This window comes from Schistocerca serialis, chromosome 5 (genome assembly GCF_023864345.2).
Source record: "Schistocerca serialis cubense isolate TAMUIC-IGC-003099 chromosome 5, iqSchSeri2.2, whole genome shotgun sequence".
Classification (NCBI taxonomy): domain Eukaryota; kingdom Metazoa; phylum Arthropoda; class Insecta; order Orthoptera; family Acrididae; genus Schistocerca; species Schistocerca serialis.
In genome coordinates this window covers 305,089,676-305,233,854 of record NC_064642.1, presented here as the reverse complement: position 1 = coordinate 305,233,854, position 144,179 = coordinate 305,089,676, and positions in this window count along the sequence as shown.

Below are 144,179 nucleotides of genomic sequence, written 5' to 3'. Positions count from 1 at the left end.
ATCAGCAGATAACATTAATAGTAATCTTTGAATTTTCAAACGTGATGCAGTTTTCTTAATGAAGCACTGTTTCCAACAAGCTGTCGTATTTTGATAATATTTCAAAGTGATAAAAAGACTGACGATTTGTATGTTCAGAAATGTAAAATCTAAAACTTCACAAAAAGCATAAATGTGGTATCCTACGACTACATTATCAGTGCAGTTCATGCAAATATCGCTGTTTAACAGTTTATAGGGTATAAACTGGAATGATAATATAGGCTCGGTCGTAGGTAAAGCGGGTGTCTGGCAAAATTTAAGATTTCTACTTTGATGCTGTTTACATGAAATCAGTGAGACCTCACGATTGTGTTGGATCTGCATCAGACAGTATTAACTGGGGCTATTGAAGGTAGACTAAGAAGGACAGTGCGAATGGTCACAGGGATGTTTTATCTACGGGAAAGCTGCACGGTGATGCTTTAATACATTGACTGCCACACCCTTTAAGATAAATGCCAACTATTTCTGGAAAGGCTGCTTACAAAGTTTCAAGAACCAGTATTAAGTGAAGGATATAGCACTATACTGCAACCACCTAAGTGTCGTTCCCGTGGACAAGATTAGACTCAGTGCAGCGCACACATAGTCACTTAATCAATCCTCCTGCGCTCCATATGCAAGGCCAACGGAGAGAAACCTTACACGTGTAACAATGATATTTAACATTGCCATACACTTCAGTAATCTACAAAGTGTATACACGGCTCGAGGTAAAATAAGGAAACACCGTGAGGAACACATGTTTGAAAATAAATAAAGATGCTAGCCAAATGCCGGCCGGGGTGGCCGAGCGGTTCTAGGAGCTACAGTCTGGAACCGCGCGACCGCTACGGTCGCAGGTTCGAATCCTGCCTCGGGCGTGGATGTGTGTGATGTCCTTAGGTTAGTTAGTTTTAAGTAGTTCTAAGTTCTAGGGGACTAATGACCTCAGCAGTTAAGTCCCATAGTGCTCAGAGCCATTTCATTTTTTTGCTTGCCAAACCTACAGGGTGTGCTGTTGTATGTGATCACGAACAGTACCCGTACAATATCTTCAATACGTTGCAAGTGTTAGTCGTGGTCAGAACTGTGTTCTGTGTAGTTGTGAGTACATTATGTCGGAGCTAAGTGTATTCGTAGGTGGGCAAATTGTTGGTGCTCGTTTGGTGCGTGTTTCCGTAACCAAGGTAGCCAAAGTGTTTAGTGTTTCAAGAAGCATGTATCGAAGATTTATACTGCATACAGGGAAAGCGGAAAAACAGTTATCCGATGAGATACAACGCGGATGAAAGTGTGTGTCGAACGATCATGACACACGGTCATAAGATGGATTGTGACGAAACCTAAGAGGACGGCAGCTTCAAAATCCACTGCAGAGCTGAATGTCGCACTCGCGAACCTTGTTACCACCTAAACAACACGGAGGGAATTCCATAAGTAATGACTTTCAGGGAGAGCTGAAATTTGGAAACCACTCATCACTGACCCAATTCCCATAATTTGGAAAATGTGATGCCGAAGTAATAAAACCTGGACTATGTACCAATTGAAAAAAGTCATTTGGTCGGATGAGTCTGTTACACACTGTTTCAATCTTCTGGCCGAGCTTACGTTCAAAGAGTGAAACGTGGCGAGGTTTCGGTGATGATTTTGGCAAAAAAATGGCTCTGAGCACTATGGGACTTAACATCTGTGGTCATCAGCCCCCTAGAACTTAGAACTAATTAAACCTAACTAACCTAAGGACATCACACACATCCATGCCCGAGGCAGGATTCGAAACTGCGACCGTAGCGGTCACGCGGTTCCAGACTGAAGCGCCTAGAACCGCACGGCCACACCGGCCGGCAATGATTTTGGCAGATCATAAATTATGGATCAAATCAACAAACATAAATAAATGATATAATAATGAAGAGTTTATTTATTCTTCCAAAGCGTGGTGTTCCATAGGTCACATGGTTATTTTGCTAGGTCACGCTCTTGGGAAGCATTATGTGAGCATTTTGGTTGATCATGCCCATCCCAGTGTACAATGTGCATTGTGTTCCCACAGTGGTCCTGTTCACACAACTTACATCGTCCAGGTGCACGAAGATGAATTGTCGCATCTCTCCTGGCCACACAGTCATCATTTCTCAATATCATATTATTGTGACTTTGTGGTCTACTTAGGAGAGGGGTGCGTGATAGCTTTCCACGTTCACAATCGTTATGTGAACTTTCCACTATTCTGCAGGAAGAATGAACACCATACAAGATATGTGTTTATCCATTCTGAGACGACTGGAAGCTGCTTTGAATGCGAACCGGTTTCTTACACCGTAACTGTAATGTGTTTTGTTTTTGGTTTTCGATATATTTGTCCTGTATGTTTATAGAATCTCTGATGTGACCGCGATTGAGTTTAATAGTATTTACAGTACGTAAGTGATTGTCGTAGATCGAGTATTAATCATCACAATAACTTGTAGCTATTCATTTAACGCATTGTACACTAGGATGTTGCAACCAGAAAACTGAAAAAAAATTATAGAGAAAATAGTTTTGCAAGAGGCATCATCCTAACTGTAAAATTTATCGCCGTGAATACATTTAAGGAAACTGGGTTGTTCAAGCTACAAAGAGCTTGTAAAGGTTTTCCATAGATAACTGTTCACACAATAAAGTTTTTTGGGGGGGAGGGAGGGGGGGGGGGGTGAGAAGGGAGCTCATCAGACTCGTTTCGCGGTCCACCACGAATTTCTCTCCTGCGCAAACTTTTTCATCTCAGAGTAACAACTGCAGCTTAGGTCCTTACCGTCTACAGCTTCGTCTAGTATCGTGGACGTTATTCCCTGATGTCTCAACACATGTCCTATCGTCCCGTCCCTTTCTCTCGTCAACGTTTTACATACATTCCTTTCCTCGTTAATTCTGCGGAGAACGTCCTCAATCCTTATCTTATCAGGCGCCCTTATTCTCAGCCTAATTCTCGGCGTTCTTCTGTGGCATCAAGTCTCAAGTCTTTCGATTCTCATCTGTTCTGGTTCTCCCACAGTCCATATTTCACAACTATAGAGTCCTGTGCTTTTTACCAGTGCTAGTCTCTTTTTGATGTCCTTCTTGCTCCATATGTCATCGGTTGTTTTGCTGCCTAAGTAGCATAATTCCTTAACTTCGTCTCCTTCGTAATCCTCAATTTTGATGTTAAGTTTCTCGTTGTTCTCATTTCTTCTACTTCTCAATACTTTCACGCCTTTCTTCGATTTATTCTCAGTCCATATGCTGTACTCATTACACCGTCCATTGCATTCAACAGATCCTATAATTCTTCTTCACTCTCACTCAGGATAGCAATGTTATTAGCCAATCTTATCACTGATATCCTTTCACCATGAATTTTAATTCCACTCTTGAACCTTTCTTTCATTTTCGTCATTGCTTCTTCGATGTTCAGATTGAACAGTAGAGGCGAGAGATTACATTCCTGTATTACACCCTTTTTAATCCTAGCACTTCATTCTTGGTCGTCGACTCTTATTATTCACTGTTGGTTCTTGTATTTATTGTATATTGCCCGTCTCCCCCTATAGCTTACTCCTATTTTCCTCAGTCCAGATCGACAAATCCTTCAAACCTCTCTTGATTGTTCTGTAGTCTTGCTTCCATCATCAACCGCAACGTCAGAAATGCCTCTTTGGTGCCTCTACCTTTCCTAAAACCAAACTGATCGTCATTTAACACAACCTCAGTTTCCTTTTCCATTCATCTGAATATTATTCTTGTTAGCAGTTTGGATCCATGAGCCGTTACGCTGATTGTGAGAATTCTCGCACGTGTAGGCTCCTTCTATCTTCAGAACTGTGTTGATGATGTTTTTCCGAAAGTCTGCTGGTATATCGCCAACCTCATCATTCTACACACCCACGTGATGAGTCCTTTTGTTTCCACTTCCCCGAGTGATTTTAGAAATTTTGACGTAATGTTTTCTATCCTTTCTGTCTCATTTGATGGAAACTCTTCCAAAGCTCTTTTGAATTCTGATTCTAATAATCTTCCATATCTGCTCCGGTTTCTTTCTATCATGTCATCAGAAAAGTCTTCCCCCTCATAGAGGCCTTCAGTGTACTCTTTGCACATATCTGCTCTCTCCTCTGCACTTAAATGAGGAATTCCCTTTGTGCTGTTAATTTACTATCATTGCTTTTAACTTCACTGAAGACTGTTTTGATTTTTCTATATGCTGAGTCAGTCCTTCCGACAGTCAGTCATTTCCGATTTTTTCACATTTTTCATGCAGCCTTAGCTTCTCTGCACTTCCTACTTATTTTATTCCTAAGTGATTTGTATTTCTTTATTCCTGAATTTCCCTGAACATCTTTGAACTTACTTCGTTCGTCGATCAGATGAAGTATTTCATCGGTTATCCATGGTTTCTTCGCAGTAGTCTTCCTTGTAACTACGTTTTTCTTAACAACTTCTGCGATTGCTCTGCATATCGTATCTTATCACAGTGTCTATAGCCTTAGGTAACTTCAAGCGTATCTATGCATTCCTTAGTACTTCCATATCCCACTTCTTTGCGGTCTGCTACTCCGTGACTATGTCTTAATATTTAGCGTATAAGGGCGATGTACTTGAGGACAATATTGTAGAAATGGAAGAGAATGTAGATGAAGATGTAATGGGAGATACAATATTGCGTGAAGAGTTTGATAGAGCACTGAAGACCTGACCCGAAACAAGGGCCCAGGAGTAGACAACATTCCATTAGAACTACTGACGGCCTTGGGAGAGCCAGTCCTGACAAAACTCTACCATCTGGTGAGCAAGATGTATGAGACAGGCGAAGTACCCTCAGACTTCAAGAAGAATATAATAATTCCAATCCCAAAGAAATCAGGTGTTGACAGATGTGAAAATTACCGAACTATCAGTTTAATAAGTCACAGCTGCAAAATACTAACACGAATTCTTTAGAAACGAATGGAAAAACTGGTAGAAGCCTACATCGGGGAAGATCAGTTTGGATTCCGTACAAATATTGGAACACGTGAGGCAATACTGACCCTACGACTTATCTTAGAAGAAAGATTGAGTAAAGGCAAATCGACGTTTCTAGGATTTGTAGACTTAGAGAAAGCTTTTGACAATGTTGACTGGAATACTCTCTCTCTCAAATTCTGAAAGTGGCAGGGGTAAAATACAGGGAGCGAAAGGCTATTTACAATTTGTACAGAAAGCAGATGGCAGTTATAAGAGTCGAGGGACATGAAAGGAAAGCAGCGGTTGGGAAACGAGTGAGACAGGGTTGTAGCCTCTCCCCAATGTTAATCAATCTGTATATTGAGCAAGCAGTAAAGGAAACAAAAGAAAAATTTGGAGTAGGTGTTAAAATTCATGGAGAAGAAGTAAAACTTTGAGGTTCGCCGATGACATTGTAATTCTGTCAGAGACAGCAAAGGACTTGGAAGAGCAGTTGAACGGAATGGACAGTGTCTTGAAAGGAGGGTATAAGATGAACATCAACAAAAGCAAAACGAGGATAGTGGAATATAGTCGAATTAAGTCGGGTGATGCTGAGGGAATTAGATTATGAAATGAGACACTTAAAGTAGTAAAGGAGTTTTGCATTTGGGGAGCAAAATAACTGATGATGGTCGAAGTAGAGAAGATATAAAATGTAGACTGGCAATGTCAAGGAAATCGTATCTCAAGAAGAGAAATTTGTTAACATCGAGTATAGATTTAAGTGTCAGGAAGTCGTTTCTGAAAGTATTTGTATGGAGTGTAGCCATGTATGGAAGTGAAACATGGACGACAAATAGTTTGGACAGGAAGAGAATAGAAGCTTTCGAAATGTGGTGCTACAGAAGGATGCTGAAGATTAGATGGGTAGATCACATAACTAATGAGGAGGTATTGAATAGAATTGGGGAGAAGAGGAGTTTGTGGCACAACTTGACGAGAAGAAGGGACTGGTTGGTAGGACATGTTCTGAGGCATCGAGGGATCGCAAATTTAGCATTGGAGGGCAGCGTGGAGGGTAAAAATCGTAGCGGGAGACCAAGAGATGAATACACTAAGCAGATTCAGAGGGATGTAGGTTGCAGTAGGCACTGGGAGATGAAGAAACTTGCACAGGATAGGGCAGCATGGAGAGCTGCATCAAACCAGTCTCAGGACTGAAGACCACAACAACAACAACTTTTCATCTTTACTAAATCGTAATCTGGGTCTATATCTGCTACTGGGTGCACATTACAACCTTATGCTTGACAATGATCTAATAGAACTGTAATCTTCCCGTATCCCGCATCATCTTCTTGTGATTCTTGAACCAAGTATTCGCTATTACGAACTGAAATTTATTCAAAAATCAATTAGTCTTTCTGCACTTTCGTTCCTACTACCACGCGCATATTCTCATATAATATTTTCATTTCCTCCATGAATATTAAATTTTCATGTCCCTTTACGTAATGAATAAACCTTTCAGTTCCCTCATATCCTTTCTTTTCATCCGTTGCCTGCGACGTCGGCGTGTATGTGTGAACTATTATTGTCTGTGTTGATTTGCTGTCCATTCTGGTGAGAAAAACCCTATCACTGAACTGTTGATAGTAACTTAATCTCAGCCCCATCTTCCTATTCGCAACGAATCCTAATCTCGTTATACCATTTTCTGCTGCTGCTGATATTACCCTATACCCATCTGTCAGATATTCTTGTATTTTTTCTATTTGACTTCACTGACGTCCACTATATTTAGACTGAGCCTTAGCATTTCCCTTTTCAGATTTTCTAGCTTCCCTAGCACGTTCATACTTGTGCCATCTCACGTCGAGATTCGTAGAACAGTATCCTTTTGTTCGTTTTTCAATCTTTTTCTCATGGTCACCTCCCCCTAGGCAGTCCCCTCCCGCAGATCCGAATGCAGTGGTTTCCATTGTCTTCTTCATCCTCATGCCGTTGATCATTGTTGATTATTCCCCCTTTTAGAGTCAGTTTACCACCTGAAGGGCAGGAGAGTAGCTTGAATCTCTGTCCGTTCCTCCGCCCTCTTTGACAAGGCCATTGTCAACTTACGGTCTGGTTTCAATTAGCGTATGTAAGGTTGACCTACATTTGCATAATCTGCCGTGTTTTCACAGTTATCGAGGCTCTCTGATGACGATGAGGACTTGATAATGAAGCTTAAGCCTCTAAACTGTCTATAACAAAATTAATAAACAAACAATAAAATAAATGAAAGGCTGTAGCAGTGGAAGACTAATTTCCTTCAATAACATCAGCTAAGGACTTACAATATTTTTTTCCGCAAAATGAATGTTATGAAAAATACCTAGTACTTTAATTTTGAAACGTAATATTGATGAGTATACTGCTTCGCCCATAGATCTTTTACAACATTACTCTTCTCAGTCAATTTTAGTTTAAAGGTTTACACTTACTCTAGTTCTTTCTAGAGCATTTGTTTTCAGTTATTTATTCGTTACGATTTGTCACTTATATGAAGTAAATATAAAGGTACAGTCGAGTTCCGCTGACACACTTGGGTAAAACACTCATACCACTGAGGGTATTCGGGCACTGAATCTTCTCTGGTCTAAAAATGATGCTCAGACTGAAAATCGTTCTGAAAGGAGAGAGATTAGTCAGCTAAGGATCATTCACTCCTATTCCTTCCTCCGGTTTAGATTGGAGCTCTGTTTCCATTACCATAGACTTTATAATGAAAGCGAGGGACCTGAGAATTCATTGAGATTGTAGTTGAGAGTGTGCTATCTCATTACGGGGGAGTATTCTGTCTTAAATTGGGCACGTCTTGCTGACTAATTGCATCGGGGTCCCTTACCTCTAAATCTATGTGTGTTTCTCACCGTTATTTGACACCACAGAAAAGAATACGTTTGTCATAAACTTTCAAAATTCTTATAACAATTTCTGACGATTATTTTTAGAAGCAGGTTCACATCAATAACAAAATCTTTCTCTTTGCATTGATTCGGATTTCCGGCCACAACATGGTACTATAGAGTATGCCTGTACTAAATGCATGCCCGACAGTAAAGGTGACAAGGAGCGCTCCATCTTCGACGACCAGCCAGGCAGCTAGCCATCTTTTCTAAACATGGTCTATTCGTAACTGTAAACATTACGCCAGAGACCATCGGGGACCACTTTAATACACTGATGTGCAAAATGTAAGGACAAAAGTAAATTTAGCGTGATGTGTCACTGCCAAGTAACATAGCTCGATGTAACTTGGACCACACACAGAAAGAACTGGTATAGTTTAGTACAGACGGTAACTGAAAGAAATACTCAACGAGACGAACAGAAATGATACTATTATTGAAAGACAGTAATTACACTGAAGCACCGCGATTTATGACGGTCCTCTGGACGTTACGGAATGCGGTACCTGGTTATTAATAGCGTGTCTGATCAAGGACGGCAGTGCATGTTCTAGAATGTGCTCCCTTGCTGGTAGCTAGCTGGTAGGGAGTTTTGGTGGTAGGGCGTTACATTCCTCCACCAGTGCGGTTGACAACTGCGTCATCGTGTGTGACCGCTCATTGTCATTCAATATGATCACGACGACACCCTTCGGTCGACGTTAGCACTCGTGGTGTCACTCGCCTTCATACATGGCAGTGGACGTTTGAAAATTCGTGACGCTAGCTCAATGGTCGTCAGTTGATTTAAATGTTATTTCCGGCTGACTTAATTCAATTTCTGCCACGGGGGTGAGGAGAAAGAACACGTCCTGGTGATACCAGCATTATGCGTATTTAGATGTTCGATTAATCTGAATGGTTGCAATGTTCCAGTGTTTCTATTTGAACTCTATGCTGATGTTCCGACAAGGACCATTTTCGCAGATAAACATGCAAGTACGTAATGGATGTTCAGTTTCTCAATGTAGTTCGTCGCACTCACACATTATATATCCGCTGTAAGAACAATTTCATGCATTTACATTTTTGGTGTCCCACAATATTGGATGGCTAAATATTATGACGATATGTTGTATACAACTTCCACAGATATTGTTTATCATGTAGTCAAGACTACGTAATGAAGCCAAAATCGTGGATACAATTGAAATGTAGTTTGATTATTAACACTTTTCTTTTCGTTAACTAAATATGAAATATGATTCGGGATTGGAGGTGATGATCCTATCCTTTTGAGGATTAGAATGGTCGATATCGTGTTCTGAATAACGCGTGTCATATAATGTCCAAATATCGACACGACCCAGGCTCTCAATTCGGCGCTTAAACGTCTATTCTTCGCTCTCGAAATGTTCGATGTGATTGTCCTTCACACGCAGGGTTCAATTTAACGGTGTATGCACTGTTTCTAGTATTTTAGGTCCCCGTTAATTAATATCTGGTAGTTAATAAGGGAACTATTTTTATGCTGGCGCTTTGTTTCTATCAGTTACCCCCGCAACCGTCCAAGGATAAGATTCTCTTGATGTTCCGCGCACACGCGCTTCACAATTTTATAAAATGCAGAATTACGTAAAACTATAGCTTTACGTTGCGTACAACTTTCGTGGGTCCCACAACCATAATAGTTTCCCCAAGAGTATTTTTCCCAGCTAACACAAAGTTCGAATTATGTTGTCGGAATCATTTTCACTTCACCCGCCAATAAACGTCTCTGATCACTTCGTCACACGTAATGTATTTTAAACTTGCTCGAAGAGTCTTTAAATAGTCTCCTTAAGGAATTTCGCAGTCGCGTACCACTTTTTCATCGACTACCCCGATCGCGATAACTGAAGGTAGAGAGCTCAATAATGTGTTACATGTTCTTTTATATGTATTAAAAAACAAACACGCCCCTATATCTTTCTGTCCCGCTTGGTTTTTGCTAGTTTGCTTTTTATTACTTTTCATTATTTGCTTCTTGGTAATACTGTGCAGTTATTAAAGTTTCGTATTACTTTCCCCTTTTTAATTCTTCCAAAATAAAGTCTATTTATCCTCGATTTTAATTAATATGATGCTAATTGACACGCCTGCCCGCAAAGTACCGTTATACTTACTTGCAAGATTTCTTTCAGTCCTGCCATATCTCTGTCGTTCCCAGTTTTGATGTTACGCAAAGTCATTCTCTTTTCTATTTCTACACATCACTTTTGTTTTTGCTGTTTATCGTTATGCCATATTCAGTGCTGGGGATGTTCTTGATTCCTTTCGACAGACTTTCCGAAAGTCTTACATACATACATCCATCCGGAAAGGCTAAGTCTCTGCGAAGTTTAGTGTTCATATCAGTTTCCTCTGAAATTTTATTCCTGTTAAGTCATTTTCTTTCAGTTTTTTCGTTGCTTCTTCGACGTACAAGCTGAACAACAATAATATTTCTTTACTCTTGTCAGAGACCAACAGTAGACGATAATGGTGATAAGTTGCAACCATGCCCTAGACCATTCTTAGCACAAATGTGTCTGTCTTGCACTTCAACTTCTATTAATCCCATTGAAGCTGATGTATAAAGTTTAATCTACCTATAATCACTTACTCGGTGCACGACTGAACTCATTTGTCTGAAACTCATACTCCGAACTGCCTTCCAATATCGTTGAAAGCGTGATGTTAAAATTCTTTTAGAGTGTCACACGTTTGCTAAGAGATACACGCTATACGTGGCTTACACTATCGTTTTATTTGTACCCTACTTTTCTGTTGTGGTCTTCTGTCCGAAGACTGGTTTGATGCAGGTCTCCGTGCTAGTCTACCCTGGGCAAGACTCTTAACTTTTGCACATCGTTTTGAATGTGCTTGCTGTATTCGTCTCTTGTTCCCCCTCTAGAAGTTTTATCCCCCATGCATGTGGAAGTGCTGAAATAAGTCTCCCCAGCGCATCCCCCAAGTGCTCGATGGGATATGAGTCGGAGGAATCGGCAGGCCAGTCTCATTCCAAGAGCTCCAACTGCGCAATATGATGCTTTGGCGCATTTTCCATAAAAATGAAGCAAGGGCCGAATGCACCTCTGGATGGACGCACTTGGGGAAGGAATACTGTCACAATAACGTTGAGTAATGAGTGTACCGTATTTAAAGATCTGTGATGGTACTGAGAGCACAATAATAGGACCAACGGATGAGAGTATATTCAGTCTGCGCAACGGTTCTGAACGTACCCTCATATGGCGGCAACCAAGGCTCCAATATTCGACAGAAATCAGTGAAATATTAACTTTTTTTTTTTCGATCGTCTCCATCAAATTTTCCCCAAAGAATCAGTTTTTTCGTTAATATATCCGTTGTTATCAAAAACAGGAACTCAGTAACGGATATACAACTTCGCAATCTGAATTCGTGGAAATAACAATATAAAATTTAATGTTCTCTCATCATTATTAACACGCCAGCATTTAGTCCCAAAGGCCCTCTACAGCAGAGAACGTTGTAGGGACGAAAATAAATCTTCTTGCTGCCATCGCTGGAAATACCGAATCGTCACTTGGTAAGCTCCCTGAAAAAAAAAAAAAAAAAAAAAAAAACCCTGCCATGAATTTCGTCCGACTTATGGAGCGATCCTGATGAAACAAAGCATTCATAATAGGAGGACCTATTTCATTTGCCAACAATTTATCGCATTCTTTGATGTATTCTTTCTTCTTGGAGATGTGATCCGTCTATGCATCTAAATGAAAGGCTGTTTTTTTTGCGTCATAAAAGGTTTGCTGTCTGTGGAGCATCTTCAGCGTCCTGTAATACACGTTTGCTTTATTTACACAATAATTTCTTCGTATAATGATTATAGATATGCAACTATTTACATTTTTTTATTATTCTCTTACTGTCAGGTAAGAAACAACTTTTGGAGCGTAAGTTACCAAATATACAACGTGCGCTTGAAAGCTCAGCAGATGTCTCATTAAGCAGTAGGCTGTCCGACAAAGGCGTGAATTACTAATCATCATCATCATCATCATCAATTTTCTCTTCTTCTAAAGGCTATGAATTATCGCTGCAATCATTCTCTCTTAAATATCTTGCTTGGACGGTGTCGAGCAACTTCTAAAAAGGCTAAAAATTGTTATGAGATACACAGCTATACCACTGTTTTTGATGGAAGGCTATCGATTTCGGTCCAACACAAAACAATTATGCGTGTAGGCATTACATATAGACCATCACACATAGGTGTGTTTGTGTGTGTGTGTGTGTGTGTGTGTGTGTGTGTGTGTGTGGCGGGATGCAAAGAGAAGTACTGCCATGAGCAGACAACGATTAAGCTGTGAAATGAAACGTGTGTGCCCCAGAAACAAGCAACTCAGCTATGAATTCTCACAGTTGCAATACCAATTGTAACTTTCAGACTGTTCCATTAACTGTTGTTAACAGTCTGTGCGTTATCTTTTTTGTCTACTCAACACCAGCAACTGTTGTATGCGCTCTGTTTTTAACTGAAGTGGGAAGACCGTGCGCTGGAAGCTTTAAACATACCAGAGATACAATGATTGCTGATTTAGCCGAACTGTCACCCAAATGCCCTTAACTCTACTAATGAAAAAACAGATTATGTTTTAAAGTCACTGAATTACTTCGATAAATACAATCCAAAACAGACATACATAATTAATACTAATATAACAAAACTTCAAATTTTATAAGGTAACAATTATGTTAAAATTTTTTGTCATGCTATACTACTTGTTTTAAATTATTTTGAATCAAAAAATTGTATCTGTGTTGTACAAATACAGTGCTACGCCTTTAGAAGTTAAGAAATGCAGTGAAATGTGTGAGCCGTTCACAATTCGATGCCATTATACTATCGTTAAACAGATGCAACAGCGTAATTCAGCTCCACATTCTGCCAAAGTCTGACTACAGGGTATGCGTATTGACCTAAACATTTTTTTAGATGTATGCTTACCTGATGTATTGATATCGAATACGTTTTAATTACAATCAACAAAAACGTATTAAAATAGTAACATACATCTGTCAACGTCTGACAGGTACATACTACTCCTTTTAAAATAACGAGATTTGCTATGCGCCCTTACAGCCTCCAGATCCTTTTTCTGATGAAGGTCATCAATTCGCCTTTGTTTTTACTACTTGTTAGTACTTTACCAGTAGACTTCCCCCCACCATTCCCACTCCAAATTCTTTAAAGACTCGAGTGCCCATGGACAAAATCTGTTTCATGCATCTCGATGTTTATGACGCCAAATTTTCTGAACCATGTATCGTAAAATGGTATGATTTTGTGGGTTCATTCAGTGGTATAGGTGGATTCTGTCTGCAAACATCGTTTCGCATAAAGCTAGGCCTACGAAGCAATGAATTAAAACATCATGCCTGATTTTGAAGTTTTAATGTATGAACACCGAAAATGTAGTGAGCGATAAACTTTTGTCCTTTCATCATTTTGTGGAGGATGTCAGCGAGGAAACGTAACGTAAACGTTTGAAATAATATGTAAAGTTTGTCTGAAGTCGCCAAGTGGTCTCATTCTCAAATACTTGATGAGTATAGTCTGGGTGATTTTCACGCCTTGAGTTACTCTGTCAGAAGATAACACATATATCCGCGGTTTCAAACTGTAACACTGGACTTGTGTCAAACCTTTAGCACAATATTATAGTTCTTGAAAGGTGTGTGTACGGGCGCGCGTGAATAGTGTGTTCGCTTTCAGCTTAGTCACAGAGTAGTGCAGATGAAGATGATTTGTTAGATTTGTAGTTTGAATTTGATAGGAGAATTGAACCAATACTTTACTGAATCATCAATATAACACAAATTGAGAATGTAATTTTCAACCAACTGAGAACGAAATTTCCACTCAATATTGTAATTAGAAGGCGCCTTCCTGTCATGTATTCCACAAGCGTGTATCTCAGTAAAATGCCAAGCCACTCTCCAGTACGTTTATCAAACAGCGGTCGACCCTAACAGCATCGACGACCCACTTTTCTCCATCGGAAACCTAATTTCATGCGCAGACATATTTATTGTTAGTGGTTTGCAAATTCATAATGCATTTAAATTAGTGAATTGTTTATACCACCTTAGAACATTTACACATTGCATTCAACTTCAATAACTCTGCCCAACATTGCGTCGTGTCAGTACGTAGTTACTTCAAGTAAACATGATAAATCAAAAGGCCTGGATGGCGTCAAATAATTGAAAGAAAAGGTTATGAATATGTGTCTATATTGTCCTTAAATAAGTGAGTTGAGCGATTTCCAATGTCCATATGGATTCTTGTGAGTGAATACAAGTTTCTCGGAATGAGTAACGAAAAGACATCATCGCATTGCACAAGGTCCGAGAAGTAGTATTCACAGTTCGGAAGAGGGTGGAAAATTTGAATCTACAACACGATGCTCCTTTACTCGTCTTCCGTTTCACAAAATGTGAGTAGCCTCTGGGGGTTTCATTTCGTCACGTGGATGTATATCCTCGTGAGACTGAACGCGGAGTAATCGCAAGTTAACTATGCAGAGCTTACGAATACAGTTCTGAAGTAATCTATACATTAATCTAATACTTATTAAGACAAGTAACTGAACAGATCTCACACGCTTCCGTTTTTGTAGTAGAGATTCCGAACCAGCTCAGACCAACACCAGGCAAAGTCAGCCTTTCTCCCAAACCAAAAAGAAAGGGACTGAAAAAAAACATCAGAATAACCAATATACACTGAAACTAAAAAGCACCACGTTGTTCAAAGACCGCAGAAGCTTCTCACTGACCGATGGCCAAACCCGACCTCCAAAGATACGAAATGCCCCAGCGGCGACACAAGCAGCTTGCTCAGAGAGCTTATTTCGACCAAACGAAAATGATTATACCAGAAACACACAATGTGTTGAAAAGATAATATTGTGGTTTAAGAAAAGCAAAATATAGTGAGCAAACAATGAAACTGCAATTTTAATTTATTTATTTAGAATAATAGCTGTGTGAAATGCTGAAAATGAAATTTTTATTACTCCTGGAAGTCATTATACAGGCGGCCTGCAACTGGGACTGTGCACTGGGTTAGCTGTTTAGTAATTGAGATTTGTCCACTTAAGGAGGTTTTTTCGGATCTCGAGGTTTCAAAAATCTTTTTTTTCTCCTTATAGTCTTAAGAATATATGCTTAAAAGTATTTTGTGAGGAGATTATTCTTTATACCTAAAAATTACATTTCAGTGGAAGCACCCACTCTAGCCGCTCTCGGCGCTTGGAACGTTTGCGATTCCTATCGAGACACATATATACATATATATCTCCGTAAAGATATTGTAACATTCTACGTCGAAGAAAATATCGATATAGGTATTGTACTTGCCCGCCAGATGCCTTAAGTATATGCTTTCGACAAAACGGAGATGAAAAATGCTGTTATGGCGGCAGTTTATTACAGGAGATCAACGAATGATAATCCGCAGCACGATTACTGTACTGAAAGCTGATGTAAATGGAAGCAAGCTTAGATGAAAGGGACGCTGGATACTTTTTATCATAAGCTGTCGCTGAGCAGTGAAGTTATTGAAACTACTGCTAAAGTGTATAACCGTCTGACTGGCAAGAATTTGATGGATAGATGCCTTGGAGCCTAAGCGCAGAACAACAATACAGCACTGAATTCGTTAATTCGGACTTGTGCTCCAAAACACATGTTTTCCAGCGTAAAAGTCACCCAAATTGCTAAAAATCTGGCGCAGGTGTCCTGCGTACGGTGAAAGTCACGGGAATCTCTATCGGCACCACGGTTTTCTCATTCGCCCCGAAAAGGGACGAAAATGCCTCGAGCGTTCGGACCGGCGGTCGTTCCAGAACAGCGTCGAGGCTGGAATTGCAGCTGGAGACACCAGACCTTTATAAAATGAGAAGAGGAATGTTTACTGTATGGCATAACAGATTATTGGTATTTTGGTAACTTTTGAACTTATATACATAAAAATCGAACTCAAAACGTTAAATGCGTATTTCTCGAGACAACGTTTTCTAAACTGCTTCGCATGATTAAAAACGACTCCTTAGCAAAATTTTATGCTGTTTTGGATTTTAATGAGACAGCACTTGTAATTTGACGTAAACCTAAAAAAAATACATTTTTCATAGTTTTTTTTATTTATTTCACATTTAAAGGCAATGAAACATGTCGATTTTCAGTACCTTTGTTTTCAGGTGGCAGACAATTCGAACCACTTCCCGAAATTTTATTTGTGAGGTCCGCGCCTTAGACAGTTTAATTCTGATAATGTACATATGTTCAATTTTGATTGCAGACCTATACTTCACCCTCAGTCATGCAAACCATTTAGTTGCGTAATCCGCACAGAGGTATTTTGGTAGTCATTTTATGCTGCATAGGCTCATCAATTTACCAGTCAAAAAGGTATGTACTTTTGTTTTTTCCGAGATGGGAAAACCCGTTTAATTTTTTACTCTCTTCGATAACATTACAAATGGTTTCAGTTTTTTTTTTAAACTACAATCGAGCACATTCGGTACTGTCTGGGTACATGTTGTTAATGGCATGCTATTCAAATGACTCCTTTGTACGTCGCTATTTTTATCCCAATATTGTATAATGAGAAGAGTATTTTGATGCTTATAACCAATTTATCCGTATCTCTGGTGACCGACATGAGGCTGATCCCTAGCTTGACGGTAATGTGTATGTATTGGTGGAAAGGAAGGGGCGAGTTGTGTGCTGGTGTGTGTGCACATTTCAACATGTCATCACGTGCATCTATGTAGTACACTGCAGTCAACACCGCACACAGTCCATAAAGGGCAGCTGTATCGATTGCATCGCTCGTAATCCAATACTCATCAATTAGGCGGCGGGGGATTATCCGTCATTTGCGGCCGGAACGCCGATACTGGCAAAGTAAATTCCGTTAATCAAATTTAATAAAATGCATATACCCTGCGAGCGCTCGCCATTTAACGAGCCGGTTGGCTCCAGTTGCTCCCAATGCTATTAGTCGGCGTCGCGCTGCCCTGCAATGGCGGCGCTCATCGACGGACTCGTGCCAGTAACCATAACGGACCACTAGGCTAACAGAGCTCTGAGCAGTCTGTTATACTCCATAACCGGCTTGACGTATACAGTCGCTATTACTTTTAGTAAATATGGTCGTGACCATATAGTAGAAATATCTCTGGAGAGAACATTGCGTTCTGTGCATGTAGTCAAAGTTAAATTGGAATTGTCACGTCATCTCTGGAGGATGCTGTTTGTTTAAGTCCAATTCACATTGGGCATCACGAACGTCATGTAAAAAGATTTCGCAATGCATGACGGCATTCGCACAGGTGCTGCTCACCGAATGCTCACTCCAGAGATATTTCTGCTCTATGGTGGCGGCACTCACTGTTGCGGAAATAGTTACCCACTGACTGTTGGAACAACATTAGCGCCCCTAAGCGGAGAGAAAGGCAGCCATAATATTAATGTTGGTTGGTTGGTTGTGTTGAGGAAGGAGACCAGACAGCGAGGTCATCGGTCTCATCGGATTAGGGAAGGACAGGGCCGTGCCCTTTGAAAGGAACCATCCCGGCATTTGCCTGGAGCGATTTAGGGAAATCACGGAAAACCTAAATCAGGATGCCCGGACGCGGGATTGAACCGTCGTCCTCCCGAATGATATTAATGTTTGTCTTGAATTACTTTCTACTTAATTAACTAAATAGTTATTATATATTTACGTTCTAAGAATGTTTTCAGTTATTTGTACTCATTAATGCAGGTGAGCTGAAACGAGTTTTATACTCTAAGTTTGAGTGCTGCCAGATGTTCTTTATAGCTGGCGCCGAATCCTCTTCTTGTCTGGCCAATGTAAAAATAAACACAGCTGCACTTGCATTTACAAACTTCATTTTGATTGTTTTTGTCAGCTATATTAACCCCGCCTGAAAGTAACTGCCCTAACTAAATCGTTGTTATACTGAAACGTATATGCACTCTACATTTATCAAGAATTTTGGCTCGAATGATTGAGACTCCTTGGTGTTAAAATATGATCTTCCTTTCAATATTTCTTTTCATTCTTGCATCTTCTGTTCTATCGTTAAGAATTTGTTGTATCCTCTTTACTTTTATTTATTTATTGTTCCGTGGGACCAAATTAAGGAGAAGTGTCCATTGTCATGGAACGAGTCAATACATAAAATTACAACATTATAGAAGAAACAGGTAAAATGAAATACAAGAAATTCGTAAGTTTAAATAAAGAAAATCAACAATGTAACACTGGAATTTGCTTAATTTTTCAGCTCTTCCAAGAGCTCCTCGACAGAATAGGAGTGAGCCATGAGGAAACTCTTCAGTTTAGACTTAAAAGTGTTTGGGCTACTGCTAAGATTTTTGAGTTCTTGTGGTAGCTTATTGAAACTGGATGCAGCAGAATAGTGCACTCCTTTCTGCAAAAGAGCCAAGGAAGTGCATTCCACATGCAGATTTGATTTCTGCCTAGTATTAACAGAGTGAAAGCTCTAACTCTTGGGAATAAGCTAATATTGCTAACAACAAACGACATTAAAGAAAATATATACTGTGAGGGCAATCTCAGAATTCCCAGACTATTGGATAGGGGTCGACAAGAGGTTCTCGAACTTACACCACACATAGCTCGAACAGCCCGTTTTTGAGCCAAAAATACCCTTTTTGAATCAGAAGAATTACCTCAAAAAATAATACCATATGACATAAGCGAATGAAAATATGCGAAGTAGACTACTTTTCGTGTTGAACTGTCACTTATTTCAGATACTGTTCTAATGGTAAATAAAGCAGCATTTAGTTTCTGAACAAGATCCTGAACTTGGGCTTTCCACAACAGCTTACTATCTATCCGAACGCCTAGGAACTTGAACTGTTCCGTCTCGCTCATAATATGCCCATTATGTCTGATCAAAATACCAGTTCTTGTTGAATTGTGAGTTAGAAACTCTATAAACTGAGTCTTACTGTGATTTAGCATCAAATTATTTTCCACAAGCCACGAACTTATTTCATGAAGTACATTATTTGATGGTGTTTCAATACTACACACAAGATCCTTCACTACCAAGCTGGTGTCATCAGCAAACAGAAATATTTTTGAATCACCTGTGATACTAGAAGGCACATCATTTATATAAATAGGAAACAGCAGCGTCCCCAGCACCGACCCTTGGGGAACGCCCCACTTAAGTGCCCCATTGGGACTGAACATCACTACCACTCTCAATATTGCGGAGAATTACCTTCTGCTTTCTGTTCTTAAAGTAAGACGCGAACCAATTGTAAGCTACTCCCCTTACACCATAATGGTCCAACTTCTGCAGTGATATTTTGTGGTCAACACAGTCAAAAGCCTTCGTTAAATCAAAGAAAACACCTAGCGTTCGCAACCTTTTATTTAATCCGTCCAAAACCTCACAGAGAAAAGAGAATATAGCATTTTCAGTTGTTAAACCATTTCTAAAACCAAACTTTACATTTGAAAGCAAATTATGTGAATTTAAATGCTCCAGTAACCTTGTATATATAACCTTCTCGATAACTTTAGCAAATACCAATGTCAAAGAAATAGGTCTATAGTTATCAACATTATCCCTGTCTCCCTTTTTATAAAGTGGCTTCACTACCGAGTACTTTAGTCGGTCAGGAAACCGACTACTCCTAAAGGAAAAGTTACAGATATGGCTAAGTACTGGGCTAACATACATAGAACAATACTTCAGTATTCTGCTAGATACCCCATCATATCCATGAGAGTTCTTGGTCTTTAGTGATTTAATTATTAACTCAATCTCCCTCTTGTCAGTATCATGGAGGAGCATTTCAGGTAACAGTCTCGGAATACTTTTTTGTAAGAGCGCTATATGATTCCCTGTTGGGACTAGGTTCTATTTAGTTCACCTGCTATATTCAGAAAGTGATTATTAAAAACGGTACATATATGCGACTTATCAGTAACACGGACATTCCCACTACGCACTGATTCTATATCCTCAACCTGTCTCTGCAGTCCAGCCACGTTCTTTACGACTGACCATACGGTTTTAATTTTATCCTGAGACTTAACTATTCTATCTGCATACCACATACCTTTTGCCTTCCTAATAACTTTTTTAAGCACCTTGCAGTACTGTTTGTAATGGGCTGCTGCATTTAGATTTTGACTGTTTCTAACGTTTTTATATAATTGCCACTTTGTTCTACAGGATATTTTTATCCCTCTAGTCAGCCACCCAGGCTGCCTGTTTGTGCTAGTAACCTGTTTTGAACGTTCTAACGGAAAGCAACTTTCAAAGAGCACGAGAAAAGTCTTGAGGAAAGCATTGCATTTATCGTCTACTGTATCAGCACTATAAACATCTTGCCACTCTTGTTCCTTGATAAGGTTTACAAAGGTCTCTACAGCAACTGGATCAGTTTTCCTAAAAAGTTGATAACTATATTTAACATGTGTTGCAGCACAAAAATGTTTTAGAGTTAAAACTTGTGCATCATGATCTAAAAGGCCATTCACTTTTTTGCTAACAGAATGCCCTTCTAGCAATGAGGAATGAACAAAAATGTTGTCTATGGTTGTTCTACTGTTTTCTGGCACTCTCGTTGGAAAGAATACGGTTTGCATAAGATTATATGAATTAAGGTCTACCAACATCCTTTTCCTTGCACAATCACTTATACAATTAATATTGAAGTCACCACACATAACAAACTTTTTGTATTTCCTATAAAGTGAACCAAGACCATCCTCTAGCTTTAGCAAAAATGTTGTGAAATCGGAGTCTGGGGATTTATAAATAACAACAGTTAGAAGTTTAGCTCCGTTAAATTTAACCACACTTGCACAACATTCAAACACCTTTTCAGTGCAGTACTTTGAAACATTAATTGACTCAAATGGGATACCGTTTTTCACATACATGGCTACTCCCCCACACCGCAAAGAGCTCCTAGAAAACCTGCCAGTCAACCTGTATCCTGGTAAAGGCAGCCTCTGAATTATCTTCTTATTTAAGAAGTGTTCAGATATAGCATAATTTCAGAGTCAACATCTATAAGCAGTTCACTAACTTTATCTCTAATACCTTGTATATTTTGATGAAATATAGTAATACCTTCATTACTCGGATACCTAAGCTCTGTCGAAAGTGGTTTCTTTATTAGAGAGACTTCCCTTAAGCAGGAATACCTATCAGCTGACTTCAATCTAAAAAAGGTGCAGCTCTAACACCCACCAGTACAGGAATTTTCCCATGAGTGATTCCACCACCCCCACCTATACTGTCACCTATAAGCTTTGCCAACCTCCCCTTCCCATACCTGTTGAGGTGCAGGCCATGTCTAGTGAAACCCGTCCTGCTGATAGACTCCACCGACACCACTGAAATGTGGCTCATGCCTTCTGTCATCAGCGCACCCCCAAGTCTCATGTTATTACGCTTGTCAGCTCTATTAAGATGAGGCCGATCGTGACGCTGAAACAGTTCCACGAAATTCACATTCATGTTGCCAGTCTGAGTGGCTATCTTTTCCAGGTCACCACATATGTCATACTCCCCATCCCTATCAATACTATTAACAGCCCCACCCACAATCACTACCGGATCCTCTTTAGTAAAATCCCTACATAATCCCCCTATTCTGGTCGTCTGTAAAGGACACAAGCGGCAAGACGCAGTCAATACCTTCGCTGCGCAGTGCCGATGGTACTGTTACCGACGATTGTGCCGCTAAAGCGGAGTTATTAAACGCAGTTTTCCGAAATTTCTTCACCAGGGAAGACGAATGGAATATTCCAGAATTTGAAACACGAACAGCTGCTAGCTTGAATTTCTTAGAATTAGATACCTTAGGGGTTGCGAAGCAACTCAAATCGCTTGATACGAGCAAGTCTTCAGGTCCAGATTGTATACCGATTACGTTCCTTTCAGATTACGCTGATACAATATCTCCCTACTTAGCAATCATACACAACCGCTCGCTCACCGATAGATCTGTACCTACAGATTGGAAAATTGCGCAGGTCGCACCAGTGTTTAAGAAGGGTAGTAGGAGTAATCCATCGAACTACAGACCTATATCATTGACGTCGGTTTGCAGTAGGGTTTTGGAACATATACTGCATTCAAACATTATGAATCACCTCGAAGGGAACGATCTATTGATACGTAATCAGCATGGTTTCAGAAAACATCGTTCTTGTGCAACGCAGCTAGCTCTTTATTCGCACGAAGTAATGGCCGCTATCGGCAGGGGATCTCAAGTTGATTCCGTATTTCTAGATTTCCGGAAAGCTTTTGACACCATTCCTCACAAGCGACTTCTAATCAAGCTGCGGGCCTATGGGGTATCGTCTCAGTTGTGCGACTGGATTCGTGATTTCCTGTCTGGAAGGTCGCAGTTCGTGGTAATAGACAGCAAATCATCGAGTAAAACTGAAGTGATATCAGGTGTTCCCCAGGGAAGCGTCCTGGGACCTCTGCTGTTCCTGATCTATATAAATGACCTGGGTGACAATCTGAGCAGCTCTCTTAGGTTGTTCGCAGATGATTCTGTAATTTGCCGTCTAGTAAGGTCATCCGAAGACCAGTATCAGTTGCAAAGCGATTTAGAAAGGATTGCTGTATGGTGTGGCAGGTGGCAATTGATGCTAAATAACGAAAAGAAATCCGTTGGAATTCGATTACTCGATAAATAGTACAATTCTCAAGGCTGTAAATTCAACTAAGTACCTGGGTGTTAAAATTACGAACAACTTCAGTTGGAAAGACAACATAGATAATATTGTGGGGAAGGCGAGCCAAAGGTTGCGTTTCATTGGCAGGACACTTAGAAGATGCAACAAGTCCACTAAAGAGACAGCTTACACTATACTCGTTCGTCCTCTGTTAGAATATTGCTGCGCGGTGTGGGATCCTTACCAGGTGGGATTGACGGAGGACATCGAAAGGGTGCAAAAAAGGGCAGCTCGTTTTGTATTATCACGTAATGGGGGAGAGAGCGTGGCAGATATGATACGCGAGTTGGGATGGAAGTCATTAAAGCAAAGACGTTTTTCGTCGCGGCGAGAAATTTCAGTCACCAATTTTCTCTTCCGAATGCGAAAATATTTTTTTGAGCCCAACCTACATAGGTAGGAATGATCATAAAAATAAAATAAGAGAAATCAGAGCTCGAACAGAAAGGTTTAGGTGTTCGTTTTTCCCGTGCGCTGTTCGGGAGTGGAATGGTAGAGAGATAGTATGATTGTGGTTCGATGAACCCTCTGCCAAGCACTTAAATGAGAATTGCAGAGTAGTGATGTAGATGTAGATGTTAACAGTCACCTGAGCCAATCTTTCATTAGGCTTCACAATGCTGGTGACCTGGTACTCGCTCCCCAACACTTCCTGCAACTGCTGGCCTACACCTCTACCATGAGAACTACCTAACAGCAGAACCTTCTTCTTTCTCTTAGACTTTGCAACTGTCCTAGCCACCGTAACTGCTGAGGTCTGCTGCATACTTCCTACATCTACAGCTACTAAGAGATTCCTCTCCACAAGACTCTGACAGTTGGTCATATCTACTGCAAACAACAATAGAAAACTATCTGAAAATCTCCTTCTCCTAGCAGATCTCTTGCCAACAGCCAGCTCCCCTTCTCCCTCCTCATCCTCTCTAGCTCCTCCTGTGCGTTTTTCAACTGCACCTGAAGGGCACAGATCTTACGCTCCTGCTCCTCTATCAACTTATTCTTGCTACATAACCTGCAGTTCCAGGAGAGGATCTCACGAGAATGCCCACTGGCTTCCCCACGCCATTGCCCCCAGTGAAAATACTTCGAACAAGTCTCACGCCGCAATCCACTACTCACTAACCTGTGGGAAATCCCACACTTCTCACTCATGGTAAAATTTTACAGTTACTGAAACAAGAAAACTACTTTATCTAAGTTCCGCTAGTAGAATAAGATGATGTTAAAAACTGACTACAATAATCACAAACTTACTCTACAAGGGAAGTAACTACTATTATTAACAGTATTAATCAACAGCAAATGAGAATGTAACAAAAGACTAACACAGAAAGAAAATCAAACGTCTAATGGCACAGTAATGAAACTGAAAACAGTTCCCAAAAATTTCTTCTGAAATTATTTCACCAGAAAACATCAAGAACACCGGTTGAAGACTACTAAAGTTCTTAAATAAACCACTATACACAAACAGTTAATTAGTACTTAGCTTTCGATGCGCCGCTACAGCTGCAACTGGTCAGCGCGGAATGTAAACAAACAGGTAAGAGGTTAAGTTGCTCGATACGAAACACTCACAAATATCAGGTCCAACACAAGAAAGGCGGAGGTGAATGATGAAACCACTAATAAGTCACTTATATAGTAAATATTATCACGAAAACCGTTAAAATATGTATCTGAAACCTAAAAATATATAAAAATTTAGAGAGCGATCTCACACGCAGTCACGCGCTTATGACGTCACACCAAAGACCTCCACTTGAATGGATTCCTTTTTCCGAATTTATCGCTGCAGAATTTAAAGAACTTAAGCATTTACCTTTGCTGATAAGTATTTGCTTTTGAGTAGGAAAATGGTGTTCTCTGTTTTTTAGAATGCTCTTCTTTATGAATAATTTATTATTCATGTATAAATGGGGAATATTTTATTAGTTCGTATTACATTTAATTCCCTACTTAACGTCTTCTATTTAGAGTGTGTGAAACATAATTCGATATATCCAAAGTACCCTCTGTCTACTGGACTATTACGAAATGTTCTTAATTTATATAACTGACCTTAAGACTTAATTTACTCTCTAGTGCGATTTATAAAAGCACGTGACGGATGTAGTATAAGAAGAAATGTGAGATTAGTGAGTCATCACAGCAACGTCACTACAAAGTACATTAAGCCTTAGACGACACTGTGTATTGCTTATGTTGTATCCATCTTCTATTTCGCATCATCATTTTGTCTTCCTCCTGGCTGATGACGATAGAAACTTGAGGTTCTTTTCTGCACTTCACGAGAAAAAATGCAATCGAAATATTTGTTAAAGATTTTCTCTAAGTACTCAAAACACCTTCGCCAGTTCATATTAGTATCTTCAGTGGATTTTATAATGTATTTTAAAATCAGGTACACGTATTTACAAATATATATCTGATCATCGTTGTTGTAATATTCACCAGTGGCACAAGTTGCAGTATGTCACCTTTATAAGATATTTAACGACAGTCATTACCGTTAATGCGAGTATGTTGCAACATAATCTAATATTTAGCCACTGTTTCTGTCCATGACTCCTATGGAATACGTCTGCTTCGTCCAGCTTTTTATTCTTTACGTACATTTTAAATTTTGCTGTTGGCTAGAACTTTCGCTGTTATAAATCTCTCCCATTTTGTGATAAACGAAAGCGTCATCCGCTTCATATATTACATGGGACTTACCTAAAGGAACTCGGCTGCTAAGACTCTTCTTCACTATTCTTCATATATTCTTCATGGCTGACAAAACCAGTATGTGCCTTGTCGTAAACGAAATTGACAGCAAGCCCAAAGATCCAACAAAGAATGTTGTTGTGCTACGGCTAAGGCCGAGTAAAACAGTCCGACGAATTAACCACAAGAGAGGGCGAACAAACAGCTGGGTTGAACGGAGCACGATGTTAGCGATAGTATTACCAAAGCACAGCACAGTCCAAAGTGATTGTGCTCCGTTGGCCAGCAGTTATGTTATAAAGGACAGTCAAATGGAAAGAAGATAGAGGAGAAAAAGTAAATAAACTATTTATTATTTCAAAACTAATCGACACAGCTCTTAATACATTTACTTCTCACAAGGGGAGGCCGCCAATTGTGAAATTCAGATTCGATTCATACTGTGCATAATAAAAGCTCATGCCCAGAGGTGTAATGTGGCAAAGCACCAAGATGCACTTCTCAGCCGTTGTCGAGAAAATCGGCAGTTAAAAGAAACCGTTGCGGTGAAATACTCTCGACGATTAATAATTGTCTGCAGCGTCGTGGCGCAGCGGTAAGCGCTCGGGTTCGTAATCCGGAGGTCGCCAGATCGAATCTCGCGCCATGCAGTTTTTTTATTATTAGTTTTTTGTAATTCAAATATATATATATAAAGTATTAATGAATTCTTTATGCATGTTGGTGAAGGCGGATCGCTCTCCAATTGTACCGCCTCCATTTTTCCGTTTTTTTTTTTTTTTTTAACAGGGTGTACCAAAGCTCTCCCGTCCGCACTGATTTTCGGCAATGTTATAAGTTGCGCTAGGGACCGCATCTACCTTCTTTCGAAGTTAGCAGGCAACTACGCTGTTATGCGGCGGCTCGTTTCGGCCCATTCAAAATCTGTCATTCAAGTGTAACGAGCGAGTAACAGAGTTTATATTTCATACCTGCCACAGCAAATTTGTGTTCGTGGGGTCTCTATTCTAATTCGAACGTTTGACTTACGCTATACGTATTCGTTTCGGAATATCGTTTCTACGTCTTCCGTTAACTATACGTGGTTAACATTATGAAGATAATTAATAACATTTGTGAAATACAACTTTGTTTGCGGAAACATAATGATGTTCGAAGTCGCCAGTTATTTCACGACAAACGACTTTCAACAACTTATTATATGCATAATTGTTGCAACTGATTGCCGGGAATTATATATATATATATATATATATATATATATATATATATATATATTTGAATTTGCTGTGGCAGGTATGAAATATAAACTCTGTTACTCGCTCGTTACACTTGAATGACAGATTTTGAATGGGCCGAAACGAGCCGCCGCATAACAGCGTAGTTGCCTGCTAACTTCGAAAGAAGGTAGATGCGGCCCCTAGCGCAACTTATAACATTGCCGAAAATCAGTGCGGACGGGAGAGCTTTGGTACACCCTGTTAAAAAAAAAAAAAAAAAACGGAAAAATGGAGGCGGTACAATTGGAGAGCGATCCGCCTTCACCAACATGCATAAACAATTCATTAATACTTTATATATATATATATTTGAATTACAAAAAACTAATAATAAAAAAATTGCATGGCGCGAGATTCGATCTGGCGACCTTCGGATTACGAACCCGAGCGCTTACCGCTGCGCCACGACGCTGCAGACAATTATTAATCGTCGAGAATATTTCACCGCAACGGTTTCTTTTAACTGTCGATTTTCTCGACGACGGCTGAGAAGTGCATCTTGGTGCTTTGCCACATTACACCTCTGGCCATGAGCTTTTATTATGCGCAGTATGAATCGAATCTGAATTTCACAATTGGCGGCCTCCCCTTGTCAGTGAAATTTTCGCGGTTGTCTAAGGAACCATTATTGTATCCAGGCATGCTGCTCTACGTCCGGAGAAAATCTACGGCCACTGTCTTTGTTCAGGGCTCCAAAAATATAGAAATCGCATGGGGAGAAATCGGGACTGTTTGGAGAATGTGCAAGAGCTTCCCAGCGAAACTTCTGCAGCATTGTCGAAACAACCTTGGCAATATGTGAGCCTGCCTACATCTAGCAGTGATGATCTCAGACTTTTCATCGCCCTGTTCGAAGACAAAGATATAGCAGAACAACAGGAAAGTGTTTCCTCTTTAATTTTATAAACAATGGTCTTCCTTAGCAGGACTTACAGCTTCAATGTACGGGTGTAACATCGACAAAAATGAATACATTTTTGGAAGTTACATGATCATCCCTTCAGCAAACTTCCACTCTTACGCTTTCCTTTTGTACGATAATTCACGATGTATTAGCATGATTTACGCACTTTCTTTTTAGGTTCTTGTAAGAGAAACACTGAGCATGTGGCATATAAACACATCGGATCTTGGCGATCTGAAGCAATCAGTTTAGATCGTCACTGGTCAGATGTAGCATGTTACGACACTCTGTAATTCAGTATGTGTTAGGTATTAAAGCACGCTGCTTGCTGTACTAGGGTCGTGTGAAAGCCAACTCGGTCTAATGGTACACGAGACCCAAAAGGCAGCAGCCGCCGGTGCCCAGATTGATGCCATGTTCTTTGTCTTCCGGAACGCCTTAGATACAGTTCCGCACTATAGCACATACAACACGAACAGAAATCTTCAGATCTAAAAGTGACTTCTGGTGTATCCCCGGGGGATTGTTATAGGACCGTTACTATTCACCGTGTGTATAAATGATCTAGTGGATAACACTGGAAACACTATTAGACTGCTTGCGGATGAAGCTGCTATATTCAGAGAAGTCGCACGGTTAGAAAATTTTAACGAACTGCAGGAGGACCTGCAGAGGATCGCCACATTGTGTACCGTGATTCGTTACTCCACACAACGTTTTTTCACTGTTCAGTCGTCCAATGTTTACGCTCCTTACACGAAGCGAGGTGTCGTTCGGCATTTACCGGGGCGATGCGTGGCTCATGAGCAGCCGCTCGACCGTGAAATCCAAGTTTTCTAACCTCCAGCCTAACTGAAATAGTACTTGCAGTGGATCTTGATGCAGTTTGGAATTCCTGTGTTATGACCTGGATAGACGTCTGCCTATTACACATTACTACCCTCTTCAACTGTCGGCGGTCTCTGTCAGTCAACAGACGACGTCGGCCTGCACGCCTTTGTGCTGTACGTGTCCCTTCACGTTTCCACTTTACTACAACATCGGAAACAGTGGATCTAGGGATGTTTAGGAGTGTGGAAACATCGCGTACAGACGTAAGACACAAGTGACACCCCATCACCTGTCCACGATCAAAGTCCGTGAGTTCCACGGAGCCCCACTTTCTGCTCTCACGATGTCTAATGACTACTGAGGTCACTGATATGGAGTTCCTGGCAGTAGGTGGCAGCACAATGCACCTTATATGAAAAACGTATTTTTTTTGGGGGTGTCCGGATACTTTTGATCACATAGTGTAGCTTACGAAACCTTTGTTCAGTAAATATTTGAATACAACTCGTCTGGGACTTGTACCACAAAATATTAATACAAGAAATAGACAAGTTCCAAAGAGGACCAGCGTGTTTCATAGCAGGTTCCTTCAGTGAACGCGAAATCTTCGTGATTCCCATCTAACCCTTGCGGCAAGAATTGACAGACAGGCATGCTGCGTGAGGATGAATTTCACTGTTAAAATTCTCTGAGCCAACCATATTGGTTCCTCCTACGTGTATCTAGAGAAAGACTATGAGGATAAAATGGGAGAGATTAGGTCTCACTTGGAGGCTTCCCAACAATCCTTCTTCCCACGCACCATTTACGACTGGAAGAGGAAAGTGAGAAGTGACGGTGGTACTCAGTTTACCCTACACCACAGACGATATGGTGCCTTGCAGATTATAGCTGTAGATGAAGACCTGAAGATGGTTGATGATGACCGAAACCGTTCGACTGTGAACAGATGAAAGCGTCTGTCTGCCGGTAACGTTGAAGAACCATTATACCAATCGCGAACTTCGACAGTATGTCACTTTTGCAAAACCGCGTTCCCTTTTCCAACTGCTTTTTCCCTCGATGTAATGGCGCATTAGTGCAGTTGGCAGTGTCTTCTAGTTATGTACACCGCGAAGATTGTGCTGTCGCAGCACAGACGGCAACCGCAGATATAGCAGCGAAGTGCGATCGCTGCAGCCGTGTGTAACTCTGGCAAACGCGGACGCTACGCCGCGCTCCGTCGTCCGCAGACCGCCAGCTTGGCAGCAGCGGCGGCGGCGGCATCGCGACAGAGAGAGTGACGTTAATGAGAGTGCTATCGACCACGCTCAGCTCGAGAGCGCCAAACAGCAAACTGTCGCGGGAGGGTGTGCGCTCCAGCGGAGCACTCCAGTATTTGTACGCGGGCGTCCATTTGATGCGACGCTTGCGGTCCAGCCGGGCACCAAATGGAAAGGGCCCGGCAAACAGCGCTGACAAAGGTTAGCACGCGCGTGGGTAATCGTATCTCTGCGATGGCCGACGGTCGCAGCTGTCGGTAATATGACTCGTGATGCTTTGAACGGCAGTGTGCAGACAGAAAACCTTAGCAGGCATTCAGAAAGGAAGTATCTGGATGACACGAAGTCCGGGAAGGGGATTATGAAATCAGCTTCCTCAGGAACAATGCTCAGGGCGCGAAGCGTCATCTCGAGGAGGTTACTGACTTCTAAAACGGTTGCCGTGCGCCCAGCCTGACTTACCTCAATGATTAAAACAACGATCTTCATTAAAAAGGAAACATTGGTCTTTATATGAGATATTCGTAGAAGGACAAAAGAAATTGATTTACTTTTCTGGGAATGTCCGCCATCGGAATTTTGACTGTAAACCACACGGTGTTGCAGAAAGCCTCAGTTGCAGCTCTTTCAAAATTTGACTATTAGTATATCATCTATGTCAGTGGTCTTCAAAATCAAGTGTTTGCGGCCAGTGGTTCTCAGCTGTACATTGTGTAATATGCTTCTAGCAGCAGCAAACCAACAAACGTCAACTAACGTTAAGAGCATTCTAAGAGCCTATCTTTCTTGCCTAATACGAGCAAAAATACTTACAGAGACAGTAATATTTTAAGATGTGCTTCATTTTAATTGACGTTGGTGAACTCTGTCGCCATTTAAGTAAAGTTTTCCACTTATGTCCGGGGCAGAGTGCTATGTAGAGCGGCCTCTGTGGGGTTATTAGGAGTGAGAGGATTAATATTTTATTGTTCGTCTTCCATTGCTGACAACTCACAAGCATGCGCAACTAGTAGCCATCAGATGCCGTGGTATAAGTCTTAAACGGGAGTAACATTGACTGGTGAGTGATCATCATATAGACAATCATATTCAAGTGTGTCACAAGTCTGTGGCAAGTAATGTACACACATAAAAAAAAGTTTTGCGTCGCCTTGGTTACGAGAGCTCCGGAAACCGTACAGAAAACTGGAACACAGATCAACATAAACATCGTTTCCACCCTTTTTTTGTTGCTCATGAAAACCACGCATTGCGTGTTGTACCACCATACAGTGAGTCCTTCAGAGGTGGTGGTCCAGATTACTGTACACACCGGTACCTCTAATACCCAGTAGCACGTCCTCTCTTGCATTGATGCATACCTGTATTCGTCGTGGCGTACTATCCACTAGTTAATCAAGGCACTGTTGGTCTAGATTGTCCCAGTACCCAACGGTGATTCGACGTAGATCTCAAAAAGTGGTTGGTGGGTCACGTCGTCCATAAACAGCCCTTTTCAGTCTATCCCAGGCATGTGCGATAGGGTTAATTTCTGGAAAACACGCTGGTCACTCTAGTCGAACGATGTCGTTATCCTAAAGGAAGTCATTCAGAAGATGTGCACGATGGGGGCGCGAATTGTCTTTCATGAAGACGAGTGCCTCACCAATATGCTGCCGATATGGTTGCACTTACTGTCGGAGGACGGCATTCACGTATCGTACAGCCGTTACGGCGCTTTCCATGACCACTAGCGGCGTACGTCGACCCCACATAATCCCACTCCTAAACAGCAGGGAACTTCCACCTTGCTGCACTCGCTGGACAGTGTGTCTAAGGCACTCAGCCTGACCTGGTTGCTCCAAACACGTCTCCGACGATTGTCTGGTTGAAGACATATGCGACACTCATAGGTGAAGAGAACGTGATGCCAATCGTAAGCGGCCCATCGGCATGTTTTTGGGCCTCATCTGTACCGCGCTGCATGATATCGAGGTTGCAAAGATGGCCATCGTCATGGAAGTCAGAAGTGAAATTCCGCATCACGCAGCCTATTGCGCACGGTTTGAGTCGTAACACGACGTCCTGTGGCTGCACAAAAAGCATTATTCAACATGGTGGCATTGGTGTCAGGGCTCTTCCGAGCCATAATCCGCCAGTAGCGGTCATCCACTGCCCTTGGACGGCCTGAGCGAGGCATATCATCAACAGTTCCTGCCTCTCTGTATCTCCTCCATGTCCAAGCAACATCGCTTTGGTTCACTCCGAGAGCCTGGACACTTCCCTTGTTGAGAGTCCTTCCTGGCACAAATTAACATTGCGGACGCGATCGAACTGCGGTACTGACTGTCTAGGCATGGTTGAACTACGTACAACACGAGCCATGTATCTCCTTCCTGGTGGAATGGGTGGAACTCCGTCTAATAGGCGGTGCTGATGCATGGTTGTCTACATCTTTGGCGGGTTTAGTGACATCTCTGAACAATCAAAGGGACTGTGTCTTTGATACAATATCCACAGTCAACGTCTATCTTCAGTTCTGTCAACCGGAGTGATGCAAAACTATTTTTGATGTGTGTAAAATCACATTAAGGCTGTTCTGACATAATGCAATGACTAAAAGGAAAATGACATTTGAAACAATTAGTAAACATTTGTGATCGTGTCTCACACTGCAGTTACTTTTATTATTATAACGTATTAATTTATGTATGTTACCAGTTAATAATAAGATCTGTAGGGGAAGGTGTGATAACGTGACGAGGACGGCGAAAGTGGCCTTGCAAATTTTTTGCACTGAACAGCGCTGGTGGCTGCCGAGAAGTGGTCACACTAGATCTGATGTTCATCGCCATTCTTATCAATGATACTGACGGAGGTAGCTCTCTCAGTTACATTTTAGTAAGAACTTTATTTGTTTTTGAGTAGTCTGACGTAAGTTAAATCATATATTACTTAAGAAAATACAATGGATAAAACTGATCGCCAAATCCCTTTATATACTAAGCTGTCATCCGCAGTTTTATCCGTCTGTGTAATTAACTTATATTATTTACAGCCTTCTCTGTTCTATTTGTCCTCATACAAAAGTCCGTTTGAAAACGATTTGTTGCAGCCACTTGGTATTCTTTCAGATACTAGGGCGTGGAGGTGCCCATAAAATGTGGCCTGAAATCAGGAAAACAAACTTGAAGTCCTGTTGCGCTGTCACTGACGATGGTAACCGCTTCGATACGAAAAACTGATAGTCAGGAAAATTCATGTAGTGCCAGTGTATATTTTCTTGTTCATTTAAAATGTTAAGTGTGACACTTTTTAATGTGTAGATTCAAAATGTGTAGGTGGTAAGCTTTTGTTAATAAGCCTGGCGTGGTGAACATTTAACTTGCCTTCGAGTTGCCACTAACCTGCCCCGCCCCGATCCCCGCTCATAGCTTCCCCATAGCCCGCTGCCCATCTTCCTACGCTGCCTGGGGTTCGTTCTGCAGTGTCAGTATTGGCTCTTAAGCAAAAACGTTTCACTAGCACTGCTCCATGTCATCACCCTCTTCATCAGAATGGTGGGGTTATAAAAGAAAGAAAGGACGCGAGTTTGGGAGAGAGTAAGTACGAGTCTATTCTTTTTATTTCTTTTATCTCATTTTCTACGTGTTCACCAGATTCGTTTTGACAAATATTCGTATGGAGGCTAATAACTTCGTTGTTGAGTGTCGCTGACCCACGCATAGTATTCATTTCCAAGTTTCTAAAGCCTGTCGCTACATGATAGCACTAGAAAGATATGTGACACAGACGTCCCCACGCTGAAAACTGCTTCCTACTTTATTGTGACATCAATCACAAAGTAGGTCATCAGTGACTCGCCATCTACGCGCTCGAGATGCCCACAAGTGTTTGGTGGGACAGAGGTAGGGCGAGGTTCCACGGGGCATGAAATCCGGCGCCCCTCATTCCTGTGGCTGGTCCGCTGGCAGTTTTACGGACAATAAAGCTGCGTATCCCGAATATTGGCCTGCCTTTCCAGGCCCCGCGGCTAGTTACTGTGCTGGCATCCCAAACACTGCCATCTTGTATGACTGCGAGGGGAAGCTTCGTTATCCATTTCGGGGTTGAAAGATTAAAATCTTATGACTGTCAGCACATAACGTAGTTCCCAAAAAATGTGGGCTGTCGACTGTTAAAAATAGGAGAGACCGAGACACCTTCACACACGGGGTCCGTTTACGCAGAGCACTTTTCTCGGGAAGCATTCTTGCGTGGAAGATTAGTATTGCCATCTACTGAGGGCTCTCTCAAATTTCACAGCGCTAGACGAGTGATCTTCTTAGCTTGAAGGTAACAAAAATCGTGGGATATCTCCTAATTTCATGTCGGACTTCGTGTAGCAACTCAACGTGACATGTGCTTAAAACGTCGTTGGAAGTCCCGTGCCGAAGTATTGAGCCATGCTGCCTTTATAGCCGTCCGTAAATGCGAAAGTCTCACCGGTGTAGGATTTTGTGCACGAACTGACCTCTCGATTATGTCCCATAAATGTTCGATGGGATTCATATCAGGCGATCACGGTGGTCAGACCATTCGCTCAACTTGACCAGAATGTTCTTCAAACCAATCGCAAACAATTGTGGCCCAGTGATACGACGCATTGTCATCCATAAAAATTCCATCGTTATATGGGAATGGTTGCAAATGGTCTCCAAGTAGCCAAACGTAACCGCTTCTAGTCAGTGATCCATGTAATCACAGTCCACACCATTATAAAGCCACCATCAGTCTGAACAGAGCCTTGTTACCATTTGCGTCGATGAGTTCATAAGGTATGCACCACACTCGAATCCTACCATCAGCTCTTACCAACTGAAATCGGGGCTCATCTGACCAGGTCACGGTTTTCCAGTCGTCTAGGTCCAAACGATATGGTCATGGGCCAAGGAGAGACGGCTGCAGGCGATGTCGCGCTGTTAGCAAAGGTCGTCTGCTGCCATAGCCGCACTGTCCTAACGGATACATTAATCGTGCATCCCATATTGATTTCTGTTCTTATTTCATGCAGTGTTACTTTCCCTTATCACTGACAACCCTACGCAAATTCCGCTGCTCTCGGTCGTCAAGTGAACGCTATCGGCCACCACATTTCCGTCGTGAGAGGTAATGCCTGAAATTTTGTATGACACTGTAGTGGATCTCGGAATATTTAATTCCCTAACGATTTCCGAAATGGAATGTCCCATCCGTCCGGCTCCATCTACCATTCCGCGTTCAAATAATGTTATGAGAAGGAAGGTTGCTAGGCACCATATAGCGGAGATGCTGAGTCGCAGATAGGCACAACAAAAAGCTCTCACAAAGCTTTCGGCCATTGGCCTTCGTCAACAATAGGCTCTCTCTCTCTCTCTCTCTCTCTCTCTCTCTCTCTCACACACACACACACACACTCACGTAAACGCAACTCACACACACGACTGCAGTCTCAGGCGACTGAAACCAAGCACAGATTTGTTGTGCCTATCTGCAACTCAGCATCTACGCTATAATGGTGAGTAGCAACTTTCCTTCTCATAATATTGTTACATTCCATCCTGGATTTTCCATTGTTTAATTCCCATCGTGCGGCCATAATCAAGTCGGAAACATGAATCACCTGAGTACAAATGACAGTTGCGCAATACACTACCCCTTTGTACCTCGTGTAGGCGATACTACCTCCATCTGTATACGTGCAGATCACTATTCCATGACTTTGTCACTTCAGTGTATTTGTGTTTTTGCGCCAGGTGAGTGAATTTTGCTATCCAGAAATCGAAGCTCTTGCGGAACATACCTTTTGGAACTGAGAAGAAATAAATATATGTTCATTTATGGGAGGTTTTCGTACTTTACAAGGATAATTTGTATAATCTGGAAGCGTGAAAGTTACTACTGTAGTTTCGTAGGTAATTCAAAACTGACAATGGGGCACGAATACCCAGTTCTGATGGGGCACGTTGACGCACTGCCATCTTAACTGATAGCTCAGTGAAGGAAACTTTCGACACTCAATCTAATAAATAAATAAATAAATAAATAAGTAAATAAAGGCGCAGGGGAATGAAGAGTAGAAATTGCTATTTGAACATAACGAATCTCAGAAAGAATTAACTCTGCGCCAGAAAGGACTGATAACGGCATGAAATCGCTAAAGTGAAGAACAAGAAAAAATGTGGATAGCCCTACTTCTGACGTCATCATCCTCCCCAAAGACAAGTTTTCACATTGTAACTCTCCACCCTCTTATGTCTTCTGCCATCCCATTAAGGTCCACGTTATTTCCACTTCTCATTGCGTAATCTGTCCTCTTGTATGTCCTCCCTCTTCTAGATTTCCTCTCACAAACTAGTCCTTATAAAGCGTCTTTTAGGAAGCACATGCGTCCTAGTGAATGTCCCATTCTGATTCTTCTTCCTTTCTCTTATAACCTCCAGCAGTCTGATGAAGGGCACGCTGACGTAATAGAAGAAGAAATGGGCGTCGAGTCGGAAGCAGGATCCATAATTTGCCAACTTTTGATAGACCTGCAACTGAGGCGTCGCACAATACCGTGTGGTTTACGTCACAGTTTCGAGGGCGTACATTTCTAAAAAAGCCATTCAATATTTTGTGTCACATAAAAAGAGCGTGAAGGTAAAATCGGATGCACTATTCACCACTGGAACAATAAAGGAAGGGACGGTGGCGCACACAGTACCCTCCGCAACGCACCATACAATGTAGCGTAGATAAAGGTCTAGATTTAGACGTAGAAAAAGTATTTCTGTGGCTGTTGTAGTAGATAACTGTTGAAAGGCTTGGCCACATCATAAAAGTTTGTGACGAATATTTGAAATCCCACCACCTCATGAACGACAAATTTAAAATGTCTTAACAGATAGCACAAAAGTAGTAAAAGAATCACGTTAACATTTGACGCTGAAACAACAGAGACAGTTTCAAAACGAGTTTCAATGTATGGCTGTCAAAGACATAGCTAAAAAAAAAAAATGTTGCACAGACAGAGCCATAGAACATTGCGAGCAGTAGAGAACAAAATAAGTCTTCTTTGAATTCTTGAAGCAATTTTTCAGCGACTTCTGTGGCAATATACCCACATTAATTGCCAGTGCCACCACCCTGTGTGGTGACTGCGAGCGGCAACGCCCTCCTACCCACTCCAGCGTTAGCTTTCATTCATATATTGTCCTCAGGAGAAACGTCTGTTAATAAATGTCAAAATAATTCCCAATTTATCCACCTCGGCCATCTTCATTGTATGAGATGAGTCTCAACGTAGTACTGTGTTTCTCCATTTGTGGCGCGTCGCTGACGCAACGTACTCGTTCGGCCACACCTGCCGCCACATACAGAAAGACAGGAAATGTCGATGACATGTTTCGCTCAGGCCGCCCGTGGGCTACCACTGCAGTGGATGACCGCTACCTACGGAGGAACCCTGACAGCAACGCCACCATGTTGAATAATGCTTTTCGTGCAGCCACAGGACGTCGTGTTACGACTCAAACTGTGCGCAATAGACTGCGTGATGCGCAACTTCACTCCCGACGTTCATAGCGAGGTCCAGCTTTGCAACCACGACACCATGCAGCGCGGTACAGATGGGCCCAACAACACGCCAAATGGACTGCTCAGGTTTGGCATCACGTTCTCTTCACCGCTGAGTGTAGCGTATGCCTTCAACCAGACAATCGACGGAGACGCGTTTGGAGGCAATCTGGTCAGGCTGAATGCCTTAGACACACTGTCCAGCGAGTGCAGCAAGGTGGAGGTTCCCTGCTGCTTTGGGGTGGCACTATGTGGGGCCGACGTACGCTGTTAGTGGTCATGGAAGGCGTCGTAACGGCTGTACGATACTTGAATGCCAGGATAACGCCATCGCTGGACTAGAGCGAACAGCATGTTCTCCAGACATGAATCCTATCGAATATGCCTGGGGTAGATTGAAAAGGGGAGTTTATGGACGACGCGAACAACCAACCACGCTGAGGAATCGATTCAGAATCGCCTTTGAGGAATGCTACAGTCTGGGCCAACAGTGCCTGGATGAACTTCTGGACAGTATGGCACGACGAATACACGCATGCATCAATGCAAGAGGGCGTGCTGCTGGGCATTAGAGGTACCTGTGTGGGCAGCAGTCTGGACCACCACCGCTCAAGGTATCGCTGTATGGTGGTACAACATTCATTATGTGGTTTTCATGAGCAATAAAAAGGGCGGAAATGTTGTTTATTTTGATCTATATTCCAATTTTCTGTACAGGTTTCAGAACTCTCGGAACCGTGGTGATGCAAAACTTCTTTTGACGAGTGTATTTAAGTTGCCAGTTGTATCAATCCAGTATCCTTCGAGCTGTGAAGATAGACGGAAATATACTCCAACAAATACAAGTTGAACTTAATTCTTATAAATTCTGGCAGAATTGTGATATCAAAGTGACTGTCATTTATCCCCCTTCTTCGCTTGATTTAAATAATATTCGTGCTCAAATATTTACTTTTTGTGTATGTGTGTGTATGTACGAGTATGTTCCACGTGTCCTCGTAAGCCACTGGACCGGTTTCAACCAAACTTGGTAAACATATCACTTACTATCTGGAAAGAAATACTCTGGAGGTAAAAACCAGCAAGGTCCTATTGGGGTGGGAGTGAAGACATGGGCAGAGAAGGTGGGAGGAAGCCATGGACAGACAAAGAGGAAAAGGAAGAAATGGGCATAGATATGGCGATGAGGAGATGGACAGATAGAGAGAGAGCGGAAATGAACAGAGAAAGGGAAGAGGTGGAGATGAACAGACAGAGGGGGAGGTGGTGAGGGACACTTAGAGGGAGAAGAAAATGGAAGGGGTACGGAGGAAATACACTCGGAGGCGGAGGAGGAGACGGGCCGAGGGGGAAGGAGCGATTGGTCAGAGGAGGGTGCGGGTGGAACAGTGGGCAGCGAGAAGGGAGAGAAGATGGACAGGAGAGTGGAGGAGACGGTCAGAGAGAGGGGAAAGGTGATGGATCAATAGAATTGGAATAAATACATAGTCGGGCAACACCAGGTACTCAGTCAGTAAATGTCACAGAGCAGAGCATGTCACGTAAAACCAAGACAAAGAAAATGACCCACGAAGAGTTTTAGAAATCCACAAAAAATCAAAAGAAACTATTCAAAATGTAAGACAGTAATTATTACGTAATTAGTCTGAACAAATGTGTGCTAACATATTAGTTGGCTATTACTCATCAGCCACTACGATTGGTGCAAAGAGTTGTAGCGTGGAACACAGTATGGTACGATGCTTAAAAGAGTTAGAGCCATTTCCACTGTCTGGCGTGACAGCTCTGTGTACCAAATTACAGACCTTGTACAGTACGCCCCCAAATCGCCTACAGATTTAATAATATATTCTTCGTAGTATACAGGATAACTAGAGTAAGTTAACACTCTTTATTGCTATCATGACTGGTATTTCAATTTTAATGGCCAGCACTGTATTACACTGAAGAGCCAAAGAAACTGGTACATCTGCCTAATATCGTAGAAGAGCCGCAACACGACGTGGCCTGGACTCGACTAAAGTCTGAAGTAGCGCTGGAGGGAATTTACACCGTGAATCCTGCAGGGCCGTCCATAAATCCGTAAGAGTACGGGGCCATGGAGATCTCTTCTGAACAGCACGTTGCGAGGCATCCCAGATATACTCAATAATGTTCATGTCTGGGGAGTTTGGTGGCCAGCGGAAGTATTTAAATTCAGAAGAGTGTTCTTGGAGCCACTGTGAAGCAATTCTGAATTTGTGGGGCGTCGCACGTCCTTCTGGAATTGTCAAAGTCCGTCGGATGCACAATTGACATGAATGGAGGCAGGTGATCAGACAGGATGCTTACGCCATCTGTCAGGGTCGTATCTAGGCGTATCAAGGGTCCCACATTACAGAGTCTTCACCAGCTCGAATAGTCCCCTGCTGACAAGCAGGCTCCATGGATTCATGAGGTTGTCTCCATACCCGTACACGTCCGTCCACTCGATACAATTTGAAACAAGACTCGTCCGACCAGGCAACTTGTTGTCAGTCATCAACAGTTTAATGTCTGTGTTGACGGACACAGGCGCGGCGTAAAGCTTTGTGTCGTGCGGTCATCAAGAGACGCGAGTGGGCCTTCGGCTCCGAAAGCCCGTACAGATGACGCTTCGTTGACTAGTTCGCACGCTGACACTTCTTGATGGCCCAGCACAGAAATCTGGAGCAATTTGCGGAAGGGTTGCATTTCTCTCACGTTGAACGATTCTCTTCAGTCGTCGTTGGTCCCGTTCTTGCAGGATGTTTTTCCGGCTGCAGCGATGTCGAAGATTTGATGTTTTACCGGTTTCCTGACATTCATAGTACACTCGTGAAATGGTCGTACCGGAAAATTAACACTTCGTAGCTACCTCGGAGATGCTGTGTACCATCGCTCGTGCGCCGACTATAACACCACGTTCAAACTAACTTAAATCTTGATAACCTGCCTTTGTAGCAGCAGTAACCGATCTAACAACTGCGCCAGACAGTTGTTGTCTTATATAGGCATTGCCGACCGCAGCCCCGTATTCTGCCTGTTACATATCTCTGTATTTGAATACGCACGCCTATACCAGTTTCTTTGCCGTTTCAGTGTAGCTAAAACAAGAAGGAAGATCGGGGGGCAAAAGATAGTATGGACAGACGAAATACAGGGAGCAAACTACAGATGGTTTGGTCCTTGATGGTGATAAAACGAAATGTTGCCTCCTTTGGCTTCTGAGTTACAGTGGCTGTGAGCGTCATCGAGCTCTTCATCCAGCAACCCGCTATCGCACACGTCGAGACTGTGTCCGAAGTTGGGTTAGACTGCACAGAGGCGCCGGCCACCGCGGTGCACCTGAGCCCGGCTGCCGGATCGATGCACACGTGCTCCCCAGAGGCGGGCAGCCGTCTAGCCTAGACCAGTCCGCCTGCACTTACCTCACCACGGTACCTGGGGCATCGAGAGTGCCACTGCTATCAGCCACACGTTCTCTTTCACTCGCAGCGACCATCTCGGCAAATTTAGAAGAAAAGAGACCGTGTGTGTGGTCATGCAGTAATCATCTCAGGTCGAAAAGTAGCATAATAGTTCTAGAAGGGATGTTTCAAATGTTATTGTGCGAATAATGACATCAGTCTCGGGGGGTGGGGGGGCTTAGAACGAACTTCCCACATTTTTCAAATAATAAATTTATTAACATCGTCTCTGGGAACAGAAATAATTTTGTTATGTCAATTCCGGAGTAGTGCAAAAGGACGATTTATCGCGGAATACAATGCGACGCGTTTCATCACCTTTACATGCTTCCAAACTCGTCGCACGTTAGCGTCCACAGAAAAAGTTAACATTTGAGCACGAGTATCAGTTAAATCAAGCGAAGATGGGGGATGAATTGGCAGTCACCCTGTTATCACAATTCTGTCGCGGACCTCCAGCATTTACGAGAATTAAGTTCAACCAGTGTTTGTTAGAGCGGCGTTTCCATGCGATTCCTCCCGAATCTTACCGATGCGGTGGCAACTTTTGTGGTTCAAAGAATAGTTTTTCGTATCTTACCAGCTCCGATGGATACAATCCAGTACATAATATACGGCACTGGATGCTCATACATCTATTAAACGGCCGAGTACAGATAAATGCTTTTTTTAACATACATCTACATCTACATCTACATTGATACTCCGCAAGCCACCCAACGGTGTGTGGCGGAGGGCACTTTACGTGCCACTGTCATTACCTCCCTTTCCTGTTCCAGTCGCGTATGGTTCGCGGGAAGAACGACTGTCTGAAAGCCTCCGTGCGCGCTCTAATCTCTCTAATTTTACATTCGTGATCTCCTCGGGAAGTATAAGTAGGGGGAAGCAATATATTCGATACCTCATCCAGAAACGCACCCTCTCGAAACCTGGCGAGCAAGCTACACCGCGATGCAGAGCGCCTCTCTTGCAGAGTCTGCCACTTGAGTTTATTAAACATCTCCGTAACGCTATCACGGTTACCAAACAACCCTGTGACGAAACGCGCCGCTCTTCTTTGGATCTTCTCTATCTCCTCCGTCAACCCGACCTGGTACGGATCCCACACTGATGAGCAATACTCAAGTACTTAAGTATCATTTCTACATTCGACACTGATGAAGTTGCTGTCTACATTTTTATGGCACCCATGGATTCAAAATTTACGTAAAAACAGTGGATGGCAGTAAATTTTGCATAGCCCATTAGAGAGGGGTATACAGTGTGCTTTTGAATGTGCGTGATTCGAAGAACACCAGGATGGGTTTACCGTTCTCCTCCGGCCACATGATTTAAACCCAATCGGGAATCTATGGGAGCACCTCGATCGGACTGTTAGCGCCATGGATCCTCAACCGAGAAACCTAACACAGCTGGCCACAACACTGGAGCCGGCATGGCTCCACATACGTGTCAGTTCCTTCCAGAACTTCAATCACTCTCGTTCTGCGTGTCTCGAAGCAATCCGCGCTGCAAATGGTTGTTGTTCGGGGTTTCGACGGGTGATCTCGTTAACGTCATTTTACATTGTAGGTGACGTTACTACTTACTTCGTACGGTCGTGCTGAAATGCGATTGTTACGCATATCCAATAAAGTTGTACACGTCACGCCACTTTGATGTTTGTCTTCACGGTGTTTGCAGTTTTAATGACCATCACTGTAATTCAGCAATAATTTTGTTGCTTTGGTTTTTTGTTGTCTTGTCGCATACCCTTTCTTTTTTTCCCTATAATTCACTATTCCATCATTCAGATGAAGTAAGTTTCATTCGTTCCTGAGATCATCATTTCTCTTTCTCAAAAGTAATATCCAAACAGTTACTGCTATCAGAAGTCTCATATCCGCTCTTTCTATCCTTTTGATCTGTGTTTGTAAGTGTACAACATTCACACTCATTCAATAACGTTAGTACTGCCATAACTTTATATACACTCCTGGAAATGGAAAAAAGAACACATTGACACCGGTGTGTCAGACCCACCATACTTGCTCCGGACACTGCGAGAGGGCTGTACAAGCAATGATCACCCGCACGGCACAGCGTACACACCAGGAACCGCGGTGTTGGCCGTCGAATGGCGCTAGCTGCGCAGCATTTGTGCACCGCCGCCGTCAGTGTCAGCCAGTTTGCCGTGGCATACGGAGCTCCATCGCAGTCTTTAACACTGGTAGCATGCCGCGACAGCGTGGACGTGAACCGTATGTGCAGTTGACGGACTTTGAGCGAGGGCGTATAGTGGGCATGCGGGAGGCCGGGTGGACGTACCGCCGAATTGCTCAACACGTGGGGCGTGAGGTCTCCACAGCACATCGATGTTGTCGCCAGTGGTCGGCGGAAGGTGCACGTGCCCGTCGACCTGGGACCGGACCGCAGCGACGCACGGATGCACGCCAAGACCGTAGGAGCCTACGCAGTGCCGTAGGGGACCGCACCGCCACTTCCCAGCAAATTAGGGACACTGTTGCTCCTGGGGTATCGGCGAGGACCATTCGCAACCGTCTCCATGAAGCTGGGCTACGGTCCCGCACACCGTTAGGCCGTCTTCCGCTCACGCCCCAACATCGTGCAGCCCGCCTCCAGTGGTGTCGCGACAGGCGTGAATGGAGGGACGAATGGAGACGTGTCGTCTTCAGCGATGAGAGTCGCTTCTGCCTTGGTGCCAATGATGGTCGTACGCGTGTTTGGCGCCGTGCAGGTGAGCGCCACAATCAGGACTGCATACGACCGAGGCACACAGGGCCAACACCCGGCATCATGATGTGGGGAGCGATCTCCTACACTGGCCGTACACCACTGGTGATCGTCGAGGGGACACTGAATAGTGCACGGTACATCCAAACCGTCATCGAACCCATCGTTCTACCATTTCTAGACCGGCAAGGGAACTTGCTGTTCCAACAGGACAATGCACGTGCGCATGTATCCCGTGCCACCCAACGTGCTCTAGAAGGTGTAAGTCAACTACCCTGGCCAGCAAGATCTCCGGATCTGTCCCCCATTGAGCATGTTTGAGACTGGATGAAGCGTCGTCTCACGCGATCTGCACGTCCAGCACGAACGCTCGTCCAACTGAGGCGCCAGGTGGAAATGGCATGGCAAGCCGTTCCACAGGACTACATCCAGCATCTCTACGATCGTCTCCATGGGAGAATAGCATCCTGCATTGCTGCGAAAGGTGGATATACACTGTACTAGTGCCGACATTGTGCATGCTCTGTTGCCTGTGTCTATGTCCCTGTGGTTCTGTCAGTGTGATCATGTGATGTATCTGACCCCAGGAATGTGTCAATAAAGTTTCCCCTTCCTGGGACAATGAATTCACGGTGTTCTTATTTCAATTCCCAGGAGTGTAGTTTGAGTAATCGTCTCCTATTTTTAAAATCTCCGGTGACTGCACCATGCATGAGTTTCTTTAATTTTGTTTTCACTTTCTCATTTGATGTGTTAGTAATATCACAGCCAATATAAAGGAATTTATTAACGTCCTACTGTATAGCTTCCTAAATCGGGCCGTGATGTCTCATATTTGGATGCAATGTCCACGTAACAGCCGATGGTGTATAGTCAGTACTTAATGTTGTCCACCGTACAGTTAAAATAAATATAACTATAACAATGAAAAAATTAACATTGTTAATACACTCTAAGGAAAAAAAGAACAAAAAAAAAACCGACGCGCCACGAATCAATTATCGGACTGAGAGGGAAATCGGTACATGTGATGTAGATAGATGTACAGACAAACAACAGATTACCACTTCAGAAAAATTGGATGATTTATTCAAGAGAGAGAGCTTCACGAATTGAGCAATTCAGTAATTTGTTGATCCACCTCTGGCCCTTAGCGGGGCAAGCAGTTATTCGATTTGACGTTAATGGACAGAGCTGTTGGATGTTCTCCTGAGGGACATAGTGCCAAATTCTGTGCAGCTGGCGCATTATATAGTGAAACTTCCGAGGTGATTGGAGGGCCCTGGCCAAAATGCTCCAAACGCCCTCAATCATGGGGAGATCCGACGATCTTGTTGGCCAAGTGAGGGTTTGGCAAGCACGGAGACAAGCAACAGAAGTTCTCGCGGTGTGTTGGTGGGCATCATGATGCCGAAATGTAAGCCCAGGATGCTTGCCATGAAGGGCAACAAAACAGGGCGTAGAAAATATCGTCGACGTACCGCCGTGCTGCAAGGGTGCCGCGAATGACAACCAAAGGGGATGTGCTATGAAAAGAAACGGCACCCCAGACCACCATTCTTGGTTGTCGGGCCGCATGGCGGACGACACTCAGGTTAGTATCCCACCATCGTCTGGGGCATCTCCAGTCACGAACAAGAAGAGAACTCACGTCAGTCTTATTGACTAGGAAAAATAAGCTCGAGATCTTACAATATAAACGACCAAATACCGAGGTGCTGATTTACATGTCATAGTTGACAGAGTTCAAAACAACATTCTTGGTGATACACACTGACATTAGTACAAGCAGATTTGATGACGGCTAGTTGGTCAAAATCCGCTGATGATATACCTCGGAGTATTTCATTTGTAGAAACCGACAGCCTACTTCTTTCGGGGAAGGACCTAATGCACTATCAGCCACAAGTTTGTAGCCCATCCAGAAACGGTTAACGAAGCTTCCCTCATAGTCTGGCAGTGATACAAGAACAGGAAAGGAAGATTGGGTTTAACGTCTCGTCGACACTGATTTCATTACAGACGGAACACAAATTCGGATTGTGTCGAGGATGGGAAGGAAATCGGCCCTGCCCTTTCAATGGTACCATCCCGGCGTTTTCCTGCACCGATTAAGGGAAATCACGGAGAACGTAAATCAACCTGGCGGACGCCGGTTTGAACCGTCGTCCTACCGAATGTGAGTCCAGTGTGCTAACCACTGCGGCACATACAGGGTGTCCAGAAAAGGACTCCCTGATTTCAAAATTAGATATCTCGAAAACAAAGATCGATAGAGGAATGCAGTAAACGGTCTGTTTATTGTGAAAGCTGTAAGAAGTTTATACAGCAGTTTGAAATAATAGTTACAAAAGCTGCTAACAGATGGCGCTGTAATCGCCATGTAATGCTTAGTATAAATAGTGATCCGAAGCCCAAAGCGATCAGTTCCACTACTGAAACGTGAAAGGAGGTTAGCGTACCGAAGGAAGAGGTTAAAACCATGTACTCCATTGAACAACGCGTTTTTCTGGTGCTAGAGTACCACAGGTTAGAAGAGAGTCCTACGGCAACAAGGCGAAGTTTTCAAGCACGATTTAATGTTCCAAAAGGACCCGATGCGAAAACCATTCGTACGCTCTTCGCAAAATTTCAACGAACAGGAAGCGTAACTGATGATCTAGTGGGGCATGTTGGCCGCAAGCAAACCGCAGTTACGCCTGAAAATATCGCTACAGTTTCTGGAATTATTCAGCGAAATCCAATGTCATCCGCCCGTAGAATTGCATCTGAGACTGGTTTGAAGCGTTCCAGCACGCAGAAAATACTGAGAAAGAGCCTACACATGTTTCCATCCAAAATTCAAACGCACCAGGCCATACCCGTACGAGCTGTGCAACAAAGGGTTGCCTTTGCTAATCAGATGCTCACAAATATTGATAGTGAAGGATTTGATGTTGGCTGCATCTGGTTTACATATGAAGCACACTTCCACCTGAATGGATACGTGAATAAGCAGAACTGGCGATTTTGGGGTTCCGAAAAGCCACATTGGTGTGAAGCGAAAATACTGTATTCTCCTAAAGTTACTGTGTGGGCTGCAGTATGCAGCAGAGGCATTATTGGCCCTTTTTTCATTCGAGAAACGGTCACTGGTGCACGTTACGTTGCAATTTTGGAACAATTTGTCGCCGCACAGCAAGCGTTAGAGGATCGATGAGGTACTGAATGATTTATGCAAGATGGAGCCCGACCACATCGGACCGAACAAGTGTTTCGCTTTCTTGAGGAACACTTCGGGAATCGAGTCATTGCTTTGGAATATCCCAAATTTACTGGTGCAGGCATGGATTGGCCTCCACATTCGCCGGATTTGACTCCCTGTAACTTTTTTTTGTGGGGCACAGTGAAAGACATGGTCTACCCTAAGCATCCCGCCACGCTGGACGATCTCTGTGGCATGTGAATCCATTTCGTTTGAGACACTACGAAATGTGATGGCGAATTTCATCCTTCGTTTGCGCCACCTCTGTAGTGCCAATGGTGAACATTTTGAAAACATTGTGATGTGCTTGTTTGCAAATATTGTTTTCATACGATTATTTCACTTATGTATGCTGATATGAGCTGTACAGCGTACAGCGCTATCTGTTAGCAGCTTTTGTAACTATTAATTCAAACTGCTGTATAAACTTCTTACAGCTTTCACAATAAACATACAGTTAACTGCATTCCTCTATCGATCCTTGTTTTCGAGATATTTAATTTTGAAATCAGGGAGCCCTTTTCTGGACACCCTGTAGCTCGGTAGGCGTACAAGATGGCAGTGGTCGGGACGCCAGCACGGCGACCGACCTCGGCTCCCATAGAGGGCAGGACGGTACGCTGGGTGCGCGACCCTGTTGTCCGTAAAATTACCAGCCGCAGGACCGAGGGAGGTGGTATTTCATGCCCCGTGGATCTTAGCACGCCTCCCTTAACACCATACACTTGTGCTCCTGTGTGGAGGCGTCCTCTTCATCACGAGCGTGTAGATGACGGGTCACTGGTGACCTAGTTACTTCACCCTTTTTTACTCAACCCTATCGTGTTTCATGGGACGGATGTATCCTGCTAGACTGGTACTCAGTTTTGAGTGTGGTGACGACTGCGCCCCATGTCTGTCTAGTGCTACCGTGTAGTGAGAGGCTTCCGAAACTTGGAGAAAAATACTATGGACTGTGCTGGATTTTGTAGGCTTCCGGAAATGTGCCGTTCGGATTTAATGTACACTACTGGTCATTAAGAGTATTCACACAAGGTTGGCGCCGGTGGCGATACCTACAACGTGCTGACATGAGGAAAGTTTCCAATCGATTTCTCATCCACAAACAGCAGTTGACCGGCGTTGCCTGGTGAAACGTTGTTGTGATACGTCGTGTAAGGAGAAGAAATGCGTACCATCACGTTTCCGACTTTGCCTATCGCAATTGCGGTTTACCGTATCGCGACATTGCTGCTCGCGTTGGTCGAGATCCAATGACTGGTAGCAGAATATGGAATCGGTGGGTTCAGGAGGGTAATACGGAACGCCATGCTGAATCCCAACGGCCTCGTATCACTAGCAGTCGAGATGACAGGCTTCTTATCCGCATGGCTGTAAAGGATCGTGCAGCCAGTTCTCGATCCCTGACTCAACAGATGGGGACGTTTGCAAGACAACAACCATCTGCAGGAACAGTTCGACGACGTTTGCAGCAGCATGGTCTATCAGCCCGGAGACCATGGCTGCGGTTACCCTTGACGCTGTATCACAGACAGGAGCGCCTGCGATGGTGTACTCAACGACGAACTTGGGCGCACGAATGATAAAACGTCATTCTTTTCGGATGAATGCAGGTTCTGTTTACAGCATCATGATGATCACATCCGTGTTTGGCGACATCGCGGTAAACGCACATTGGAAGCGTGTATTCGTCATCCCCATACTGGCGTATCACCCAGCGTGATGGTATGGGGTGCCATTGGTTACACGTCTCGGTCACCTCTTGTTCGCATTGACGGCACTTTGAACAGTGGACGTTACATTTCAGATGTGTTACGACCCGTGGCTCTACGCTTCATTCGATCCCTGCGAAACCCTACATTTCAGCAGGGTAATGCACGACCGCATGTTGCAGGTCCTGTACGGGCCTTTCTGGATACAGAAAATGTTCGACTTTTGCCCTGGCCAACACATTCTCCAGATCTCTCACCAATTGAAAACGTCTGGTCAATGGTGTCTGAGCAACTGGCTCGTCACAATACGCCAGTCACTACTCTTGATGAACTGTGGTATCGTTTTGAAGCTGCATGGGCAGCTGTACCTGTACAGGCCATCCAACCTCTGTTTGACTCAATGCCCAGGCGTATCAAGGCCGTTATTACGGCCAGAGGTGGTTGTTCTGGGTACTGATTTCTCAGGATCTATGCACCCAAATTGCGTGAAAATGTAATCACATGTCAGTTCTCGTATAATATATTTGTCCAATGAATACCCGTTTATCATGTGCATTTCTTCTTGGTGTAACAATTTTAATGGCCAGTAGTGTAGGTTTGAAGTCCGGATTACTTTCAAAGCTTGCTCTTCGCAGCACGCACACAGTGCACATCGTCTACAGAAGCCCATGAAATAGGCAGTGCTTTCAACACTCACCGTCAGCTTCTCTTCTGCGTGACGAGGGACGACTGCTTCGAAGTCGGGAGTGCGGCGCGTTCATGGAGCACCACGGTCAACCATCCTTGTTCCCGAACGGATCAGTTTCTCGAAGCCAATATTGCAGTCACGCGAAAATTCAAGGTAAATACTATTGTTCTTGTTATTTTAGAAGTTTATTCGCCCAGATCGTACAAAAATTCTTCGATTGTTCTAACATTGTGCGTGGTGTCTGTTTGTTCTAAGTCGTGTCTCCCTACCACTTTCGCGCAACGACGCTCTGAGCGTGTTTTTTAGGGAATTGACTAGTTTGAACCTGGGACCTGTTGCTGGTAAGGAGACGCCAGACCACACATGACATGTAGAATTCAGAAGAGTTCAGTGAGACTAGCGATGATATAATCAAATACTTAATGATTTCAGTGTCATCTCCACTGCACTCCCTGTAAAAGAATCTCAATATTAACTAAATTTAGTGGAAGGGGTTCAAGGCTTTCCTATTTTTAGTTAGCTGGTAAAATAACGTCGAAAAAGCAGTTAAGTTTACCATTGGAAATTTTATTCTACTCACAAAACATTGTTAATAAATTGCACTATTGATAAAAGGAAATGTTTTAAAACAGGATGAAAAAAACCAACTGCGTTCAACAAAAAAATGTGAACGAATATTCCCTGAATGGGTTTCCAACTTCTACAATGGATCGAAGGATGACCTATGCCATATCACATCTATAATCTAGGTTTAAATTAAGTTTTACAAAAGAGAAAACTATCAAAATGGTCTACAGTGACCCTCAATTATCTTTAATTACTTATCTAACTTGTCGTAAATTGCAGTGGCTGATGTGGCTTCTCAATAATTATATAACAGAAAAATCATCGGGTTTCAGATTTTTACTTCAAGTAGCAAATATGAACACCATGAGATTTAATTGACGATCGACACTAGTATTACGTAAAAAAGGGGGTGTAACAGATGAGACTTCTGTAGTTCTGAGTGAATCTTTATGCGCTGTTATGCGGCATCGCGTGCGTTCACTACCTTGTCGTTGGTTAGGCTGCGTCAGGGTGCGGTGGGCGGCGCAGCTCCATACAGCTCGCCGTCTCGGAAACAACTCTTTCCTAACTTCTCCTTACTACATTTTACCGAAGTTGGTTTAAAAAAAAAAGCTATCTGGCTGTGTTCTCATATGACCAATCAGGGTCTCAAAGTTAACCTTAAGCTCCGCCTACAAAAATTCTGTCTATCCAATGATAAACGTTTTACTTTTCGTGGTGGAGCAATGTTTTTAACGTTTGCAACGTAACAGAGACGCGAAAAAGTCTCACGCTAAAATTTGCAACTGGTGTGGCCCTTTTGGTGTTATCGTAAGATCTATACTGTTCTTCTGGAGGGCTCTATCTTGTAACATGGGCTGGGGGGTGGTTCTGGCGGTTAGCTGGCGACGTGGGTGTCCGTTCCTTATCGTAGGGCCTTCTAGCTTACCACGGTTCTGCTCTCGGCTTCTGTTCTCGTTCCTCCCCTCGGAACTGCGTCTGTTTCACGGTGGGAAGGTATGACATGCATTTTGGCATTCTTGTGTTAGTCTGTGGTATTCCATTTGCTCACTCGTTAATTGTATTACTTTGGTTAATTTAATGTCACGATTTATTCGGAACTATGTGACATACTGCTGGATTTGCTTATCATGCCCAGGTTTTCATGGAAGGTGTTGGATTTGCCTGACACCTTACATTGTGTATTTCTGTGCGATTTGGGCGAATAAACTTTGGTAATAAGAAGAACAACTGTGCTCAAATTCTAAGAGTACCTCAGCTGATTGTGTCAGGTAATCATCATAAAATTGTGTGTGGTTTCATAACTACAACAGGGACTGTCGACGGCGCCCTCTTCTCAGTTTGTGTGTGTACCGTGGAACGGAGGATTGGAAACTGAGACGATCTTCAAACTTATGTTAGATGAAAACGTTTTTTTACAGACGTTAGTTCCTTGTCAAAACTTTTTCTACTAATTCCCCTCTACAGCTCCTAGAATCCTGTAATTCTAATAGTGGAGCACGTTGTGTAGAAGTCGTCGAGTATTCTAGTGCGTCGGAGTGTGTCTATAACTAACACAATGCTTCTACTTCATGAAAGTCAAATCAGCATCTTCTCCTTCAAAGAACGTATGAAATTGGCCATTTGCTTGTATATCAAAGACATTGTTTTGAAACATACAATATTCCGCACTAGTTCCACTGATTTATACACGGATCGCCAAGTACAGAAATACGTAAACAGGCAGAATACGGCGGTTACTACTGCTACAATGGATGGTAATCAAGCTTTAAGTGAGTTTGAATCAGACAGAAGTGGAAATCTTCCGCAAATTGCTGCATATTTCAATGCTGGACCATCAACAAGTACCAGCGTGCGAAACCATTAAACGAAACATCATCGATATGGGCTTTCGGAGGCGAAGACCCACTCGTGTACCCTTGATGACTGCACGACACAGCTTTACGCCTCGCCTGGACCCGTCAACACCGACATTGGACTGTTGATGCCTGGAAACATGTTGCCTGGTCGGACGAGTCTCGTTTCAAATTGTATCGAGCGGATGGAAGAGTACGGGTGTGGAGACAACCTCATGAATCCATGGAGCCTGCATGTCAGCAGGGGACTATTGAAGCTGGCGGAGGCTCTGTAATGGTGTGGGGAGTGTGCAGCTGGAGTGCTATGGGACCCCTGATACGTTTAGATACGACTCTGACAGTTGATAATTACGTAAGCATCCTGTCTGATCTCCTGCATCCCATTCATTTCCACTGTGTCGGCCGAGATATCTGAGTGGTCAGCATGACGAATTGCCGCCCTACGGGTCAGGGTTCGATTCCCGGCCGGGTCGGGGATTTTCTCCGCTCAGGAACTGGGTGTTGTTCTGTCTTCATCATCATTTCATCCCCATCCGGCGCGCAGGTCACCCAATGTGGCGTCGAATGTAATAAGACCTGCACCAAGGCGGCCGGACCTGTCCCGCAAGGGGCCTCCTGGCCAAATTTCACATGTATGAACATTACTGAGCACATCTGGGATGTCTTGGAACGTGCTGTTCAGAAAAGATCTCTACCCCCTCGTACTCTTATGGAATTATGGACAGCCCCGCAGGATCCAAGGTGTCAGTTCCTTCCAGCAGTACTTCAGACAATAGTCGAGTACATGCTAAGTCGTGTTCCGGCACTTCTGCGTGCTTGCAGGGGCCCTACACGATTTCAGGCAGGTGTACCAGTTTCTTTGGCACTTCAGTGTATACAGTTGGTAGATTGTGTATCTCCCACAATAATTCAAATGGTTCAAATGGGCCGGCCGTGGTGGCCGTGCGGTTCTAGGCGCTACAGTCTGGAGCCGAGCGACCGCTACGGTCGCAGGTTCGAATCCTGCCTCGGGCATGGATGTGTGTGATGTCCTTAGGTTAGTTAGGTTTAATTAGTTCTAAGTTCTAGGCGACTGATGACCTCAGAAGTTAAGTCGCATAGTGCTCAGAGCCATTTTTTGGTTCAAATGGCTCTGAGCAATATGGGACTTAACATCTTAGGTCATCAGTCCCCTAGAACTTAGCACTACTTAAACCTAACGAACCTAAGGACATCACACACATCCACGCCCGAGGCAGGATTCGAACCTGCGACAGTAGCAGTCCCGCGGTTCCGGACTGCAGCGCCTAGAACCGCACGGCCACCGCGGCCGGCCCACAATAATTCATGGAATGTAAATAAATACTTGTATATCATATGCCAAGGCCATCTTCAATATTGTGTGAATGTTTGCATGTGATATTTAATGTTTTGATTTATAAAATGTTCACTGTATTAGGATTGTTGCTGCGAGGATGACGTGTTGCGGCTCGGCAGTGGTGAGTGCTACCTGCGTCCACGCTTACGTGCTCAATACACAAACGTTATGCAAACTGGTGTAAGCCTTATATTGCCTTAACCCAGCCAACTGCGTCACAGTAATTGCAAATCCTCTGTGATTCCAAAACTGTTAAATACAAACGAGTGTAATTCTCATCAATCGTTTTTCACGTGCATTAATTAAATCTCGTACCACATATATATTGTTCTGTGTGGGGCACCTGCTTTACAATGGATTTCCGTCACAGAGAGTGCATAATTTATTAATGTAGAAGAAATCGGTCATATTTATTATTTGTGGATCACCTGACCTAATTCGCTGTAGGATTAAAGAAAAGGGGGAACGTTAGATTTATTTTCTCTGAATTGCTTCACAATTAAAATGAACATTTTGTTGTAATTGAGACAAATGTGATTTCTTGCCTGAAGTTCAGTTACTTCTGAAAAATCTAACAAATTGTATTCCACAACGGAATGCACGCCGATGCGCTCAAACGTGCGATGAATGAGCGAAGCTCACTTGGAACAGACTATCCTGCTACCACGTGGTGGAAACCTCTAATTGAACAGAAAAGTGGTATGGAACCGCCATAAGCTTTCCAAATCTGTGAAACTTGCAAGCGGAACCTGAACTAGTATCAAAGATCCAAATAAGTGTCTTAAAAAGGAACACAAGTTGTGAAACTGACTTCGTAAATTGCGAGCTTCTCAGCACAAAGGCAGCGCTAGCGCTAGAAAGTGACTCTTATTCGAACGATTCAGCGAAAAATCGCCAGGCTGCGACCAAGTGTCGTCTCTCGATGTCTGACCTCACGGCACCGCGTCTACACATCTCCAAGAAAACCACGGCATGGAGGGGAGGATTCACAACTTTAGCCTCAGTGACGCCCAAGAACACGCTGGAACGCAGGGGAAGTCTACCAGAAATTAACTGGCCAGAGGTTGGTACACTGTGTGTGCTATGTCACCATCCATTGGTTTGGACGTCATGCTGCAGAGCCTATGCTGACGACCCTTATGATTGACTGACATGATCTGGACTATTAGATTCTGGAATTTTCCCACACTAAACACAGCAAAATGTTGGTGTTCATATCTGCAACCGCCGACAGGAAATGCAAATTCGTCACACCAAAAATACTCAGTGTACCTGCGTTCGCTCTGGTATAGCCTCCAAGGCGCTTGTCGCCTTGTGGACAATGGAAACTGACCAGTTTGTGGCCTCAACATTTCTGCGAATCAGCAACCCACTAGGGATTCTTGAGCCGTCCCGTATCGAAAGCGTTGATACCACCCAGGACTTTTGCATATCCTAAGCTCGACTCAGGAAAGAGAAATTCATGAATATTGCTAAAAAAGCCACAAGCTATGTTTCGCCTCCAGCACAGTTAAGAACATTAAGCTGCCAATTTTACTTATTATCTCAAAGCGATATGTGACAGTACTGTCGCAATTGTGAGAACAATAAATTTATTTTGATACTGATTTGGTATGTCTTTTCATAACTGTTATCGTGATAAAATCCCCTCAAAATTTAACTTTGAAAATCTTAGATTCAAATGAAAACATGGGCCTAGTTAGCTACGTGGTACACGTATGTCCCACTTCATCAGTTCTGTAATTGTTAATTTCTTTTTATTAGCGGAACTGTAATACTGATCATAACAGAAGACTGTTTCTGCTCAATATTAATAACTGTAGCTTTAACCACGAAAGGGATAACCGGGAGACCAAAAGTCATTGTGATGGTTGCCCGGTCTGAACATGTCTCGAACGTGACGTGGCGTATGGCTCAAGTGAAGATATTATATGGTATCTGAGCAGTCCGTTGCTGTAGAGACTTGTGTGGTGAACACAAGTGTCGAGAGATCAATGCGCCGCTTAGGCTTCAGCACTCGACGGCTACCTAGTTGCCAGTGTCTGCCCATGACCTTAGGACACTCATACTATTTGCTCTCTGTGTATATGCTCTCTGAAAATGTGCTCTCATGTACACCATCATGGTTATAAACTATTTTGCATACAGCATTAAGCTTTCATAATTATCGACAGCACTATCATAATCGGCGATTAGAATACAGCTGGGGTGACTATTGTGGCGCGAACGTCATATGACGCTTATACACTACTGGTCATTAAAATTGCTACACCAAGAAGAAATGCAAGTGGTAAACGAGTATTAATTGGACAAATATATTATACTAGAACTGACATGTGATTACATTTTCACGCAATTTGGGTGCATAGATCCCGAGAAATCAATACCCAGAACAACAACCTCTGGCCATAATAACGGCCTTGATACGCCTGGGCATTGAGTCAAACAGAGCTTGGATGGCAGGTACAGCTGCCCATGCAGCTTCAACACGATACCACAGTTTATCAAGAGTAGTGACTGGCGTATTTTGACGAGCCAGTTGCTCGGCCACCATTGACCAGACGTTTTCAGTTGGTGAGAGATCTGGAGAATGTGCTGGGCAGGGCAGCGGTCGAACATTTTCTGTATCCAGAAAGGCCCGTACAGGACCTGCAACATGCGGTCGTGCATTATCCTGCTGAAATTTAGGGTTTCGCAGGGATCGAATGAAGGGTAGAGCCACTGGTCGTAACACATCTGAAATGTAACGTCCACTGCTCAAAGTGCCGACAATGCGAACAGGAGGTGACCCAGAAGTGTAGCCAGTGGCACCCCATACCATCACTCCGGGTAATACGCCAATATGGCGATGACGAACACACGCTTCCAATGTGCGTTCACCGCGATGTCGCCAAACACGGATGCGACCACCATGATGCTGTAAACAGAACCTGGACTCATCGGAAAAAATGACGTTTTGTCATTCGTGCACCCAAGTTCGTCGTTGAGTACACCATCGCAGGCGCTCCTGTTTGTGATGCAGCGTCAAGGGTAACCGCAGCCGTGGTCTCCGAGCTGATAGTCCAAGCTGCTGCAAACGTCGTCAAACTGTTCGTGCAGATGGTTGTTGTGTTGTAAACGTCCCCATCTGTTGACTCAGGGATCGAGACGTGGCCGCACGATCCGTTACAGCCATGCGGATAAGATGCCTGTCATCTCGACTGCTAGTGATACGAGGCCGTTGGGATCCAGCACGGCGTTCCGTATTACCCTCCTGAGCCCACCGATTCCATATTCTGCTACCAGTCATTGGATCTCGACCAACGCGAGCAGCAATGTCGCGATACGATAAACCGCAATAGCGATAGGCTACACTCCGACCTTTATCAAAGTCACAAACTAGATGGTACGCATTTCTCCTCCTTACACGAGGCATCAGAACAACGTTTCACCAGCCAACGACGGTCAAGTGCTTTTTGTGAATGAGAAATCGGTTGGAAACTTTTCTCACGTCACCACGTAGTAGGTGTCGCCACCGGGGCCAGCCTTGTGTGAATGATCTGAAAAGCTAATCATTTGCATATCACAGCATCTTCTTCCTGTCGGTTAAATTTCGCGTCTGTAGCACGTCATCTTCGTGGTGTAGCAATTTTAATGGCCAGTAGTGTATATGAATCGCCAGGCGTATCTTCTCTTGTGTTTCGGCAGATATATCCAATTTCATTTTTGCAACGTATAGCCTGCTTCATCCCAAAAAATAACTTTCATCACGTGTTGATGTGACGCCCGGTGTCGACGGATAGCGTCGGTTGTTCCCGATACGAGCAAAACTGATTTTTAAGGAGGAATTTTACGTGCCAATTTGCTAGAGCAGTCCCAAATTAGTGCAGTGCAAGATTTATTTTATCAGTGTGTATTAACAGGGACATTAAAACACAAAGAATAACCACCTGGAGCGACTAAGCAGCACTGCCGCAGTGTGGTAGCAGACAGTACGGGGCAAGGCGACGCTGTCGCTGCTCGAGAACTGCTTGTTGTTCTTATTTTACTGTTCCTGTTAATACATATCGAAAAACGAATATCACACTGGGCTAGTTTGTGACCATCTATCGAATAGGCACGTAAAATTACAAATATCTGGCGAAATACCAGAGAAAATCTGCCTGGCGGATCAGAAAGACACAATAGGCGTCGACTTCGGGAATCTTCCCAACGGGTCCATTCCAATTTGGTGGAACTCCACTGTTGTAGGCGGGAATCGTACCTGATGCCCTGGAAGGGAACACTGATATAAAGCCCATCAGAAATCAACAAGAAAAATCAGATGTGAAGCTCTACACGAGCACGCACGACGAACAATGTGTTACCCCCACGAGGCATCACATAATACCGTGTAACTCCGCCTCTAGAGTCGATATCCTCTCTTTTTTCTGGCCTTTATCCCTTGCTTTCATGAGGTCGGCATGTTAATTTTTGGATTTGGTAATGTTAGTGATAGAGTGTGGCCGAATATCTTTCCCGCCAGTGACTACATCGCCCTGGATCTATATCTTCCCAATGTTCCTTTGTAGGGAGGCGCTGGTGGATCCTCGTGTCTCGGTCGTGTTGTTGCATCCTCCTCACGGTGATGAGCACCAAACGTAGCCTCTAGAGCCGAAGCTTAGTGATCTTTCAGTGGTTGCTCAGTTTCTTGCAACAAGAAGAGGCATCATCGATCCGTGCCTCTGGACCGTAGTAGAACTTCTTACACGGTCGATGTATTTGCACTTTTGTCTCCTTGATGAAAAATCATAATTCTCGACTTCACATTTAAATTCCAACAAGCTACGACGGATACTACACGGCCAGGGGTAACGCTTTAGTAACTTCTCCGATAGTCTGTTTCCGCCCAGGCGTAAAATTTCGTATCAAGTTTCCCCGGCTGTATCTCGCTGGCTGGCGCTTGGCGTTTCGTTTTGGCACTCACGATCTTCTCCCTGGGCGTCCAGCGTCCGTATGCGAGACAGCTACCTTGCTTCTTCAGTCCTGGTGATGAGTAGTTTCACGAAGTCATCCTGAGTATCCTCCATCAGAGATCATCACACGGGATGTTCCATGCTTCAAAATAACTTCTTCTACAAAGAACGTTGTACTCGGCACAGCTTTCGTGGCAGCATAGCGTGTGACGTAATCAGCATGTGCTTCCTGTTTGTCGACTTCTGGAGCCATCGAAGAGATCGATTCTAACGTGGTGGAATTGCGCTTCTGCTGACGGAAATGGTAGCAGATGTCCCAGAGGCAACTGAGACACGAGCCTCCGTCATTGACATTCGTTACATTGATTCTCATAGTTTCTGGTGCACCAGGACTGGTTTGACGACTCAGATCCAGAGATCAGAAAGCTAATTAATGATTTCAGAACCTCTCTTCGCACCCCTGATGATAACAAGCGTAGAGCAGCGCATTACAATCTGAAAGTGAAGGTACGTGCTCTCACAAGACAGTTGGTGGGCAAATAAAGCAAATGAAATACAGTTATATGCCGACACACACCAAACGGGCAGATTCTTTGAGTCCCTGAAAACTATCTTTGGTCCAAGAGTTGGGAAGAGAGCACCAGTCTGTAACAAAGACAAAAGTTGTCGGCTGACGCAACAGAGTGACATCCTGCCTCGGTGGGCGGAATATGTTAATGACGTTCTTAATCCCGACCATCAGACAACCGATATTCCATACATAGAAGCACTTGAAGACCTGCCAGTTGAGGAACAACTTGCGGATGCCCCTTCCTACGATGAATTCATTTCAGCACTGGCTAAGCTGAAAAATGACAAAACAGCAGGATTAGATAACTTGCCATCAGAGCTATATAAATATGGGGGGCCAAACATCAAGAAACCATTGTTTGTTCTGATCTTAAGGATTTGGGAGTATGAAATGATTCCACAAGACTGGAAAGATGCTTGCATTTCCGAGATCTATAAAGGCAAGGGTGGCATATCAGACTGCAGCTCCCACAGGGGCATTTCTCTTCTCACAGCAGCGGGAAAAGTCCTTGCCCACATAATTAACACCCGGTTAACACACTTTGCAGAAAAACTGCTACCAGAGACCCGGTGTGGCTTTCGCCCAAACAGAGGCACAGTGGATGCCATATTTGTTGCCAAACAAATGCAAGAGGAAAGCGTAGAGCAACATCGGCCTTTGTTCATGTGCTTTGTAGACCTGGAAAAAGCTTTTGATCGTGTCCCACGGGAAGCTCTCTTGATCATACTAAAGAAAACTGGGTGCCCTGACAAAATTGTCAGTTTGATTCGGCAGTTTCATGAAAACATGATGGCAAAAATCCGCCATGAAGACAAGCTCTCAGAACAGTTTCCCGTGACATGTGGTGTAAAACAAGGCTGTGTTCTGGCTCCCACACTCTTCTCGCTTTACTTCGCAGTTGTTATGAGAGACGCGACCAAAGCCTGTAGTAATCAAATTAGTCTCGACACAAGGACAGACAAAAGTGTCTTCAACATCTCTCGCCTCAGAACAAAAAGTCGCGTAACCAAACTATCCATCTTAGAGATTCTCTACGCGGATGATGTATGCATGATGGCTAATTCTTGCGAAACTCTTCAGACTTACATAAATCTGCTAAATGCCTCCTGCAGAAGATTTGGCTTAGCCATTAGCATCACTAAGACGCAAGTTCTCAAACAGCCACTTAGAGGTCTTAATGCAGATGACTCCAGTATTGAGATAAATAACAAACCCTTGCAAAATGTGTCAAATTTCAAATACCTGGGAAGCCAAATTAGAAGTGACAACAGCCTGACAACGGAAATCGCAGCGCGTATAGCCAGCGCAGCCTCAGCCTTCGGTAAGCTTAATGACCGAGTATGGAAATCACATGATCTCAAACTACAAACAAAAATTGCAGTCTACAAAGCAGTAGTATTATCCACCTTACTCTATGCCTCGGAAACCTGGTGCTGTTACAAAGCTGACATTAAGAAGCTAGATAAATTTCATCTTCGATGTCTGAGATCAATTCTGCGCATCAAATGGGAAGACCGTGTCCCAAACACGGAGATTTTGCGCCGCGTGAAACTGGCTGGTATTGAAGCTTTAATAATGAAACATCAACTGAGATGGAGTGGTCACATAGTGCGCATGGATGACAGTAGGCTACCTAAAGCGGTGTTCTACTCGCAGCTCTCGTGCGGGAAGGGGAGGAAAGGTGGTCAACACCTGCGATATAAAGACACCATTAAACGCCACCTTGCAGCCTGTGGCATTCCAAGCAACCGTTGGGAGGAGCTAGCATTGCGCCGATCGGAGTGGCGATCAACTGTACATAAGAGCATCGAACAATTCGAGCAAAAGCGTCTAATGAACCTGGATGGTAAAAGAGAGCTCCGTAAATCTCAGCTCAAGCCTGTCTACACGTATACTTACAACTCTGCTGGTCAACTTCACTGTGCTTCATGCAACAGGATATTCAAAGCGAAATTCGGATTCGCGAGCCACATCCGAGCCTACCACAACAAGGACAGAGAAGACTGACAGAGTCGCTGTCGCCGGACACGGCGAGGAGGACATCTCATAGTTTCTAATGGATCGGTAGAGAACTGGCCAGTGACACCTGGGCCCAGGTAACCAGATGTTGGACTATCATGGAAATACTTCAGGACGTCTGGCTGCAGATGAGTTGGAAGATGAGCAACCATTTCCGCCACGTCGGATGATAGCTGCTCTTATACAACGTTCCGTTTATTAATTGTATCCTTCTTTGGTAGGTTTCTTATTCTTCAAGGTTTCTTTGGTTTTCATTAACGCTGGATCTTTCCTCTGTTCAGCAGCAATGTCATTTAATGTGGTGATGACTGAGTTCATCCTCGGGGCTGTGTTCCGCCAAAGGATTCCCTGAAAGGCTGTCAGAATCCTTACGTTTCCGTCCTTTATTTTGTACCACTGTGACGTCGTATGGCTGAAGCATCAGTGCCTTCCTCTCCAGTCGACATGACGGATCCTTCAGGGTAGTCAGCCAGCACAGAGACAAGTGATGTGTCACAATGGATGGCCCAACCATCTCTCTCTCTCTTGTAGAGCAGTTCTTCTCAGAGGGTATTCTGAAACCTTAACCTATTACTTTTTCAGTACATCCCAGAATTAGTGTTACAACTGTCCCTGTCCCAAAACCGTTAGTGTCTGTGTGAAGTTCTGTCCCATCATTCTCCTCGAACAATGCTGTAACTGAACACGACGTTGGTACCTCATTATGGGCAAAGAAAAAATCTTTCTCACACTTCGTTCCAGGAAAATCTGGCATCTCCCTGCATTAGTACTTGCAATTGACATGCCTTGGTAGAGAGGTCAAGAATCGCTGGTAGTACAAGCACTTCTTAAAACCCAAATATCCGAAGGAGTCTTGAAACCCGTGACTGCTCTTATTTTTTCTTGATCGGAATGGACTCTACTGTCAGTCACTAAACGTTCCAAGGTTTTTGTACTTCTTGGGTGACAAAGAGACGATTTTTCGGATTTAGCCAGAGACCTACAGTATGAACACTCTACAACAGGATTGTCAGTCGGCGTAGGCGTTTTCCAAATGTCTTTAAGAAAACGACAGTGGCTTTAAGATAGAAAAGACACATCGTTCATTTAGAGTGTGAAAGCGGGTTCTCCATCATACGTTCGAAAGTGTCTGGAGTGTTATACAGTCCAAATGGCGGAATTTCGATTCCATAGAGACTGTCAGGAGTTAAAAATCCAGTCTTTCCCCTGTTAGCCTTAATTTGCCAGTAGCATGTCGGCATGTCGATAGCTGAGAAATATTTTCATCAATGCACGACAATGGATAGGCGCTATTTTATTCAGTCATCGGTAGTCGACACGCAAAAGCCAACCGCTTGGAGTAACCGCGCAGTCTTCGGAGCCTTGTCATGGTCCGTGTGGCTCCCCCCATCGGAGGTTAGTGTCCTCCCTCGGGCATGGGTGTGTGTGTGTGTGTGTGTGTGTGTGTGTGTGTGTGTGTGTGTGTGTGTGTGTGTGTGTTTTCCGCAGTTTAAATTAGTTTAAGTAGTTTGTAGGCTTAGGGAACGATGACCTCAGCAGTTTGGTCCCATAAGACCTTACCACAAATTTCCAGAAAAGCCATGAGCCATCCTTCTTCTTCATGAGTATTACCAAAGAGGAGCAAGGACTCTCTGAAGTTTCAATGGTATCATCTTACAGTATCACCTTCATTTGCTCCAGGGTTATACATCGTTTAGCTGCTGACATTCTACACTCCTGGAAATGGAAAAAAGAACACATTGACACTGGTGTGTCAGACCCACCATACTTGCTCCGGACACTGCGAGAGGGCTGTACAAGCAATGATCACACGCAGGGCACAGCGGACACACCAGGAACCGCGGTGTTGGCCGTCGAATGGCGCTAGCTGCGCAGCATTTGTGCACCGCCGCCGTCAGTGTCAGCCAGTTTGCCGTGGCATACGGAGCTCCATCGCAGTCTTTAACACTGGTAGCATGCCGCGACAGCGTGGACGTGAACCGTATGTGCAGTTGACGAACTTTGAGCGAGGGCGTATAGTGGGCATGCGGGAGGCCCGGTGGACGTACCGCCGAATTGCTCAACACGTGGGGCGTGAGGTCTCCACAGTACATCGATGTTGTCGCCAGTGGTCGGCGGAAGGTGCACGTGCCCGTCGTCCTGGGACCGGACAGCAGCGACGCACGGATGCACGCCAAGACCGTAGGATCCTACGCAGTGCCGTAGGGGACCGCACCGCCACTTCCCAACAAATTAGAGACACTGTTGCTCCTGGGGTATCGGCGAGGACCATTCGCAACCGTCTCCATGAAGCTGAGCTACGGTCCCGCACACCGTTAGGCCGTCTTCCGCTCACGCCCCAACATCGTGCAGCCCGCCTCCAGTGGTGTCGCGACAGGCGTGAATGGAGGGACGAATGGAGACGTGTCGTCTTCAGCGATGAGAGTCGCTTCTGCCTTGGTGCCAATGATGGTCGTATGCGTATTTGGCGCCGTGCAGGTGAGCGCCACAATCAGGACTGCATACGGTCGAGGCACACAGGGCCAACACCCGGCATCATGGTGTGGGGAGCGATCTCCTACACTGGCCGTACACCACTGGTGATCGTCGAAGGGACACTGAATAGTGCACGGTACATCCAAACCGTCATCGAACCCATCGTTCTACCATTCCTAGACCGGCAAGGGAACTTGCTGTTCCAACAGGACAATGCACGTCCGCATGTATCCCGTGCCACCCAACGTGCTCTAGAAGGTGTAAGTCAACTACCCTGGCCAGCAAGATCTCCGGATCTGTCCCCCATTGAGCATGTTTGGGACTGGATGAAGCGTCTTCTCACGCGGTCTGCACGTCCAGCACGAACGCTGGTCCAACTGAGGCGCCAGGTGGAAATGGCATGGCAAGCCGTTCCACAGGACTACATCCAGCATCTCTACGATCGTCTCCATGGGAGAATAGCAGCCTGCATTGCTGCGAAAGGTGGATATACACTGTACTAGTGCCGACATTGTGCATGCTCTGTTGCCTGTGTCTATGTGCCTGTGGTTCTGTCAGTGTGATCATGTGATGTATCTGACCCCAGGAATGTGTCAATAAAGTTTCCCCTTCCTGGGACAATGAATTCACGGTGTTCTTATTTCAATTTCCAGGAGTGTATATGACTAATGGATAATTGGTAGACAATCCCTGGTGTTGATATGGTATTTTATCATTGGCCTCTTGGTCCGGATTTGAAAGCGTCTGATTGGTGGCGCATAACGGCTAACACTCACTGATGTTATTCCTGGGACAGACCAGATCCTGTTAGAAGTTCGATGGTAGCTTCATCCACTGCTTTATTTGTAGTGGTAGCAGAGCACGATTTCTCGTCGATGAACCTAAACTGCCTCCCTGCACTGTTTCGGCTGTCCCTAAGCATGTATCTGTAGAGATGCACTGAGGCTCCTCTTTACAAATATTGGCTCAGAGTTCTCGTTGATCCCCCACAATTTGTATGGTTTTTGCTGGCATGTAGATTTCTTTTGTTAGCCTAAGTAGCTTTTTGCAATCGACTTAAGCTTAATAATTTATCTGTATATGTCGACTGACGCCTGGAACTTGTCTTGTTATGACGTTGGGATGCCAACGTCCTCAACGGTAAACACGCACAGCTCGTCTTTGTTGTGCCTGCTTATTGGATTATCTTCGCCAATCTGGGGCTCTCATTTCTACAGTCTGTGCCTGCTTGCGATGCTTGCAAGAAGTTACGACCACGTTCGGGTTGAAAAGGCACATTCGAAGGGCAGTGTTCTGTTACTGTCGGTTATTCTCGCAATACGTGTTCCTGTCAGCTGGACGTATTTCCCATTTCAACGTTTAGCATAATCGTTTACATATCACAGAATGTAGCCTTATCTCGCTGGCGACGATAAGCATTCGGCATCACAGAAAAATCGACTAGCGACTAGAATGCGTGGCCCTCAGTGTTGACGACAATAAGGTTTTCTGTGATCCTGGTAGGTGTCGTGCATGATGGATTTTCATCTGTAGCGGCCTCACTTCTATAGACAGTCGCCTCGTTTAGTTTTCTTAACTTCTGCACCTAAGTGAGCAGCTGGTATCTCTGTAATGCGACGGGAAATGGTTGGTTGGTTGGTTGTTTGGGGAAGAGACCAAACAGCGAGGTTATCGGTCTCATAGGGTTAGGGAAGGATGGGGAAGGAAGTCGGCCGTGCCCTTTCAAAGGAACCATCCCGGCATTTGCCTGGAGCGATTTAGGGAAATCACGGAAAACCTAAATCAGGATGGCCGGACGCGGGATTGAACCGTCGTCCTTCCGAATGCGAGTCCAGTGTGCTAACCACTGCGCGACGGGAAATGGTTACGGCGAGTTGGGGAGAGACCTGGTCCAGGGTACAGCGATCAGCTTCGACCCATTGATCGACTGTAATCGACTGCAGTTGACTGACATAAGTAGGACTGTTGTGTGGTGGACGTCTTGGGGCGTAATAGTCTTCGAACATTTGTCTTCGTTCGAATCCTGCCTCGGGCATGGATGTGTGTGATGTCCTTAGGTTAGCTAGGTTTAAGTAGTTCTAAGTCTAGGGGACTGATGACCTTAGATGTTAAGTCCCATAGTGCTCAGAGCCATTTTAACCATTCGTCTCCTTTCTCTGAAGTAGCGTACAACGTGTCCAGGGGTCCACACTGGAAAAACACCGGCGTGTTCTCCTCCGCCCTCTAAATGTTTGTTCTTCCGCGAGGCGTTTTACGTGGTGGAATCCTGCCTCGGGCATGGGTGTGTGTGATGTCCTTAGGTTAGTTAGGTTTAAGTAGTTCTAAGTCTAGGGGACTGATGACCTTAGATGTTAAGTCCCATAGTGCTCAGAGCCATTTTAACCATTCGTCTCCTTTCTCTGGAGTAGCGTACAACGTGTCCAGGGGTCCACACTGGAAAAACACCGGCGTGTTGTCCTCCGCCCTCTAAATGTTTGTTCTTCCGCGAGGCGTTTTACATGGTGGAGGAATTGGTTGTACCTGCATTTGTCGGATGCTGGATCCAGCAGCGAATGTCTGAGTTAGCCGAGTACATTCTTCATGCCACGTTCGACTGGTGGTGGGGATTGGAGTTTCAACAACATGTATTACCTCTTGACATATGGGGTCACGCTCATGATCACTATTTCTTGTGTAATTAGTGTGGCAGTTCTGGCTACCATAAAATGCTGTATCTCCTCTCTTATAAACCGTTGTTTGAGAGAAGCGATGTCTTTCGTCCAACTTTCTTCTGTTGCATTTCCTCGTAGCTACGGCACCAGTTGAATTCTTCTGTTGTTGAGACATTCTTTACCCCAAGAACTTAGTATACGTTTTCTGCGACTCATTTCATCAGATGTGAGGTTTTGTCGGCTTCTGTGATATTCGGATTCACAAGTTGGAAAGGGCCAAAACATTCCGTATGTATGACTGTGCCGTTTCGGTGTGGTGTTGGTTCTTGTTGTGGACTGTACGTCTGCTAAGCGGATTTACTGTTGTCACCGAATGTTTTCTTCAGTTCGGCCTGGAACTGGTCCCAGCCATTGAGATTCTCTTCGTTGTTTTTGAACCACTGCAGAACTTTACGTACAGAGGGATGACACATTTATTAAACTGATTTTATTTACTGACGAGCCTACATTCACGAATCATTGAAATGTCAATTTGCATAACATGCATTATTGGGCACCTGAAAATCCATGTTAGCTGCGGCAAGTTGTACACCAAAAAACGTGGTCGGTGAATGTATGGTGTGGGATTCTGGAGGACAGAATTATAGGCCCCTAGTTCATCGAAGGAAATTTTAATGGTGGGAAGTACACCAGATTCCTGCAAGAAACATTAGGTCTGTTATTGAAAGAAATACGTTTAGGAACAAGGAACGGAACGTGGTATCAACACGATGGGCGTCCGGCACATTTTTCGCTGATGGCTAGAAATGAGTTGCCGAGACAATTCCCAAATCGTCGGATTGGATGCGGAGGAGATGTGTCGTGGACTGCTCGTTCGCCAGACTTGACGCATCTGGATTTTTTCTTGTGGGGACTCGTGAAAGACATTGTTTATAAAGACGTTCCAACTACACCTGAACATAAGTGGCAGAGAAATTTCACAGCATGTTCTTCGATAAGTGCCGATGTGGTAAGGAATACCGTTCAACTATTCGTCAAAAATCTAGAGGTGTTATTGATTGAGCTACCTGTCAAACAAAAAGAAGCGGTTAGTGGTTTGTGGCGATTTTAATGTAGATTTCTTAAAAGATACGGATAGAAAAAATGAGCTAGAATCTTTGTTTGGTTGTTTCAATCTAGTATCCGTTGCAAATTTTCCAACTCGTGTGGAGCAGGATAGTAGGTCACTTATCGATAACATTTTCATAGACAGTGCTCAGACAGAAACAATGTGTACCCAATTGTTAATCGGCTATCTAATCATGATGCACAATTAATGGAAATAACACATATAGCGCCTTACAGGCTTGAGGCAGGTTCATACAACGCAGGGAGGCTTAGTTATGCGAGCAGGATACAGAGTTTTAAGAGGAGCCTAGACGAGATAGAATGGGAAGAAGGATACACAGCAAATGATGCTGAGGCCAAATTCAATTCATTCCACCGTAAATTTGTCTCAATATTTGAGAGTTGCTTTCCTGAAACGTTGCCTAAAAAAGCCATTACAAAGTCAAGTAAGCTAGGGATTACTAAGGAAATTACGATATCTTGTAAGAGGAAGAGGGAAATTTATGTACAGTCCAGAATAATTCAGGATCCGACGTTACTTGCTTACTACAAAACATCTACATCTACATCTACATCGATACTCCGCAAGCCGCCTGACGGTGTGTGGCGGAGGGTACCTTGAGTACCTCTATCGGTTCTCCCTTCTATTCCAGTCTCGTATTGTTCGTTTAAAGAAGGATTGCCGGTATGCCTCTGTGTGGGCACTAATCTCTCCGATTTTATCCTCATGGTCTCTTCGCGAGATATACGTAGGAGGGAGCAATATACTGCTTGACTCTTCGGTGAAGGTATGTTCTCGAAACTTTGACAAAAGCCCGTACCGAGCTACTGAGCGTATCTCCTGCAGAGTCTTCCACTGGAGTTGATCTATCATCTCCGTAACGCTTTCGCGATTACTAAATGATCCTGTAACGAAGCGCGCTGCTCTCCGTTGGATCTTCTCTATATCTTCTATCAACCCTATCTGGTACGGATCCCACACTGCTGAGCAGTATTCAAGCAGTGGGCGAACAAGCGTACTGTAACCTACTTCCTTTGTTTTCGGATTGCATTTCCTTAGGATTCTTCCAATGAATCTCAGTCTGGCATCTGCTTTACCGACGATCAACTTTATATGATCATTCCATTTTAAATCACTCCTAATGCATACTCCCAGATAATTTATGGAATTAACTGCTTTCAGTTGCTAACCTGCTATTTTGTAGCTAAATGATAAAGGATCTATCTTTCTGTGTATTCGCAGCACATTACACTTGTCTACATTGAGATTCAATACTGTAATATTTTAAGAAAAGTCATTAAGAAGTCGAGAAGTTTGTGTTCTGACAGAAATTAGTAATGCGGACAATAAGATTAAAACTATATGGAATATTGTCAAACGGGAGACGGGGCAGCCTGACAGCGCACAACATACCATAGCAATAAAGCTAAATGATAATGTTGTGAGTGATAACTCACAAGTTGCAAGTATTTTTAACAATCACTTTATAAATGTAGCAGAAAAAATGGGATTAAAGTGTTCAGTCGAAGAAGCAAAAAAAGTGTTAAAAATGTCATCCCCAGGACTTTAAGCCTTTAGAAATAGCACCAACATCCCCCACTGAAATTAAGGGAATTATAAATCTACTGAAAAGCAAGAGCTCATGTGGTGTTGATGGAGTCTCTAACAGAATTTTGAAGTATTGTTCTAATTTAATAAGCGGAATTCTTAGTGATATATGTAATACTTCGCTGTCACAGGAAATTTTTCCAGACAGATTGAAATACGTAATTGTCAAACCTTTTCATAAGAAAGGGGAAAGCGTGACTTAAATAATTATAGACCAATCTCATTGCTGACTTCATTTTCTAAAATATTCGAAAAAGTTATGTATTCAAGAGTAGTGTCACACTTAAGTGAAAATAATTTACTCAGCATGTCACAGTTCGGATTCCGGAAGGGTTACTCGACTGAGAATGCGTTCTACAAATCTACCCATCAAATAGTAAATGCCCTAAATAACAAATTATCGCCAGTTGGTATTTTTTGTGTTCTTTCCAAGGCATTTGACTGTGTGGATCATGTTACACTCTTACAAAAACTTAGGTTTTATGGAATTGAAGGCTACACACTCAGCTGGTTTGAATCATACTTAACGAACAGAAAGCAAAAAGGTGTGCTGAATAACTCAATGTTGGGAGGGTGGTAAATTCTGGTGAACGGGGAGTTATCACAAAGGAAGTTCCACAAGGTTCAATTTTGGGTTCTTTGCTGTTCCTTATTCATGTGAATGACCTCTCCCTTAACGTTCAGCAAGCAGAACTAGTACTTTTTGCAGCTGACACGAGTGTTATAATAAATCCCATTCCTGAAAAAGCAGCTGAAGATATTGTTAAGGATGTCTTTCAAAGAATTATTAAGTGGTTCTCAGAAAATGGACTCTCCCTTAATTTTGAAAAAAAACCTCACTATATCCAGTTCTGTACACCGAATAGAGTCATACCGACAATTGATGTAGTTAACAGGTAGAGTCTGGCAAGACCCTCAGACACTTACAGAAAATACTCGCAAGGTACTATGAGCCAGTAGTTATCAACGAATATTCTGCAAGTACTTTCTCAGAGTACTATACTGTCAGAGGGTAGAGGCCTCTCACGTGTATGTCAGCTCCAAATAGGCTAAAAGAAAATCTGTAGACAAAATCTTTTAACAGTCTAGATCGCAACTGTATAACATGCAGTGATTACTAGTTTCGGCTAAATGTTCACCCATAGTCAGATCAATTATCAATTAGAGTGCGCGTTAGATAATGGCACATTGTCATCAACATGACAATAGCTCATATAGATATTTGCTCACTGTGTTACTACCCTGTGGTGTGAGTCAAACCAGTTAGCTGTCCGGTGGTTGATAACATCACGAGTGGGGCTGGCTGTGGTGCCCTGAGGACAGCCAGCGACAGCCAGGTAACGGTTAACGCCCGGCGCTACACCTTTTTGTTCCGTCCGCTGCTCTCCTCTGCTCTTATTAATATGTGGTGGGCGAGTTTGGGACGGCCTTAACAGGCAGTCCAATTTGCAGCGGCGCATTCGACGGCCGTCATGGCAGGGCTTCCTGCACGTCCGCCGAGGCCCTCTTCATTTCAATAAAATGCAGCCGGACCGGCGGGGCGGGCCGCGCCGAAGAGCTGTGGAACCTCCCCCCTCCCCCCCCCCCTCCTCCTCCTCCTCCTCCTCCTCCACCTTCACCGCCAGCGGGCCTCCACGAAATTAACGCCGTCTTTACGAGCGCGCGCCACAAACAGCCAGCCAGTGGACACGGGGCGGAGGGAGGTCGTCGCCGGCCACAGGACCCGCCTGTCTTCAGCATGATTACAAATAAAAGTGCGACTAGGAAAGGGAGCGTTTCGCAGTGAAGGAGAACAATTTACATAAGCAAATTGGACAGAACACATCGCGATAATACTGGATAGCACTGCCTTTATCACATATAATGATATCAATTAGGCGACAAAGAGAGTACACTAGATCCTGTAGAGCCACTAAACTGCGGGATAGTGATTGCTACGTTTCCCCGCTGTTCCAAATTGTCTCAGACATTTCTGCGGCATCAGTATCGAATAAATTAGCGGGTCAGACAAGACAGCCAAGTAACAATGAGAGGAGCCGAAAGGCACGCGCGTAAGCTCACGCAGGCTGGCGCGAGGTCTGGAACAGTTAAGGAATTAATAGTAGCAAATAAAGTACGTATTTGATATAATACTTAACTTTAATCCACAATTTTAGAACATCTCTCTTGACGGTACATGTTATAACCACAATATAAAATAATATCCAATGCTATGGCGCCTTGCTAGGTCGTAGCAAATGACGTAGCTGAAGGCTATGCTAACTATCGTCTCGGCAAATGAGAGCGTATTGGTCAGTGATCCATCTCTGGCAAAGTCGGCTGTACAACTGGGGCGAGTGCTAGTAAGTCTCTCTAGACCTGCCGTGTGGTGGCGCTCGGTCTGCAATCACTGACAGTGGCGACATGCGGGCCCGGCGTATACTAATGGACCGCGGCCGATTTAAAGGCTACCACCTAGCAAGTGTGGTGTCTGGCGGTGACACCACAATACCTAAGTGTTCTCAGATCAGGAACGTATGTGTGGAGCCCTGCAAACACGAGTAGTGTCTTCTTAGTAGATGGAAATTTACACAGCATACTCATCGGCGGATTAGCGACGACGGCCGGTGTAGCGGCCAGCCTGGATGTGGTTTTTACGCGGTTTTTCACACCCTCCTAGGTGAATACCGGGCTGGTCCCCACTTCCCGCCTCAGTTACATGACTCGCACACATTTGAAACCCATTCACACTATTTCACGATTTACACTAGACGCAGACAGCTGGGGTACACTACTTCCATCCCGGGGGGGGGGGGGGGGGGGGTACGGGGTGGCGGCAGGAAGGGCATCCGACCATCCCTTAAAATTAACTATGCCAATTCCTTACTTAACCCTGCCGACCCTGCTCACAATACAGGATAAAGGCGGTAGCAAAAGAAAAGTAAAAGAAAGATACTCATCATAAAGACGTAGAAGACACGACAGCACGTGGTTACCGAGAATCATTCTGGTTCACATTCGCAGAATCTTGAATGAGTCGCTCCTAGGCAGTGAACGAAGAACGTCAGAAAACCAACACATGCACGAACTACACCCTGCACACACTACCGTGCATATAAACTCCTCATTGGACCATTTGTGCCCGCAAAGCCTCGCATAAAGTGACAAAGTATTGTACAGTTATTCTGGTACTTGGCCTATTGAAGGTTAGGTTTATGTACCGCTACGAGCAAACGGCCTTTTGCGGTTTTTTAAATAGGTATTCTTAGTAATTTGATACGGTCCGCCACGAATTCCTCTCCTGCGCTAACGTCTTCATCCCAGAGTAGCACTTACACCACAAGACGTCAATTATTTGGCAGATGTATTCAAATTTCTGTCTTCCTTTACCGTATTTATGTGCCTGTGTAGGTTACACGAACTTATCGAGTGACACACGGCTCATCAACCAACCAATCCACTATTCAAGTCGTGACTATTGTATCAAGCGAGCCACAAATATACTGCACACAGATGAATAAAGCGTGTTGGTTCCAATAGATAAGGCCTCTAGTCGCAAACACAGCCTCTTACATACTGGGATCGGTACCAACACGAATGATTTAAATGTTAATGTAGGTGGATGTTACCGACAGGACACAGGTCATACTGGTGTAAGCGCTATTTTATTGAATGTCAGTAGGCGATTAACTAGATACCTGGTACGCAACAGATATCAAATTTTCGTACCCTGTCGTAAAGCGAGCACTGATCACACGACACAATGAAAATGATAGAGAACGTAACTGCACCACCATTATGAAACATGATCTGACGATGAAAATTCTGTCTAAGAAGATCAGGTCCTGGTAAACTACTGAAGTTACAGATTATTTATTAACAAATCTTTTTTATTCCAGTCTTTGATCACAATCAATGATTGGAATAAAAAACATTTGACAGTACCTGGATCACAGTTTGTATTCGCGACTATTTCGCAGCTTGTCACATTATTTACTCCTCGGAGGAAAAACAGCTTATTACTGTTTCTTGGGAGTATTGTTTATAGAGTTACTATATGCCTTTAAGATACCTCAAATTGATCAATGGTAGCAAGACGTAGAGTTCAATACGTAACGCCAGTATTTATTAACAAGACTCTGGCTCCCATAAAACCTATTTTCCTAAGTCTGCCACAGCTCGTCTTATAACTAATAAATTAGAATAACCTTCGTTAGTGAAACTAAAATATTAATTCACTGAAAAAAATAATAAAATAAAAATGAGCGTAACACTCGACAATATCTTCGTATATCGCTCACAGCAAAGTTCAAAGAAGCAAACCTTTATCTTACAATAAACCCATGACAAGAAGTCCGATTCTACCAATGTATCATCAGTCAGCTACGAACTGACGTTACAAAACAGTTTAATTAATACTTCCTTTCGAGGTCTTTACAAATTTTACATCACGAAGTGCGTACACAAGATTTATTCTTTTGTTTCAGTTATACAGTTACCTTTAATCAAAGACTATTACTAACGAGCTCAGCGATATTACATCAGATGTCAGGATATCGTCAATACCTTTATTTCAGTGTTTACAAGCGCACGATACTTCTCGTTAAGAGTGGTTATTTAAAGACTTTCTATATTGAAAACATATTTCTATAACTAATGCTCATTCAGAAGACCAAAAATAATAATATTTACTTGCTTTTACTATATCTGAAAGCTTGAACTGTAAATCATAGTAAATCATTTTCTTCGTTTCTAAAACTTTCTCCTCTACCCAGGCCACAGATAGTTCATAAATCGTAATTTATGAGTGTTGTCTTTAACATTCTATGTTTCAAACTAGTTACAGCCTGCTTATTTATTCACTACATACTTCCGTATTCTCTTTACTTGTACACTCTCTGATAGTAGCACTTTCGACGTCATTTCATCTTTTTACTTACTACGCGAACTGTCACATGAACCTGTTAACATGAAATCAATATCAACATCGCATTCCCAGCGGTTCATGAATTCTTCAAAAGTACTGTCAACGGCACACAGATAACAATGAGTGACTCATACCCCAGAAAAAGCTACACAGGAGTCTAATCGAACTCAATTAAAGACAGTAAAGTAAGAGAAATCAATAAGTCACCACCGCCACCTTATGCCTTAACCTTAATCAATGATGTCACAAACATGGACCTCTTCGGGCGTTGGCTTATAACTACGGCGATTATTTCTACAAATGTATGGTTCAAATGGCTCTGAGCACTATGGGACTTAACTTCTGAGGTCATCAGTCCCCTAGAACTTAGAACTACTTAAACCTAACTAACCTAAGGACATCACACACATCCATGCCCGATGCAGGATTCGAACCTGCGACCGTAGCAGTCGCACGGTTCCGAACTGAAGCGCCTAGAACCGCTCGGCCACCGCGGCCGGCTACAAATTTATCCCAGTGCCCACCCGTTGAACGTTTACTTTAAGTGGCGGCTAACTCTGTTCACCAGTCGTCAGAATGGTTCAAAATAAAATTATCAGTCCCTACATAGTAAATGATCTCATCGTGAAATAGATCTGTGTTACAATTCCCATAATTATGAATAAATTTAGAAGTTAGGTGTTATTCACCTTAACCCTGTTATACCCAACAATGAGTTCTGCGAATAACCTCGTGCTCCAGACCACCTCACACCACAACTCCACCACCTACCACCTCTATCTTCACGAGAGTGTCAGATATTAACCAATGGAAAACCAGGACAAACCGGACTCGTACCGACAATCTTCAATAAACCACTACAATAGGGTTCATTCGAAGCCGTTCGTAATTACCCATTTTACTTAGAGAAATGCTTTTCTATTTCTACCTACAAAACATCAGTTTTCTTCTTCTCTAAGCTAAATGAGATCAGCTACTCAACAGCCTGCAGCCATCAACTGCTATCGGCTTTACAACCAGTGTCAGCAGCTCGTGGTCTCGCGATGGCATTTTCGCTTCCCGAGCACGGGGTCCCGGGTTCGATTCCCGGCGGGGTCAGGGATTTTCACCTGCCTCGAGATGATTAGGTTTTGCTGTGTCGTTTTCATCATCATTCATTCCCATTACGGTCGGAGGAAGGCTGTGGCAAAGCAACTCCACTATGACCTTGCCTAGAACACCGGTGCGTGTCTCCCGCATCATTCCCCTACGTTCTGTCAAAGAGTATGAGACTTCATCATCATCATTACGACCACTTGTGTCGCTAACTGAGGCTCTCAAAATCAGTGATCAAACAAATTTATGACGACCAAAAATCCAAAATCCCTCCAAAAATGAACATCCAATATTTCTCCCAAGCAAAGTTGTCTCGAATTAGCCTACTTAAGGGTGGCATAATGCAGCTGTAATCTTATGTCAGTAGCCTCTTATTCGCACCTTACGTATCCCATACAACACCATTTAGAACTATTTAGGCTACTAAATGAAGATCGCTATCCACACTTTTAACAATTGTTTTTTTCGCTTGTGAGCGTCTCGTAATCAAACAGCGGCCTGCTCGCTGAGTGCTCCTTAGCATCTTTCCTGCACGGCAGCGCGATGTGTGATCATTTCTGGTTTCGCCTACTGTCCCTACATTATCTCTTATAGCGTGTTCTTTCCGCATCATAAATACAGCAAACATATAACATCCTACCACTTAAGATTATAATTCCACTTATTGATAAAACATTACAAACACTGGTTTGTCATATTACACTCCTTGAACGACCAGAAATAGGAGCTTCATATTCACAGGACATATATATTAGTATGTTCTGCAGAAATGATTGGCATTTCAGTCAACTCGGTACAGCGTGTCCTGTTGCCTTGTAGACACAGAGTCCGCCATGGACACACATGCGTGATGACATCGACGCGCATAAGGCGCGAATGGCGTCCTGTGGTATAGCAATCCACGCTGAAATTCACCTGGTTCCAAAGCCCATCTGTGGTGGTTGGCATTGGGCCACGGTGCTGCACCTGTCGTACCATATCCCACACATTTTAGATTGGCGACAAGTTTGGTGACCTGGCAGGCAAGGACAAAAAGCTGACACCTTGTGACGCCAAGAAGGCACGTGTTCGTCCGGCGGCAAGCGGTCGTTCATTGTATTACTGAAAAATGGCGTCTGGGGTGTTGTGCAGAAACGGTCTAGCTACTGGTCGCAGGATGTCATGCACATAGGTCAGACTGGATACGCGACAGCTGTGGTTTGTGGGTTATACCCAGTCCTCCCCACCATAAGGCTTTGCATTGGCGCTGTATGTCTTGTCCGAATGCAGTCACTGTGATGCTGCTCGCCCTGCCTGCGGGGAACCAAAATGCGGCCATACTTTCATACAAACAGGACCTGGATTCCTACGAAACCAGTACCTGATGCCATAACTGTCCCCAGTGATGTCGTTACATACACCATTGCTGTCTAGCGTGTTTCTGTACGTTCGTCAAAGGTAGCCGGAGAAGTGGACGACGCGCACGTAACCCATGCCTTGATAAACTGCGCCGCACTGTAATCCCTGATAGTATACGAAGTGTTACACTGTTCCAGTGTTGCCCTAGAGCCGAGGAGGACGGGGATCCGTCCTGCAGTATCATTTGGATTACGCATAGATCTTCTCGGGTGATGGTCCGGGTGGTGCGACCTGACCCATCTTGTGTTCTACGGCCTTCCATGAACCATTCTGCACATACCCGTTGCACTGCCGAAACACTTCGTCCCACAAGAGCAGCAGTTTCGTGGATGGATGCATTACATTCTCTTATGGCAACAATGCTTCCTCTTTCAAGCTCACTCATATGAAGGTACTGTTGGCGCATACGTGTGCGAGGCATCTTGCACGTCTACCGTCACAATTATCCATTACCTTCCGTTTATAGTGACAACGAGAGACGCAAGAACATTTTAAGGGTAGGTGGTGTTGCGCCGCGATGTCGATGTTGACCTTGAATTCGCGGACCGACGTGATTGAAATGCTAATCATTTCTGCAGAAATTACTAATGCACATATCCTGTGAATGTAAACGTCCTGTCTATAGTCGTTCAAGGTGTCCGGTCTTTTTCTGAGCATGAGTGTGTAATGAGTTGAAGCGAAACTAGATCCGTAACGCAGTTTTCATTTCTTATTGGCACATTACAAGTTTTTACTCTCTACTATTCCCTCCAGTATCATAGCGGTCATTGCCTGATATCCTAAACACATGTACAACCATTCTGTCCGTTCTTCTTGCCAGTGTTTTCCATATATTCCTATCCTCGCCGATTCTGCGGAGAACTTCCTCATTTCTCTGTCTTACCAGTCCACGTAATTTTCAATATTTTTCTGTTAGCGGGTCAGCCGACTCCAGCTATCCAATGCATGCTGTTCCTTTACCAACGTTAGTTCGGAACATTTAACTAACAGCAGCAAGTCAAGTCTGGTTTGAAACCGCTTGTCGCTCTGAGAAGGCATGACACTCGTGTTCGGTACCTTTCGGTTAAGACATTTTTACGACGAGAGCTCCTTTATGGGCATTCAGTCATCCCTCTCACAGCGCTGATTTCACACAATCGACTTACACACACTCACACACAGATTTCACTTGCAAGATTTACGTCAGCAGTGAAGGGTCACATGATCACCTGCGACTTTTACAGCCTTTCAAAGCGACCAATGCATTTCGAACAATAGTTGTCCGGTGGTTTGTGTAGAGGTAAATACTCAATTGCGTCGCCTTTCATGTCATTGGGGATTACAGTATTACTACTGTCATTGTCAAATATGGCTCTGAGCACTATGGGACTTAACTGCTGAGGTCATCAGTCCCCTAGAACTTAGAACTACTTAAACCTAACTAACCTAAGGGCATCACACACATCCATGCCAGAGGCAGGATTCGAAGGGTAGCACGCAACTGCTAAAAGTAGTGCACACGGAACAAAAATTTCATAATACAAGAAGAAATAATGTCGATTGATATTTCGATTGACCTCCAACTGTCTTCTTCGAGATGTTCATATTGGAAGTGGGTTTCACGTACGTACACTACATTCTAAGACAAGAAAACGACGCACCAGAAATGCATTATCCGAATGGAGTGTAAATCGGTAGTTACGATGTACACACAGAGACAAACAAATGAATACAATTTCAGAAAATTTGGATGATTTATTCAAGAGAAAGAGTGTCAGGAACTGAGCAAATCAATAACGAGTCGGTCCACCTCTCACCCTTATTCAAACAGTTATTCGGCTTGGCATTGATTGATAGAGTTGTTGCATGGCGTCCTGAGGGATGAGTTGCCAAATTCTAACAAGTGCCTTAGATGCCGAGCTGGTTGGAGGGCCCTGCTCATAATGCGCCAAACGTTCTCAATTGGGGAGAGACATGGCGCCTCCGCTGGCCTACGCAGGGCTCGGCAGTCATGAAGACAAGAGCTAGGAAGTCTCGCCGAGTGCGAGCGGGCGTTATCTTGCTGGAGTGTAAGCCCAGGATAGCCTGTCATGAAGTGCAACAAAACAGAGCCTAGAATATTGTCGACTTACCGCTGTGCTATAAGGTTGCCCCGGATGACAACCAAAGAGGTCTCGCTATGAAATGAAACGCCACCCCTGACCATGACTTCTGTCTGTAGGGCCTTATGGAAGACGTCACTCAGGTTGGTATCCCACCGCTGTTCGAGGCGTCTCCGGACGCGTCTTCGCCGGTCATCGGGGCTCAGTTCGAAGCGGGACATCACTGAAGGCAATTCTAGTCCTATCAATGAGATTCCAGCCCCAAGACGTGTATGAAGACGCCCCAGACAGCGGTGGGATACTGTCGCTCTCTCGTCGTAGGGCCCGACATCCAGGGTGACCGTCTGGGGTGCGATTTCTTTTTATCTGCGGAGCCCCTACAGCACAACGGTAAGTCGACGATATACTACTCCCCGTTTTGTTGCCAGTTCTGGTAATTATGGACATGGCCCTCCAACGATCTCGGAGTTGGACAGAATTTGGCACGATATCCCACAGGAGGCTGGCTGTGAGCACTATGGGACTTAACACTTGAGGTCATCAGTCGCCTAGAACTTAGAACTACTTAAACCTAAGTAACCTAAGGAAATCACACACATCCATGCCCGAGGCAGGATTCGAACCTGCGACCGTAGCGGTCGCGTGGTTCCAGACTGTAGCGCCTAGAACCGCTTGGCCACACGGCCGGCCCCCGCAGGAGGGCATTCAGCAACTCTACCAATAAATGCCTTCCACAATAACTACACTACTGGCCATTAAAATTGCTACACCACGAAGTTGGCGTTCTACAGACGCGAAATTTAACCGACAGGAAGAAGATGCTGTGATATGCAAATCATTTGCATTTCAGAGCATTCACACAAGATTGACGCCGGTGGCAACACCTACAACGTGCTGACATAAGGAAAGTTGCCAACCGATTTCTCATACACAAACAGCAGTTGGCCGGAGTTGCCTGGTGAAACGTTGTTGTGATGCCTCGTGTAAGGAGGAGAAATGCGTACCATCACGTTTCCGACTTTGATAAAGGTCGGATTGTAGCCTATCGCGATTGCGGTTTATCGTATCGCGACATTGCTACTCGCGTTGGTCGAAATCCAATGACTGTTAGCAGAATATGGAATCGGTGGGTTCGGGAGGGTAATACGGAACGCCGTGCTGGATCCCAACGGCCTCGTATCACTAGCAGTCGAGATGACAGGCGTCTTATCCGCATGGCTGTAGCGGATCGTCCAGCCACGTCTCGATCCCTGAGTCGACAGATGGGGACGTTTGCAAGACAACAACCATCTGCACGAACAGTTCGACGACGTTTGCAGCAGCATGGACTATCAGCACGGAGACCATGGCCTTTGACACTGCATCACAGACAGGAGCGCGTGCGATGGTGTACTCAACGACGCAACTGGGTGCACGAATGACACAACGTCATTTTTTCGGATGAATCCAGGTTCTGTTTACAGCATCATGATGGTCGCATCCGTGTTTGGCGACATCGCGGTTAACGCACATTGGAAGCGTGTATTCGTCATCGCCATGCTGGCGTACCACCCGGCGTGATGGTATGGGGTGCCATTGGTTACACGTCTCGCTAACCTCTTGTTCACATTGACGGCAGTTTGAACAATGGACGTTACATTTCAGATGTGTTAACGACCCGTGGCTCTGCCCTTCATTCGATCCCTGCGAAACCCTAAATTTCAGCAGGATAATGCACGACCGCATGTTGCAGGTCCTGTACGGGCCTTTCTGGATACAGAAAATGTTAGACTGCTGCCCTGGCCAGCACATTCTCCAGATCTCTCACCAATTGAAGACGTCTGGTCAATGGTGGCCGAGCAACTGGCTCGTCGCAATACGCCAGTCACTACTCTCGATGAACTGTGGTATCGTGCAAGGGCAGTTGTACCTGTACACGCCATCCAAGCTCTGTTTGACTCAATGCCCAGGCGTATCAAGGCTGTTATTACGGTCAGAGGTGGTTGTTCTAGGTACTGATTTGTCAGGATCTATGCACCCAAATCGCGTGAAAATGTAATCACATGTCAGTTCTAGTATAATATGTTTGTCCAATGAATACCCGTTTATCATCTGCGTTTCTTCTTGGTGTAGCAATTTTAATGGCCAGTAGTGTACTTGTATAGGGACCAACGGCGGACAAACGTATCTTTGATCTGCTCAATTTGTGAAGGTCTATCTCTTGAATAAATCAACCAAATTTTCTGAAATTGCAATCATTTCTTTCTCCATACATGTAAATCACATATACCAATATCAGTCCCTTCCAGATAATTCCTTCGTAGTGAGTCACCTTTTTCGTCTTAGAGTGTATTTTCGTTAACTACGAAGAATATTATTCCATTAAAAATGCTGATCCCCTGATCTCATCTAAAGATGAGGAGGAAAAGCAGGAATAAGAAGGAAGTGGAAAACAGTCCAAACAAACTTGAGCCATGCTGCGGCTCGCGTTGGTGCTGTTTGTAAGTTTCTGCCCTCTGTTGGGGGCCAGACGGTATCGTTTACTTGGCATGGTTGCGGCTGTATGTCTTATTCTCGCGTTGACTGGCACCACTCGCTTTCACAAGAGCTGCCCATCCGCTAGTGGCAGCAGCTGCGGTTATCGGTATGTAGTAACTGTTGCCATATCTTTGGCTCGACGTGGTTGTTTTGGCCGGGTCGTGTGAGTGGCAGTTCGGTTGGGGACTCAGGAGGAGCCAGGTCCGCACAGTGCGAGAAACACGCCGGGACCGCTGGCGGCGCGCATGGACTGCCAGATGGAAGGGTGTGGTCCCGAGGATGCACGACTTCGTCCTAAACCAGATCCTGCAGGCTTTAAGATGAGTACATTTCAATTCAATTAGAGAAACCTCCACCATTGTGACATCTCGCGATTCTCCAGTGATTTGGGTTCGTGTTGCTGCTCGTAGTGTCGCCGGGGCGAAGAGCAGCGATTGGAGTGCTTGGGGGAAGCGGATCTAATTAGCTTTCCTCGACTTCTTGGTACTATTTACTGCGTACAGCTTGTTACGATTTGTTCAACCAGCGGTATTTTTCCTGCCTGGTGGCCGCTAACCCCTTCTCTGAGGGGTTAGTGTATGTAATGGCAGTGTACGTTTCCTCCCCTTGCCGCTGCTGTCCGGTAAGGCGTGTAGTTTTGACAGCTTTCTTGATTGTAGGCCGTTTGTTATTCTTCTACTCTGATGGTAGTTATTCCTTTCTCGTTCTGGGCTCTCTAAGCACAGTATTCTGGGGGCGTAGTGCAGTCCGCCGGTTCCGGCTTTGGCGTGTTGTTCCATTCTTGCATTTGGTTCAATGTATGTCAGGTAGCTTCAGCAAGATTATCATTAGTCATTTGTTAGACTGCCCTTAGTCTGAGTTACCATCTTGTGAAGTGAATGCAACTCTTGGCTGCCTATTTCATCACTCGCGAAAATGTTTGTTGCCGGACCTTCTCAAAGGTCGATTCCTGGAGCACCGTCTGGATGAGTTGCTTGTTTTTTAAATTAACTTTTGCTATTGTTTTTGTTGTTTTACAGCAGGTTTCTACAAATTTTATATAATTGCCGTTCCTGACGTGTAAGGCCTTCAGCCGTGATTGTGGTCATTCGCTCTAAAAAAAAGATTCGACATTTGTATTTTAGCAGTAAGCCTTAAAATCTTATTTACTGCCATTCCTGGGGTCTGATATTTCCCGCTGTGTTTGTGGCCACTCACCTTTTAATATTTCAATACCTGAAAGTTGTAATTGCAGCGAGTTCTTAAACATTCTTAATTTATTGCCATTCTTGCGTTTAAGGCCTTCGGCCGTGATCACAGTAGCTTGTTTCTTTTAAACATTATCTGTATCTGTATTTTATTGTGATTTGCTAAACTGTAACGCACTGAAAACACTATTATTTACACAGTTGTTTATTCCTTCATTAATAACGTGTCATTTTTTATTTATTGTTAAGTCTGGAATCACTGTTTTAAAAAATAAATGTGTGTAACTGCAAAAAGCAACCAGTAGTAACTGACTACGGACCCGTCCACAATCGTAACCGAATCCTGCCTAGCCTTGGCAACCAGGTTACAAAACTGTTGCTCACCACACGGGAAGGAAGGAAGGAAGGAAAGTTATAGTTTCACGTAGAAAAGACATCAAGGTAAATACAGACGACGTTATGGCTGTTTTCATAGGACCGTTCCAGTCACATGATTTAGCGAAACCACAGAAAACATGAACCACGATAACCAGACATGAGAACGAGATCCACTCCTCCTGAATAAGAGATCAATTCCCTTAACAAGGTGTCAGCGTCCTCAATCAAGATAGTGACCATCAATTAATGGCAGATAAGTATCTCTGGTGATTTTTGTACAGATTAATGCTGAGAGAATTACATAATTTCAGCAAGGAATTTCCAGTCCTATTGTCGTAGTTTGAGTACCATACATTACTCTTGGAACAATTTGTTGTGCTTTTAAAAAGTTATCACAAATTCACGCTAATACTGTCCACCAGCAGGCATCGCCAACTAAACAGTCAATTGCACGTCCCTTGAAATTCCCTACACACGATGTTGAACGAAAAATCGTGTGACGTGCTTCTACTTTTCATTTAGGTGTCTGCTTTGTTGTTTTTTCGGTGTACATGCGCACGCGCCTAATGATTAATGCTGCGTAGTACACGGTCGGTACCTCCAGGTAGTTAATACCTTTCATAGTTTGGCGCCCATCGGTGTTACAGTCACACGCCTGAAAGAGTTCTTCGTTTGTCAGCAGCACGAATGCGCACAAATACCTGTAATCGACAACTGGGTGATGATTTCGAATCATCAGCACCCATTGAACCGTTCTTTGCGTTACTATACAGTGGTATTCGTTCTCATTTGGCCGCTCATAATTCAAGCTCAAAGCCAGCACTGTTTCTTGCATGTGGTTGAATACACCATATTTGTCAATGTAAATAGAGCGTGCTTTTGCGTTCATTTACTGGCTTGTTAGTTAGACTGCAGTAGTCACACATTTTCCTATTTGTAGGGAATGAATCGTTAATCGAGCGATGTGTCACAGATATTCTCTGATTCGGAGTACGTGACGACTTCTGGAACGAAAAATTTCCTATTCTGGAGCTACGTACAAATAGCATGTATCTATAGTATCATTCGTATTATTACAACACGCTACAGCGGCGAATCAATAATTGAGAGAACCTTGATTAAACCCGTGGTCTGTCAAACGATGTTCTCCTAAATTTAATATGACCGCCACCATTTGAAGCACACTGTGATCATTTTTTTTAACTCTAAGTTTCGACAATTTTGATACTGTCCTCCAACATCGTCTACCTTGTGCTACTCTTTTCATCTCTACGCAACTGTTTAACACTGGGTCTGCCCCTCCACTGTTTCTTTTGTGGGATGGTTAGCTTTGCGTGGATGGCGTAGCAGTTGTTACTGTTACTATTTTCCACTGAACATCGCTCGCTTAGTTCAAATGGCTCTGAGCACTATGGGACTTAACTGCTGAGGTCATCAGTCCCCTAGAACTTAGAACTACTTAAACCTAACTAACCTAAGGACATCACACATCCATTCCCGAAGCAGGATTCGAATCTGCGACCGTAGTGGTCGCGCGGTTCCAGACTGTAGCGCCTAGAACCGCTCGGCCACTCCGGCCGGCGCTCCCTTAGTCTTTTGAACTGCTGGATTTGTATTCTATCTGTCCACTGAATTTTTAACGTTCTTTGATAGCACTACGTGTCATATGTTTCCAGTTTCCTCACTTCCGTATTGATTGTCGTGTGGCTTGGTTGACTGGGAGACCCTGAAGGGAAGATGAGACGCCTAATTGGAAGGGTTTTTCCTCCCTTCGCGCACTATTATGTGTTAAGAGTGCTGTGAGTATGCGTTGAGTGTAGGTGATCGTAACGGTGTGTATGGTGTGATGTCATGTTTGTGTCGTAAAGGTCAGCAACATAATAGTTCAAAACGATCTTTACAGTTTTGATCACGTATGTTTCGGAAATGGGAATCAGTAGAAGGGGGCGGTTTGTGACTTAATGTTTACAAACACCTGAAGTTTTAATATCTGTTTAAATATTTCAATGTGTGCATAGCGTGAATCATATCCAAGAGATATTCCAGGTCCTCCTGTGTGCAATTGCTGCTCTTTTGAATGAAAACTTCGCCCCTGAACATCAGGTAGTCTCTCATTGTCGATGAGACTCGGAATCTCATTTACAAACAATCTGCGCTTTTGTCCAGGTTGAAGCGCATGCAGCAGCTGTGCCTTGTAGGCATGAAGCTTCTGTCTCTTGTGTAGCACCTGCACGAAGTAATGGCCGCTATCGACAGGAGATCTCAAGTTGATTCCGTATTTCTAGGTTTCCGGAAAGCTTTTGACACCGTTCCTCACAAGCGACTTCTAATCAAGCTGCGGGCCTATGGGGTATCGTCTCAGTTGTGCGACTGGATTCGTGATTTCCTGTCAGGAAGGTCGTGGTTCGTAGTAATAGACGGCAAATCATCGAGTAAAACTGAAGTGATATCAGGTGTTCCCCAGGGAAGTGTCCTGGGACCTCTGCTGTTCCTGATCTATGTAAATGACCTGGGTGACAATCTGAGCAGCTCTCTTAGGTTGTTCGCAGATGATGCTGTAATTTACCGTCTAGTAAGGTCATCCGAAGACCAGTATCAGTTGCAAAGCGATTTAGAAAAAAATTGCTATATGGTGTGGCAGGTGGCAGTTGACGCTAAATAACGAAAAGTGTGAGGTGATCCACATCAGTTCCAAAATAAATCCGCTGGAATTCGATTACTCGATAAATAGTACAATTCTCAAGGCTGTCAATTCAACTAAGTACCTGGGTGTTAAAATTACGAACAACTTCAGTTGGAAAGACCACATAGACAATATTGTGGGGAAGGCGAGCCAAAGGATGCGTTTCATTGGTAGGACACTTAGAAGATGCAACAAGTCCACTAAAGAGACAGCTCACACTACACTCGTTCGTCCTCTGTTAGAATATTGCTACGCGGTGTGGGATCCTTACCAGGTGGGATCGACGGAGGACATCGAAAGGGTGCAAAAAAGGGCAGCTCGTTTTGTATTATCACGTAATGGGGGACAGAGCGTGGCAGATATGATACGCGAGTTGGGATGGAAGTAATTAAAGGAAAGACGTTTTTCGTCGCGGCGTGATCTATTTACGAAATTTCAGTCACCAACTTTCTCTTCCGAATGCGAAAATATTTTGTTGAGCCCAACCTACATAGGTAGGAATGATCATAAAAATAATATAAGAGAAATCAGAGCTCGAACAGGAAGGTTTAGGTGTTCGTTTTTCACGCGCGCTGTTCGGGAGTGGAATGGTAGAGAGATAGTATGATTGTGGTTCGATGAACCCTCTGCAAAGCACTTAAATGCGAATTGCAGAGTAATCATGTTGATGTAGACATGTAGATGTAGACGTATTGATTTGGCAGAACTCTGGATAAATGCATATCACATCTGTTCCACTCGTGCTCGGACGCCCAGAACTCGTCCTCTTCATGCCGCTCCCGATTCATACAACCTCTGATACCACTACCTGATGGTCGGACGTTGTGGTGGTGTGCTTCTGTAACGTGTCTGAAACTTCTGCTGGACCTGTGTTTCAGATTTGATCTCTGTTTACCACTCCAAATACTGTGCCTTCCACTGGGAGGTGGCCATTTTGTTGATGACTAACCTAAAAGAGAAGAAAAAAAACTTTTGCTGTGTGTGAACAACATGATGTGAACCAGACTTTTTTTTGCCAATCCCATTTCTGAAATATACGTGTTTAAAGTTGCAAAGACCACTTTCGAACCTTCTGTATCTCGCGCACCTTAAGATAGGCAACCTAACTTACAGCATCTGCGCTGCGTAAGGATGATGTACGTTGGGCTGCCAATCTTCAGGTGCGTGAAATATTTTCCGGGCCAGTTTTATTTTGCCCAGTTGCACGTAAGACTGTTTGTGGCACTGCCTTTGATTGGTCTGGTTCCTTTTCAAGTCGTATTAACATTACATACACTATCTACAAACTGAAGTAAGGAAATATTGCGTTTGTGAACAGCATTATCTATGGTTCACTTGAATGCCTTTTGAGGAATTTTCCACCATGTGCCACGTCCACGGTGGCGTTGGGGAGAATTTTTGGTGAATTTTGGTGCCAATGAGACATACACGCTGCATGAACTTCTGAACTCTGGCCTTTTTGTTTTCTGAAGCTTCGTCGAGGCAGAGGGTGACGTTGCAGGGCGCCACACTTCCACGTCATTACAGAGAGGGGTGTCAGGCACCTTTGAGACAAATTTCAAACTTACGCGTTGGAATGGGACACAATTACAGGTTTTCGAAAAAAAAGATCCCTTAATTCTGTTGCGCAGTATATTTTATAATAATAGAATAAGCTATAGGATTGGATATTATGACCTACTTCGAGATCATAAATCTTCTCAGTAGTAACCACCATTAAATTTACAAATAGCGATCATGGGGAACTCTTTCTACTCGTCCATGAGACCCATACGTCCGTACTCTTTGATTTCAGATACGCCATTGCCACTGTTCTGCACTATCGTCTAGAACAACGCGAGCTTACGGAACAACGAATAGAAATTGATCGTATCTTCAGATGTGTTCCGAGGGAGCGTTATAGGACCACTACTGTTCACAGCGTGGAGAAATGACGTGGGGGGTACGTCAATGAGGTTGGTCGCCCACAACGCTGATGTATATGACGGACACCAGCAGGATAACAACGCTTGCTACGAATGTAGCATGTTGCACGTAAACAGATTGTTACTTGACTTATCCACTGCAGTTTGATAAAGAAAAGTCCTGTGGTGAAATATTTAGGCCGGCGGAGTTTTAAGAAAATTTTATCCATCTGCGAAGAAATAAGCTTACGATTTCTCCTATGATCACTTTTTGGTTATAGATTGTCAGTGTAGGACACTTTCCAAAGCAACGGCGAATTTCACGTAACGCAGATAATCAACTCAAATGCGAGACGATACTAGAGAGGCTTTGAGCGTCGCATAGAGGTTCGCTGTTAAAATTCCAGCAACATTTGTTCAGAAAACCTTCCTCTCACATGTATCTCGGCTAGTTGCTATTTATCACACACTATTTTTGCGATGTGAGGCTGTTTAGCCGGCCGCGGTGGCCTAGCAGTTCTAGGCGCTTCATTCCGGAACCGCGTGACTGCTACGGTCGGAGGTTCGAATCCTGCCTCGGGCATGGATGTGTGTGGTGTCCTTAGGTTAGTTAGGTTTAAGTAGTTCTAAGTTCTAGGGGACTGATGACGTCAGATGTTAAGTCCCACAGTGCTCAGAGCCATTTTGAGGCTGTTTATTCTTTAACGAAAGCTGTCTTTATCGTCCGATCCTTATTTGACCTCGGCTTACCATGTTTTAAGCCTGTGACAAACGTCTGAAGATGACTGAATAATCAGTCGAAAAGGGTAAAAACAGCTTAAGCAGTTGACGACTACTTTTTATTTTCGTGAAAAGAATACGCGTCGCCTGCTGAACAACAGCTATGAATAAAGTCACATACAGCCAGTTAATGACTAGGTCGGTAAAATGAGAGAAATATGAGCTAATACAGTGGGTATGGGAGGGGAGGAGAGGGGCGGGAAGAGTGTGGAGAGGGAAGAGGGATCGTGTACGATGTATCCTTCGTGTTGTACCGTAAGGTCGCTTGTGGTGTGCCAGTATACGTAGATACAGTGGAATTATCGCTTAATTTATCGAGATTCATGACTGGTTCATATACATTTTCCTTGTTGACAAGCCTTGGACAAATCGCGTAATGCGTATAATTTAAATCCCTTGGCGACCTCCTCACGGAAGTTAAAAATGCATGTTTAAACCTAGCTCACAAGCACATCAAGGTTTTCCCTTAATATCAGGCGTGACGTTAAGATAGAGGTAAAAATTATGTGGTAGACTGCGAACTTCGTTTAACAAGTGAAAATGTCGACATGTCACGCAACGGGAGTTACATTCTGTGTTTTCTCATGAACTGTGCTAACGTGTGTAATTTTGAAATTTATTCGTGATATGCACTAATCCTATCAAAAATCTGTATACGATATTATTTCAGTTTCAGTTTTAAGGCCACTACTGTATTTCGCTCGTAAATGAAGAAGCGCTGTTTGGATCACAATTTCTTTTACTAACGACTACCATTCTTGACCCGTCCTGCAAATAATCTTCAGGCCCGGTGTTGCAAGGTGCAGGTTTTCATCAGCCGTATGAATGACGAGTGCAATTTGTCGGCAATAGTGTGAATGACACGCAATTCATACCACTATTGACAAACTGCACCTTGCGGCCCCAGATCTGAAGATAATCTGCAGGGCAGATCGAAATTGGTGATGGTTAATAAAAGAAACTATGACTCAGACGGTTTATCTTCATTTGTTATTCTTCTCCGTGATAAGCGTCAGCATGTTGCTTTATAAAAATTCGCCAGTAGTGGAATATTAATGTATGTTGTAGTTTTCATTTCCTGTCGCAGAATACATAGCTCTATACTTCATCGCTTCTGTAGGCATTTCTCTTCTTACGTTTGTTACATTTAACTCCTTTTTTTGTCTTTCACCTAACACTGAAAAGACTTTCTCTTAAATTGCTAGGCAAACTTAATTTGTATAATGGCTTGCAGCATGTACCAAAAAAATGTATGTTTTGACATTTACGTCCATACGTGTCTCTAGGAATAACGATTTAAAATGGACGGTATGAAATTAAATTGACAGCAGGGTCGGAGATTCGATAAACAGATGGACCTTCCCTACTTTCTTCCAGGAATGGAAGTCAACAAGTAGGTTTACAGAGTAAAAGTTGCCAACGAAAAGGCTCATTATTTAATGATTGCGGTTTATCCGCAGCTAAGCAAATACACTGGTGTCCAAAATTAAAGCAACAAACTGTTATTTCTCCACCCTATGTCTAATTCACGGTATAATCATACAAACTGTCAACAGATGTCATTACGATCGTGTTCTGTGCGGAATATGACATTCCAATCAACAGATAACCACGCAAGCAATGACGTCAGGGCACCTATCAAGCGCGAGTGTTTGAAGGGTAGTCACACATCCACAATCGCTGCGTTCAGTCACAGACGGTGCAATATGGCACTGAGGACGCTACAGACTCTCTGATGTGGAGGCCCATAAGAAGAATAAAAGCAGGAGAGTCGCAAACTGATCTGGCCCGTTGGCTCAATTAGAATCGTTCTGTCGTTTATCGGATGAAATAACGGTTTATAGAGACCGACACTGTATCCCGGTGACCAGGACATGGCCAACCACACGTGATATCAGAAAGAGTGGACCGTTATTTGGCTGTAAGGGCCCGACTCTACTGTCTTACTACTGCACTTGAACTGGCGTCTGACCTCGCAGAATCTCTTGGACGCATTGCATCGAGGCAAATGATTTAGAGAAGGCTTTATCAGGGTGGCCTTTATTGTTGGAGACCGGCTGTCTGTTTACCTCTGGCTTGCCTTCACAGAAGGGAACGTCTAGAGTGGAGCCGTCAACATGCCACCTAGACAGTCGAACGGTGGGCCAATACTCTTTTCACAGATAAGTTCCGATTTGGTCAGGTGAGTGAGTCTCGACGGATTCGTATCTGGAGGGTATGTAGAACCCTATTTCGGGACCCAAACATTGTGGGAAGAGATCGATACCGAGGAGGATCTCTAATGGTGCGGCCAGGGATTATGTTGACAACTCGAACACTTCTTCATGAAATTGTACTGGTGAATCAGGACGATTAACTGCTCTCAAGTACCGTAAGGAGATCTTGGGATCTCATGCGCTTTTGTTGCGAGCTGCTGTGGGCCCGGACCTCGTATTGGTGGACGATAATGCTCGACCTCATAGAGCACATGTGGTTGATATTTTTTTTTGTAAACGGAAGATACTGCATGAACGGCGAGGCCTGCTCGCTCTCCCGGTTTGAATCACATAGAGCGTGTCTGGGATGCACCAGGGAGACGAGTTGCATCACGTCAGCATCCACCAACCACTCTCCAAAACTTGTGAGCAGCTGTGCAAGAAGGATGGGTACTATTGCCTCAACATGAGGCTGATGACATCATTGACAGCATGTCCCGTTGTTGTCGCACCTGTATTAGTGGCAGAAATGGTCACACCTCGTACTGAGCACATTAAACAGTTATCAAAATGTTTGTGGAAACCCGTTAATTCGGAAAAATACGAAGAATAGTATTGTCTACCGTTAGGCATGTTGCAGTTGATTGCGTTATGTATTCTTTACATTGGTTCTACTTTACTATCACCTGTTTAAACTGTTTTGTGTCAAAATAAACACAACCTTGTAAAATTTCCGTTTGTTGTTTTAATTTTGGACACCAGTGAAATTAAACGCCCTTGTATTAAAGCAGCATACGGCACACTTCGGCTGATTCTGCACAGCCGTCCGAAAACGTATCGCTAGAGTTTGAAAAGTCACTTAGGTGACTTGGCAGCAGCGCCGGATGATTATTCAGAACACTTTCTTTTTGGTACATTTTTGGGACATTTCTTTCATTGGAATTTTGCCATATTCATATAGCATATGTGAGATCGTTTCAAAGTTATCTTTACGACTTGCCGCGAAACGCACCTTTCGATCCCCATTTCTGAAATATACATTATCGTTTTGGAACACCCTTTATTCCAATACAGAATTCGTTAACTAACACTTACAAAATACGTTCTCCTACGTATTATGTGGAGAATGGTGGAAAAGGGAGAAGTCGATCCTGGGGAAGATCTCTTGGGGTTTCGTGGAAAAGTAGAAACACCTTAAGATGTGGGTTGGAAAATAAGTTGAACAAAGGCAATCCTGTATTTATAGCATTTATAGATTTAGAGAAAGCGTTTGATAATATTTGCCGGAATATTCTCTTTGAAGTTATGAATGTAGATAGGATAATGTACAATGAGCAAAATGTTGTACAAAAGCCAGACTGCAGTTGTAAGAGGCGAAGGACATGACAGGGAATCAGTAGTTCAGATTGATGTGAGACCGGTTTGTTGTCTATCGCCGATATTATTCAATCTGTACATTGAGCAAGGAGAGATTTAGAAAGGGAATTAAACTTCAGATATAAACTTAAAAATTTTGAATTCTGATAGTGACAGTACATTTCTGTCACATATGCCAAAGGATTTGGAAGATCAGTTGAAAGGAATGGATATTGTTTTGAGAAGAGGTATAAGATGAATACCAACAAAAATAAGACAAGAGGAACAGAATGAAGTCGAAGCAAATAAAATGGTGCTGAGGGAATCAGGTTAGGAAATCCATACGTATTATAAAAATGCATTTATGTATGTATGTATATTCCACGTATCCTACTAAGCCATTGAATCGATTCCAACCAAACTTGATACACGTCTATCAAGTTCGTTGACATCGTCAACCATGAGATACGCGACCCGTTGTGAATTTTATATTTATGTTAGCGACTGAAAACGAATGAAGCCAAGGTCGCACATGAAATCATTTTTATTTGAGCGGGTTATTATTTTCGGCTAACAGTCAAGCCATCTTATGTTCATAAAACAATCTTGATTAGTGTCGGTGTCATTACGGCTTCACACACGGTTAAAATCTTTCTTAAAATGACAACATCTATACATTACATAAATGAAAACAGCTTTCCATCATTCGTGGCCAGCGTAAATGGACGATAGTCATAAACCAAAGGCGTTATGTCGCCAAAAATTGGTAAGTGACAGGATCAGTATTTACAACGTCTCGTACTAGAGATCATCGTACGAGATCCACCCAAATAAAGAGGATTACGTGTGCGATCTTGACTTCATGAGTTTTCACTTCCTAAAATAAATACGAAATTGTACACGTCTCTTACCGTCTCGAAAGAACCTTTGTGGGAAATGAGAACCACCTACCCCTCAAAGGAGTGAGGGGTGAAAAAGAAGCGTAGTTCACGACGCGCAAATAGCCAGAGTATATTCGTTCACTATTTGAAAATGTGAGCACTTACTGACTTTCAATCAACTTTACACCCAATGTCAAACCTTTACAAGTCTTTTTCCTCGCTGACATGCTCCAGAAAATGATAAAAGGCCAAATGCTTAACGCTTACCACATTTTCACTGTTCATGAAGCCAAACTTGCGTATCAGGCATGGCCTTTTAATTTATTACTTCTTTAGTAAATTTTGCAAACAGCATTCGCAAATAACATGAAAGTATTTAAAAATTGTGTAGTTGTCTGACGCCTATTTCGGGCGATATGACATCGTAGACATTGGGCTGCGTGCCAACGAAATTGCAGTGCGGAATTCGTTAGACAAACAGATGAAATGTGAGTACAAACGTATGTGAAATGAAATGATCGTATGGCACTGATAGCTGGAAATCCGCCCCTAGGGAAGTTCGGCCGCCGGGCTGCAGGTTTTTCCAGTTGCCCCCATATTATGTGACCTGCGAGTCTATGATAACGAAATGATGATGACACTTAACACCCCGTCCTCAAGCGGAGAAGAATCACAGACCAGCCAGGGAATCGAGCCTGGGTCCGCTGCGTGGAACTCAGACGCGCTGACCACTCTGCTAAAGAGAATGATTATGTGCGAAAAATGTTAAATATGTGTGACATGTGAGTACTTGGGCAAAGCCACGGGCAAGAAGCTCCCAATAAACCTATGAATCGATTTTAACCAAACTTGGTAAAAGTATTACCTGCTACCTGGAAATAAATACTGTGGGGTAAAAACCAGCAACCTTCCACTGGGGTGGGGGAGATAACTTGGAGAGAGAAGAGGGCAGGAGGAGACAGACAGACAGAGAGGGGAAAGAAGAGATGGACAGAGAAAGGGGAAGCAGCGCCCTCACCAGTAGCAGCCAGCTTGTTTACTTCTCCGGCGGCGCACGTAGTGCCAACGAGAGGCTTTCGGTGGGTGACGTTACGGCATTGAACCGTCACACATACACTTCTGAACATTCCACTGCGTGCAAAATGAAAAACAGCAAAACTTTGTTATTGTGCGTATGCAGTATAGTAGGAGCAATACATTGTTAAATTTGTAGGTGTTTTGATGACGTACAGGGTGCGAAAATTAGAACACAGGGCGTCCACCTCTGGCAGCGACGACGGCTCTAACCTCGCTGGGCATCAAGTCCAAATGAGTTTATATGACAGACACTGGTACGTCATTCCACGCTGCTTCAACTCTGTCTCAGTGGCCGGGGGGTGATGGCGTGCCAGTCTCCCCGCAACCCATGAGCAAATGTTTTCAGTAAATGAGAGATATGGATAACGTTCTGGCCAGGGCAACAATGGAACACCCTCCAAACCAAGTTAGGACAGGGCAGCAGGGGCAACAACTTACTGAAACATGGCGCCACGCAGACCTCGAGCACAAATACCGGACTGAAGATATCACTACTTTCTAGCTTCAAGAAAAACGTACCCGCAAATACAGCCAATAGCCACAGAGAGGCCGGCGCCAACCCACTCCGCGCTGCGGGGAGAGTCTTTAGGTATTGAAGCAGAAGCTTCTCTTAAGCCGCGTGCTGTGCCTTAAACTAGCAAATCTGTCATGTTTGCTGTTTTGAGAAACAAATGTATTGCTTTTGCTGTTCTAACAGCACTAGCAAATTGTCAGTGTTAAATTAGCATGCAGAACGGGAAGAACCAACCGTAATAAGCCGAAGAAGACCTAACACGGCCGGAAATGTTCGCCACAGAAAAATCGGAGGAGGCAGAGTCACAGAAAAGACAACAGCAGAAGAAGATGAAGTTCCATATCGTGAAAGGCACTATCCGCAGGGGTTTCTGGTGTTCACCTGTTACACTGGAAGCAACTGGATAGAGGCCTACATGAATTGACTAATGAACTTAGATACTGGCCCAGCATCACTCCGATGGATAATGATACGAAAGTGGGGATCCGGACAGTCACCTTGAATATACCAGGATACTATGAGAAAGATGATGAAAGACTACCTTATTGAAGAACCGATTAGGACAGTACTTGAGAAGAAAGCGTCACGATCTGGCATGGCTGCAAAGCCTTCATACCCGCAACAACACTGGTGGAAAGAAACTGGCAAATTCAGAAGAAACTGCTAAGAAGAAGAGGAGGCGAAGAACATGCGGGAAACGTGCGACATCAACTCCAGAGAAGACCAAAAGTGGCCACGGAGCGGCCCCCCAACCATGTGCCCCAACCCCGTCTCCCCGCCATTGACAGTGGTTGGGGGGGGGGAGGGGGCGACCGTGCAGAGCGAAGTCGGGGCAGACGCTCCGATACACCGAGGAGGAAAAGCCGCTGCAGTGACAGCAGGCAGCCCAAAGCCAGAAGACCGAGAACCTCGAGTGCAGGTGCTGGTTAGGATCGAAGTGCTTGTCAGTGGGGTAGAGTCGAGACTCTACAGCCAACTTGTGTCCAGATTTTTTATTTTTGCGCTGGATTTCTGTGGCTGTTCGAGCTGTAGTGAGGGCTTCAAAATAGCGTAGAAGCGCATTATCAGTCCCAGCCCAGGTTTTAGAGGAGGCTTTCCTTTGGCTGCGAGGAAAATGCCGGAACTTCCATCTTCTTTTCCTTCTGCCCTCCAAAACATAAAATAAATAGTGTCCTCACAGATGTACCAAATATTCTTTTGCCCAAACGAAAGCACATTTTGAAAATGGGCTCATGATCCCAATCAGGGACGGAATAAAAAGAAACAAAAAAGCTGTAGCACTGTTTTCGAGATATTCAGCAGTTCCACCAACTCGTTCTCTTTCTGTGTAGGATTTTTTTATTTTTATTTTTTTAAATAGGAGCACATGCAGATTTAGCCATCCTTTAAATATGTCGCAAAGAGTTTTTGTTTCGAGTACACCTTTTATAAAGTCGTTAAACGTGGAAACCACCATAGCAGGTAAAAAGGAAGCACAAACTACCCCTGTGAACGCCCATCACAAGTAACACATCCTCACAACCAATGAATAGCAACGTTTTCCGAAACAAGTCCATTAACCTAACAAATAAACCTTAAGAGATAACATAGCAGTGTCGATAGTGGAATGAAACTTTGTAATTGCGCCAGCTGCAGCGGGCAGCGTTGCTTGTTTTGTTTAATATGTGCTACACAAAGTGTTTGGCCCAGTACCTTGTTAATACTCATAGCCGCAAGGGAAATTGCAATCGCTTTAAATCGAAGGGCATATCTAAATCACTGGGTGCTAACGGAATGAGACGAATGAAAACGTTTTTACGTGTATGAAAAGATGCTCTGTTGCTCTGTCGGTTGTAGCAGTTTACCGTAAGCATCTCATTGTGTTTCGGGAGAATATGTCTTGTATTGTTTCAGCTCTGTTTTCACTTTTTCAAGTGCGGCTAACTGTTTCAAGTAGGGCTATGTCTGACTCGAACTGATCGAAGAGTTTACGTCACAGTTCTGGAGAGCTCGGGTTCTGTTCGAACTTTTGATCGGCCTGCGATCTAGTGACGTTTATTCGCACTGTACTCACGATCTACTTTAGCTTTTGTAAGGCACTGTGAGTTTTATTAATCAAAGCAAATGTGAAACGCAGGTTAAAATAGCTTCTAACGTATATGTCATATCTAACAACAGTGACTAGTCAACAAATAAGAGTTTGAGATCATGTCTCTGTCAAGACGGGTATTGGCGGTGTAATTTATTCTCGCGATAGGAATTACACTCAGTGTAGCACGATATATTTCGTTTGTCAGGCATTTAATTTTTCATTGATTTTCCTCATTGGTTCATCTGAACGTAGAAATTTGAAGTAAATATGCCAAGAGCCTTGAAATAAATGAGTCAAGTACTTCTCTCATATATATATATATATATATATATATATATATATATATATATATATATATATAAAATCGTGTATATCAAAAAATAAATAGCCTATGTCCGTCCAAATGTTCACTAGGGAATCGTGCGTGTAGAAATTTGGAGTAAATCGTCCAAGAACTTTCCCCTTTACAGATTACCTACATATTACATACATATCTATTAAAACTCTTATTAAGAAATCTTATGTAGACAGTGATCTCCCTCTTGTCTTGAGGGTAAAGTGTGCAAAATTTCATCAAGATCGGAAATAGACCGTAGATTTCAATGAGTTACAAATAAACAGACACTCTTCTTTGTACTTGTAGATAGATTAAGGTAAGATAACTTTAACAAACAACAGTCGTTTCATTTGACTTTTTCGTTGAATGTAAGTACTGCACTAAGAAGAAATTATCATTAGTTGCAGATGAAAACAGTATCAACATACTAACTGAGCGGATGTAAACGTCCGAGCGAAGGCGGATACACCGGTTGACGCCATACCACCAAAGTTAAGCACTGCCGGGCGTAGCCAGTGTCTGGATAGCTGGCCATCCGGTTAAGCCGCAAGCTGTTGACATATTTCCGTTTGGTTTTACGGCACAGTGGATAGGAGGGGTGCTCCCTGATCACCAGTCTTTACGTGGACGTTCTGGAATCAATCACAAATCTCTCAACATTAAATCATGAAGTGAGGGCAGGTGACACTTCTGATGGTGATCCGTCCGTCGACTGGGAACGTTAAGCCCGCCGGTGCTTTTGGCGCTCTTCGAGAGGAGTAGGCCATGCGCCAACGTCGGGTTTCACCCTCTCCCTTCTCTCAGCATATCTAACACAAATATGACACTACACTACACTGCAGAGACACACACACACACACACACACACACACACACACACACACACACACACACACATACCCACATACCCACACAATGTTACCCACACTTAACAGATACACTTACGCACACAACTCTCATACTTCGCGAAGGAAAGATGCCAGCGTGCGTGTAGGATAGGGGAAACCTGTCCACTTAGGCTATTAAACCTGCTCTCATGGTCTCCCAGCCCATCATACCATACAACTTTACTTACTTTGACTCTATGTCCTATTAAATTACATATTTTATTAAAATATACTGACCATAATCCCAAATTTGTTCATACAGTATACCCATCCAATATTTACTGTTATTCCACAGAAAAAAAATGTACATATTAGCGATCGTGAAACTTCGCCGAAATATGAACGCTACAAGAGAAAAAGAAGGGAAGGGTCTATAATCAAAGCAGAATCTTTTTCTGAACCATTCATATAAAATACATTTTATTTGTTCTAAGTACTGAGTGTTACTTATGTGAGGATGTATATCAACTGACGCCCACGGGTTGTGACACTACAAAAGGAAGGAAATGATAGTTGTGGCAGAAGTTCCCTTTACCACACACACCAAGCGAGGTGGCGTAGTGGTTAGCACACTGGACTCGATTCTGAAGGACGACTGTCTAAATCCCGTCCGGACATCCAGGCTTAAGGTTTCTGTGATTTTTCTAAAATCGCTCACGCAAATTAAGGGATGTTCTTTTGAAAGGGCACGCCAAAGTTTCTTCCCCATCCATCAGTCCGAGTTTGTTCACTGCCTCTACTGACCTCGCTGACCACTGGACGTTAAATACTAATCTTCTTTACATCCACGACACACCATACTGTAGCTTACGTTGAACAGATGTTAATAAAAGACTTGCGACGCTGTCTGCTGCAATTCCATGTGTCCTTCATGCTCGGTGGTTTTCACTGTATACTTTCGTTTTGCTGCTTTCCTCGGTTCTACACTGCCGACTCAGGGCTCTAAAACACTTCCGGAAGCCGGCTGTAATGGATTCCTTTTCCAGATGTTTACGTGCCGCCGCCAATGCACTCTTCTCCTCTGGTGCGCAGGCGAAGCTCCCGCCATCCCGTGCAGCCAGGGTGCAGAGCTGGTTGCCTGCCCCGCAGGGGTCTGTGCTGCTGGGCGAGTCTGGTTGCGCTGTTCGTTTTGCTCGCGCGGCGCGGCGCGAGGTGAACGGCCTGCGCCTGCCGGCTGCCGCAGCCGGTTCCAGCCTGCCTTTCATTTATTAGTCTTCTTTTGTTTTTGTTCCGCGCAAACATCGGACGTGCAAGATGAGCGCCCCGCTCGGCTGGGCTCGGCTGTCGTCGGCCGCGATCGCCCATTACGTCTTGTCGAGATCTGAGCCAACGTTCGTCACGTCTGGCTACGTATTGGCACGTGACTTCATACAATATTGTTGCTGGAAGAGTAAATTTTTGCTCTCGATGTACTTACTTTGCAAATTACCGTTACAGTTTCCGCTGAACTGCTTTATGACCTAGAACTAAACTGGATAATACTGTCCGGAGACACCAATATACAGGATGAGGCAGCTAAGACAGGCCACCCCAGATCTACCCAGAATGAATAAATACATCGAGGTGCGATTTTTTCCTAGTTAAAGCAGACAATGTAGAGAATGTCCGAATGTTGACAAGTAATTTTTGTCACTTACACTCCCCGAATTACGAAACAAATGTGTTGTGTGTGTGTGTTTTTTTTTATGCAGTGGGGCATAGACTCCTTCTTCGCATCTAAAAGAAGCTACTAAGAGAACTTCAGCGGTAGAACACGTATGGGACTTGATCAAACAGTATCAAAATAACAGTGCTACAAACCAGTGTCCCGCTGTCAGGAGAAGAGGTTACTCAAACATTTGTTCTTTTATTCACAATATAAGCAAAAACCTATCTCAGGTACGGTTCTTGTGTTTACCTGTGGGCTTGAACTCCATCAGACTGTGTTCTACTGTTGCAGCTATGAGATAACTTGTTCGTAAAGCCACTGAGACATTCATAATGTATACGACAGTCGAAAAAGTGGATATCATTTACGGCGAATCTCGCCAAAGTATTAGAGCAGCGGTGCTGTTGTATGCTCAAGGGTACTGAGATCTTGACAAGCACTCACGATCTATCTTTGAAAACGTCCTAAAAAAATTCTAGAAACTGTAAGCGTGGACACTAAAACACGCCAAGGGGAAAAAGTAACTGATTAAAGAAATAAAACCAAAATTTTAGCAGCAGTAACACACAATAAAAATGTCAATAAGACACATTTCAGAAGTACAATAGGAATCAACCAAACGAGTGTTCTGCGAACACTACATTTCATCGTACTTCATCCTCTTCACAATTTGTTGCATCTATAACTTCATGACAATGACTTCCAAAATTTGTTAGAATGTTATCTACGAAAAGTGTAAAGTGATGCGGCATATCAATGGAAAATTTTATTTAAGGAAGAAGCTTCGTTCAAAACCCACGGGCAAGTCAATCTCCGCAATATGCACCAATCGTCAGTTAAAAATCCACGATGACTCAAAGAAGTTTATAAAAACAACGCTCTTGGTCTACCGACGTTCGGTGCCTGTTTTTAAGGACCGGCCTCATTGTTCCCTCTTTTATTGATGGAAATCTAAATACACTCAAGTATCTCGAGTTCCGAAGATACTCTGCTGCCTCAGTTATTGGAAGACATCCCACTGGACACGAAGCAACCAGTGTGGTACCAAGATGTCCGATGTCCTTCCCGTTCTGCAAGTGTAATAACAGACCGTCCTAAGAGAACATTTGGAGAACTTTGGAACGGTCTTTCAGGAAATGCATTCGCCAAACTTAAGATTTCTATACTTTTATCTGTGACGAAAATGATAAAAACAGATGTATTATGAAATACTGACTAATCCCGAAGGCAGTCGGATCCTGTGATGCTGTTAACTCCAGATGAAATTCAACGTACGGTATTCTTTCTCCAGAATCACTTTCTGGCGCGTAGCAGTCCTCAAGGTCGATATTTTGAGCCCTTGGTATGAGAGCAGTGATAATGAACACACGAAACGTACATGAGTTAAGTGTTTGCTTACACTTGGTACAATAGAGCAAACTTTTAGGAATTTTCTCTCCTGGCGGCAAGAAAGTGATTTGCGGCGCCCTTATCCCGATACCGTTTGAACAAGTTCCTTACACGTTATGTCGTTGAAGTTCTCTCAAGCAGTTTCTTTCAAAAGCTACAGAGTGTGTATTTCCATTAGGGAAAAAATAAAGACGACGTCGCAATTAGGTGACCATAAACAATAAAAACTACTTGCGAACGTCAGAAAATTCTCTATATTTTACGATATACCTTGGCGAAAAGCGCACGTCGAAATGTTTATTCTCTGGATATATTTCGGGTGGCCTGTGTTAGCTGCCGTACTCTGTATATGGCAGAAGAAGACTACATTTTCATTAAGAAGATGGGATTACATGTTTTCATACTGGTGTCTCGCTAGTGATAAGGCACAAAAATGACTAGTTATCGAAGTTGTTCCAAGTGAAGACGCATTGTTAAGCGATTAGGTTACTTATTGATCGTACTCCCCTTGAACTATAGACCTTAGCGAGGCAGAGTGGCTTGCATGCCTCACGACTGAAGGGGTATCTGAGGAGAAGCCAAACTAACATGTGGTTCCTGTAGACCGACAGCAGCCTTTTCAGAAGTCACAGGGACAACAATCTGCATGACTGATTGATCTTCCGAGATGGCCTTAGCCAACATGGCCTTCCTATGCTTCTGCTCCGAAGGCTGAAAACAATCTGAAACTACAGTCGTTTCTGTCGGAGGACGTGAAGCCCTACTGTGACGATGGCATACTCTTCGGTAAAATATCCCAGAGGTAAAATAGTTCTCCGTTCAGATCTGCGGGTGGGGATTACTCAGGAGGATTACATTAAAAAAACAAGACTGCCATTCTACTGGTCTGAGAATGGGCTGTTAGAGTCCTTAACCGCGGAGGTAGATTAGAGCTTTTGAAAAGGAGAATGGTTAAACTGAAATTAGATACAGCAGGAATTAGTGATGTGCAGTGGCATAAAACACAAATTGTGTGGAGGTCAGCATAGGATTATTAAACACAAAGTATTTTGGGAGATCAGTATATTGTTAACATTACAAAATCGAATAAACGTAATGAAGGAGTAAACCTTATAATGAATAAGAAAATACGAAGGCGGTCATAGTATACACATTGTTGTAGCTAAGGTAGACACAGTTAACGCCCACAACAGTAGTACCTGGTTGTAGACATAGATATCGGACAGGTAAGCATAGGTAGAAGGAAGGTAATTACGAAGAAACCATGAGTACACATGGGAAAGTCAGATTTTAATAGGGCTCTGGAAGACTTGAAGCCGGCCGCGGTGGTCTCGCGGTTCTAGGCGCGCAGTCCGGAACCGCGCGACTGCTACGGTCGCAGGTTCGAATCCTGCCTCGGGCATGGATGTGTGTGATGTCCTTAGGTTAGTTAGGTTTAAGTAGTTCTAAGTTCTAGGGGACTGATGACCACAGCTGTTAAGTCCCATAGTGCTCAGAGCCATTTGAACCATTTTTTGAAGACTTGAAGCAAATGAGGCGCAAGGGGTAGACAAAATTTCTTCTGAATTTCAAACGTTATTGAGGGACGTGGCAACCAATCGACTGTTCACATTTATGTGTGGAATCTATGAGACTGGCACCGTATCATCAGAGTTTCGGAAAAAATATCATCCATATAGTCCCTTAGGCAGCAAGGGGCTACAAGTACGAGGATTATCGCACATTCAGCTTAACATTCCATGCAACCATGTTGCTGACAAGAATAATGTACAGAACAATGGTAAAGAAAATTGAGGATGTGTTCGTTGACAGTGCGGATTTCCGAATTGTAAAGGAAACTGAGAGATTTTTCTGAGGTCGTGCTTCGTAATGGAAGCAAGACTTGAGAAAAATCAAGATTCGTTCATTGGGTATGCAGACCTAGGAAAAGCGTTCGACAATTTGAAATGGTGCAGTATCTTCGAACGAATAAGCCACAGAGAAAAACGAGTAATATTCGGTGTGTACAGGATCGAATAGAGTACAGAAACAATGGGCGACCAAGAACAAACTGCTGGGATTAAAAAGTGTGTATGAAAGGGATGTGTCTTTTTCCCCTGTTGTACAACCTATGCATCGAAGAGCAACGACAGAAATAAAATAAAGGTTCAAAAGTGAAAGCAGAACGAGGATATTAGTGTTTCATGTCCCGTAGACATCGAGATTATTAGAGACGGAGCACAGGCTCGGATTAGGGTAAGAGGGAGAAGGAAAGCAGCGATGCCCATTCAAAGGAGCCATCCCGGCATTTGCCGTAAGCGATTTAGGGAAATCACGGAAATCCTACATCAGGATGGCCGGTCTCGGGCTTGAACAGTCGTCCTCCCGAATGCGAGTCCAATGTACTAACCACTGCTGCTGCACGCCGCTCGGCAAGAGTGAAAGTGAGGAAGAATTGCAGGACCTGTTGAATTGAATATACACTTCAATGACCACACACTGCGGTTTGAAAATAAACCGGTGAAAAGCGAAATCAAGTAAGTGTAGCAGAAATGAAATTCACGATAAGCGTATTATGAAAATTGCGGAAAACTAAGTAGACGAAAGAATTCTGCTACCTTGGAAGCCAAATAACACATGGTGAGCGAAGCCTGGATGGCAAAAGAAGCAGACTAGCGTAGACAAAAGAGATAAGTCATAGCCGGAAAACGCATGCTAATAACAAACATCGGCATTATTTTGAGGATGAAATTTCTAAGAATGAACGTTTGGATCACAGTAGTGTATGGCAATGAGTTGTGGGCACTTAGAATACCGGAAAAAGAGGGGATTGAAGTGTCGGAGATGTGGCACTACTGACGGATGTAGAAAATCAGATGGACTGAGAAGATAGGGAATGAAGAGCTTCGCTGTAGAATCGATGAAAAAAAGAACCTACGAAAAACACTGATAATTAGAATAAGCAGCATGACAGGATGTGTGTTAATACACACGGAAACTGTACAGAAAATTGGAATATATATCAACATAAACATAATTTTCGCTGTTTTTATTGCTCGTGAAAACCGCACATTGCATGTTGTACCATCATACAGCGACACCTTCAGAGGTGATGGTCCAGATTACTGTACACACCGGTACCTCTAATACCAGGTAGCACGTCCTATTGCGTTGATGCATGCCTGCATTCGTCGTCGCATACTATCCACAAGTTCATCAAGGCACTGTAGGTCCTGATTGTTCCACTCAACGGCGATTCGGCGTAGATCCGTCAGAGTGGTTGGTGGGTCAAGTCGTCCATAAACACCCCTTTTCAATCTATCCCAGGCATGTTCGATAGGGTTCATGTCGTTATCCTGAAGGAAGTCATTCACAAGATGTGCACGATGGGGGCACGAATTGTCGTCCATGAAGATGAATACCTCGTCAATATGCTGCCGATATGCTGGCACTATCGGTCGGAGGATGGCAATCACGTATCAAACAGCTGTTACGGGGCGTTCCATGACCACCAGCGGCGTATGTCGGGCCCACATAATGCCACCCCAAAACAGCAGGGAACCTGCATCTTGCTGCACTCGCTGGATAATTTGTCTAAGGCGTTCAGCCTGACCGGGTTGCCTCCAAACACGTCTCCGACGATTGTCTTGTTGAAGGCATATACGACACTCGTCGGTTTAGAGAACGTAATGCCAATCCTGAGCGGTCCATTCGGAATGTTGTTGGGCCCGTCTGTACCGCGCTGCATGGACCCCGCCATGGACGTCGGGAGTGAAGTTGCGCAGCATGCAGCCTATTGCGCACAGTAACACGACGTTCTCTGGCTGCACGAAAAGCATTATTCAACATGGTGGCGTTGCTCCGAGCCAGAATCCGTAGGTAGCGGACACCCACTGCAGTAGTAGCCCTTGGCCGGCCTGAGCGAGGCATGTCATCGACGTATCCTGTCTCTCTGTATCTCCTCCATGTCCGAACAAGATCGGATTGATTCACTCCGAGACGCCTGGACAACTCCCTTGTTGAGAGTCCTTCCTGGCACAAAGTAACAATGCGGACGCGATCGAATCGCAGTGTTGTCCGTCTAGGCATGGTTGAACTACAGACAACACAAGCCGTGGACCTCCTTCCTGGTGGAATGACTGGAACTGATCGGCTGTCAGACCCCCTCCGTCTAATAGGCGCTTCTGATGCGTGGTTTTTTTTACATTTTTGGACGGGTTTAGTGACGTCTCTGAACAGTTAAAGGGACTGTGTCTGTGATACGATATCCAGTAAAGTGTCTGTGATACGATATCTAGTAAACGAATATCTTCAGGAGTTCTGGTAATCGGGATGATGCAAAACTTTTTATGATGTGTGTACATCAGGGCATAAGTTTCATGGTAATAGAGGAAGCTGTAGATGAAGGACGGCAATGACGTACCAAACTCCATGCTGGCCGAGTCTCGGGTCCACGTGCAGGCCAATTCTCTGCCTTTCATGGCTTTATTCGGCCTTTCTCGGATGTACCCGCTACAGCGCGACATTTCCTTCAGTATTGCGGCGTGGTATTTTTGGGCACTTCAGTTAGTCAGTGTTGTTTACCTTCATTATTTGTTCATGATACGAAGGACGTTCGATGTCCAAGGGCTGCTCGCACAAAAAGTGTCACTCTAGGGATCTATCGTCGCAAGCGTTTCAAAATGAATGGGAATCATAGGATACAGGAATGAGATTTTTCAGTATCTGTTATGCAGTCACATAATCGATGGTCGCTGCGAATTTGCTATGAAAGGACAATATTATACAGAAATTTAGTTGACAACGAAAACAGAATGAATCACAACGATCGACAGACGGGATTCATTGTTCGGTGCGTCAAGAAGCACTTTGTGCTAAATTTGTAGGCTTGGACCAGATGAAGAAAATGGTGGTACAAACAGTAAAATTTCTGAAGTCGCACGTATTGTTCAACTGTCGGTTGCTGCAGTTTTCGACGGTATTGGAAGAATGGTATGGAAGCTTTATATAGTTCTGCAAAGTACGTTGATTAAGCATAAAACCAGATTCGATTTAAAACCAGATATTAATTTGTGAAGGAAAAAAAGAATGTAGAAACGGAAATTACATTGTTAGGAGTGGATTGCAAGCGTCACACTTTAAGTGAACTTAACTGCTGACAGTGAGACACTGCAAAGTAAGAAACAATTTATTTGTGATTTGACGGGGATGCATTTAAGAAGAAAATCGCGTTTTAGAAGGGACAAATTCTGACAAACGATGTCTGGTTCACTAAGCTCATTGGCTTTAAACGAAACGCTAGATTTTTTCAGGTAGAGTTACCAAGCGTACATAATTAGGTAGCAAAAGTGTTACAATATTTCTATTAGCATATGAGTTCAGAAAGACTTTTTTAGGTTATGAAAGTAAATAAGTTACAATTACGGGGCAACTTAAGTGCGAAAACCTGCGAAACTCTGTCTGTCCGTATGCCGCTAGTTTGTATATGTTCACCGCCCGAAAGATAATTAAATAGTAAAGAAAATTAGTTTTTTGTGATTTATGTTGTTGAGAAATATGAAATGTGGAACTCAGCCGTATGCCATTTGACTGCGTTGCCACCTAAATACGGCGCGTTCGCAGTTTGCCCCTCTTCCTCTCCTCCTGCTCACGCAGCTTGGTGTGGTGGCGGAGTAAGTGTGCAGCCATGCCGTGCGCTGTGGCACTTGGACCAGACACAGCTCGCGAGCTGAATTATTAGGCTCCTCTGCTGTAGAGGAAGGCGGTGGTTGGAATACATCCAACAAATTATTGAGAATGTACGGTGCAAGTCCTACTGTCAGTTAAAGATGTTGGCTCAAGTGAAGAATTCAGAGTGGGCCGCATCAAACTACCTAGATAACGTGAGTGAAAAAATAAAGTTACCCAGATGTAGAAATTTATAAGACACAGGTTTAATCACTTGTAATCGTACATAAAGAAGTGATGTTGTTTTGGCCGCACAATTGTATTTTGTGTATTTTATGGACAACAGCTTAAATATTCAATAATTTGATACTCATTTTGCTTCCTATGTTCGGTTATTAAGTCACACAGCTTTCGGAAATCATAAAAACAGAAATACATAGATTACTGTCCTGAAAACAAAATGTTATACATATAATGTATGATTAATTTTATAATTATGGATACCTTAAAAATTTAGAGGACATAAGAAAATGAAACAGAGAACCCTTTACATTCACTATTATTTACGGAGTAACAAAAAGTACTATGGTTAACACTTCCTGAAGTATGGTCCATTGGGTTTGGTTCAGAGCCATTTGGCGGCCGTCAACTTTGGAGCATCCGAAGAAGAAGGAAAGATAAATAAGACTATAACAACGGGATTATTCTTCAGGCTTTCCCAGCGAGGTTGTTGAATAATCGGGTTTTGCCGGTTATTCAACATAACAACGAGGTTATTGGGCATGTGACACAATCTTGAATATGACAAGAAATATGTGCTATCGCTTTCAAATGAAGTATTGTAGTAATTGTCTTACCCAGACCACGGGAAATTTGCACCAGAATGGCCAGATGCTGATCTCAATCCTGCTCCTACCGACTGTTGGTGCATTGCGTTAACACTTAGTTGCTTTAGTGTTTATACATAGTTCTTATTGTATATACTCCTTTACATACGGTAAGTATCGTATCAAACAATACCCTGGTGCCTATTTAAATTGCAGCACCAGGGAGGATAGCCCATGAAATTTTGTTCTTAGCACGCAGCGGAGTAGGAAAAATAAATCTTCAATTTTGTATGTGATGTAAGATGAATACAATGTGCTACAGAGAAACCTATAACAGTGTCTCAAATGTGGTGGGCACTGAGTTGAAATGAGCGTGGTGGACGGATAAGGGTACAGCATTTCACCCCTTTTCAACGCTGCTCTAGAGATCGCAGTGACTGGCGCTTGGTCTCTCTGTAACTTTTTAGTGGGCGAGAAAATGAAGAACGTGGTGGCCGAGACAACACGAGAAAATTGAAGCTTTAGATTATTTTGTCGACAGAGAACATTACGAAGAGGTCGAAAAAAGGCCAGATACTGTGCCTAACACAACAGAAATTTAATGGCTGTTATCCAGAATACTGGCTATGGTTCAAATGGCTCTGAGCACTATGGGACTCAACTGCTGAGGTCATTAGTCCCCTAGAACTTAGAACTAGTTAAACCTAACTAACCTAAGGACATCACAAACATCCATGCCCGAGGCAGGATTCGAACCTGCGACCGTAGCGGTCTTGCGGTTCCAGACTGCAGCGCCTTTAACCGCACGGCCACTTCGGCCGCAATACTGGCTATGGAACCGGAGGTGATTGTGTAGTGTAACGAATGTCACCCCATATCATACACAAGGTGTTGCACCGCACATCGTTGGATAATGTAATCTGTCAAACATTCATTTTCGTCGGTGCCTGCATAAACGAACACATCCATCGTAATACCGTACACAAAACAGGGCCTCTTCTGAAAAGACAACGTCGTGCGCCTCCGGTCTCCCATGTCTATGCTAGGCAGACTGCAGTTCTCTGCTGCCGCGTCAATGGGACTTGCAAAAATGGTCACCGTGCTGACAGTCCGTGGTGCTCCAAACGTCGTCAGACTGTTCGTGTTTACAAGACTTAAACAACTCCAAGGTATGGAACGTGGCAGTAGGTCCCTACAGTGCTGAGACGAAAACATGTCTTACCTCTCGGGAGCTGGGCATGTGGGGCCACTGAGACCCTGCGTGGTGGTATGGCCTACCAGAACCCACAGACTCCATATTCGCATGGCAGCGGTGAGACCTCGACCAATTAGAGCAACAATATCGTCGACCAATAAGCCCCAGTCTCGGTAGGGCACGAAACTAAAGCAGTCGAACCCTTACACATGTTGACAGACGTTTCTCCTTCTTCCTCACAACCAAAATTCAAAATATGATTTCTGATTGATAAATTCGCTTGTCTTACGTACAGAACGTTGATAACGTTACTCATATCGACTGCGGTACTTTCCAGATATGCAGGCATGTGCGAGGTCGCGCTGAAATGTAATGCCTCCGAAAACCTTACGTAAAAACCCTTAGAGCTTTTTAAATAAAACGATCGTCATTAACATTCAACATCTTTGTTCTTAGTGACTACATACTTGCAGCCCACTAACCGTCTTCGCCCTCCGATACTGAGAAGAGTCTGGTGGGATGACTGGGGTGACGTCCACTCAGCCTCGTGAAGAAATCGCGAGCGACTACACTAACTCCCTTGTTCTGAAAGCAGGCATTAAACAGGAGAATGGAGTGCTTAAGCACATAACGCGAAAAACTACTGTTCTATTACGTCCTTTGTAGAGCATGAAGTATAACATGGTCATCTCTGGATGACTGTGCATTTGCATATTACCCTCCTGGTTAGTAAAATTGTAATATTTTGAAGACAGTATTCAGGGTGACAAAGAAGTCAGTTAATATTCGAAAATGCACTGATTCACGGAATACTGTGAGTAGAGAGTTAAAAATTGGTACAAAGGCCTGAAACGACATGACGTTTTATTGAAACCGAAAAATCCCTTAAAATGAGCAACAGTTGGCGCTTTATACGACACAAAAGCAATAAAAGAGCAACATCTGTTTTTTTATCAAACACAATCTTCTTTATAGCAAATGCTGAACATGCCGGCAGCCATTCATGAACAATACCTGTAATGGACAGGCAGTGTTGTGAGCAGAAACGTTCAGATATCAGTATGTATGGTAAGAAACTGATTTCTGACGTTGTCTTTTAGCATCCTAGATTGGGCGATCGCGGTAGACCTGGGACTTGAGGTAAACGCACAACCAATAATCACATGTTTTGAGGTCCGGGACCTGGGAAGCCATGCATGACGGACGTGGCGGATCAGCGCGCGATCCTCACCAAACGATGTGCGCAAGAGATTTCTCACATGTGTGGGAATATGGAGTGGCGCACCATCCTGCATGAAAGTCATATCTTCCAGCAGGTGTTTATCAGTCAGGCTGGCAATGACCTGCTGCCTTCTCCCACTACAGCTCATTCTATACGCGTTTCGCGTGCGATATCAGTTTTGTGTTGCAGTCTAGCACCATCTGTTGGCCAGTTTTTGCACCTGCTTTTGCTTCAATAAAACCCATGTCATTTCAGGGATGTGTGTCAAATTTTACCTCTGCTTATATTGTTTAGTGAATCAATGTATTTTCAAATATTAACGGACTGGACTTTTGAGTCACACTCTATGCTGCCTTCAAGATACAACAATTTTATTAGCCAACAGAGTAATATACATAGTTATCCAGAGGTGACTATGTGATATTTCCTGCCCTATCCAGGATTTAATAGGACAGTAGTTTTTTCGTGTCGTTTGTTTAAGCACTCTCTTGTATCCGCTGACAGCCCACCCCACCCCACCTCACCCGCCCATATGGGGCTAGGGGAATGAAATGATGATAAAGAAAAAGAAAAAAAAACATTCCGTTCTCCTGTTTAATTTCGGCTTTCAGAAAAAGCAAGTTTGTCATGCAGCTTTCAGTTTCCTCAAGAGGCTGACTGGACGTCATCCCAGTCACCTTGTCAACCCTTGTCAGTATCGGAGATAGAACATGGGCCCTCCTTGTGACTACCAGACCGTTGTAATAGACGCAGTACTAAAATTAAAACAAAAAATTTAGCCAGGTGCGAGCAGGACTCGCGCGCTGCTGATGGTTCCGTACAAACTTAATTATGTATACAGACAGGTCATCCATCCGGGGAATCGAAAATCTCGATTTTCGTGTGATATAATTACCTATTAACAGTCTTCTGATTTATTCCCTTGCTTGTACAGTCAAATCTTTCTTCTTGCCAAATTTCTTGGTTCTACATCAAAGGGGAGTACCCATAACTTTTTAAAGAGTGAGTTTACGAGTGTCAAAAAATGACACAAACGACCTATGTCTTGATTGCATTTACTTAGAAGCTTCACTTTTTTACATCAACAAGGGACCGTAGATCTTATTATGACATAATTTCATACAGATACGTTGACCCCGTCCTGAGAAAAGGGATTTAAGAAGTCGGACAGACGGACGAATAAGGATCCTATAAAGATTTCTTTTTTTACCGATTGAGGTTCGGAACTCTAAAAAGGCAGTTCTTTTTATACCCTTTACGCGTGACTGAAAACCATACGAAATGAAAAGTAAGCACAGGAAATTGGCCGCCAATAGCAAAGGTTGTGGGTTCGAGTCCTGGACTGAGGCACACTTTTTAGTCTGGAGGGAAGTTTCGTACCAAATATAGTTTCCAGTGCTGAGGAAACTGAAATACGGTTATTAAGGCATGTCTGTGCAATAGACGTCAGCCTTAACAGCTCTGCCCGGCCCGACGAATAGCCTAAACTCACTCCGTCAGTGTGAGGGCAGTAAAGTGTGAGACGGAGCTACAGTGTTGCCGCGTGCTGTCGTGCCTTTCTTTCTGGTTACGGCAGTAGACAGATGAGCGCGAGATGATCCGCCAGGCGGAATCCCGCCGTTGGGGAGGGCGATAAGATCTGGCGTGCGGTCGCGCTGCTCGTTTTGCGTGCGCGGATTAGCGAACTAGCTGGCTACGAAACCGGCACACGGCCGCCGGCCGCAACGCTGCACTCGCAACCTAATTATTACGCTTGTCCGCTAACAACCAGTGCGCAGCGCTTTGACTTCACACCTTTTTTTCGTTTTGTATAGAAACATGAAGCCACGGCGCTTTGCGGCAGTAGGTACATGGACTGATCTTCTTGCAGATCAAGCACAGGCAGTCTGCCGCTGCGAGGAAAACAGAGTGAGGCACAGCGTTCAAAGGGCAGCAGAGGAACATACACTACTGGCCATTAAAATTGCTACACCAGGAAGAAATGCAGATGATAAAAGGGTATTCATTGGACAAATATATTATACTAAAACTGACATGTGATTACATTTTCACGCAATTTGGGTGCATAGATCCTGAGAAATCAGTACACAGAACAACTACCTCTGGCCATAATAACAGCCTTGGTACGCCTGGGCATTGAGTCAAACAGAGCTTGGATGGCGTGTACAGGTACAGCTGCCCATGCAGCTTCAACACGATACCACAGTTCATCAACAGTAGTGACTGGCGTATTGTGACGAGCCAGTTGCTGGGCCACCATTGACCAGCCGTTTTCAATTGGTGAGAGATCTGGAGAATGTGCTGGCCAGGGCAGCAGTTGAACATTTTCTGTATCCAGAAAGGCCCGTACAGCACCTGCAACATGCGTTCGTACATTATCCTGCTGAAATGTAGGGTTTCGCAGGGATCGAATGAAGGGTAGAGCCAAGGGTCGTAACACATCTGAAATGAAACGTCCACTGTTCAAAGTGCCGTCAATACGAACAAGAGGTGACAGAGACGTGTAACCAATGACACCCCGTATCATCACGCCGGGTGATACGCCAGTATGGCGTTGACGAATACACTCTTCCAATGTGCGTTCACAGTGATGTCGCCAAACACTGATGCGACCATCATGAAGCTGTAAACAGAACCTGGATTCATCCCCAAAAATGACGTTTTGCCATTCGTGCGCCCAGGTTGGTCGTTGAGTACACCATCGCAGGCGCTCCTGTCTGTGATGCAGCGTCAAGGGTAACCGCAGCCATGGTCTCCGAGCTGATAGTCCATGCTGCTGCAAATGTCATCGAACTGTTCGTGCAGATGGTTGTTGTCTTGCAAACGTCCCCATGTGTTGACTCAGGGATCGAGACGTGCCGGCCGGAGTGGCCGTGCGGTTCTAGGCGCTACAGTCTGGAACCGAGCGACCGCTACGGTCGCAGGTTCGAATCCTGCCTCGGGCATGAATGTGTGTGATGTCCTTAGGTTAGTTGGATTTAATTAGTTCTAGGTTCTAGGCGACTGATGACCTCAGACGTTAAGTCGCATAGTGCTCACAGCCATTTGAACCATTTTTTTGATCGAGACGTGGCTGCACAATCCGTTACAGCCATGCGGATAACATGCCTGTCATCTCGACTGCTAGTGATACGAAACCGTTGGGATTCAGCACGGCGTTCCGTATTACCCTCCTGAACCCACCGATTCCATATTCTGCTAACAGTCACTGGATCTCGACCAACGCGAGCAGCAATATCGCGATACGATAAACCGCAATCGCGATAGGCTACAATCCGACCTTTGTCAAAGTCGGAAACGTGATGGTACGCATTTCTCCTCCTTGCACGAGGCATCACAACAACGTTTCACCAGGCAATGCAGGGGAACTGCTGTTTGTGTATGAGAAATCGGTTGGAAACTTTCCTCATGTCAGCACCTTGTGTGAATGCTCTGAAAAGCTAATCATTTGCATATCACAGCATCTTCTTCCTGTCGGTTAAATTTAGCGTCTGTAGCACGTCATCTTCGTGGTGTAGCAATTTTAATGGCCAGTAGTGTATATCCAGTCCAGCGACGTCACATATTGGCTTGTACCATTGTATTCCAACGATACTGAAATTTGATGCAATTGTACCGGTGATTCAAATATGGAAATTTGTCAGTCATCAATGTGCAGGTTGTAAAGGATCCTAAAAGATAACTGATATAGTTTGGGGAGGGGGGGGGGGGGAGGGAAGTAGGGGGTGTTATCACCCTTGTGACTTGTTTGAAGCCTCTCGCACGAATTCCTCATCTCAGTGTAGCACCTGCACCCGATTTCTTCCGGTTCAGTCACGTTAATGCGATCATCACTGAGCTTGACATCAACGTGGTTGGTTTGTTGATTTGGGGTAGGGAACCAAACAGTGAGGTCATCCATCCCATGGATTAGGGAAGGATGGGGAAGGAAGTCGGCAGCGCCCTTCAAAGGAAAAACCTCGCATTTGCCTGACGTGATTTAGGGAAATCATAGAAAACCCAAATCAGAATGGCCGATCGCTGATTTGGACCGTGGGACTCCCGAATGCGAGTACAATGTGTTAACCACTGCGCCACCTCGCTCGGTTCATCAGCTCGCCATAACCACTCACAGATGGTAGGTGGTAGCAATAGCACTGGAATCTACATAAAGCGTGTCGGAGTGACGCGGGAAACAGAACAATAGTTGACGTAATGCGGCAATGAAGCGATTTATCTGACGTACAATGGGGCATCATCATTTGCTTTTGTGCCGAGGGCGGAAGCATTTCCGAAACGCATAAGTTTGTAACTCCGCAGTTGAAGTATATCGTAAATGGAAAAAATGGCGCTATCCAAAAGTGGCGCCGAGGGAAAAGTGGTTCACCACGGGCCGTAGATGACAGGGGTGAACGACGACGAGTAGACTTGCAGCTGTCGAGTAACTGACAGCCCAGATGAATCAAGGGGCTACCGACAGTGTCTCCTCGGCGGACAGATGTCTATTGGCGTGCACGGCGTGAAATGTTTGAAAGCAAACACCTTGAAACATTCGTAGGAAAGGTCCGTGCCGAAGAAGAGAGAGCGTTATGCTCTGGGGAATGTTTTCGTTGCCTTGCCTGGGTGATCTCCTTATTCTGGAAGAAGCAATAGATCAACATATGTATGCATCTATCCTTAGGGACCACTTCCACCCCCTCGTGAAGTTTGTGTTTCCTTGGCTCTGTGGCATCTACCAACCGGACAACGCAACCTCTCACGCATCTCACAATCTACGTGTGTTCTCCGTACTACATGGCCGCGCGGAGTGGCTGCGTGGTTTGAGGCGCTATGTCACGGATTGCGTGGCCCCCTGCCGCCGGAGGTTCGAGTCCTCCCTTGGGTATGGGTGTGTGTGTGTTGTCCTTATCGTAAGTTAATTTAAGTAGTGTGTAAGTTAGGGACTGATGACCTCAGCAGTTTAGTCCTTTAGGAATTTACACACATTTGAACACACATTTTTTGAAGTTTTCTGAGTGTCTTTGAGACCCTAAAAGTAAGATCCTGTTTTCAACAGGTAGCGTGGCTGTATGGTAAAATGCTCGCCTACCACACTAAAGGCCCGGTTACGTTTCCAGGCCACTAAATTTTTTTAAACAATGGCGGATGTTCTAAGAGCATTTCCGTGAAGCGTAAAATAAATGTAGATGGAAAAAATGTTAAGTTTCGGTTATTATTTTTCTCGTTTGTTATTCATTTCGAATGCCTACATAATTCAAAAGTGAAATTCATTAAATATATGCCTATTAACACATGTCTAATTGTCATTTCTTGCGAAAAATGCACGTCATCTTATTTATAGTTACTCATCGACAAGGTAATATACACTCCTGGAAATTGAAATAAGAACACCGTGAATTCATTGTCCCAGGAAGGGGAAACTTTATTGACACATTCCTGGGGTCAGATACATCACATGATCACACTGACAGAACCACAGGCACATAGACACAGGCAACAGAGCATGCACAATGTCGGCACTAGTACAGTGTATATCCACCTTTCGCAGCAATGCAGGCTGCTATTCTCCCATGGAGACGATCGTAGAGATGCTGGATGTAGTCCTGTGGAACGGCTTGCCATGCCATTTCCACCTGGCGCCTCAGTTGGACCAGCGTTCGTGCTGGACGTGCAGACCGCGTGAGACGACGCTTCATCCAGTCCCAAACATGCTCAATGGGCGACAGATCCGGAGATCTTGCTGGCCAGGGTAGTTGACTTACACCTTCTAGAGCACGTTGGGTGGCACGGGATACATGCGGACGTGCATTGTCTTGTTGGAACAGCAAGTTCCCTTGCCGGTCTAGGAATGGTAGAACGATGGGTTCGATGACGGTTTGGATGTACCGTGCACTATTCAGTGTCCCCTCGACGATCACCAGTGGTGTACGGCCAGTGTAGGAGATCGCTCCCCACACCATGATGCCGGGTGTTGGCCCTGTGTGCCTCGGTCGTATGCAGTCCTGATTGTGGCGCTCACCTGCACGGCGCCAAACACGCATACGACCATCATTGGCACCAAGGCAGAAGCGACTCTCATCGCTGAAGACGACACGTCTCCATTCGTCCCTCCATTCACGCCTGTCGCGACACCACTGGAGGCGGGCTGCACGATGTTGGGGCGTGAGCGGAAGACGGCCTAACGGTGTGCGGGACCGTAGCCCAGCTTCATGGAGACGGTTGCGAATGGTCCTCGCCGATACCCTAGGAGCAACAGTGTCCCTAATTTGCTGGGAAGTGGCGGTGCGGTCCCCTACGGCACTGCGTAGGATCCTACGGTCTTGGCGTGCATCCGTGCGTCGCTGCGGTCCGGTCCCAGGTAGACGGGCACGTGCACCTTCCACCGACCACTGGCGACAACATCGATGTACTGTGGAGACCTCACGCCCCACGTGTTGAGCAATTCGGCGGTACGTCCACCCGGCCTCCCGCATGCCCACTATACGCCCTCGCTCAAAGTCCGTCAACTGCACATACGGTTCACGTCCACGCTGTCGCGGCATGCTACCAGTGTTAAAGACTGCGATGGAGCTCCGTATGCCACGGCAAACTGGCTGACACTGACGGCGGCGGTGCACAAATGCTGCGCAGGTGGCGCCATTCGACGGCCAACACCGCGGTTCCTGGTGTGTCCGCTGTGCCGTGCGTGTGATCATTGCTTGTACAACCCTCTCGCAGTGTCCGGAGCAAGTATGGTGGGTCTGACACACCGGTGTCAATGTGTTCTTTTTTCCATTTCCAGGAGTGTAGTTTCCGTTGCAAATACAAATTGTTGAGCGCAGGTCTTCCATAAAAGATTGTTATTATAGATTGTTTGGAGTAAAAAGCATAACAAACGAATTTTTTCCTCTTTATGTACTTTATGCTTCACGGAAATGCTCGTACAACTTGGACCTTTAAGAATTTATTCTTGGCCAGAATCGTATCTAGGCTACACACGTAGTAGATGAGCATTCTATGACAGAGGCCCTTCGAAACAATGCCATTATTTTAAGATATTTAAAGACCTTCGGATAATTTCAAATAGATTTTCTTGAGAGTTTTTGAGGGTTGCACCGAACAGATTTGACTCAATGATATTTGAGTTTTGAACTTAGCGCGTAATAGATACAAATAAAAAAAATACAAATACCCGACTGCAGTGTGATCTACTACTGAATAGGGTAGGCTTATCTTCTTGCTGAATATAACGACCGACCCTGGCATTAATTGCCCACTTGTCAGCGTTTACACCACAGTAAAAGGTTTCCCGAATACTTTTACAAGAAACTTCAACGCCTACATTAACAATCAGTATGTCACTGTAATCGTATTTTAAAGAGCTTTAGAATACTGCTAAAATATATCACTCCTTTACAAAAACGTAGTTACTTGAATGTAACTTGGTTTGATATAAAAATCAAGGAGACTAAACATAAACAAAATTACATGTCTCTCTTCGCACAATCATTTGCCGGAAACCTCATTCCGACATCTTGAACCATTCATGTAATAGCGAAATAGCGACTCAGCGTAAGTATTTAATCACATTTTACGTACCACAATTGATTTTCCTTATTTTTGATTCGCGTTCTATACCTCACATTATAATGGAACCCAACGTAGGTTGTGACGTACGTTCTAATATATGTATACACATGGCACATTATTAGCGTCGCACTGAGATCGCACATGCATGCTGTAGTGAAACTGGAACCCGGGACTTCTGCTATATGAGGCAGCAACCGTAGCAAGAGGTGGACCGATTCGTTCCTTTTGTATCCTATATAAAGCACTTCCTTACTCATAGTCCATATATGACGATACACAATTATTACGTTGTAATAACTACCTCACAGTTTAAACAACTTTAAAGTATACAGTAAGAGTAAATGCATTATATTTGCAAAGTTAGTCTGAGTGTTCATGGCTGGTACCTTTGTTCCGTTATAACCTATTATAAAGTTTTTTTTCCCAGGGTCGTTTAAATGACAAGTCTCTGGTATAGTATGTTGCTTTTACTCATGTTATTCTTTTTTCGCACGTTCTCGAAACATAATTTACTCTCACATGTTTGACACTCTTCATATGTACATTTTGCAGCTTGCTTGAGCTGTACAAATAACATAATCGATCGGAGAAGAGCATGTACCAAACTCAATAGATGTTAAACCCACCCCGACGCACTTGGGGCAAGAAAATTGTATACATATTACGAACCCAGCTTCCAGTACCATCTGGAAGAGGATACAATCCTGATTAGTATTTAAATGACTGTCTTTATTGAAATTGTTTTTCAGATTTAATTTATATCTTGTTTTCTGGAAATAGTTAAGATTTAAAGCATGAATGGGTAATAACAAAGGTTGAAAATTTTGACAATATGAAAAATTGCAGATTTCTGTTATTTTATAAAATAGATTTCATTATCGATAGTAAAGTTAGACAAATTATAAATGAAGATAGAAATTGTGTTTGCATGGAAACTGAAGCATAAAAATATTATATTTACTGATTTGTTTTTTGAACATTTGAGCGGACAATTGTGTTTACTAGTTTTCCTGGTACAAGGTCGATATTACGAAACGTGTCGCTATGAATAATAAAAATATGCTAACAGAAAAATAGTTTTTTAGCAATCAGATATGTTCGGAGGCACCTTAAGACGAGAAATATACAATTTAAATAAGAAAATTATCCAAGTGTGACAACCGTTTACGCGGAATCGAACATGTCGGTAAACATATGGAAGTTTCGAAGAGGCTAGGCTCATTACACCCTCTGCCAGGCACTTGGTCCGTTGATCGTGACCGGGCCAAATGTCTCAAGAAATAAGCGTCAAACGAAAGAATTACAAAGAACGAAACTCGTCTAGCATGAAGGGGGAAACCAGATGGCGCTATGGTTGGCCCGCTAGATGGCGCTGCCATAGGTAAAACGGATATCAGCTGCGTTTTTTTTAAAAAATAGGAACCACCATTTCTTATTACATATTCGTGTAGCACGTACAGAAGTATGAATGTTTTAGTTGGACCACTTTTTTCGCTTTGTGGTAGATGGCTCTGTAATAGTCACAAACATATGGCTCACAATTTTAGACGAACAGTTGGTAAAAGGTACGTTTTTTAAATTAAAATACAGAACGTAGGTACGTTTGAACATTTTATTTCGGTTGTTCCAATGTGATACATGTACCTTTGTGAACTTATCATTTCTGAGAACGCATGCTGTTACAGCGTTATTACCTGTAAATACCACATTAACGCAATAAATGCTCAAAATGATGTCCGTCAACCTGAATGCATTTGGCAATACGTGTAACGACATTCCTCTCAACAGGGAGTAGTACGCCTTCCGTAATGTTCGCACATACATTGACAATGCGCTGCCGCATGTTGTCAGGCGTTGTCGGTGGATTACGATAGCAAATATCCTTCAACTTTCCCCACAGAAAGAAATTCGAGGACGTCAGATCCGGTGAACGTGCGGGCTTTGGTATGGTGCTTCGACGACCAATCCACCTGTCATGAAATATGCTATTCAATACCGCTTCAACCGCACGCGAGCTATGTGACGGACATCCATCATGTTGGAAGTACATCGCCATTCTGTCATGCAGTGAAACATCTTGTAGTAACATCGGTAGAACATTACGTAGGAAATCAGCATACATTGCACCACTTAGATTGCCATCGATAAAATGAGGGCCAATTATCCTTCCTCCAATAATGCCGCACCATACATTAACCTGCCGAGATCGCTGATATCCCACTTGTCGCAGCCATCGTGGATTTTCCGTTGCTCAATAGTGCATATTACGCCAGTTTACGTTACCGCTGTTGGTGAATGACGCTTCGTCGCTAAAGAGAATGTGTGCAAAAAATCTGTCATCGTCCCGTAATTTTTCTTGTGCCCAGTGGTAGAACTGTACACAATGTTCAAAGTCGTCGCCATGCAATTCCTGGTGCATAGAAATATGGCATGGGTGCAGTCGATGTTGATGTAGCATTATCAACACCGACGTTTTTGAGATTCCTGATTCTCGCGCAATTTGTCTGCTACTGATGAGAGGATTAGCCGTGACAGCAGCTAAAACACCCACTTGGGCATCATCATTTGTTGTAGGTCGTGGTTGACGTTTCACACGTGGCTGAACACTTCCTGTTTCCTTAAATAACGTAACTATCCGGCGAAAGGTCCGGACACTTGGATGATGTCATCCAGGATACCGAGCAGCATACATAGCACACGCCCGTTGGGCATTTTGATCACAATAGCCATACATCAACAAGATATCGACCTTTTCCGCAATTGGTAATCGGTCCATTTTAACACGGGTAATGTATCACGAAGCAAAGACCGTCCGCACTGCCGGAATATTACGTGATACTACGTACTTTTTAGGCGGTACAGTCTGGAACCGCGCGACCGCTACGGTCGCAGGTTCGAATTCTGCCTCGGGGATGGATGTGTATGATGCGCTTAGGTAAGTTAGGTTTAAGTAGTTCCAAGTTCTAGGGGACTGATGACCTCATAAGTCGCACAGTGCTCAGAGCCATGTGAACCATTTGAACCACGTACTTATACGTTTTTGACTATTACAGCGCCATCTATCACAAAGCCAAAAAAGTGGTCCAACTAAAATATTCATATTTCTTCACGTACTACACGAATATGTAATAAAAAAATGGGGGTTCCTATTTAAAATATCGCAGTTGATATCCGTTTGACTATGGCAGCGGCATCTAGCGGGCCAACCATAGCGCCATCTGGTTTTCCCCTTCAAGCTAGACGAGTTTCGTTCTTTGTAGTTTTTTCGTTTGATGCTTATTTCGTGAGATATTTGGCCCGGTCACTATCAATGGACCACCCTATATACATACAATCATTAAACATGGAATGCGTGAACATTAAATGAAGTCGTCCTCAAGTAGTGTGTGCATGACCCCGAAAAATAGACTACATTGCATGATGTAAAAAGGAGCTCTTGTCGAAAAAGGTTAGAAGTAAACCTCTTTCGTTAGTGGATCACATAAACCACATTTTTTAGTTTTCAGGCATTAATACAGTGAAGTTGTAGAGTTTCCTTTTGCGACACCCTGTACTACAGGTGACCTCTTACGAAGGAAATTCGCCCTTTGTTCTAGCACAGAACCTCTACTGTTATTGTCAAAGTTGTGGTGTTTGGCGGGCGCTCTAAGCGTCTGTGGAGCCGCTACGGAGCAAGCAGCGCGGGTGGCTCCTGCAGGAAGTAATGGACCAAGTAAGGAACGATTCCTCCCGCCTGGCTCGGAGTAAGCACCGCCCATAAACAAAATTCACCCCTCCCGGAGTAGGTACGTTAGCGCCAGCGGGGAGTGGCAAACTTTGTAATAGCGAGGAACGCGTCGCGAATTTTTATCTGCCGCGAATGTACTCCGGGCGCCAAGTCGACCGTGAACGATGTGGTCGGATATGTTTAAGGGGTGATTTAAAATTCATAGCGCTGCTGTGTTGCAGCCGCGTTAAGCATTCATGAGCTGCGGACTCGCCTGGACGTACGCGGCCGTGGATTTCGCGAGGTTCTCGCCATACTGCGGTGTGTGTGCGCGCCCAGCGCCCGAGATGCGCCCACAGCCCCCCGCACAACAGAAGGGCGGCGAGGAATGGCTGTGATCAAGCTGAGGAACCGCCCGCCGGCTGACGAATCGGCCGAATAAATCTCTGCCTCGCTGCGCGGAAGACGGAGTGCAGCCTGCGATCGTTCCGTGTGTCCCTCTTAAGGTAATGAACTCTGGCCCCTCCGCACCTGAGACCTCCGTAATGTTAAGTCCCATAGTGCTTAGAGCCATTTGAACCATTTGAAGACGTACCCGTGCAGTTCGTTTGTCAGTGACAAGCGGTAAAAGTGAAACTTGTAACCATCTACTATTCATAAGATAAACGTAGGGCTGATACCAGTAACTACCGAAACTCTTCATAAGCTGGCATTTGGATCATCGTGTATTATAGTTAGAAAACACTTCCATATCCTCACTTCTTGCTTCTCTTCGACTGTTAGCTTCACTTCTTCTCAAACTACTTGTTTCTCGAAATCGTTGTTCAGCACGTAAACAAGTAATGGCTGCTGGAACTCATTGCCCAGAACACTTCACAGTATAAGCCTAGACTGCATTCGCCGAGCACCGGCAACATGTCAACGTATTCGATGGATGTGCATGCTACGTCAGTATCCGCGGAAGATCGAAGCTCGTTTGTTTGTGTATTTCAATCACCCTTGTACACGACAGTATAAGGACACATTCCATAAAATAACCGAACGTAGCTTCAAACAGCACACCGAAAAACTAGTCACTCCGTATTTTATGTACAGCATCTTATATCCAACCCTGAAATTTCCATTTATGTAGCGCCCTTATTAAAACTGATAGAACTTTTATTTAAGTTGATTTGTACACAGCTGGCTTAAACACATCAACTTCATTATGAAAAATATATGTTCTATTTAAAAAATTGAAACACTTTGATGTAAATGTAGAAGAAATTAATTAAATTATGTTTTTAATTTTAAATTTAAATTTAACCTTTTAATGGTAACAGGGGTGACTCGTCATCCCAAAGTTTTATTTTGCGTATAATTACAACTTTAAAAGACTTACAGGACGAAACTTGATCTGTTTAAAGTAATTAACATTATAATTAACATATAAACACTTTACAGTAAATGGATAACAATTATTAGGAAATTTTTATTTGAGAGAAACGAGTTATGCAATTTTCTTTTCTGTGATCATTGCATGCAGGCCTACTACATTTCACACAAGTTACTTCACTTTTCTGTTTTTATCTCCAGGGCATACACGACATCTTGCTTGCTTCTGCAGTTTTGTGAGCCTCTTTTCCTGGTTTTGTGGATCCTTTGTTCTCTTCGTCTCTAAGAGTGAAGCTATATTTTCCGAAAGCTCTCGTGGCAAATTTTTCTGCAGTCGCCGTTTCATGTGTAGTGAAGCAAGTTTAAATCCAAGATCTTTTAGAAAATATTTTCTTTTCACTTTTTGCTGTGATTTTACAAGGCATTGAATAAAGCCATTTATTGATGCCTGGTCCAATATTCCATAAAACATCCGAAGTGGCCAGCGTGTTGTACTCCTCGAAACAGAGTACACATGTACCATTTTGTCAAATACATCCACACCTCCTTTCGTACTATTATAAGATTCAATGATCTCAGGTTTGTTGGTGATCTGGTCAACATCAGGAGGACTATGCATTGTAGACAAAAGAACAACAGATTTTCCCTTTTTAAGCGTGAAGGAAACAAGTCTTGTTTTGTGATGGAAAGCAAATTCCGACGATAGCACTTGGTTCTTTCTGTTGGGTAGGAAGCTTGGTGCGATTCCCGCCTTATTTTTCCTCAATGTACCAACAATTGTCAAATTCTCTTTCAGCAACATGTCTGCCAAAGGTATAGATGTGAACAAATTGTCACAAGTAATATTTCTACCTGTCCCACGAATAGTTTTGGACACAGTTTTCACATAGTACATTAGCAGACTTTCATTTTTGGTTGTGTTCTCCTTCCCAACGTATGGAAAAGCATCTATCATATAATATGTTCTGGCGTCATTCACTGTGATTATGTTGATGCCATATTTATCTGGTTTCGAAGCAATGTAAACACGGAATTGGCATTTTCCACGAAATCCTAAAAGCTGCTCATCGATTGTTACATACTTATGAGGAGAATAACTTCAGCGGCAGTTACTAACAAAAGCTGTCCAGAGGTCACGAATAGGTGAAACTTTGTAGTCCTTATTTCTACTGGTCTTATCATCAAATCTCAGACAATTTAGAAGAAATTTGAACCTCATTTGAGACATATTGCATTTCTACACACATGAGCCCCACCACTTGTCTTCAGTGTTGAGATGACCATATTTTCTGCTGTCTGACATATAAAGCAATCCCATTAGTGCACATATTTCTTCCTTGTCCGTATCACCAAGAAACCTCTGCATATACATCTACATCTAGCATACATACTCCGCAATCTACCATACGGTGCGAGGCGGAGGGTACCTCGTACCACAACTAGCATCTTCTCTCCCTGTTCCACTCCCAAACAGAACGAGGGAAGGCCTATATGCCTCTGTACGAGCCCTGATCTCTCTTATCTCATTTTTGTGGTCTTTCCGCGAAATATAAGTTAGCGGCAGTAAAACTGTACTGCAGTCAGCCTCAAATGCTGGTTCTCTAAATTTCCTCAGTAGCGATTCACGAAAAGAACGCCTCGTTTCCTCCAGAGACTCCCACCCGAGTTCCTGAAGCATTTCCGTAACACTCGCGTGATGATCAAACCTACCAGTAACAAATCTAGCAGCCCGCCTCTGAATTGCTTCTATGTCCTCCCTCAATCCGACGTGATAGGGATCCCAAACGATAGAGCAGTACTCGAGAACAGGTCGTATTAGTGTTTTATAAGCGGTCTCCTTTACAGATGAACCACATCTTCCCAAAATTCTACCAATGAACCGAAGACGACTATCCGCCTTCCCCACAACTGCCATTACATGCTTGTCCCACTTCATATCGCTTTGCAATGTTACGCCCAAATATTTAATCGACTTGACTGTGTCAAGTGCTACACTACTAATGGAGTATTCAAACATTACGAGATTCTTTTTCCTATTCATCTGCATTAACTTACATTTATCTATATTTAGAGTTAGCTGCCATTCTTTACACCAATCATAAATCCTGTCCAAGTCATCTTGTATCCTCCTACAGTCACTCAACGACGACACCTTCCCGTACACCACAGAATCATCAGCGAACAGCCGCACATTGCTATCCACCCTATCCAAAAGATCAATTATGTAGATAGAAAACAACAGCTGACCTACCACACTTCCTGGGGCACTCGAGATGATACCCTCACCTCCGATGAACACTTACCATCGAGGACAACGTACTGTGTTCTATTACTTAAGAAGTCTTCGAGCCACTCACATATTTGGCAACCAATCCCATATGCTCGTACCTTAGTTAGGAGTCTGTAGTGGGGCACCGAGTCAAACGCTTTCCGGAAGTCAAGGAATATGGCATCCGTCTGATACCCTTCATCCATGGTTCGCAAGATATCATGAGAAAAAAGGGCGAGTTGCGTTTCGCAGGAGCGATGGTTTCTAAAGCCGTGCTGATGCATGAGCAGCAACTTCTCTGTCTCAAGGAAATTTATTATATTCGAACTGAGAATATGTTCGAGAATCCTGCAACAAACCGATGTTAAGGACATTGGTCTGTAATTTTGAGGATCTGTCCTTCTACCCTTCTTATACAGAGGCGTCACCTGCGCTATTTTCCAGTCGCTCGGGACTTTACATTTGGCAAGAGATTCGCGATAAATGCAAGCTAAGTAAGGAGCCAATGCCGTAGAGTACTCTCTGTAAAACCGGATTGGAATCCCATCAGGACCTGTCGATTTATTTATTTTCAACCCATTCAGCTGCTTCACAACCCCAAGGATGTCTATCACTATGTCCTCCATACGGCAATCTGTACGAGCCTCAAACGGTGGTATGTTTGTACGATCCTCCTGCATGAAAGATTTCTCGAATGCTAAATTTAAAATTTCAGTTTTCAGCTGACCTCTGGCCAATATATGTACATTTTTTTCTTTGGATATCCTCATTTGTATGAGCTACAATCATATCAACTACTCTTGTATCTAATAATATTTCGAGAGTATCTACGTCCGAGTCAATGTTTTGAGCAAAGTTAACAGCTTTAGGAATTTTTACAGTGTTTCTACTTTGGGTTTTACCTTTCATATTTTAGACCATAAAAATCCATTCTTACCCTTGATTGTGTTTGCTGATTATTCCTCCTCCTCCTCATAATCACCATCTTCTGACGTCGTAGCTTCAAACTCAGAACTATGTTCAGATTGTATTTCCAAATTATCTTCCTCGCTCGAAAATAAGTAATTTTCTCTGCAATCGTCGTTGTCTTCCTCCAAAACACTACTCAAAAAGTCTCCAAACCTTGGATCACACGGGGTCAGGGATTTTCTCTGCCTCGTGATGACTGGGTGTTGCGTGATGTCCTTAGGTTAGTTAGGTTTAAGTAGTTCTAAGTTCTAGGGGACTGATGACCATAGATGTTAAGTCCCATAGTGCTCAGAGCCATTTGAACCATTTTTTTGGATCACATTTACAGAGTCCATACTCGAAAAGCTTATGAAATCTAGCAAAAATATTTCACCTACGAAAATGGTAACAGGGGTGACCTATAACCCCAAGAACAATTCGACCTCAAGTAGCAGCTGAACACAACTGACCAGCAGAACGACAGACCAGTGACTGATTTACACAATAATGTCGAAATAATACACAAGCCAGCTAGAAAATACACCATTGTTGCCAACTTAACAGACGAATCAAACTATCACTGGGTGACGCATCATGGGAGGGTTAAATTGGCAGCAAGAGTTATGTTTCTTACGTTTACCTATCTCAATAAATAGCCCTTTCCTTATCATCGTGAAAGTCACAGAGAAAAACAGTTGACCTGAACTCTTTTGTATACATATAGATATATACTTACTTCTAAATACACATTAACGTCCGTTAAAATGTCGACAGTGCTGGACTTACCCTCATATGACAAGAGGTGAGAATACGTAATACCCACAGGGACAATGGTCTACATAACCGTTGTGGTAGTCCAGATGTTTTGCTGTGGGGAGGCATAATGTGCACGGGCGTTCTGTACTCCAAATCTTTGACAGAGTACACTCACTGGTAAACGTTGTTGTAACGTTTCCCTTCTTCATTATGTGCTTCTTTTCAGGGGTGTATTCGGTCCTAAGTTAATTTTATGGATGACAATGCGCCACCCGAATCGAGCAGCGCAGGTGGAAACGTTTTCGTAACGAGAGCATATTCGGCGAATCGATTGGCCTGCCCGTTCCCTCGAGTTAAGTCCCATCGAGCACGTCGGGGATGCGTTGGGGAGAGGTACTGCAGCGCATCCACATGCACCAACGACCACTCGGCAGTTACTCTGGTGGAGGAATGAAGGCCATTCTACGAAAACCACTTACTAACCTCGTGATCAGCATGGCGCACATTGCAGAGCATGCATTGACGTCAGTGATAATTACAAACTGTATTATGAACCATGTCGAGGCTTCTAAATGTGCAGGAGACCCATCATGAATCATGGTGACTTCAGTGAAGTTAATGTCTTTGAATCAAAGTCATTTCTATTCGTCTCGTTGTTTATTTCTTTCAGTTACCTTCTTCAAGGACTCTATGTAAAGTGTCCATAATCGCTTCTTTGAGCCCTTCACTCGGTGAGTCCCAGTCTCTACTTGACTCCAGCTGTGTTCCGCCACTGTCCAACTCTTATTGGCTGAAAGCCATCTCCACCAAAAATACGTCGTTCTACAGACATAATCTGATTCAAGTTGACCACTTGCCTACAATAAACTAATATAGCATAATAATATTTACTAAAGAAAATATTATAGACATTTGATTACATTCAGATCATTTACAATAAACGTAAGTAATAGTTAGTTCATAAATAAATAAGCCAGCATTCTTGCGCAAGTGTGCTCACGGTGAATGACAACAAATTGTAGTTGGAAATTGTTTAAACAATTATCTATGCCGTCTTGACGGGAGACCCTTTGCTTCTCTTATCGACTGTGGTGTTCGCTAACACATGCGACTGACCACTTTTAAATCAGCACAATTTTTTTTAGCTCCTACAATCAACATTTAAATGAAGTTAGTGGCATAGTAATTAATTGTCAATTCAATGAATACCCAAGTATGACAAAATGGTTCACATGGCTCTGAGCACTATGGGACTTAACTACTGAGGTCATCAGTCCCCTAGAACTTAGAACTACACTACTGGCCATTAAAATTGCTACACCACGAAGATGACGTGATACAGACGCGAAATTTAACCGACAGAAAGAAGATGCTGTGGTATGCAAATGATTAGCTTTTCAGAGCATTCACACAAGGTTGGTGCCGGTGGCGACACCTACAGAGTGCTGACATGAGGAAAGTTTACAACCGATTTGTCATACACAAACAGCAGTTGACCGGCGTTGCCAGGTGAACCGTTGTTGTGATGCCTCGTGTAAGGAGGAGAAATCCGTACCATCACGTTTCCGACTTTGATAAAGGTCGGATTGTAGCCTATAGCGATTGCGGTTTATCGTATCGCGACATTGCTGCTCGCGTTGATCGAGATCCAATGACTGTTAGCAGAGGAATCGGTGGGTTCAGGAGGGTAATACGGAACGCCGTGCTGGATCCCAACGGCCTCGTATCACTAGCAGTCGAGATGAAAGGCATGTTATCCGCATGGCTGTAACGGATCGTGCAGCCACGTCTCGATCCATGAGTCAACAGATGGGGACGTTTGCAAGACGACAACCATCTGCACGAACAGTTCGATGACGTTTACAGCAGCATGGACTATCAGCTCGGAGACCATGGCTGCGGTTACCCTTGACGCTGCATCACAGACAGGAGTGCCTGCGATGGTGTACTCAACGACGAACCTGGGTGCACGAATGACAAAACGTAATTTTTTCGGATGACTCCAGGTTCTGTTTACAGCATCATGATGGTCGCATCCGTGTTTGGCGATATCGCGGTGAACGCACATTGGAAGCGTGTATTCCTCATCACCCGGCATGATGGTATGGGGTGCCATTGGTTACACGTCTCGCTCACCTCTTGTTAGCATTGACAGCACTTTGAACAGTGGACGTTACGTTTCAGATGTGTTACGACCCGTGGCTCTACCCTTCATTCGATCCCTGCGAAACCCCATATTTCAGCAGGATAATGCACGACCGCATGTTACAGGTCCTGTACGGGCCTTTCTGCATACAGAAAATGTTTGACTGCTGCCCTGGCCAGCACATTCTCCAGATCTCTCACCAATTGAAAACGTCTGGTCAATGATGGCCGAGCAACTGGCTCGTCATAATACGTCAGTCACTACTCTTAATGACCTGTGGTATCGTGTTCAAGCTGCACGGGCAGCTGTACCTGTACACGCCATCCAAGCTCTGTTTGACTCAATGCCCTGGCGTATCAAGACCGTTGTTACGGCCTGAGGTGGTTGTTCTGTGTACTGATTTCTCAGGATCTATGCACCCAAATTGCGTGAAAATGTAATCACATGTCAGTTCTAGTATAATATATTTGTCCTATGAATACCCGTGTATCAACTGCATTTCTTCTTGGTGTAGCAATTTTAATGGCCAGTAGTGTACTTAAATCTAACTAAGCTAAGGACATCACACACATCCATGCCCGAGGGAGGATTCCAACCTGCAACCGTAGCGCCTAGAACCGCTCGGCCACCACGGCCGGCGTAGCTTTCAGGGATGAGAGATATAGTGCAATGCTATCACATGAGATGTCGTTACTGAAATTGCATGAGGCGATAAAAAGTTGTTAATTCAGTGGGTCATTTATGCAATTCATGAGCCTTTTAGTGGCAATTCTTAGCGGCGGTGTGTCTGAAATGTTTTCTTCGGCCACCCGTCAGAAAACAATGCGATTTCAAAGCTGGGCATCACGGTTCTGACCTTCGTCGCAGAAGTCTCAAAAGCAGTGAAATGAGGGTAATAGGGGGTGTAAAATCCATACCGTACGTGTGACAAGTCCACGGTGGCGTTGGAGAAGGTTGTGGTGAAACGTTATACCAACGTAACGTCACTAACCCACCTCACACCTCAGATGAATTTGTAACCTCTGGCGCTTCTTTGTATGTGTCTATACCTTGCTGTCTGAAGCATAGCCGAGCAGGAGGATGACGTCGCATGGCGCTATGCTTATGTATCATTACAGAGGATGGTTGCAGGTATCTTTGATCGAAATTTCAAACTCCTACGTCACAATATGAGACAACTACGGAGTGTCGAAAAAATGACCCTTTAATTTCGTTGGGCAGGGCAGGTATCGAATTAGAAAATTGGTAAACCCACGTAGCGTCACCTTTTATCTCTCAGCTTCCTTCGCATCACACATACAACTGATACTGGAACATTTGTACCCTCATTAATTACTTAAGTTTCTGAATTTTTTTGCGTCAGTTGCTTCACATTCTGTAATGCAACTAATGATAAAGCTTTATTGCCTCCCCTTGAGGGTGTGGTGTCAAAGTACCATCTCAGTATTTCAGTAGGTCCTACGAGTAACCCATATTTCAATCAGAGCTTTTCAACAAACGTGTCAGTATTAGCTGCGCAGCGGTGTTCGTCGTCCTGAGGTGATCTAGTACGAGCCTTACAATGTGTCCTGGAGATTGTGCAACGTGTAGGGGCAACTGTATTAGGTATTCCCCTGCAGTGATCCCGCCGCTGTTCTTGCTGCTCGGAGTTTGCACCCACTCGAGCGCTTAACTGCAAATGAGATCACGTTGAGAAAACAGCATTCACCACCTGACACTTTCATGCTTCCTTTCCACCATCTGCTGTAAGGATTTGACAGTCCATTCTTTCTAGACCTGGTCTTACTTATTTCCTAACGCGGGAATACGCCGCAAGATTGTGAGTGGAGTTTCTTTATACAGTGCATATAGATCAGTATTTTCGAGCCCTGTATTTCCTTAGTGTAATTGTTACATGTTTGTAGTACTACTGTGACACCCTCTTGATTGCCGCAGTGACCCTTAGCTGTTGGCCAAACAGAATTCTGTTTTTAAATGCATCTTTGCAACCAAGACAGGGTCACCACAGGAAAGATGAGGAAAGTAAGAATGATAGCAGGTTATGGAGACTGGGAAGCTTGGAAACGGTATAGGCAGCTGTATAATATCGCTCGCAGGTAACCTACTGGTAATGTTACCCAATATCTAGCCTCGGCAAGTTATGTAGTCCGGTACAAGCCTTTTTATTTACAATGTTTAGAATTCATATGATCGTCAGATTAACACTGTGAGACTCTATCGATTTTTAATTACCTAACTGCTTGTTAGCAACTGACTATAATAACGTGATGTACCCCTACAATATCTCTGCGTATGCACATTGCACTACTGTTCTCATATGGTTGAAAACCTGTAATGTATGACAGCTTGCAGCTATGAAAGTGTCAGTTAATCCTAATGATAATTCTTCAGGGTTTATCACAAGCAAAGCGTTTACAACACGATGTGCCATTATTAACTGATTGTACATAAGTACCCTGCAATACTGCTGTTGAGCACTCCTTGTCGAAAACTGTTTCTCAAAAATGGCGCACCTTTTGTTTGTCATCAGAATAGTTCAACGCAAGGGGCTGATGCTTGTGAAGGGCTAGCAGCCTCTCTAAACCTTGCTCTAATAACGGCGATGTAAGTCACTCGCAGTGCAAAATATAAAATCGGAATGGATTATGTGTGTACTACTGTTGGAAGGTAAACTATATCTCTAGAGTCTCCGAAAAATATTGTTGTGTGTGTGAATACATCAAGTACGTCTTTTACGGTATGAAGGTAAGAGCTAGGAAGCCGAAGTGATCTGTTGATGTCTGTCTGTTACGTGATATTCTGAAAAAAAAAAAAAAATGCTGAACTGTGTGTGAAATCTTATGGGACTTAACTGCTATGGTCATCAGTCCCTAAGCTTACACACTACTTAATCTAAACTATCCTAAGGGAAACATACACACCCATGCCCGAGGGAGGACTCGAATCTCCGCCGGGACCAGCAGCACAGTCCATGACTGCAGCGCCTAGACCGCTCGGCTAATACCGCACAGCTGATATTCTGAATGACGTTAGCAATAAGAGCCGTCTTTCGAGGTACTGGTATCACATTTATGTACGCAGCTTTCATAAAATGAAGTCACTGATGTATAGATTGTCACCACTTCTTGAAATTTGCAGAACCACTTCCCATAAAATTTAAGGAGCAAAGAGACAGTAAAGCAAAAGATCTATTATGAAATTGCCGTTAAATGTAGTGGTAGTGTACAGTTTTAATTCTGTTCTCATTTAGTATAAGTGAATCTTTAATGCTGCAAATGAATGTAATTATAGAAACAAACAATTTCTTAAATATGGTGTTAAATGTTATATTAGCAGTTCAGTGCAGTATTTTGCAGTTAAGTACTATTAATTTTACAGTCCACTTAAGGAGCGTGACAACAGCTGTCAGATTTGGAGATGACAGAAAATACAATGTGTTGAATCTCTAATCGTTCCTTTGGTTAGCTGATTTGATTTTTATTCTTCTTTGTATTATGTCAACGCTTACGCTGTTACGAGATTATGTTCACCGGGATTCGAAACAATGGTCCGCCACGGAGGCAGAAGAAAAAAAGGAAGTTGTCATTACGTCACAAACTTTAAACCGGTGTCCACCATATTATGTAGCCAAAAACGTTAGGTTCACCGCACTTATACCTCCATGGTATACAGAGGTGATACTTCCCTGTGACGTTACCCTCACGAGCCGATGCCCAGTTTAGACCGTTGGGACAAGGTGTCGAATTTCGCGGTCGGATCCCGCACAACACATAGCTGCGTGACTGCGCCGATTGTTAGTGCAGCATCTCGTGCCCTAAATTCCTCCTACCGATTGTTATTCATTGTTCACATTTCTTCCATCTTTAAGAAAGATTCTGCCTGGAACAGCTGGAGAAAGCGGACATGTGTACGGAGATTTGTGTGTATGATTGTATGAATATACATTATGTGATCAAAAGCACCCGGACACCCCCCAAAACATACGTTTTTCGTATTAGGTGCATTGTGCTGCCACCTACTGCCGGGTACTCTATATCAGCGACCTCAGTAGTCATTAGAGATCGTGAGAGAGCACAATAGGGCGCGGAACTCACGTGGTCATGTGATTGGGTGTCAGTTGTGTTATACGTCTGTGCGCGAGATTTCCACACTCCTAAACGTCCCTAGGTCCACTGTTTCGGTTGTGATAGTAAAGTGGAAACGTGAATGGACACGTACAGCACAAAATCGTACAGGCCAATCTCGTCTGTTTACAGTGCAAGAGGGTGGTAACGTGTAATAGACAGACATCTACCCAGACCATCACACAGGAATTCCAAACTGCACCTGGATCCACTGTAACCACTATGACAGGCGGGAGGTGATAAAACTTGAATTTCATGGTCGAGCGGCTGCTCATACGCTACACCTCACGCCGGTAAATGCCAAACAACGCCTCGCTTGGTGTAAGGAGCGCAAACGTTGGACGATTGAACAGTGGAAAAAAGTTGTTTGGAGTGACGAATCACGATACACAATGTGGCGATCCGATGGCAGGGTGTGGGTATGGCGAATGCTCGGTGAACTTCATCTGCCAGCGTGTGTAGTGCCAACAGTAAAATTCAGAGCCGGTGGTATTATGGTGTGGTCGTGTTTTTCAAGGAGGGGGCTTGCATCCCTTGTTGTTTTGCTTGGCATTATCACAGCACAGGCCCCCATTGATGTTTTAAGCACATTCTCGTTTCTCACCGTTGGCGATTGCATCTTTCAACACAATCGAGCACCTGTTCATAATGCACGCCCTGTGGCGGAGTGGTTACACGACAACAACATTCCTGTAATGGTCTGGCCTGCACAGAGTCCTGACCTGAATCCTATAGAGCGCCTTTGGGATGTTTTGGAATGCATACTTGGTGCCAGGCCTCACCGACCGACGTCGATGCCTCTCTTCAGTGTGGCACTCCGTGAAGAATGGGCTGCCATTCTCCCAGAAACTTTCCAGCGTCTGACTGAACGTATGCCTGCGAGAGTGGAAGCTGTCATCAAGGTTAAGTGTGGGCCAAAACCGTATTGAATTCCGCCATTACTGATGGAGGGCGCCATGAACTTGTAAGTCATTTTCAGCCTGGTGTCCGGATACTTTTGACCACATGGTTTATGTGTGTGTGCTTTACGACCTTCCTGAAACAGGCTTTGGCCGAACTTGTGTGAACACTCTTTTCGTCGCACCAGGCTGCACCTCACTTTGTGAATGCAACGTATCCGCTTCAGAGTACAGTTATTTCCTAAGGAAGTGTGTTGCAAATAATCTACTAGAGTTCAAAAGGAATAATGCTGCACATAATTACAATACCGTAAAAAATGACATTCATTACGCCACAGTAAGATTGTCTGTAACACAAATAGAAGATCACAGTGCTGCAACCACAAATTTTGATCACTTACCCAGTGATATAAAATACCTACAGACAGCACAGTAAAATTTGCAGCTAAACTGAAATCGTTTCTCCCCGATAACTCCTCCTATTCCACAGAAGACCATTGTTGTAATTGGTGAATGTTGATGGGTAGGAATTACTGATTTAACATTTATTTAACTTAAAAACAAGAAACAACTAATAAATAATCAGCATGGAGGAATATGTACAGTGAAAGGTTGATGTTAATATAAAATGACTAGTTCGATATCATTATGGTTTGTCAAGCAAATGATACATGGAACATGAAACTAAACTAATTACTGGTACATCACGAAGTGTGGTCTAGGTTAATATACTTTTAAAACCTCAAAATGAAATTCAAAAGTAAGAGCAAGTAGATGCGCGGAGTAAACGTACATTGTAATTATGATTCATTTGGTTGTTCCTGAGAAATTGACATATTACTGGCGGAAAATATTGCGAGAAAACAAGCAAACCAAGGTAGGCGTACATGTTACGCATGTTAGGTTATAACAAGTTTGTTTTTGTGGCCATCCTCCGCAGCAAGCATAGTAATACTTCTTTTGCAACCAAAACAATGGCGTCTTTATTTAAAAAACAAGTGTGTTAGGTTATCATTACTAATAAAATGACTTACATACACGTTAAAACATATCCACTTCACGGGGTCTAAGCGTTTGGGGCCATTGCTTTAATCACATTTATAGCATTGCACAATGCTGGAAAATGTTTAAAAAAATGATATCTCTTTTTTCCCTGTAAATTACTAGAACTGGCCACACACTGACTGTCCCATCATATACAAGATTTAAAAGCGAGAAGCTGCGTAAATTACAGTGAGATTAATGCACTGACAAACTAATAAAACAAGAACTCTCTTCTGCACGCAGTTCTGTTTCTTTGACATTTCAAAAAATGTTAACTTTGTTGACATGCACAAGATACCATAGCATGCCTTGCTTCTTTCCAGATTTTAGGGGCTAACAGAACTCCTAGGTACGTTTTCTGCAAACGCGAACATTAAAAATGTTGTACATACAAGATGAAAGCTGCAAATGTACCGAACAAGGAGCAGTACTAGTAAGCAAACAAACATTAGTTTCGGAGTTCCAGCTTCATCTTCTATCGATACAAACACAGTAAGGGTGGTACATGGATTACCAAAGCGTACTTTTCATATCACAAGTTTCTACTCTTGGTTATTCGGAAAAAAAAGTTACATTAACGATGCCCAATGAGTCGCATTACTTGAGCAAATACACATTCAAGAAGAGAAAAAACTTTCGAAATTGCCTTCCTGGCATTACGTTACTTATGTATATTAGTATTTATAATTTTTAGTATTTAAAAGAGCTGTTGCGTGCAATCGACAGAAATAATGAACAAGAAGCAACTGCAAACAGTAGTCTGCTAATGTTTTTGGCTATTTAGAATAGCGCCAGGCCTCGGGTTTCAAAACAAACTGAAGCGTAAGTCTACAGTACCATCTTTCTTCTTCTTTTTACGTCCATGTGTATAGCGCCAGAGATGAATCACTGGAAAGTCTTCTTGACTCACTTGGATGCCGCCACTGTTGCAAACAATCTCTGGTGCCGTTGCGTTGTAAATGTTCGGCCATTCACAGTAATAGGACAAGATGTGGATGCCGCCTTGTGAACGAGAATTTGAGGAAAATCAAACAGTTCCACTTCCGCTCAGCGTGCGACTGCCTGCTGTGTGGAGCCCTCACTCTTCAACTTAGGAGCTATTTTTGGAGGCTATGAGACTAGAATATGCTATGTTGAAATGCTGAGACGATATTTAAAAGCTTAACTATGGATTTGCGCTTAAAGATCTATTTAAGTAGCGTATCGTCGTTTCACTTTAAAAAAGCGCGCTTTGGCCGTCACATTCATTTAACAAGCAAATAGGCTGTTCACAGTCCATAAACCCAAAATACAAAAGATGGTTAAACTGTCACTTTTCGCAACACGGTCCAGAGCACTGATGTATTACGCAGTCTCTCTATAAAAATAAATCCAACAACTGTTCAGTGCAATGCAACAATTAATTCACTGTATACTCATATTTTTCGTGATGAAAGCCCTTGTGGCTCTGCTGTTCCTTGTGCATTGTCAGTTTTGACCCACTTTTGGCTGTTGCGTTGATTTCTTGATAAGTATTTTGTCTCGAAAATCTTGTTTCTTTATGTCTTCCAATCTTCCCTTCTTGCGGCTTTTCTTCAGTGAATTTATGCAGTTAGATCGCTTCTCGAAAACTTACTGTTACATTGCAACAAAGTCAATGCAAGACGTAGTATTCTGGGAACTTGTATGTTTTGCCCATCTCCACACACTTGTACGACGTCCTTCATCTCGATGAAATACACTCCTGGAAATTGAAATAAGAACACCGTGAATTCATTGTCCCAGGAAGGGGAAACTTTATTGACGCATTCCTGGGGTCAGATACATCAAATGATCACGCTGACAGAACCACAGGCACATAGACACAGGCAACAGACCATGCACAATGTCGGCACTAGTACAGTGTATATCCACCTTTCGCAGCAATGCAGGCTGCTATTCTCCCATGGAGACGATCGTAGAGATGCTGGATGTAGTCCTGTGGAACGGCTTGCCATGCCATTTCCACCTGGCGCCTCAGTTGGACCAGCGTTCGTGCTGGACGTGCAGACCGCGTGAGACGACGCTTCATCCAGTCCCAAACATGCTCAATGGGGGACAGATCCGGAGATCTTGCTGGCCAGGGTGGTTGACTTACACCTTCTAGAGCACGTTGGGTGGCACGGGATACATGCGGACGTGCATTGTCCTGTTGGAACAGCAAGTTCCCTTGCCGGTCTAGGAATGGTAGAACGATGGGTTCGATGACGGTTTGGATGTACCGTGCACTATTCAGTGTCCCCTCGACGATCACCAGTGGTGTACAGCCAGTGTAGGAGATCGCTCCCCACACCATGATGCCGGGTGTTGGCCCTGTGTGCCTCTGTCGTATGCAGTCCTGATTGTGGCGCTCACCTGCACGGCGCCAAACACGCATACGACCATCATTGGCACCAAGGCAGAAGCGACTCTCATCGCTGAAGACGACACGTCTCCATTCGTCCCTCCATTCACGCCTGTCGCGACACCACTGGAGGCGGGCTGCACGATGTTGGGGCGTGAGCGGAAGACGGCCTAACGGTGTGCGGGACCGTAGCCCAGCTTCATGGAGACGGTTGCGAATGGTCCTCGCCGACACCCCAGGAGCAACAGTGTCCCTAATTTGCTGGGAAGTGGCGGTGCGGTCCCCTACGGCACTGCGTAGGATCCTACGGTCTTGGCGTGCATCCGTGCGTCGCTGCGGTCCGGTCCCAGGTCGACGGGCACGTGCACCTTCCGCCGACCACTGGCGACAACATCGATGTACTGTGGAGACCTCACGCCCCACGTGTTGAGCAATTCGGCGGTACGTCCACCCGGCCTCCCGCATGCCCACTATACGCCCTCGCTCAAAGTCCGTCAACTGCACATACGGTTCACGTCCACGCTGTCGCGGCATGCTACCGGTATTAAAGACTGCGATGGAGCTCCGTATGCCACGGCAAACTGGCTGACACTGACGGCGGCGGTGCACAAATGCTGCGCAGCTAGCGCCATTCGACGGCCAACACCGCGGTTCCTGGTGTGTCCGCTGTGCCGTGCGTGTGATCATTGCTTGTACAGCCCTCTCGCAGTGTCCGGAGAAAGTATGGTGGGTCTGACACACCGGTGTCAATGTGTTCTTTTTTCCATTTCCAGGAGTGTACGTCTTCCGACTTTCACGTCAAGGAAAATTACGTGAAACTGCCACATTTAATATCAATTAATGATACATATGTGGTGTCTGTTCTTTAGATCCTGTCAGAAGGAACAGACACCTCATATACACTGAAGAGCCAAAGAAACTGGTACACTTGCCTAATATCGTGTAGGGCCACCGAGAGCACGCAGAAGTGCCGCAACACGACACCATTACACAGCCTCCACCGGCTTCAATAGTCCCCTACTAACATGCAGGCTCCATGGGTTCATGAGGTTGTCTCCGTCCGCTCGATACAATTTGAAACGAGACTCGTCCGACCAGGCAACACGTTTCCAGTCATCAACAGTCCAGTGTCGATGCTGACGGGACCAGGCGAGGCGTATAGCTGTGTCGTGCAGTCATCAAGGGTACACGAGTGGGCCTTCGGCTCCGAAAGCCCATATCGATCTGCATGAATTCGCGGTAGGGTTGCACTTCAGTCACGCTGAACGATTCTCTTCAGTCGTCGTAGGTCCCGTTCTTGCAGGATCTTTTTCAGGCCGCAGCGATGCCGTAGATTTAATGTTTTACTGGATTACTGATATTCACGGTACCTGATCGCTATCTCGGGGATGTTGTGTCCCATCGCTCGTGCGCCGAGTATAGCACCACGTTCAAACTCATTTAAATCTTGATAACCTGCCATTGTAGCGGCAGTAACAGATCTAACAACTGCGCCAGACACTGTCTTATAGAGACGTTGCCGACCGCAGCGACAAATTCTGCCTGTTTACATATCTCTGTATTTGAATACGCATGCCAATACCAGTTTCTTTGGCGCTTCAGTGTGTATGATTAAGATGGTGACAAACCGATCATGTCAGCACAGATGCACACCACACTCGAACTCTTACGGTATTCAGCGCATGAGTGATGAGAATAATGGGCAAGATAGCCACGATAGTAATGTGTGGATTAGTTGAAAATTTGTGTCTGATACGAGGCTTGCTATTGTAGTGCGTGCAGGTCTGATGACCACAGGGTCCGCACGGCTCAATGGTCAACGCATCTGCGTAGTAAGCAGTATGAAAACAGTACCGAGTAAGACTGCTCCGAACTCATAATGAGGGATCACAGAAAGCTATACACTCAACGCTTTTTTACAGCCAAGCGTGAGACAGAATTTTACTTCCAGACTTCAGAGCTGCAACGTGCTGCTGGAAACGCAGTGGAAACTGCCCAGCCGCCTGGATGAGATAAGGACTTACAGCATGATTCATGATTAACTGTCAGCACCAATATTTCGGGCGATGTTATCGTGTGCGCAGGGGGCATCACAGTTCATTCCTGAAGAAGCCCATTTCCCTCGGAACCTTCAGCCAGACCAATGTAGTTGCGCGAAAATTGTGTTCATTACATGTTCTTGATGCCGCGAGAATATTTGCTCCGAGTGTTTGTATGACATGCACCACCCAAGGACTGTTGTTGGAAGAAAAATGAGGATATGTAACAGTGTGAGTGAAAGAGCCGTTGAAGGCGATCAATCTTGAGTAATCTATGGCATTAGCAACTCAAGAAGTTCTTTTTACTACAGTGATCTGCAGCAATATGGCTGCGAGACCAACAGAGAAGACATTTTGCGTAGTTCATGCTGCACTTGCAAGAGGGCTGATAATTTCATTTTTCAACAGGGCGGTGCTCCACCGAACTTCCACAATGACGTTAGTGAGTTCTTGGATACTGAGTTGCTACGACGATGGGTCGGCTGTGCATCGGCTGGCAGTCTCTAGCTGCTGACACGGCCTCCTTGTTATCTGCACCTAACACCGTGTGGTTTTTACCTGTGGGGTTACGTCAAAGACACTGCTTTCACGCCTCCACGTCTCCATAACATCACTGACTTTCGAGGACATATCAGGGCATCTGTGTCTGACACTGCTGTGGTCACTTCAGGGCGCGTGTGAGCCGATTTGGATTATAGATTGAACGTGTACTGTGTGACTAGCGGTTCACACGTTGAACATTTGTGAACAAGGGACCTAAAACTTCAAAATGATTCAAATGGCTCTGAGCACTATGGGACTTAACAGCTGTGGTCATCAGTCCCCTACAACTTGGAACGACTTAAACCTAACCAAGCTAATGACATCACGCACATCCATGCCCGAAGCAGGATTCGAACCTGCGACCGTAGCGGTCACGCGATTCCAGACTGAAGCGCCTAGAACCGCAGGGCCGGACCTGAAACTTACTCAGTCGCTGTTTCTATGATTACAGTCACATACTACCTAACGTCCAAACAATCATTTTTTACAATAAATCAATAAAAATGTTTACTACTGTCAACTCATCACATTAATTGTTATGATGTTTGCTTTACTTTGGGTTCAAGTAAGAGTATCGGACGAAAAATTTATTACTCCCGGACTAATACCGTTTAATGTAGCCTATAGCCTACAAAATGGCGTTATTTAGGAGAAGAAGAGAGTCCACAGATTTCTTCAGAAAAGCTATATCCAGCTGAATCCACTCATTGATGATCAGATCCCGCGGACGTACCTAATTGAAGAAATTTTGATTGCTACGTTCACCCCGTTTTCCAAATAGTCACTGACGTGCGTGACTGACGTGCGTCCCTGTGGACACGGCTGTTGCCAGTCTAGAAGACGGGAGTGTCCACAGTATAATCAAGAAGACGTAGAAGAAAGGACAACACCTGGCCACCGAGAATGTTGAAATAAACATCTGGGTTCAGGTTCACGTCGTAACCTGAATCACTGATTCTAAGTCAGGAAGTATGGTAACCACCCCAAAACAGCTAGGAATCACTTCCGCTCTGACTACACCCTGCACAAACTACAGGTTAATTGCCTCCTTGGGGCGTTGGCGCACTTGGCACCATGTTTAATCAGGGAAGGGGAAAAACTCCGATTCTTGGAGCCACGCTAAACGCCCCCAGTGCGCTACACTCCACTTTCTCTATCGCTTGGCCCACTGAAGACTTTCAGCTTCATGTGCCGCTGAGACCGACGGACTTTCGTGAGGTAGCTGACTGCAATTGTTCGTTGCATCTGTTGGCAATAATTGCTTGGAAAGTGAATGAGCTGGACTTATTCTTGACGAGCAATTTCTGTTCTGTTTGAAACATATTGCGCATATATAGGAAAAGAAATCCTCAAACGTACAACCACACTATTGATAACAAATTGCTGGGAACAGCGTCTACCGTAAAATATCTGGGAGTAGGTATGCACAGCGACCTTAAGTCGAATCACGGCATAGAGCATATAGTAGGGAAACAGATGCCAGACAGATTCATTGGGAGAATCTTAAGGTATGTAACTCATCCACGAAGGAAGAGGCTTACAAGGCTCTTGTTCGACCGATTCTTGAGTAATGCTCATCAACCTGACTGATAGAAGAGAATGACATACTTCTTTCCGATCAAGGGAGGTACAACACTACCTGTCGGGGCGTGATCCATATTCCAGCTACTTACTAAAAATACAACGCAGCACTGATTACATAGTCTCGGAATGTTCCATTAGACAAGTCGTTACAGACCAGGACAGAAACGCATTTGGTAATGCAACGATCAATAATATAATGATTGAGGAAGTATGACATAAACTGAATTCGCTGACGGCTGAAATAACAGCTTACGAACTGCAAGCCTAGATGACTGAGAGTCAAGCAAGAAGGGGCCACAAATCATAATATCGAGACGCGCCACGGCAGAACATTCACCTACTACAACCTTCTGGAAGCAGTGAGGAGTTGGTCCTCGGGGAGATCCGGGAAGGATTTCCTGAGACCCTGACAGCCATCTCCCAATCTACACCTTGCGTGGCACAGCAAAGTTCCGCCAAGGGTTAGTTTACTCGGCATGATAGCGTTGCATAGATGCTCAATAAACTCCAGTGGGACGATACAAGAGAGGCGTTGTGGATCTCGGAGAGATTTACTAATGAAATTTTGAAAGAGCACATTCCGGGAAGAGTCGGGAAACATATTACTTTTTCCCATATAAATCTCTCTAAATGCCCACGAAGAGTAAATTTGGGAATAAGAGCGAATATAGAGCCTTACCAACTATCATTCTTCGTACGCTCCATTCGCGAGTGAAACAGGGATGGGGGAATCGGCTAGTGGTACCAATGGTATGCTCGGCCACACACCGGCCGAGCATACGATGAAGATGTAGATGTAGATGAGCCCGACCGTCATTTGCAAAGAATGACACTCATCTCCTGTCCTTGTCGGTTCGTATCTATTATTACTTCGTGTTACGTATCTGTGCATGGTGCATCATTCGTTGGAAACCCGATGAACACAGTCCACGTAGATAAACCAAAAATTCGCATTACTTAACACGGAGCGCTCAAGGCTACCTCCAGACATGACGGCTCCTCTTTGTCTAGATGTCACATTTCCACTTCAACCCATCTTATTGTTGCCCGCATCTCGTGGTCGTGCGGTAGCGTTCTCGCTTCCCACGCCCGGGTTCCCGGGTTCGATTCCCGGCGGGGTCAGGGATTTTCTCTGCCTCGTGATGGCTGGGTGTTGTGTGCTGTCCTTAGGTTAGTTAGGTTTAAGTAGTTCTAAGTTCTAGGGGACTGATGACCATAGATGTTAAGTCCCATAGTGCTCAGAGCCATTTTGAACCATCTTATTGTTCAGATTCCATGCAACCGACTGCCACACTGATGCCGTTTCACTGCTATGACGTACGTTAGTGATTGAAGATCACATGATCGCCAGATATCAGTCCTACACTGTTTGCAGTACTCTCTTAACGGGTGGAGTGGTATTTTTTCGGTAAGCTTATGTTGAATTCATTCGTAGATGGTGTGTAGGGGGTTAATTCCTCAACCGTTTCTATACTCGGGAACAATCAGAGCTGCGGCATCTGGTGTAACATTCTAGAAGACAAAAGTACAATCGGATAATGAAGGTCTATATTTCCTCCACGATATAATGTGGAGTGACTGTTCAAATAAGTTATGGGAAAGCAGCCGGGAGACGCTTTTGACAACTGCAGATATTTCTACATGTTCATACCCTGTCATTTTTAAAGCACAAATACGTATTTGTGCCGTGAAAATGATGGGGTGGCACCTGGAGAAATATCGGAAGTTGTCGAAGATGTCACGCGGTTGTTTTCCCGTAAGTTATTTTCACATTTTTTCATATGCTGATAGAAACGCAAGTTTCGCGTGAAGTGGACTATTAAAACGATAGCTCGATATTTTTCATCAGAGCAATTTCATGGCTTCAGCCATTCGTAGATTATCTCTGGGTCTACATGTATCAAAAGTAAGATGGCTGTCGAATACATTCCTGGTAATGGTGCCAGAATTCAGTGACGTGACACGGGGGCGTTTGTTGCAACTAGGACGTGTATGCCTAGTATCATGATAGCTGAGCCCGAGAGAGGTTGAGGAGCAAGACGCCAAATGCTTTCTGCTTAGCAGGATTTACTTCGCTATGCTGCCTTCCAGACAAGACGCGACAGTGCGGCGCACTGTTTTCTCCGTATTTAAACGAGACGAAGAATGCTCCTGATATTGCACTAGCATCGTGCCGGAACAGGGTGCGAACATGTTACTGAGAAACAAAGGAGAAAGTGTGAGGGATATTTTAAGCGTGTAAGGGTGGTAAACACTGACAAAAAGGCGTTTTTTATTGCGGCGGGATCTTTACAAGAAATTTCAATCACCAACCTTCTTCTCCGAACGCGAAAATATTTTGATTCCCATCTACAAAAAGAGAGATGGCAATAGTAATATAATAAGAGAAATTTAGAGTTAGCAAGGAAATATTAATGTGTTAATTTTTCCCATGAGCTGTTCGAGAGAGGAGAGGTCGAGAAATCGTCTGAATGTGGTTGGTTGGTTGTTTTTGGGGAAGGAGACCAGACAGCGTGGTCATCGGTCTCATCGGATTAGGGAAGGATGGGGAAGGAAGTCGGCCGTGCCCTTTCAGAGGTACCATCCCGGCATTTGCCTGGGGTGATTTAGGGAAATCACGGAAAACCTAAATCAGGATGGCCGGACGCGGGACTGAACCGTCGTCCTCCCGAATGCGAGTCCAGTATCTAACCACTGCGCCACCTCGCTCGGTCTGAAAGTGGTGATCTGAACCTTGTGCCGAACACTGAAGTGTAAACTGCAGACGTAGGTGGAACTGTAGCTGTCATAACGGGAACACATGGTCACTATGTCTCTTGAGAGCAGGAAAATGTTTTCACTTGAATATGCTGCTGATTCGAACCTATTAACAGAGAATCGGAATATTTCAGAGACTACTGGTAATGGCACCACACGTCTTGCAGGACACGCAAGAAGTGAAGGAAGGCAGATAGATCCAGAGAACATCCTTACCCTCCATCTCTGATCCTACCACACTACCTGTCTCATCCTCCAATACGACGGTCGTTTTTTTCAGCTTACAGGATATTTTTTTTTTGTTTTGTTTGGCCGACTCCTATTCGACGTAAGCGAGGGGGATGTGTCTTTGGTTTCCTTCCTCAGATTCAACCGTGTGTTTATATGAAAAGACTACTACATATGTCAAAATTATTGGATGAAAGGGAAGGACGTAGCGGGTCTAGAATTTCGCCAAAACTTTACCCTATATCAGGCAGTATCTCCAGCCGTCCCTAATTTTCTCTGAGGGTCATTGCATATTCATATTGGCCTGGGGGTTTCTGACGATTTAGAAATATTGATATACATGATGAGAAAAAATTATAACCTCTTGTAGTCCTTCGTCAAGTCATCACCTTACGCGGTATGGAGAAACATTTGTTGCTTTTATCTTGCAATACTTTTTACTTAAGAATTCCTAAATGACAAAAGCGCGATTACGACGAAATTCTGCAAACGACTTGTAAATGCCTGCGGCGAAAGTGATAAATTAACATAATTTAAAACAAGCGATTGGAGGTAATAATTGACGAATTTTAAAACAACAGTTAGTGTCACATCTCAGTAACATCACCAGGGGCTCGTTCGCAAAAATTTAATAGACGACACTCTTATTTCCTCCATAGCAAACTGTGTCGTTTTATTTATTTGCTATTATCTTTTAGTCCGTTATCTGTGTAAAAGAACTGGCCGAATGTTCCACATGAATATAGCATATAACATTTTAACCTAATTTCAACTGTTTTAGTAATAACTAAGCAGTATCCTGTTACGGAGAAAAAATGTACATAAAATATCTACATAATAATAATAATAATAATAATAATAATAATAATAACTAAAAAAAAGTCTACGTACTACCATCTGGCCATCTCGTGCACAGATCTGTTCATCCGGAATCCAGAAGGCACACGTTACTGGTCTGTTACACTACGCAGCGTTAGTAGATCATAAACTTCGTAATTTATAATTCTGGACTACACTACTATACAACACTACACTACACGACACTACACTACACAACCGTGCACTGCACTACTGTACTTATTATCAGAGACAGGTAGGATTTATCGCTTGTCTGGATGGCTAATCCACAGCGGGTAGAGGTGAAACTCAGGATGCACAGGGGCTATGCTGCTGTGCCAGCCAGGGCATAGAGATTGGGAGATGTCTGTCAGGTCTCAGGAAATCCTTACTGATCCTCCCCAGCCATCAACTTCTTCCTCACTGCATCCAGAAGTTTGTTGTAGGTGAATGTTCCGTCGTCATGATTTATGACAACTTCTCTCTTGTCTCTCAGCCATCTTAGATTTGCAGTTCAGAAGCCGATATTTTAGCCGTCAGCGAATTCAGCTTATGCCACAGTTCTCCATTCCTTGTT